The 144,179-nt window shown below is 42.6% G+C and overlaps 1 protein-coding gene across 1 annotated transcript; it reads right to left on the bottom strand.

Moving 5' to 3' along the window:
- Positions 1-22,700: 22,700 nt before the first annotated feature.
- On the bottom strand, positions 22,701-122,383 carry LOC141264954 (protein shortage in chiasmata 1 ortholog-like). The gene is made up of 6 exons (XM_073677843.1): positions 122,316-122,383; positions 120,649-120,827; positions 118,025-118,133; positions 96,470-96,581; positions 31,845-31,966; positions 22,701-22,833 (listed from the first exon to the last, which is right to left on the bottom strand). The coding sequence occupies exons 1-6, from the start codon at positions 122,381-122,383 to the stop codon at positions 22,701-22,703; spliced, it is 723 nt and encodes a 240-aa protein (XP_073533944.1).
- Positions 122,384-144,179: the final 21,796 nt, after the last annotated feature.

The following is a 144,179-nucleotide window of genomic DNA, read 5'->3' as shown; positions in this document are numbered from 1 at the left end:
TGGCGTCACTGCTTCCGGAGGTGGTTAGTGAAAAGTTGAAGAAGGAGGTGGAGTTGGTAGGATGGGGGGTCCTTTTCTAAGTTTGCCATGTGAGGACGTGATTATTTCTCCATTAGGGGTTGTACCTAAGAAGGAGCTGAACACGTTTCGGCTGATTCAGCATTTGTCGTACCAAAAGGGGCTTTCTGTTAATGATGGCATATACATCATTAGATGCAGCGGTGCAGTGGGTGCGAAGATACGGGCCTGGGTCATTGTTAGCTAAGACTAATATTAAGTTAGTGTTCAGGCTGCTCCCAGTGCACCCGGATAGCATTATGTTGTTAGGTACGTTTTTGGAATGGCGAGTATTACCTGGATCGATGTTTGCCGATGGGGTGTGCAATTTCGTGTTCTTTGTTTGAAACTTTTAGTACCCTTTTGGAGTGGGTGGTAAGGGATGTGGCATCCGTGCAGTCGGTCATTCATTATTTGGATGATTTTCTGTTTATTGGCCCTCCGGATTCGTTTGTGTGTAGGAATTTGTTAGCAACTATGGTGTGGGTAGCAGAGCAGTTTGAGGTTCCATTGGCGTAGGCGTTTTAAGTTTTTTAGGTATATTAATTGACTCAAAAAGGATGGAATGTAGGTTGCCGGAGGATAAATTGATTCTCCTTAGGCAGGAGGTGGGCAGAATTAGGAAGTTACATAAGGTGACGTTGAAGGAGTTGCAGTCACTGGTAGGTAGACTGAACTTTGCGTGCAGGATTATGCCAAAGGATAGGATTTTTTGTCTCAGGTTGTCACGGGAGACTGCAGGTGTGCGGGCGTCACATCATTTAATTCGTTTAAACAAGGAGCACAGGGAGGATTTGCAAGTTTGGAAGTTGTTTCTTGAAAATTATTATGGTAGGTCTCTAATTCAACATGAGCTTTTGAACAGTTTTGATTGTGAGATTTACACGGATGCTACTGGTATTGTTGGTTATGGGGCCTATTGTAAGGGCCGGTGGAGTATTGGAGAATGGCCAAAATCTTGGAAAGAGAGTGGCTTCACAAAGAACCTGGCGCTTTTGGAGCTATTTCCTATTGAAGTCACAGTCTCAATTTGGGGAGAATTTTCCTCGGATAGGAGAGTACGGTTTCATTGTGATAATATGAGTGTGGGGTCAGTAGTTAACAGTTTGTCGGCCTCGTCCCCTCCGGTTATTAAGCTGTTTAGGGAATTGGTTCTCCGTTGTCTAGAACTGAATGCTTGGATTACAGCAGTCCACGTTCCAGGTGTGCAAAATTCCATTGCGGATGTTTTGTCTCGTTTTCAGTGGGATCGTTTTTGGGCACTGGCGCCAGAGGCAGTGGACGTGGGACAGAAAGCACTTCACATCTGTGGCAGCTGGTTTTGGAGGAGCATGATGGTTGATGAGAATCTATTACAAGGCAGACTTGGTCGTCGGATGAGGCATCATGGCGAGTATGGCACAGTTGGGTATTGCAATGGGGCGCAGTAGAAAGTGATGAAGATGGAATGTTAGCGGTGTTGTTTCTAGTTGTTAGGGCAGTGGAGATTGGGTGGTCTGTGTCCAGAGTTAATTCATTGCAGGACTTGCATTCGGTTTTAAGTTGCAGGGTATGACTGACATTACAAAATCCTTTTTGGTTAAGCAGGCATTAAAGGGTTTTAGGAGAGGTGGCAGGATTCTAGATAAACGTAGACGGTGTCATTTGGTATTTTGGAAAGGTTGGGTTTAGTTTCAGATAGGATCTGTTGTTCCAGTTTTTAAGCGACACTGTTTCAGTTAGCGTTTTCTTTGGCCTTCTTTGGGGCATTGAGAGTAGGTGAGTTGGTGGCACCTAGTAAGAACAGAGCTGGGGGTTTGTTGGCTGAGGACGTGAGCTGTTGGACTGGGGATATTGATTTTTGGATCAGGCGTGCGAAGACAGACCAAACGGGCCGAGGCAGGCGTGTGGTATTGGGTAAGGTAGATGGGGCTTTGTTTTGCCCAAGGAAATGTTTGGTGGCATATTGGCAAGTATGGTCAGGGAGAGTTGGTCTGCTATTATGTCATAGAAATGGTGAGTTTTTGTTGCGTTTTCAATTTGTAGCGGTATTTAAAAAAGGAGTACAGGAATTGGGCCTTAGTCCGGAAGTGTATGGTTCACATTCTTTCAGAACTGGCGCTGCGTCAGAGGCTGACAGTTTGGGGTTAGGTGCCGATGTGATAAAACGAATTGGGAGCTGGAGTTCTGATCAGTATTTGACGTATGTTCGTCGTTAATTAAGGATGGGGAGATGTTTTAGTTTGTTAGTTGTTGAATACTGTGTGGTTGTTTGTTACAGGTGGCGTTCCCTTGTTAGCCTGGATTTTAAAAAATCAAGTCCTATCAGTTTAATTAAACACAGCTGGACTCCAATGAAGGAGTAGAACCATCTCAAGGAGGATCTGAATAATTATGACCATGTGATATTTCACTTTTTCTTTTTTAATAAATTTGCAAAAATTTCTACATTTCTATTTTTTTTCCGTCAAGATGGGGTGCAGAGTGTACTTTAAGGAGAAAAAAATTGAACTTTTTAGAATTTACCAAATGGCTGCAATAAAACAAAGAGTGAAATATTTAAAGAGGTCTGAATACTTTCCGTACCCATTGTATATAATTTAACTTGCAACTTAATAATATTTAATAGTAAATACTTTAATGTACAATGGCCCAAATTAAATTAAAATGTACCTCACAAATGAGAACAGAAAGCCATGACCTGTCTAACCACTTGTAAGGGTCATTCTTACATGACGTAAGGGTGTAGTTTACAATCTGATGAATCAATGATCCGGTCTCATCTACTCCAGAAGACATTAAAACCTAAGCAGAAGAACAGCTATGATATAATTATATTTATTTCATGCATTTCAGTTTGCATGTTTTATTACATTTTGTTGCATAATCTATGAAATGTGCAGAACAAAAGCTACAAGTGCTTCTCACTAAATTAGAATATCATCAAAAAATTAATTTATTTCAGTTCAGAGTCATTACAGACAGTGATCTATTTTACGTGTTTATTTCTGTTAATGTTGATGATTATGGCTTACAGCCAATGAAAACACAAAAGTCATTATCTCAGTAAATTAGAATACTTTATAACAACAGCATGAAAAATGTTTTTAAAATCCGAAATGTTGGCGCAATTATTAGAAAATGGAAGAAACACAAGATGCCTGTCAATCTTCCTCGGTCTGGGGCTCCATGCAAGATCTCACCTCGTGGGGTAAGGATAATTCTGAGAAAGGTAAGGAATCAGTCCAGAACTATATGGGAGGACCTGGTCAATGACCTGAAGAGAGCTGGGACCACAGTCTCAAACATTACCGTTAGTAACACATTACACTGTCATGGAATAAAATCCTGCAGGACATGCAAGTTCCCCCTGCTCATGCCAGCACTTGTTCAGTTCCATTTAAAGTTAGCCAATGACCAGCTGGATGATCCAGAGGAGGCATGGAAGAAGGTCACTTGGTCAGATGGGACTAAAATAGAACTTTTTGGTATCAACTCCACTCATCGTGCTTGGAGGAAGAAGAAGGATGAGTACCATCCCAAGAACACGTGGGGGAAACATCATACTTTGTGGGAGCTTTTATGAAAAGGGAACAGGACTACTGCACTGTATTGAAGGGAGGATGGAAGGGATTATGTATCGTGAGATTTTGACCAACAGTCTCCTTCCCTCAGTAAGAGTGTTACACGCACGCCGCAAGGTTCAGATAGGGGCGAGACAGGTTACATCAATTCTTTGGAATCCTGGGGGAACCGTTACTCAGGGCGACCATAGACCACATGCTGCAGCTTCTCTCAGGGACACAGGGGTATTGTCCCTCAGGCACAGACACTTAGGTTGTTTCACCTGCTGACCAGACACACTTGACAAGAGTCCTCATAAATGGTAGAACAGTAGCATTTAATAAAAAGCCACACAGCCAGTGCAAGTTAAGTCTTATGAGCAACAGGCTCCAGTGACAAACAGTACAGTTTCCTTAGCAGCACAGCAGTTCACAGTCTTCCCAGTAGTACAGGACAGCACAGTTCTAATGCAAAGGCACATTAATGAACACAGCATTCTTTACAGCACAGCGAGATGGAGGAGGGGGGAGGGTTTGCTGAGGGAGATGATCCCTGTGGCACCATTTCTTCCAATCCTTATCTTTATGCCTGACAATACTCTGCACTGCTCGTCCAGGAACTCTACCTGACCTGTGCTTAGCTTCACTCCTGACTTGAATCCTTTTCACTCAGAGGGGCGCTCCTGTGAGATACAGAACTCACACTACCTTTCTCTTCAGCTCCAGCCAGACAGTAAACAACTTCCCCACAATCCCCCTGGGGCTCTGCTAAAACACTCCCCTTCTCCTGTGACTATGTTAACCCCTCTAGTTGCTGGATGCTTCTGGAGCACAACACTCCCTGTCTTATGTGCTTGTGCTACTTCTAATAGTTGCTGAATGCTTTTAAAGCAACAGCACTACTTCTGCATGTCACACTCTGGAACAGCACTATTTCTGCATGTCACACTCTTCCCTCCTTTTTGAATGTTGTCCTCAACATTCGTCTTAATTGGTCAATCTAACCAATTCTGAGACAGTGGTGAAAGTTGGATAACTTTATATACAAATTGGCATTGTGAAATTGGTATAATGTTCATAAACATTGATAACAACCTAATCGTACGACCTTTTTCTTGTAGGATGCCTGTAAGAAAAACAATTAACACAGGTAAAACAATCAGCATCTCTTCAGCTAGAGCTTTTCGTACGTCTTCAACCAGCTCTCTCTCTCTATGCTTTAACAGTTCTTTGTTTCTACAAAGTCTTTTAATGAAAATCAAAGCATGAAAACAAGTCTTTCCAGTAGGCAACATCTTCCATACTGCCTCTCGGTGGTGAATACCACTCAAGTGGGCTTAGCTGGTCCACAGACAGAGATACCTGTTTCCAGTCAACAGTCCTTGGCGCTTGACTTGGTTCACCAAGTGTCTCATACGTCAGCATCACGGGCCTCCTCACTTCTCGAGTCGACATCCTCCTGGTGGGTTGTTCCACAAAGACCACGGGTTCTTCGGTCCCAGAAGTTTCTTCCGCCGCACTCATTTCCCGTGCTTCCTCAGATGCTCTTGGAACTGCCTCTGTAAGTTCCTGTACTTCTCCTGAGTCGCTTGTTTCCGCTCGGTCTGGTAATTCTGCTCCTCCTGAGTGTTGATCGGTCTCTTCAGGGGCCGGTGTTCGATCATCAGATCTGAATTGGACTTCATCTGTACTCCTTGGTATGAACTCTGAAGCCTCAGGACTTAGTTCACTCTCCTGAGGATGGTACATCCTTCTCCTTGCCGGTCCGAGAAATACAACGATGTGTTCTCCTCCATCAGAACTTTCAAGGTCACTATCCACCACCGGAGCTTCAGTCTGTAGTGGTCCCTTAGTCAATCTCGGACGATGTCGGTCTACTTCTGGGACTTGTTTGCATTCTGTGCAATTTAAGGGTGTGGCATGCCCTTTGTTGAGCTGATTGGTATATATGTAGCTTACCACGGGCCTAGGTGGTCTGGAGTTGGGACCCGGTCCTATTTGTCTACCCTTTTATATGCATTACTTCAACTTTGATATACAGTAAGGTTTTTAATATAGGCAGTATAGGTACCGTCCCAATTTAGGGTCACCTTGCCGCTGGTGGGACGGCTTGTATACTTTTTTTGATCAAAAATAGTTCACTAAGTACCCTATATTTATTATGCAATTTTGCTTTATATTTATATATAATTATGGTAGGGTATGAGATATATTTTTGTCTTGCTTCTTTTTTGCTAGTGTGAACATGCCTCTGTTTCTTGTATGTCTGCCATCTTAGACCTCAGTTCACATTGTCTGGTTTTTTGACTTGTTTGCATTCTGTGCAATTTAAGGGTGTGGCATGCCCTTTGTTGAGCTGATTGGTATATATGTAGCTTACCACGGGCCTAGGTGGTCTGGAGTTGGGACCCGGTCCTATTTGTCTACCCTTTTATATGCATTACTTCAACTTTGATATACAGTAAGGTTTTTAATATAGGCAGTATAGGTACCGTCCCAATTTAGGGTCACCTTGCCGCTGGTGGGACGGCTTGTATACTTTTTTTGATCAAAAATAGTTCACTAAGTACCCTATATTTATTATGCAACTTTGCTTTACATTTATATATAATTATGGTAGGGTATGAGATATATTTTTGTCTTGCTTCTTTTTTGCTTCTGGGAAGTCTTGTTGTGGTGGGAGATAATCACAGGGTAGCAGTAAATTCCGATGGACTACTCCGGATATGTTCTGTAAGTCTCTGACACCGGAGTATTGAACATGATGTCGATTGGCAGTCTTGGCGATCGTCCATACAATAGGAAAAAGGGTGAGTAACCCGTTACATCACTCTTTATACAGTTATAGGCATGTACCACTTTTTACAGATAACTCTTCCAGTCTTTATTCTTATCAGCTGTTAAAGTGCGCAACATTGACAATAATGTCCGGTTAAAACGTTCCACTTGTCCATTACCCTCTGGGTGATAGGGCGTTGTATGGGATCTCTGAATTCTACAGTACTTTCCTAGCTTGGCAAACAGCTGGTTCTCAAATTCTCTTGGTTGTGGTGTAACATCGTAGGGAACCCAAGCCTCAATGCTTGAGCAAATCGAGTGAAATGGTCCATCACCACCAATATGTATTCGTAACCACCCTTGCACGTCTTGAGATGTAGAAAGTCTATTGAGACCATCTCAAACGGATACGTAGTTTGGATGTTGCCCATTGGTGCCCAGGTCACGTACCTCTCAATATCTCTCTGCATGTACGGCCGGAAGAAACATTCACGGATCAAATTTGTTGTCCTTTCCGCTCCCAGGTGTCCCATGTTTTCATGGAGTTCTTTGAAGACCAACCTACGGAATACTCTGGGTAGTACCAATTGCCGATTTTGTCCTCCTGTACGATACAGGATACCGTCTTCACTCAGGTAGAGCTTCGTCCATTCTTTAATTAAAACAGATACTGCTGGTGACTCATTGTCTCTCTCCAGTTTACTTGGAAACCAATTTTGGTCCACATAAAGTAGCATTCTACCAATTATCTGATCTTCCCGTTGTGCTCTATCGATTTTCCCTTTTGGTAGTTGTTGAATAGACCAGGGGTAATCTTGTTCTCTCGCTTTTATGGTGGTTTCCACTGTCAACGGACACCACAATGGTGTGTCTTCCCCCTGATAAGCTTGAACTGCTTGGGTACTGCTCTCAATTGCTTCCAGACTGACTTCCTCCGAGCATTCTTGCATGAACTCCTCAGGCTCTAGTGGCATTCTTGACAATCTGTCAGCATCCACTTTGCATTTTCCTGGCCTGTACTTGATGCTGAAATTGAAGTCAGCTAGTTCAGCGACCCATCTCTGACCCGTTGCATTCAGTTTGCCTGTAGTAAGGACATTGTTGTCAGTGTACACCTCAAACTCTTTGCTGTAGTAGAGATAATCTCTAAATCATTCACAGATAGCCCATTTCAATGCCAGGAACTCCAATTTTCCGGAATGTAGATGGTAATTTTTCTCGGCGTCTGTCAACGTTCTAGAACCGTAACCGATGACTCTCATTTTTCCATCTTGATGCTGATACAGGGCAGCTCCCAGTCCAACTTGAGAAGCATCAAAATGTAGAACAAATGGTAAATTGAAATCAGAATATCCCAAGATGGGTGGTTTTACCAGGTAGTCTGTAACATCCCTGGCAGTGTGCTGGCATGGCTTACCACCTCCCACCATGCAAGACCACCATCTTACCTATCAGTCCAGGCTGCACACTTTGCTCCAGTAACAGCTGTGTGCATGTCTCTTGTCTGATTGCTTAGGGCGGCGTCGCGGTTACTGCCTGATTCTTATAGTTACTGTGTGTGCACTCCTAATGCGTCCGCAGCCTATTGCTGTGAGTCACTGGATGCTTAAACCCCCTCCACCTAGTAGGAGGTGCCTGAGCAACATTTTCTTTCAGTGTGTTCTGTGCAACCGAGTTGCCAGGTCCTGTCCTGTATCTAGTCTGTTTCCGCCACCCGGGGGGCTGTATACCCAGGCCTGTTATTTGTATCTGTGACTTCTAGTCTGTTCTGCCACCCTCGGGGCCGTATACCCAGGCCCGCTATCTGTATCTGTGACTTCTAGTCTGTTTCCGCCACCCTGGGGGCTGAGTTCCCAGGCTCTTTCCTGTATCTTGTTCCGGGTTCAGTTCCTGTCTGAACTGTGTCCTAGCCCGTTACCTGTTTGTCTCTATGTCCGTACCTGCCCTTTTTCTGCAGTGTCTGTACCTGCACCTAACTCCAACTCATTGTCTCTGTACTTCTGTTTGTGAGTTTTGTGTCCACTCGCTACTTAATTGTAAGTACCTTGTGTGTATCTGGTTCTGCTTGTCCCGTTTCCCTGCCTCTGTATCTACCTCCTGTGTTCTAACTATATTCCTGTATTTTCCAGTCTGTTCCATGTGAACAGAGCCCTGTCGTGTCTGCCTGCACCTTCTGCTCTGTTCTGCTCTGCTTGTTCACCGCACCTGCGGTTTCGCTCTGCTCTGCTTGTCCACCGTACCTGCGGTTTCGCTCTGTTCTGCTTGTCCACCGCACCTGCGGTTTCACTCTGCTCTGCTTGTCCACCGCACCTGCGGTTTCGCTCTGCTCTGCTTGTCCACCGCATCTGCGGTTTCGCTCTGCTCTGCTTGTCCACCGCATCTGCGGTTTCGCTCTGCTCTGCTTGTTCACCGCACCTGCGGTTTCGCTCTGCTCTGCTTGTCCACCGCACCTGCGGTTTCGCTCTGCTTGTCCACCGCACCTGCGGTTTCGCTCTGCTCTGCTTGTCCACCGCACCCACGGCTCTGTTCCTGTATCCCAGTCTGTACTGGTCCCTATCCAGCCTGCGTTCCTACCTGCCAGTATCTGCCAGTCTGCATACCAGCCGTGCCTGTCAGCATCCGCCTGTCTGCATACCAGCCGTGCCTGCCAGTACCTGCCTGTCTGCATACCAGCCGTGCCTGCCAGTACCCACCCGTCTGCATACCAGCTGTGCCTGCCCGCTCCTGCATTCCCCGGTGTGGGTCAACAGCTGTGACCGGGGTCTGACCTGGAGTAGCACCTGGTCCCTCTGCTCGGTTCCTCCCTGGTTCACGGAGTCGACTGAGCCGCCATGCGACCTTGGTCGGACCGAGTTGATACTTAGTCACGCCCCTACAGGCACTCCTCGGTTCATGGTCCAGTAGGATCACTAACCACGCTCACGCCAGTCAGTCCGGGCGTGTGCGTAATATAGTCTACTAGTTCTTTCAATACCTCCTGGTGGTCTGCTGTCCAGAGAATGGGCTGTTGGGACGAAACGGCGTTGTTTCTTTTAAGCCCGGTCCTACCTGCGTTCTTCTTTTTCTCCGTGGGTGTTGTTGTCTTTGTCCCCCCCCCAAAGAGGAGGTATAGTCTGGCGGCAATCCTGGAGAAGTTCCGAATGTAAGTACGATAGTAGGAGAGGAATCCTAATATCTGCCTCAACTCCCTGACAGTAGAGGGCCGCTTGTCTTTTAAGGCCAGTACCGGAGTGATTTCTGCTGGGTCCATGGTATATCCTTCTCCAGACACAATTTTCCCTAGAAATCGGATTTGTCTTTTGAACAGTTCACACTTCTTTGGGGTCAACTTAACTCCGTGTTGCTGATACCGTTGTAATACGGTCCTCACGTGTTCAACATGCTCCCAGAAGGTTTTGCTGTGTACCACATTGTCATCCAAGTATGGCTGGCAGATATCATCCCTCAATCCTTCTAAACATGTCTCCATGCTCCTCTGGAATTCTGCTGGAGCTGAACTGAGCCCAAACAGTATGTGGATCCACTCATATAATCCCCACGGTGTGATGAATGCTGTCAAGGGTCTACTGGACTCTTCGACAAACCCTTGGTGGTATACCTTACCCTGATTGAGGACAGAGAACCAGGTGCTTCCTGATAGGCTATCCAGCATATCTTGGATCTTTCGTATCGGGTGTCGATCAGGTACTGACTTTCGGTTTAGTTCCCGGTAATCACAACAGAGTCTCAACGTACCATCCTTCTTCCTAACACAGACAATAGGAGAGGAATAAGATGACTTTGACTTTTGGACCCAACCTCTGTTGATGAGATCTTGTAAATATTCTTTCACTTCACGATGTAATGGTTTTGGCATAGACATGTAACTTCTGGTTACTGGGGTCGTGTCTTTCAAATTGATTTTCAAATGCAACGATGGGATACAGCCTATATCAGAATCATCTTTGGAGAACGCATGACACTCTTCTTTCAGCATCTGTTTTGCTACTGCTAGATCTTCAGCACACAAGTGTTCCAGGGGTTCTGGGGGATTCCAGGACCCCGATGTGGGTTGCGCAATTTCCTCCCGTGGGCAACTCCTGTTCCTTGGTGGGGAGACTGAATTCACTGTAGACCCCTGGGCTGGTCTCCCATTGGCTGGAAATACCGTTTTAACGGTTTCGATGTGACCTAACACAGTCTTTGGATCCAGTGTAATTTTGTGTTTCGTAGTATTCATCACCGCTACTGTCACTCGAGCAAACCCACCAGTAGGAATCGTAAGCACAGTCTCACCTTGAACTAGGCCTTCTGGAAGTTCTGAGGAGTCTTTTGGCACAAACAGGCTTTTCTGGACTTTTCTTCCCGGTTCTACCCGGACTCCACACCTCACCCCCACCAATTGATTTGCAGGGATGATGGTTGGGCGCCAGCCTACTTTGACTTCTTTTAGGTCCATTGTATTCTGTGCTTTCTTTACTCTATGAATCACGTTTTCTGCCATGGCGTTGGGTATGGCGAGCGATGTGGCGATTGCATCCACCACCAATGCCCTTGTCTTGTGTTTTGTGATGACCTCACTGATTACATTATAACCCAGGATAGGATCCTCTGCCATATTCTGATCACTGGTCATGAGAAAAGGTACCAAAAGCTCAATGGTGTTGCTGTTCTTCGTGGCCCTGAGTTGGAAAGACATTTCCACCCAGCCTATGAAAGGGATTTTGGTCTGTTTGACGGCTTTGCCGTGGAGTTCCACTGGTCCCAAGAGTTCTTTTAGTGACCGAAGGCAAGTGTGTGGCAGGTAGCACCTTCTCCATTCTTCATTTAAAAGGCTCGCTTGGGATCCTGTGTCCCACAGTGCTTTTACTAGGAGTCCATCTAGCTGGCACTGTATAAAGCACCTTTCACCGATTAGGCTATCTTTACTGACTGAGGAATCCTCCTCCTCCCAGGAGTACATCGTTTGACCTCTGCACTGGGCATTAAGTAACTGATGCTTCTGTCTCCCTTGCAGCTGTTGTAGACGGGAACACACTTGGGGATAGTACTGACGCAGCCGTTTTACCTCATGTGCCGTTTCGGGGTTTGGTGAGATTTGGATTTGCTTCTGGGGCCTCTTCCGTGTCGCGGTTACCAGTTGCCCCGCACTGTTAACCTCCTCCTGTCTTTTAACCCAAACAACCGTGACCATTGGCATTCCTTGGCATAATGTCCTTCCTCACCACATCTTAGAAAGTGGACACACACCGTACTCTGATTTGATGAATGGCACGCTTCACAAGCCGGGTATCTTCTGTTTTGGAACCCACTCCTGGGTCTGAGGGATACTGGTTCTGGAACGAATCAACTTTTTCACCTCAATCAATTCGGCTCGCAGTTCTCCTATTACTTACTCCCAGTCAGCACTGGCAGGCCTCTCTTTTGTTGGTGATTTAAGGTTCCCTCTCGGAGGTGGCACTGGAGGGTCTCTATGATGATCTTCGGACTGGCCTCCGGGGGTCTCCAACTTCAGCTGACTCATTTTGGTGATTTTAGGAGCAGAGCTTTTCTTTAACTTCTATTCGCTCTCTGACTCCAAACTAGCGGCCTCATTCATTTTTTCAATTAGGACTTTGTCCAAAATGCCAGGATCTTCTAGGTACTGTTTCAGCTGCAACTTAATATCTTTGCTGATTAATCCCGTTCCCAATGATATCAAGAACTTCCTCTGGACTAGTCCACCATCAAACTCCTCTTCCGCTTCTACATCTCTGGATGCAAACAGTCTATCCTTCAGTTCAATTGCTCTGAACAAGAAATTTTGGGGTGATTCATTATTTTTCTGTGAGAGGTTAATGAGTTGGAGGAACAATTCTGAAGTACTCTCTTCTTTATAGTGGCCTTTTAAAGTCATCTTCAGCTGTTGCAAGGTCAATTGACTTTTCATTTCTAGCATACTACGGAGGTTCAGTCCTGGGCTGATCGCTTTCACCACCCCCTCAATGACCTCATCTGGCTTTTAGCCTTTCTGTAAGCCTTCATCGATCTGGTGCAACAAGTTCCTATAAGACAGTCTCTCTTTCTGTTCACACTCTACAATCTGTCCCAGGATCTTGAATTCTTTCCTCGTGGTGATTTGTGGTGTTAGAGAGGACGGTCTCCCTGATTTATCTAACCCAAGCAGGATAAAGGTCCTGTCTGAGTCTATCACCCGTTCAGAGGTTTTGGTGGATTCTTGCAGGGCTGTTTTTAGGGCTTTGAATTGTTCTTTCAATTCCTGTAGTTCAGTCTGTGGACGGAGATTCCCGCTTTTGGTAATTGGTGCCGACCCTCCATCCTCCAACTTCAACCTGGTTAGAAACTGTCTTAGTTCCTGGAGGAATGTCCCTATGACGTCTTCAGTCTCTTTCTTCCCCAGCTCATCCATTTTTGCATTAATGGCAGCTAACAGTTGCCTGCGGTGGTGTGCTTTTGAAATCTGTTCTACTGACATCTTTATATGTTCTGCTACTGTTCTCAATTCTTCACAGGTTAACTGAAGAAGTAGCTCATTAATTCTGTCCATTTGTATCTCCATATCCATTGCTGCTAGTGAGTTTTTCTTTAGGGATGGTCCCCTTTATCTTGTGTAACAGAGTTCAGTTGAGGTGCTGTGCTGGTGTGTTTTTCCAGACACTTTTACTCTTCTCCCTCTACACGCTAATTCCCGATCAGGATTCCCCGTATGGGCCACCAATGTTACATGCACGCCGCTAGGTTCAGATAGGGGCGAGACAGGTTACATCAATTCTTTTCAATCATGAGGGAACTGTTACTCAGGGTGACCATAGACCATATGCTGCAGCTTCTCTCAGGCACACAGGGGTATTGACCCTCAGGCACAGACACTTAGGTTGTTTCACCTGCTGACCAAACACACTTGACAAGAGTCCTCATAAATGGTAGAACAGTAGCATTTAATAAAAAGCTGCACAGCCAGTGCAAGCTAAGTCTTATGAGCAACAGGCTCCAGTGACAAACAGTACAGTTTCCTTAGCAGCACAGCAGTTCACAGTCTTCCCAGTAATACAGGACATCACAGTTCTAATGCAAAGGCACATGTAGCATCGGCGTCTCTGCCTAGCAAGGGGCCCTCTAACCTCCCCGCTCCTGGCGTGGCATCCTCTAGCGCTTCTCTCCCCGCTGCTTCCGGCACGCGCTCCTTCCCCGGCTGTGTGCTTAGGGCGCGCGCGCGCGCTCCCCCTCTCTTAAATGGACCGCGCGCGCCGTCCTAAGGAGTCCCTGGCCAATTGCCGGAGGACCTCCCATATATAAGGCACCTCCTCCAAAATGGAGGTGCCCGAGCAAAGTTGTTTGCACTGTGTCTGATCTGTGCTTCAGCCCTCAGGTCCCGCTGCTAGCCTGACTTCTCGTCCTGCCTGCCAGCCTATTATCTGCCCGTTACCTGCCAGCCTGCTCACCTGGAGCTCTCACCTGTTACCTGCCGGTTACCTGCCTTGGCTATCTGTCCGCTCACCTGGGAGCATCCGCCTGCCTTGTCTGTCAGACCGCTCACCTGGGAGTGCCCACCAGTTACCTGCCAGTTACCTGCCTCGTCTGTCTGGCCGCTCACCTGGGAGCACCCACCTGTTACCTGCCTCGTCTGTCTGCCCATTCACCTGGGAGCGCCGCTGTTATGCACACGCCCGGGCTAAGCGGCGTGTGCGTGTGATTGGTAGTGATTCCACTGGACCGTGCCGGAGAGTGAATGCCTGGAGGGGCGTGACTAAGTATTCACCCGATCCGACCAGGGTCGCACGACGGCATACGACGCCAGTGCACCAAGGAGGAACCGAGCAGAGGGACCAGGTGCTACTCCAGGACAGACCCCGGACACGGCTGTTGACCCACACAGGGGAATACAGGAACAGGCTGGTAGGCTGGCACACAGACTGGTGGGTATAGGCAGGCACGACTGGTATGCAGGCAGGCGGGTATGCAGGCAGGGGGGTAAAGGCAAGCACAGCTAGAGTGCAGACAGGGAGGCACTAGCAGGTAGGAACACAGGCGGGATAGAACCCAGTACACACCAGGACTCAGGAACAATACAGGTAGAGGGTTACAGGCAAGCACTGCTAGAGTGCAAACAAGGCTGAGCAGGGAGGACAGGGCTCTGTTCACACGGAACAGACAGGAAGGGAAAGACAGAGCCAGATACTCACACAGTACTTGCAGAGAAAACAAGCAGGAGTTAGGTACGAGTTCAGACTCTGCAGAAAAAGGAAGGGAACGGACATAGAGGCAAAACAGGTAAAGGACAGGAGAGTGTTCAGACTGGAACTGAGTGTACGGAGGAGACCGACACTGCAGCGGGATACAGGAGCGGGTCTGGGAATACGGCCCCCAGAGAGGCGGAACGAACAGGCAAGGAGCGTGTTCAGACAGGACAGACCAGAAACAGGAGCGGGTCTAGGAAATCGGCCACTAGAAGGCGGAACGAACAGGCAAGGAGCGAGTTCAGACAGGACAGACAAGAGAACACAGAAAGGACTCAGTTCAGACACGGGAACTAATACCGCAAAGCAGGAGACATACAGGACTTAGTTCAGACACGGGAACTAATACCGCAAAGCAGGAGACATACAGGACACAGTTCAGACACGAGAGCTGATACCGCAAAGCAGGAGACATACAGGACTCAGTTCAGACACGGGAACTGATACAAAAAGCAGGAGACATACAGGACTCAGTTCAGACACGGGAACTGATACAAAAAGCAGGAGACATACAGGACTTAGTTCAGACACGGGAACTAATACCGCAAAGCAGGAGAAATACAGGACTCAGTTCAGACAGGCCTGGAAATACAGCCTCCAGGAAAGGCAGACAAGGAAACAAAGACGGGACCTGGCTCCTTCAGAGTGCAAGCACACACTGAAGGAAAACACTATGCTCAGGCAGGGATAGAAGGAAGCTGCTGAGCTATATACCAAGTGTCAGACAGCAATAGGCTGAGGACGCACAAGGGGTGTGACCCACAGCAGGTACAAAAAGCAGGAAGTGATCGGGCGCCGCCCTTAAGCAGCAGAGACAGACACAAACAGACAGCATGGAGGGAAGCCAGAGAGACACTCTGGACAGGAGATCAAGTGCGCTCTCTTGCACAGTGGGAGATGGACCACCATGCAAGGACGCCGCCAGGTATGTTACAGTACCTCCCCCCTTACGCCCCCTCTTCTTCAGGCCTGCCAGAATCTTCCGCAGGGAATTCGAGGACCAGTCGTTCACTGGGTTGGAGGGGGACAGAGACTTGAGGGTAATCTCTGCTTCGAGGTACATCTTGTCAAGCTCACAGGAAAAAATAGACGGGTTATCAGGTACATAATGAGGAAAAGTCACTGTCTCTTTGTTATCTGGTGGTACCCCGGAGGATTCAGGAAACAACTGGAGGTCCTCCGCCGGGTCAGAAGAGTGCAGAGGCTCAGAGAAAACAACTGCTTCAGAGTACACTAGGTCGGACTCACTGGAGGAAGCAGGCGAGGTATCGGGTACCGAGTATAGGAAAGTCTCTGTCCATTCACCACCAGGTGGCACCCCGAAGGGTTCTGAACACAACTGGAGGTCCTCCGCCTGGTCGGAGGGGTGTAGAGACTCGGGAGTAACCTCTGCTTCGGAGTACACTAGGTTGGACTCACTGGACGAAGCGAGCGAGGTATCAGGTACAGGATATAGGAAAGTCTCTGTCCATTCACCACCAGGTGGCACCCCGAAGGATTCTGAACACAACTGGAGGTCCTCCGCCTGGTCGGAGGGGTGTAGAGACTCGGAGGTAACTACCACTTTGGGGTACCCATTGTCAGGCTCACAGGACGAAGCGGACAAAGTATTGAGTACCGGGTGTAGAGAAGTCTCTCTCCATTTGTCATCGAGTGGTATCCCGGAGGATTCAGGAGGCAACAGGGGATCCTCCGCCAGGTAGTAGAGGTGCACAGACTCAGAGGTAACCACAGCTTTGGAGCATCCTTGGACATGCACACCGGTTAAAGAGAGAGAAGCATCTGATGCCGGGTGCAGGAAGTTCTCCTGTGTGGAGTCTGGATGGGCAGAAGTCTCTTCGGGCAGGAGAACTGGTGCACTACCCACGCACACTACCCATTGGGGTTTCTCCGGGATACAGGGAGATGAAGCTTCAGTAGGGACTTCAAGGTTGGGGTCAGGAGGTCTCAGGGAGGACAGGCCCTGGCGTGACGGCTTGCCTCTAAGTCTAGCACGTCTGGACTGCCTCTTGAGGTTGAGAGAAGTATTCCGGAAAGCGTAGTCACCCTGTGAGGATTCTGGGTGGGCAGTAGTCTCATTGGGCTGGAGGACTATTGCGCTACCCACACACATTACCCATCGGGGCTGCTCCGGGATATTGGGAGGTGAAGCTTCAGCAGGAGCCTCCGGGTTAGGATCATCGAAGACCATTAGAAAGGCCACCAGGAAGGCCATTAGGTCCCGGAGGATCGGATCCTGTGTTTCATATAGGGGGTTGATCCATTCCAAGGCATCACCCGCCAGGTAAGACATCATAAAGGCCACTTTAGCCCAATCGGAAGGAAAGTAGAGAGGGTAGGCCTTAAAGTGTAGCATGCATTGCTCCACAAATGCACGACACTGTCTTGGATCCCCATAGTAACGTGGCGGATCCGCAGGAACGAGAGCTGATAGATCCATCTGGACGGTGCGTAATTTCGCCTGGAACTCAGCTAAGAGAAAAAAATTTATTTATTTATTTTAATGCATATATTCGCTGGAAAACTTCTCAGAGGGCGAAGGCCGTGGGGCTCAACGGGAACCATGGCCTGAGCATGCTGTTATGCACACGCCCGGGCTAAGCGGCGTGTGCGTGTGATTGGTAGTGATTCCACTGGACCGTGCCGGAGAGTGAATGCCTGGAGGGGCGTGACTAAGTATTCACCCGATCCGACCAGGGTCGCACGACGGCATACGACGCCAGTGCACCAAGGAGGAACCGAGCAGAGGGACCAGGTGCTACTCCAGGACAGACCCCGGACACGGCTGTTGACCCACACAGGGGAATACAGGAACAGGCTGGTAGGCTGGCACACAGACTGGTGGGTATAGGCAGGCACGACTGGTATGCAGGCAGGCGGGTATGCAGGCAGGGGGGTAAAGGCAAGCACAGCTAGAGTGCAGACAGGGAGGCACTAGCAGGTAGGAACACAGGCGGGATAGAACCCAGTACACACCAGGACTCAGGAACAATACAGGCAGAGGGTTACAGGCAAGCACTGCTAGAGTGCAAACAAGGCTGAGCAGGGAGGACAGGGCTCTGTTCACACGGAACAGACAGGAAGGGAAAGACAGAGCCAGATACTCACACAGTACTTGCAGAGAAAACAAGCAGGAGTTAGGTACGAGTTCAGACTCTGCAGAAAAAGGAAGGGAACGGACATAGAGGCAAAACAGGTAAAGGACAGGAGAGTGTTCAGACTGGAACTGAGTGTACGGAGGAGACCGACACTGCAGCGGGATACAGGAGCGGGTCTGGGAATACGGCCCCCAGAGAGGCGGAACGAACAGGCAAGGAGCGTGTTCAGACAGGACAGACCAGAAACAGGAGCGGGTCTAGGAAATCGGCCACTAGAAGGCGGAACGAACAGGCAAGGAGCGAGTTCAGACAGGACAGACAAGAGAACACAGAAAGGACTCAGTTCAGACACGGGAACTAATACCGCAAAGCAGGAGACATACAGGACTTAGTTCAGACACGGGAACTAATACCGCAAAGCAGGAGACATACAGGACACAGTTCAGACACGAGAGCTGATACCGCAAAGCAGGAGACATACAGGACTCAGTTCAGACACGGGAACTGATACAAAAAGCAGGAGACATACAGGACTCAGTTCAGACACGGGAACTGATACAAAAAGCAGGAGACATACAGGACTTAGTTCAGACACGGGAACTAATACCGCAAAGCAGGAGAAATACAGGACTCCGTTCAGACAGGCCTGGAAATACAGCCTCCAGGAAAGGCAGACAAGGAAACAAAGACGGGACCTGGCTCCTTCAGAGTGCAAGCACACACTGAAGGAAAACACTATGCTCAGGCAGGGATAGAAGGAAGCTGCTGAGCTATATACCAAGTGTCAGACAGCAATAGGCTGAGGACGCACAAGGGGTGTGACCCACAGCAGGTACAAAAAGCAGGAAGTGATCGGGCGCCGCCCTTAAGCAGCAGAGACAGACACAAACAGACAGCATGGAGGGAAGCCAGAGAGACACTCTGGACAGGAGATCAAGTGCGCTCTCTTGCACAGTGGGAGATGGACCACCATGCAAGGACGCCGCCAGGTATGTTACAGCCCACCTGTTACCTGCCAGTTACCTGCCTCGTCTGTCTGCCGGCTCACCTGGGAGCACCTACCAGTTACCTGCCAGTTACCCGCCTCATCTGTCTGCCCGCTCACCTGGGAGCACCTGCCTGCCTGTTTCCTGCCAGCCTGCCTGGAGACCCTGCCGTCACTTGCTGTGACCACCTTCCTGGTAAACCTAAAGACTGCTACTTGCCCTGCTTTCTCGAACTGTGACCACCTGTCTGCTACCAGAGACTTCCGCCTGCTTGCCGTGTCCATCCGCCATAGCGGTCAGTCCCAACCATCTGACCCGTGGGAGCCACCTGCTCTCTTACAAGGTCGTCCCCAGAGTAGCACCTGGTCCCTCAGCCCGGATCCTCCCTGGTCACGGTGTCGTTAGCGGCCGTACGATCAGGGTCGGTTCGGGTGGATACTTAGTCACGCCCCTCTGGGTCCCTCCTTGCACTTCGGCACAGAGTTTCCACCACCCGGACCCGTAACAGCACATTAATGAACACAGCATTCTTTACATCACAGTGAGATGGAGGGGGGGGTTTGCTGAGGGAGATGATCCCTGTGGCACCATTTCTTCCAGTCCTTATCTTTATGCCTGACAATACTTTGCACTGCTAGTTCAGGTAATCTACCTGACCTGTGCTTAGCTTCACTCCTGATTTGAATCCTTTTCACTTGCAGGGCCACTTCTGTGAGATACAGAACACACACCACCCTCCTCTTCGGCTCCAGACAGACAGCAAACAACTTCCCCACAATCCCCCTGGGGCTCTGCTAAAACACTCCCCTTCTCCTGTGACTGAGTTAACCCCTCTAGTTGCTGGATGCTTCTGGTGCACAACACTTCCTCTCTCATGTGCTTGTGTTACTTCTAATAGTTGCTGAATGCTTTTAAAGCAACAGCACTACTTCTACATGTCACACTCTGGAACAGCACTACTTCTGCATGTCACAAGAGCACTGAAGATGGGTCGTGGCTGGGTCTTCCAGCATGAAAATGATCTGAAACACACAACCAGGGCAACTAAGGAGTGGCTCCGTAAGAAACATTTCAAGGTCCTGGACTGCCCTCTCCAGTCTCCATACCTGAACCCAATAGAAAATCTTTGGAGGGAGCTGAAACTCAATGTTGCCCAGCTAGAGCCCCAAGACTTGAAAGATCTGGAGAAGGTCTGTATGGAGGACTCAGCCAAAATCACTGCTGCAGTGTATGCAAACTTGGTCAAGAACTACAGGAAACGTCTGACATCTGGAATTGCAAACAACGGTTTCTGTACCAAATATTATGTTCTGTTTTTCTATTGTATCAAATGCTTATCTCATGCAATAAAATTCAATTTAATTATGTAAAAATGATACAATGTGATTTTCTGGATTTTTTTTTAAGATTCTTTCTCTCATAGTTGAAGTGTACCTGTCACGGGTGTGTCAGAGGTGACAGACAGTCGCCCTGCAGTTGGTTGCAGGAGATCTCTACGTTTGGCATTACAGACATCTTCTTAGAGACTGGCAGTCTCTAGGACCCAACGGCTACCTCGCTCTGGCTAATTAGCTCCCTGGCCTGAGTGTATAAATACCTGATGTGTCAAAGGGAGGTGCCGGCGATATTCATTACTAGTTGTGAGGCTTTAGCAAGAGCATTAGTCTTTCCCACACCCTGCGTGACAGTACCTAGGATAAAAATTACAGACCTCTCCATTCTTTGTAGATGGGAAAACTTGCAAAATCGACATGTATCAAATACTTATTTTCCCCACTGATCTTAGAGTATGTGCATACAATGTCTTTTTCTGCCTGAAATCCATCCGAAAAAGCACTTAAAAGTGCTAAAAAAATTATCATATGCATTGCAATATAAAAATGAATTTGCTGTGCATATGTGAAGCAGCTAAATAAGTGACCTGACCATTCTTCAAGCAACTACCAAGCATCTCAATAGTTTATATAAAAAAAACACCCTTCCAAAGAAAAAACAACATTGAAAACAATGAAAAAAACTATGAAAAAGACACCAGAAACAGATGATTCAGTACAAAAGATGCCAGCGTGTCCTGAAGCGTCTTCCTCTAGCTAAGCTCAGAGGGTTCAACGGTGCCTGAAAGATGTGATGTGCACATACCCTTAGGCTATGTGCACACGATGCAAAAATGAAGCAGAAAATTTCTGCATCATTTCTGCATCTCCCTGGCAGAAAAATCGCATGCGGATTGTATATGCGTTTTTCCTGCGGAATACATGCGGATCCACATGCAGATTGACATGCGTTTTCGCATGCGGATTGACAAGCGCGTTCCAGGCGATTTTAGCATCACTTGGAAAGTGCTTGACAACTAGGTCACACTATATAAATCCATGCAACCGGCATGGATTTATATAATGTGACCATAAAAGAATGCTTAAAAATAAAAAAATAAAGCTATACTTACCCTCCGATGGCCCGGCGTGTGCTGCCGCATTCGTTCCTGGCTTGTTCCTGGCTGCCAGGATATCGCGAGACACTGCGCTGAAGGGCCTGCGGTCACATGACTGTGACGTCACCGAAGGTCCTTCAGTCTTGCACGCAAGCAGAGGGAAGGAGACTGGGGGCCGTCGGAAGGTGAATATATCTTATTTTTTATTTTATTCTTGTTTTTACAGCTTTTTTATGGTACCTGGGTGTGGAGGAGAGTCTCATCTTCTCCACACTCGGGTACCATCCGCACATTAGAACGCGCCAATAACGCAAGTACAAATGCAGTCTTGCGGTATTGGCGCGTTCTAATGCAAGTCAATGGCGGCGAAAACGCCGCGTTTCCGCAAAATTAATGGACATGCTGCGGATTTTTGAGCCCAGCATAAACGCTGCGGAAAAATCCGCAGCATGGGCACAGCACATGCGGATTATCATTGGGGAACATTGCTGCCCTTCTACCATGCGTTTTTAATGCGTTTCCGCAGCGTTTCCGAAGCTGCAAAAACGCTGCGGAAACGCATTAAAACGCATCGTGTGCACACAGCCTTGGTCTGCAGGATTTTTACATGCTATACATGTTCCGGAAACAAACAATGGTGGCAAGTGTTTAGATTCATCATTTATTTTAGGTTCAGTATTTATTTAAAGAAGAAACACTTTTTTTTTCTCCCCTTTCTTTTTTTTTTGTCACATTATTTTGACATGTTATTTTTTTTTTGCTTATTATTTATATGTTATACTTTGCTTATATAGCTCAGTCATATTCCCCAGTGCTTTACAAACTCATTACTGTCTTCATTGGGACTCACAATCTACATTCCCTATCAGTATGTCTTTGGAGTGTGGGAGGAAACTGAGAAAATGGAGGAAACCCACGCAAACACCGGGAGAACATACAAACTCCTTGCGGATGTTGTCTTTGGTGGGATGTGAAAAATAAACACTTTTTTGACAAGCTACAGGTATATAAATACACAACTGTCTATATACAATAATTTGTCTCAGTATTTAGGTGATTTTGGCAGAATCCAGACAATCTAAAGCAGGAGTTTTCTGGATGCATTGAGCCACAATGGGTATTAAAAGAGAAAAGATTATATCAGATTATAATCAGGTATAATTATTACCTAAATATGATTTTCACCTTTGTACAAAGTAGCAATGCTATGGCTATGCAGTAGACTATATTCTTGTGCCCCTCCAGAAGCACAGGGAAGGGTATGTGAAACAAAGTGTATATTTTTACACCTAACTGAGCTCGCGGACAGAAGATTGCTGAAAGAGGATAAGATGAGTATTAAAAAAATATTTACAACCGAACAGATCTCTTTGTAATAAAGGATCTGTTATATATGATAATAATAGTAAGCTATTTAGCACTTTAGAAAACTAAAAACTTTTTTTTTTACTGATTCACATGAACTAACTTATTTTCATTAGGATATATTAGAGCATGCAATCTTCATTAACTCATATAGTGCTATAATTATAAGGGATAAAATATTCTTTGTGCAGATGTTCATAAAATTGTAATTCTAATTAGTGTCATAATTATATTTTCGAGTGCATATAATGTAATGCCATTAGTACCTTTATGTCCACTTCTTGAGATTTTGAAGTAAAGGGGATTATAGCAGCATAAATTAAACAAACACTATGGAGGGTATCACTTGAAAGACTGTACCTGAAATGATAAAAGTGTTACATAATCCATAAAATACTACCCAATGATTTAGGAAAACAGGAAAGTACATGCATTCAAACATTTGGGTGGAAATGTTATAATTTTAGTATTACTAGATACATGCCAGTAAAAGTGAAACATTCCCAGTGCTTTTGGACACTCATGTACAGTGCCCTTGTGAAGCCTGGTCTTTCAGATCCCAGCTGTGTGTTGCAGATCTCCCTTTTCATCCTCATCGCTAGCAGAAAGTTGTCATGTTACAGATACAGTAGAGCTGCAGCACAGTCTTTATCAGTGCCTCTATAAGTCTGATGGCTGATTACAAAGTAATGTCTTCCTAGTTTTATTCCTGTCTCACGGATCCGCATAGACTATAAAGGCCGAGTCTGATCCACGAAAAGGACGAGAGTAGGACATTATCTGAATCTTCTGTATCGGAGACACCGACCCATTTTTGAAATTTATGTGTGTATGGCTCGATGAAACTCTGTGGATCAGTGTGTTGTCTGAGAAAAAAAATTGACAGCACTAGGACATGTCACATGGATGGTGAATATAGTGCTAGACGTTGTAAGTAGCGCACTGAAGGTTTGTTTTCAAAAGATGATTTACCTAAATCCCTATCTATACTATTTGCCCTAACAGGGGCTTGTGGGAGCTACAGTGGCTGCTGAGCTCCTATGTCACTGACTTGATTTATGATGAGCTCACAGGACTAATGATGGGGTAGAAACATTAACTCCTGTGATAAAACAGGCAGGGAAATATGTTAATTCAGAAAGCAGCAGCTGTGAGCCCCTGCTATGTCGTCTATGTGACGCCTCTTACTCGAAAAGCCCTTTTATTTTACCCTGGGAGATGGGGGACTCGGAGTCGGGTCCTGTGATGGAGAGATGGGGTGCAGCTGTGGCCCGGACCCGACCCGTGCTCAGGGCCGTCACATTAAAAGAGATGGTGTGGGCTTATCCGGGTTGAGTGGCTGATTTACGACTACGCCACCTGTGGCACCTGGTGAGGGCCACCAGCGCCGCTGCAGTCCGCTGAGGCATGGTGTTATGGCGGCCAAAGTTCCTACTACTCCCCACAGGCGGAGAGAGGCCTCAGGGCAGAGGGACAGGATGGAGGGGGTAGTAGTAGAGGAGAACGGATGCCGCGTCGCGCGGTGTGGCGCAGAATAAACAGTCCGGAGGCCATAGGGGTGAACTTCCAAGGCTTTACTCACTTTAGAGATGGCAGAAGGAAAGCGACTCCCTGCTCCCCGCGGAGTCCTGCGGTCACCAGGGACGGGGGTCCGACAACCTCCGAGTAAGTCCAGCATTCAGTCGGGACCCTACAGCAGAGTGTTCCTGAACTACAGACCGAATCCTTTCCTGTCCATGTGTGTGCAAATAGGCCGGGTCTCCCTCTGAGCTCCTCTCAGAACAAGGGCACGGGTGGCAGCTCCGCTCCGTCCGATACCCGGTGGGATCCTCAGGGCCTACCAGGCTTTCCCGACCAGGACGTAGAGTAGCAAGGTCAGGTGTCGGGGGCCGGTACCCCTCTTGCAGCCGGACTCCCTCTGAATATATCAGCATGGCGAGGACAGGTGGCGTACACCGCTCCGTCTGCATCCTGCCTGGGATCCATTTGCTGTGAAGCCACACTCTTAAGCTCCGGGCCTTCTTGGTCCTGGTCCTTGACCGGGTCAAGACATTCCTTGTCTACAACCTACCCCTCGTCCCAAGGCCGGGGTATGAGAGCTGTGTCTCCATCCGTTGCGGGCCCACACAGGATCCGCGCTAGGGTGGGAGATCACAGTACCCTCAGCAATTGACAGCATAAAGACAGTCAAAGAGCTAGGCTAAAGACGATCAAAAGATCTCGAACCAAAATGGCTTTTTATTAAATATGAAATTTAAAGTGTAACTAACTTGTAAGTCCTCCACCCTCACCCACTAACTGGTTCCCCTAACTCTTGGTTCCCCAGTCTCCCTGTAACCAGGGGAGCAGCACCTAGTGCATACTAGCCCCCTCTGGTGGAGAAATGTGGTGTTGGATGCTAAGGTTGGGTCACGACTATCACGCTGTTCTTACCTCAGAGGAGGAACACTACACTCCATTAAAGAAGTGCAGCATCCCTGTGGTGGTCGAACCCTCAGGGGCGCCACATTCCCCCCTGGTAAAACACAGCACGTCCGCGGGCTGCAAAAGAAGTAACACCCAGGAAATTTTCTTTCTAATATAAACATGAACTATCTTCCCTTTATGGGAGGCACATCTTCTTAAACGTTTCATAACAGGTTATACAGTAGAAAATTACAAAAGTATAAAATAATAAAAGTGCTAGCATTTTTCCAGAGACATTTTGTGCAAACAGACAGCTTAAGGTGCAAAGACGCAGAGTCAGTTCAGAAGTGCGAGGGACCTGTCCCAAACCCTCAACGTAGGCCCTAGGGTGGCTGCAGGGCATGAAGATCCCGAGTTGGACCTCCCGGAGAGCCACCCTGACAGGTTTTCCTTCTGAGGCCTTGAGGTAGAAAATATCTGCGGTTTTGTAGTATAAAACCAATATGGAGCACCTAAAAAGATGCAAACTATTTACAAAGGAAAGAGTCTGTCTGCTGCCAGTCCGCAGGAACACATGTCTCTAGAAACTGGGATTATAAAATAAGCAAAAATAGAAATGTCAACAGATTAACTTTTAAACAAAAACTGCAACAGCCGGGGGCTGCTTTAGACCTCTGGCTCTCTCCTTGGAAAAGGCTTGTTCCTCCCGACGGAGGCTAACCGGTCCCCTGAGGCTGAGCGCGGGGTGGCGTCACTCCCAGACACTTTGTGTACATCCAGGGTGTACCACCCTTGCACCCCCTGGTGGCGAGAAAAGGTCACTGTATCGCCCGGGAAGAGGTTCCGACCAGGGTGTCCCTTCTTCAGACGTGGCTCGACATCCCGCCAGCTGACAAACACAGCGTCCTGGTACTGGGGACTTCTAATGAACCCCCACCCCGCCTCATCGTGGAAGCGGACGACCTGCCCTTCCACTCGGGGACTGGGACGGGTGGCCTCTTCCCGACGAGCCCGGGATTTGGCAGCTTTGGCCCGTACCTCTAGGCATTCACAGCGGAGCTCCCGTTGACGTTGCTCCCGAGCGAGCTGGAAGATCTGGTCGCTGGACCACTGGCTCCTCCTCCGCGCTTGAGCCCGGGGCTCCCGGGGGAAGCCCATCATGTCCCCCCCCTGGTTGTCCCATGCCCACTCCTCAGCCTCGGGCCAGGTTACTGCTGGTGCGGGTAGCGGGGTCATCACGGGTTGCTGTGGGTCCTCTACAGGCGCGGACCATTTCAGGTTGGAGCCGGCGGATTCCTCTGCAGCTTCAGGCGCTTCGGTTTCAGGGTTAGGGCGGCGTCGCAGGTCCCCACTCATAGCTGTCGCTTGCAGCTCCGGAGCCAAAGCCTGCTCCCAGGTGGCCGCATGGGGTATTAAATATTCCATCATAAGGTCCAGGATCGTTACGGTAGGCTCTGCAGCCGGGGCAGGGGTAGCACACTCACCCGCCGCTGGGCCGCTCTCGACCTCTGTCACCGTGTCTCGTTGTCCTGGGACCTCAACTCCTTGGCGGCGGTCCCGGATACGTAGCATCATCTCTTCCCGCCACGCAGCCGTCGCCGCCTCCTGGGTCTCTCTCTGTCTCCGCAAGAGACCCGGAGCTTCCTGCCGGAGAAATTCAAAATCTCCCGATGTGAGGATACTGCTGCCTCGCTCTCTGCAAAGGTTAAGGGCCTGAACCGGGTTCAGAAGGTGCGTTGGTTTGCTCTCAAGAAGCATCCATGTCTGCCTCTGATGAATGCCAAGCTCCGACTGCAATGGCCGCACCTTGTTGCTTTTCTTCTTCCTCTTCTTTCGGGGCGGTTCCTGGGCGGAATGCTGACAGGCCCGCCTTCGTTCAGCCCATCCGGTTTGACGGGCATTACCCCGCGGACAGTCTTTGATGGAAGGGGCAATCCACATTTTTGGTGCCAAGCGGGAGCCCAGCCCATGATGGGAGGCATTCAAAGACAGTCTTTTCACACCATTATGGCGCCAGTTCTTCTTAGGCGGGCGCCATTTTAAGTGTAAAACAACAGTTCAAGGTGTAAGGCACACAGTACCCGGTAGCAATGGGTACTTCCTTCCTTCCTTTGCTGCGGGCACGCGATCCTGCCGACTACGCCAGGTTGTGATGCCTCTTACTCGAAAAGCCCTTTTATTTTACCCTGGGATATGGGGGACTCGGAGTCGGGTCCTGCGATGGAGAGATGGGGTGCAGCCGTGGCCCGGACCCGACCCGTGCTCAGGGACGTCACATTAAAAGAGATGGTGTGGGCTTATCCGGGTTGAGTGGCTGATTTATGACTACGCCACCTGTGGCACCTGGTGAGGGCCACCAGCGCCGCTGCAGTCCGCTGAGGCATGGTGTTATGGCGGCCAAAGTTCTTACTACTCCCCACAGGTGGAGCGAGGCCTCAGGGCAGAGGGACAGGATGGAGGGGGTAGTAGTAGAGGAGAACGGATTCCGCGTCGCGCGGTGTGGCGCAGAATAAACAGTCCGGAGGCCATAGGGGTGAACTTCCAAGGCTTTACTCACTTTAGAGATGGCAGAAGGAAGGCGACTCCCTGCTCCCCGCGGAGTCCTGCGGTCACCAGGGACGGGGGTCCGACAACCTCCGAGTAAGTCCAGCATTCAGTCGGGACCCTACACCAGAGTGTTCCTGAACTGCAGACCGAATCCTTTCCTGTCCGTGTGTGTGCAAATAGGCCGGGTCTCCCTCTGAGCTCCTCTCAGAACAAGGGCACGGGTGGCAGCTCCGCTCCGTCCGATACCCGGTGGGATCCTCAGGGCCTACCGGGCTTTCCCGACCAGGATGTAGAGTAGCAAGGTCAGGTGTCGGGGGCCGGTACCACTCTTGCAGCCGGACTCCCTTTGAATATATCAGCACGGTGAGGACAGGTGGCGTACACCGCTCCGTCTGCATCCTGCCTGGGATCCATTTGCTGTGAAGCCACACTCTTAAGCTCCGGGCCTTCTTGGTCCTGGTCCTTGACCGGGTCAAGACATTCCTTGTCTACAACCTACCCCTCGTCCCAAGGCCGGGGTACGAGGGCTGTGTCTCCATCCGTTGCGGGCCCACACAGGATCCGCGCTAGGGTGGGAGATCACAGTACCCTCAGCAATTGACAGCATAAAGAAAGTCAAAGAGCTAGGCTAAAGACGATCAAAAGACCTCGAACCAAAATGGCTTTTTATTAAATATGAAATTTAAAGTGTAACTAACTTGTAAGTCCTCCACCCTCACCCACTAACTGGTTCCCCTAACTCTCGGTTCCCCAGTCTCCCTGTAACCAGGGGAGCAGCACCTAGTGCATACTAGCCCCCTCTGGTGGAGAAATGTGGTGTTGGATGCTAAGGTTGGGTCACGACTATCACGCTGTTCTTACCTCAGAGGAGGAACACTACACTCCATTAAAGAAGTGCAGCATCCCTGTGGCGGTCGAACCCTCAGGGGCGCCACATCTATATACTCACTTATCATAAGTGACTTGTGTTATCTTCCTTGTCCAGGAGCATTGGTATGTGCCGACCATGAGCTGGAGGTGCTCTGCATGGTTAGACGCAGCCATTACAGGGTACACAGCAGGGGCACATTTATAAGATTATCTCAGCACAGGAACATTTTTAACACATCCAATTGTGAAACTTACTACTATTCCATGGTCTATTAATTAAAATGTAAGAGTCCAAATAAGAAAAAATAGAGAGCACTCACCGGTCCTTAAAACGTGAACTTTAATCCATCATAATTAAAAACTGGAAACAGGAGAGTATGTGGAGCAAATGTCAGGATGACGGCCGTTTCACACAAAATGCGCTTCTACAGGTCCAGAGGTTGACCTGTTTCCAGTTTTTAATCATGATGGATTAAAGTTCACATTTTAAGGACCGCTGAGTGCTCTCTATTTTTTCTGATTTGGACTCTTATTTTCTATGAGTAGCACCCGGTACCTAAAAGCACTAGATGTCTCAGGTGATCCTTTAAAGTATTTGACTGCAGACTGCTTCAGTGTACACAGGTGCCAGTCCTCACTTCCTCTTTTTTGATTAATTAAAATGTACTTTGTTCATGGGACAACCCATTCAAGTTAGGCGGTCTTTAAATGTGCCAAATTTATCTTGCTGTTTGATAAAATTCATGTATCATTAAGCCGTCTAGTCTTTGTTTACACAACCATAATTGACTTACTTTGTGCCAGAATTGTGCATCATGGTGTTGCCTTTTAGGTAACAAACATGCTCCTTTATAGTGTAACCACACCCCCTTGTTGGACAAAGTTCAGAAGGTGCTTAAAGCACATAGCAACAATAAAGACAGTTTTCTGGTGCAAATTGCTCCAATATTCGGGATCATTTAGTTAACCTCCCCAATGTGTCTCTTAGGGCTCTTTCGTACGTCCTGATATTTCCGGTACCGGAAAAAACACTACCAGGGATATCCGTGTCTGTGTGTCTGTGTGCACCTGTGGGGCACATGTGTGGTAACCGCGTGCCGCCCGTGTGATGCATCAGGAGCACACGTACCGATGTTTGGAAATCAGCGGTACAGTTAGCGCTGTTCCCAAGCGCCGGGTGGTAAGCACTGCCCTCATAATTGTCCCCTGCCGGTGCTGCGGTTAGCACCAGTAGGGGACCATGATAAGAGTAGTAGTCTGCTCCTGACGCGCCCCTGGGCCTGTGTCGCGCTGCGTTGCGCACGCGGGAGCTTACCCGGAGCCGGATCTCTTGAGGGTTGTAGTCCCGTGGCGGTGACCCGGTCCGTGCCCAGGGAGTCAAACTGAGCGGCGATGTAACAGCGGTAGATGCAGGACGACTACGCCACCCGTTGAATGCAGCTATGGAGCTGCCGCTGCAGGACAGTCCGCTGAGGCCGGTGGATGGATGGTGCAGCGTAGATGGTATAACCCCCAACGGGAGGGGTATGGCCTCAGGGCAGCAGATGTGGATGATGGGGGTAGCAGGAACCACTCAGAGACGGTGCGGTGTAATTCAGGGTCTTTACTGGTAACAACGATAGACCCTCCCGGAGTACTTGCTAGTGAACGGGGCCTGGTCAGTCCTTGAGCAGATGGGATCTCCCCTGGCCAGGCGGAGTTGTAGGCCTCCCAAACTGACTGTACTCTTCTGGCTACCTTGCTAGAAGCGGATATAAGTAGCCCACGTCCCTGAGTGTACCGTGTGGTGCTCACCCGTATGGCCGGTGACTCGGGGCCTTCTAATGGCTTCCGCTCCACGATGGCGGTGCTGGTCCCACGCGTGTGACCGTGCCTTCGGGTTTCTGGGCCTGAGGACCTGAAATCCCCTGCCGGTCGGCTTCTGCTGCTGGGTAAGAGTTAGTCCCCACAGCCTCGGACGCCGGGTCCGGTAAGAAAGCTTCTCAGTCAGGGCGAGCTCTGCAGCTGCCAGCCCCTGACTCGTAGTAGTATTGCTTCTGCTGTTTCTTGTCTCTACTCTCCTTGACTGCTCACCCTGCTTCAGCCCCGGGTTTATATAGGGGAAGTTCTTCCCCCCCCAAGACTGGGCAGGAGGTGTGGCATGCACAGGATCCCTGACCAAAGGACCTCCCACCTGCTCTCAGACATAATATCTCTATCACTGTGACAACCAGACCCCTGGGGTGTCACACTCCCACAGTGTCCAACTGTAAAAATAAGAATAAAATAAAAAAATCCTTATACTCACCTGTCCTAAGTGTCCCCCGCTGTAATTCATGCGACCGCTCACGCCAAGAAGAATGACTCACTGCAGCAAGCTGCCCCGGAGCTGCGATGACCGAGCGGTGTCCTGTCACTCACTGAGTGCAGCAGAGGTCCTGATCACTGCAGGAATCATTCTCTCCGGCTCCTCGGCATGAGCGGGCGCATGTATTACAGCGGGGGACACTTAGGACAGGTATGTGGATTTTTTTATTTTATTCTTATTTTTACAGGTAGAAACACCGGGAGCAGACTTCTACTCTCATTATTATCCCCTGCTGGTGCTGATCGCAGTGCCGGCAGGGGACTATGATCAGGGCAGCATTCAGCACCCGGTGCTTGGGACTAGCGCTAACTGTACACTAATTCCCAAGTGCCGGTACATGTCACACGGATGGCATCCGTGTGCGGTACATGTTTACACAGAACCATTGACTGGAATGGGTCCGTGTGAGCTGTGCTGCCGGCAAAAAACGTCTGTGGAAACACACTGACATGTGCGCAGACCCATTCATTTCAATGGGTCTGCGTGTGTCAGTGTCCCCAGTATGTGTGGAAACTGTCACCACACGTACCAGACACACTGACGTGTGAAATAGCCAAAAACCAATGCTTTGGCAAGAAAAATGGTGCGTAAAATATGCTTGTTTTTTAAGGCGCTTCTAATTACATTTTTTATGTGGTTTTAATTTCTTTTTTTTCTCCCATTCATTTCAATGGGTGAATAATGCTGCAAAAACATTGAAAGAATTGACATGCTGCAGATTTAAAAAAAAAAAAATACTTTGATGGCCAAATCAGCAATGAAATCCTAAGCAATATGTACATAAAATTTCAGAATTGTCATTCTCTTTGCTGGTACTGTAAAGTGCAGCATTTTTTACCCAAGAAAAAACACATGGAAAAACACAGCAAAAACACAGCGTGTGAGCAAACCCTTAAAGTGACAGATATCAGAAAGTTTTACAACGCACTGTGCTTCTTTTCAGTAAAATAAAACTTTTTGAATTTCATTGGTCTGCGACTGTTTTCTTTAAGTGAAGTGGAGCCTCTCTAGAAAACCCCACTTTACAAGATTATACAACGTTCACTTATATACAATAGTAAATTTGTCCTTAGTATGCACTCGCTCCCATGTTAAAGACCTTGGTGCAATATAGCTTTATCTATAACATTCATCATGTATTTGTCAAACACCATTATATGGAACAGACTGAACTTCTTTTCTTTTTAGAGGAGGTACTTACTCAGATTGATTACTCTTCTTATCATATAAGAGAATCCAACAGCAGCTGTACTGTAGAGACAAGGCTACAAGTTTCAAGATCAGGTTCTCTGCCGACTTATCCGGTATTAGTTTCTCCAGATCCTTCAAAACAAAACAATGTATGCTGTCACATAAGTAATCTTTATCTGACTATATGTATACATTTTACTATAAAAGGCATAATACACATGCAATTCTAATGCTGAATTCTCTGCAGACTGAAGGCTGCCACTCAGACTAAACGGTGCCATCGCATACGGTTGGGTGAAAATATCATGAGAAGTATTTGTGTAGCAATAGTATACGGCTATATTCACAAAAAAAAACAATTGGTGCAGTCTAAAATCTGAAACTGGCATTTTGATGGTTGCATATGTATAAGGCCACGGCCCCACTATCAGTATCCGGTCAGTATTTTTTCTCAGGAGTGGGAGCCAAAACCAGGAGTGGGTGATAAATGCAGAATTGGTGACTTGTTTCTATTATACCTTTTCTCTGATTGTTCCTCACCTCGTTTTGGCTCCCACGCCTGAGAAAAAATACTGACCGAATACTGATAGTGGGACCGTGGTCTAAGAGTGTAAGTGGCAGATTTGCTGAAGAAATTTCTGTAACTATCTTATCGATCTAATTGAAGTAGATAAAGCTTGTTGAAATTCATGTTCTTACCATCAAACATCTTGATGGTGCATCTTCTATATGACATGCAACCAGTCAGAAATGCTACTCCAGTAAAAAAAAAAGCTCCCATTTTTAATAAATTTGACAGGTGGGTTTGGCCACTCCCTGTCCTGCCCCGGATCTCCCCCAGTTCCACCCATTTTTGTGGAGTTTCAAACTGGCATGAAAAGCCGAAAAGTTGAAATATTTTTGTAGAACTCTACGTTGCGCAAAACAATTGTGACTTTTCAAAGCTTTTACGACAGTTTACTGGCATAAAAGCTTTGATAAATCGGCCTCTGTATTTTTTAGACTTTGGAATCTGATTCGGAGTTGAGTTTGCTATTCACTTTTAAGAGCAGTTTCCAACAGTCTCAATCATTTAAACACTCATACATATTTAATTGGCTATCAGTCATCATTATTTAATCCTATTAAAGTGTCACTTTCCTAGATAATACCTCTCATACCAACAAAGTAAAGGCAATGACTACTAAGACACAGATCGCTTTACAGTCAGATGACTAAAGACAGGTGCTTTCATTGCTTTACAAAAATTACCACACACTCGCGCTACACTAAATCCCGATACCATGCAGCTGCTGATGGTCAGGCAGATTCCGTACAACCCCCTGCCAGAAGTGAAAAAATGGTAACTGAGGTGTACTACCGCGCTTGCACACCGGAAATATACTTAGTGATGATTAACACCCTATGGTAAATTGTACATGGGACTAATAGACCATACTTAAATGCCTTAGTACATGGATAAAGGATGATGCTGCAAGTTTCTATATGTGCACACACTAAGGCTCCTGCCAGAGAGCCTCTACTTGCACAAAGGAGTATGTCCACAAAGTAGATGAAACCTGCTCTTTTGTTGGCACCTAAATACTGATGGGAAAGTCACAGGTGCGCACACACATATGCTGCAGGTGTCAAAGCTGGACATATGCTGGCAAGTGAAATACCTTGCAGTAAGTCCTTGGGTCCTTGAATCCTGCTGAGTTGCCGTTGGATCCTCCTGCTGATCCCATCGGAAAAGTCTGTGATGGGAGCGTCCTCCCCAAGAATCACATTCTCTGTGCGTCTTCAGGTGGCAGTCAGCTTGCGACGGGCTCCGGCCGGAAGCTACGCCGCTTGCTCTTGCCGCGCACGGAGCAGTGTGGCTGCTGTGGCGTCACCACTGAAAGAGCTTATGGAAGCCGTGGTACACCAAAAACTGATGCGTTTCGAAGGAGGCGCTGTCCTTCCTCAGGTACTAGGACAGGTACTTCCTCAGGAAGAAGTCCAGCGCCTCCTTCGAAACGCGTCAGTCAGAACTGAGTAGTGGTATGTGCCCACAGTCAGGAGCTGCTGCAGGTTTGACGCTGCTTGCTATGCAGCGTCAAACCTGCAGCGGCCAGATGTTACAGCATAGTGGATGGGATTCCTAGAAATCTTATGTCCACTATGCGTGCATCTCAGACATTCCAGAACGCAGAATGTCAATTTGTCTTGCGGGTCCGCATGTGGGCTTTCCCCATAGACTAACCTCTATGAGGAAAGTCCGCATGTGGAGGAAAGCCGCAGGCGGCTCCTGACCATGTGCACATACCCTTGGTTTCCATCGTTGTACATTGGCTCTTTGGTTAGTTCTAGATGAAGTCTGCTGTGAAGGCTGGTGAAGTTTTAGAGAACAGCCTTTGGCTAGCACTGTTCTGTATGCAACCTAGCACACTACTTGATTTCCCTACTGCTTGAGTATGCCATAGTTTTGTAGCTGTCATAAATCAATAAATACTTCTTCCTCAAATAATGGATAACATAGAACTGCCCATACAATATTCATGCAGAGGATATTTCCTCCATAAGTGCATTATTTAACATTAAATGGCAGTTTCATTGTTTTGCTTATTTTTCAGGATTCAGTATTTTTCAGCAAAATTAAATTGTTTTTGCTTTACTGCCAGCTGCCAGGAGGAGAAAACTGGAATCTGTCCAGGTCCTGGGAGAACTGAAAATTTGGAAGAGCAGGGGCAGCATTATGGTAGAAGGTTCTGCTGCAAGTATTATGGAGGTAAAATACCCAATCCAAATGGGCCTGTGGCCAAAAAAGACTTCAGGATTGTGAGCAGTGGGCAAAGAGGACATATGTCCTGGAAACTGACTGTAAGGCCTCGCTCACATCTGTGTAAAAAAACTTGTTCCGATGTTGGTCCCAAAAGGTAGGACGAGTGTCTCTTACCTCCCAACTATTGAAGAACCGAAAGATGAACAAATTATGTGGCGCGTGGCAAATTTTGGTCACGCCCCTGGCCACACCCCAATCCACCATTATCTTTCTCTCCTGGCAGGAGGAGTTGTCAGAGGGGCGCTGGCAGTGAGGGAAATTCAGCAGACGTCCGAGACTGCTGGTTGTGGACCCAAATCCAGGACTGTCCGCTGTATCCGGGACAGTTGGGACTAGAGATGAGCGGATGGATTCACAGGTCTTCAGTCCAGCATCCAGGTCAGTGGTATCTGACAGCTGGACAGGAGGCCGTGAATCTCTTATCTTCCAGGGCAGCGTGACGTCATCTGTGCGTCCTGCTCATCTCTAGTTGTGGATTATTTTTTGTTCCTTCATTCACAGTTGGAGCAGCCAGAACTTTCTCATCTTTATGTAGCTTCACTACATGACATCTGGCTTTTTTGTGTCTGTAAGGCTTGTTCACACAGTGCAGAAATACTGTGTTTTTTGTTTTCAGCAGATGTCCGCACCAAAATCCACAATAGCAATCTCCTCCACCTTATTTGATGTCTTTCTGGTGCCGATGTGAAGCCGCGTTTTTAATGTGCTTTTTATAGTACAGAAAAGCTTTGATTCTGCAATTAAGTATATGCGTTTTTTTTTTTTAGGCTCCATATAGAAACATCTAAAGAAAAAAAAACACCAAACCCACACAGATCAGCAGTGTACTTGGGAGCACAGCGAGCAGCTTTTTTGTTAATAAAAACTACTTTAAGGATTTTTTACATAAATGGGGTAAAGAAAAAGGGGGGAGACACTATAAATACACTGTAATATGGAAAAAAGGTGGAGACATATTATAAATACACAGTAATATAGAAGAAGGGGGAGACATATTATAAATACACAGTAATGTAGAAAAAAGGTGGAGACATATTATAAATACACAGTAATATAGAAGAAGGGGGGAGACATATTATAAATACACAGTAATATAGAAGAAGGGGGAGACATATTATAAATACACAGTAATATAGAAGAAGGGAGGAGACATATTATAAATACACAGTAATATAGAAGAAGGGGGAGACATATTATAAATACACAGTAATATAGAAGGGGGAGACATATTATAAATACACAGTAATATAGAAGAAGGTGGAGACATATTATAAATACACAGTAATATAAAAGAAGGGGGAGACATATTATAAATACACAGTAATATAGAAGAAGGGGGGAGACATATTATAAATACACAGCAATATAGAAGAAGGGGGGAGACATATTATAAATACACAGTAATATAGAAGAAGGGGGGAGACATATTATAAATACACAGTAATATAGAAGGGGGAGACATATTATAAATACACAGTAATATAGAAGAAGGGGGAGACATATTATAGATACACGGTAATATAGAAGAAGGTGGAGACATATTATAAATACACAGTAATATAGAAGAAGGGGGAGACATATTATAAATACACAGTAATATAGAAGGGGGGAGACATATTATAAATACACAGTAATATAGAAGAAGGGGGGAGACATATTATAGATACACAGTAATATAGAAGAAGGGGGAGACATATTATAAATACACAGTAATATAGAAGAAGGGGGAGACATATTATAAATACACAGTAATATAGAAGAAGGGGGGAGACATATTATAAATACACAGTAATATAGAAGAAGGGGGAGACATATTATAAATACACAGTAATATAGAAGAAGGGGGAGACATATTATAAATACACAGTAATATAGAAGAAGGGGGAGACATTATAAATACACAGTAATATAGAAGAAGGGGGAGACATATTATAAATACACAGTAATATAGAAGAAGGGGGGAGACATATTATAAATACACAGTAATATAGAAGAAGGGGGAGACATTATAAATACACAGTAATATAGAAGAAGGGGGAGACATATTATAAATACACAGTAATATAGAAGAGAGGGGGAGACATATTATAAATACACAGTAATATAGAAGAAGGGGGAGACATTATAAATACACAGTAATATAGAAGAAGGGGGAGACATATTATAAATACACAGTAATATAGAAGAAGGGGGAGACATATTATAAATACACAGTAATATAGAAGAAGGGGGAGACATTATAAATACACAGTAATATAGAAGAAGGGGGAGACATTATAAATACACAGTAATATAGAAGAAGGGGGGAGACATATTATAAATACACAGTAATATAGAAGAAGGGGGAGACATATTATAAATACACAGTAATATAGAAGAAGGGGGAGACATATTATAAATACACAGTAATATAGAAGAAGGGGGGAGACATATTATAAATACACAGTAATATAGAAGAAGGGGGAGACATTATAAATACACAGTAATATAGAAGAAGGGGGAGACATATTATAAATACACAGTAATATAGAAGAAGGGGGAGACATATTATAAATACACAGTAATATAGAAGAAGGGGGAGATATTATAAATACACAGTAATATAGAAGAAGGGGGAGACATTATAAATACACAGTAATATAGAAGAAGGGGGGAGACATATTACAAATACACAGTAATATAGAAGAAGGGGGAGACATATTATAAATACACAGTAATATAGAAGGGGGAGACATATTATAAATACACAGTAATATAGAAGAAGGGGGAGACATTATAAATACACAGTAATACAGAAGGGGGAGACATTATAAATACACAGTAATATAGAAGAAGGGGGAGACATATTATAAATACACAGTAATATAGAAGAAGGGGGAGACATAAATACACAGTAATATAGAAGAAGGGGGAGACATTATAAATACACAGTAATACAGAAGGGGGAGACATTATAAATACACAGTAATATAGAAGAAGGGGGAGACATATTATAAATACACAGTAATATAGAAGAAGGGGGAGACATAAATACACAGTAATATAGAAGAAGGGGGGAGACATATAAATACACAATAATATAGAAGAAGGGGGAGACATAAATACACAGTAATATAGAAGAAGGGGGAGACATTATAAATACACAGTAATACAGAAGGGGGAGACATATTATAAATACACAGTAATATAGAAGAAGGGGGAGACATATTATAAATACACAGTAATATAGAAGAAGGGGGAGACATATTATAAATACACAGTAATATAGAAGAAGGGGGAGACATATTATAAATACACAGTAATATAGAAGAAGGGGGAGACATATTATAAATACACAGTAATATAGAAGAAGGGGGAGACATATTATAAATACACAGTAATATAGAAGAAGGGGGAGACATAAATACACAGTAATATAGAAGAAGGGGGAGACATTATAAATACACAGTAATATAGAAGAAGGGGGGAGACAAATTATAAATACACAGTAATATAGAAGAAGGGGGAGACATTATAAATACACAGTAATATAGAAGAAGGGGGAGACATATTATAAATACACAGTAATATAGAAGAAGGGGGAGACATAAATACACAGTAATATAGAAGAAGGGGGAGACATATTATAGATACACAGTAATATAGAAGAAGGGGGAGACATTATAAATACACAGTAATATAGAAGAAGGGGGGAGACATATTATAAATACACAGTAATATAGAAGAAGGGGGGAGACATATTATAAATACACAGTAATATAGAAGAAGGGGGAGACATTATAAATACACAGTAATATAGAAGAAGGGGGAGACATATTATAAATACACAGTAATATAGAAGAAGGGGGAGACATATTATAAATACACAGTAATATAGAAGAAGGGGGAGACATTATAAATACACAGTAATATAGAAGAAGGGGGAGACATTATAAATACACAGTAATATAGAAGAAGGGGGAAATATTATAAATACTCAGTAATATAGAAGAAGGGGGGAGACATATTATAAAAACACAGTAATATAGAAGGGGGAGACATATTATAAATACACAGTAATATAGAAGGGGGAGACATATTATAAATACACAGTAATATAGAAGAAGGGGGAGACATTATAAATACACAGTAATATAGAAGGGGGAGACATTATAAATACACAGTAATATAGAAGAAGGGGGAGACATATTATAGATACACAGTAATATAGAAGAAGGGGGAGACATATTATAGATACACAGTAATATAGAAGAAGGGGGGAGAAATATTATAAACACAGTAATATAGAAGGGGGGAGACATATTATAAATACACAATAATATAGAAGAAGGGGGAGACATATTATAAATACACAATAATATAGAAGAAGGGGGAGACATATTATAGATACACAGTAATATAGAAGAAGGGGGGAGACATATTATAAATACACAGTAATATAGAACAAGGGGGAGACATATTATAAATACACAGTAATATAGAAGAAGGGGGAGACATATTATAAATACACAGTAATATAGAAGAAGGGGGGAGACATATTATAAACACAGTAATATAGAAGGGGGGAGACATTATAAATACACAATAATATAGAAGAAGGGGGAGACATATTATAAATACACAGTAATATAGAAGAAGGGGGGGAAATATTATAAATACTCAGTAATATAGAAGAAGGGGGGAGACATATTATAAATACACAGTAATATAGAAGGGGGAGACATAAATACACAGTAATATAGAAGAAGGGAGAGACATATTATAAATACACAGTAATATAGAAGAAGGAGGGAGACATATTATAAATACACAGTAATATAGAAAAGGGGGAGACATATTATAGATACACAGTAATATAGAAGAAGGGGGAGACATATTATAAACACACAGTAATATAGAAGAAGGGGGGAGACATTATAAACACAGTAATATAGAAGGGGGGAGACATTATAAATACACAGTAATATAGAAGAAGGGAGAGACATATTATAAATACACAGTAATATAGAAGAAGGGGGGAGACATATAAATACACAGTAATATAGAAGAAGGGGGAGACATATTATAAATACACAGTAATATAGAAGAAGGGGGAGACATATTATAAATACACAGTAATATAGAAGAAGGGGGAGACATATTATAGATACACAGTAATATAGAAGAAGGGGGGAGACATATTATAAATACACAGTAATATAGAAGAAGAGAGGAGACATATTATAAATACACAGTAATATAGAAGAAGAGAGGAGACATATTATAAATACACAGTAATATAGAAGAAGGGGGAGACATAAATACACAGTAATATAGAAGAAGGGAGAGACATATTATAAATACACAGTAATATAGAAGAAGGGGGGAGACATATTATAAATACACAGTAATATAGAAGAAGGGGGAGACATATTATAGATACACGGTAATATAGAAGAAGGGGGGAGACATATTATAAATACACAGTAATATAGAAGAAGGGGGGAGACATATTATAAATACACAGTAATATAGACGAAGGGGGAAACATATAAATACACAGTAATATAGAAGAAGGGGGAGACATATTATAAATACACAGTAATATAGAAGGGGGAGACATATTATAAATACACAGTAATATAGAAGAAGGGGGAGACATATTATAAATACACAGTAATATAGAAGAAGGGGGAGACATATTATAGATACACAGTAATATAGAAGAAGGGGGGAGACATATTATAAATACACAGTAATATAGAAGAAGAGAGGAGACATATTATAAATACACAGTAATATAGAAGAAGGGGGAGACATATTATAAATACACAGTAATATAGAAGAAGGGGGGAGACATATTATAAACACAATAATATAGAAGAAGGGGGAGACATATTATAAATACACAGTAATATAGAAGACGGGGGAGAAATATTATAAATACTCAGTAATATAGAAGAAGGGGGAGACATATTATAAATATACAGTAATATAGAAGAAGGGGGAGACATATTATAAATACACAGTAATATAGAAGAAGGGGGAGACATATTATAAATACACAGTAATATAGAAGAAGGGGGAGACATATAATAGATACACAGTAATATAGAAGAAGGGGGAGACATATTATAAATACACAGTAATATAGAAGAAGGGGGAGACATATTATAAATACACAGTAATATAGAAGAAGGAGGAGACATATTATAAATACACAGTAATATAGAAGAAGGGGGGAGTCATATTATAAATACACAGTAATATAGAAGAAGGGGGGAGACATATAAATACACAATAATATAGAAGAAGGGGGAGACATATTATAAATACACAGTAATATAGAAGAAGGGGGAGACATATTATAAATACACAGTAATATAGAAGAAGGGGGAGACATATTATAAATACACAGTAATATAGAAGAAGGGGGAGACATATTATAAATACACAGTAATATAGAAGAAGGGGGAGACATATTATAAATACACAGTAATATAGAAGAAGGGGGAGACATATTATAAATACACAGTAATATAGAAGAAGGGGGGAGTCATATTATAAATACACAGTAATATAGAAGAAGGGGGGAGTCATATTATAAATACACAGTAATATAGAAGAAGGGGGAGACATATTATAAATACTCAGTAATATAGAAGAAGGGGGGAGACATATTATAAATACACAGTAATATAGAAGAAGGGGGAGACATAAATACACAGTAATATAGAAGAAGGGAGAGACATATTATAAATACACAGTAATATAGAAGAAGGGGGGAGACATATTATAAATACACAGTAATATAGAAGAAGGGGGAGACATATTATAAATACACAGTAATATAGAAGAAGGGGGAGACATATTATAAATACACAGTAATATAGAAGAAGGGGGAGACATATTATAAATACACAGTAATATAGAAGGGGGAGACATATTATAGATACACAGTAATATAGAAGAAGGGGGGAGACATATAAATACTCAGTAATATAGAAGAAGGGGGGAAACATATTATAAATACACAGTAATATAGAAGATGGGGGGAGACATATAAATACTCAGTAATATAGAAGAAGGGGGGAGACATATTATAAATACACAGTAATATAGAAGAATGGGGACACATATTATAGATACACAGTAATATAGAAGAAGGGAGAGACATATTATAAATACTCAGTAATATAGAAGGGGGACACATTATAGATACACAGTAATATAGAAGAAGGGAGAGACATATTATAAATACACAGTAATATAGAAGAAGTGGGGAGACATAATATAAATACACAGTAATATAGAAGAAGGAGAAGACATATTATAGATACACAGTAATATAGAAGAAGGGGGGAGACATATTATAGATACACAGTAATATAGAAGAAGGGGGAGACATAATATAAATACACAGTAATATAGAAGAGGGAGTCATATTATAAATACACAGTAATATAGAAAAAAGGGGGAGACATATTATAAATACACAGTAATATAGAAGAAGGGGGAGACATATTATAAATACACAGTAATATAGAAGAGGGAGTCATATTATAAATACACAGTAATATAGAAAAAAGGGGGAGACATATTATAAATACACAGTAATATAGAAGAAGGGGGAGACATATTATAAATACACAGTAATATAGAAGGGGGAGACATATTATAAATACACAGTAATATAGAAGAAGGGGGACACATATTATAGATACACAGTAATATAGAAGAAGGGGGAGACATAATATAAATACACAGTAATATAGAAGAGGGAGTCATATTATAAATACACAGTAATATAGAAAAAAGGGGGAGACATATTATAAATACACAGTAATATAGAAGAAGGGGGAGACATATTATAAATACACAGTAATATAGAAGAGGGAGTCATATTATAAATACACAGTAATATAGAAAAAAGGGGGAGACATATTATAAATACACAGTAATATAGAAGAAGGGGGAGACATATTATAAATACACAGTAATATAGAAGGGGGAGACATATTATAAATACACAGTAATATAGAAGAAGGGAGAGACATATTATAAATACACAGTAATATAGAAGAAGGGGGGAGACATATTATAAATACACAGTAATATAGAAGAAGGGGGAGACATATTATAGATACACGGTAATATAGAAGAAGGGGGGAGACATATTATAAATACACAGTAATATAGAAGAAGGGGGGGAGACATATTATAAATACACAGTAATATAGAAGAAGGGGGAAACATATAAATACACAGTAATATAGAAGAAGGGGGAGACATATTATAAATACACAGTAATATAGAAGGGGGAGACATATTATAGATACACAGTAATATAGAAGAAGGGGGAGACATATTATAAATACACAGTAATATAGAAGAAGGGGGAGACATATTATAGATACACAGTAATATAGAAGAAGGGGGGAGACATATTATAAATACACAGTAATATAGAAGAAGGGGGAGACATATTATAAATACACAGTAATATAGAAGAAGGGGGGAGACATATTATAAACACAATAATATAGAAGAAGGGGGAGACATATTATAAATACACAGTAATATAGAAGACGGGGGAGAAATATTATAAATACTCAGTAATATAGAAGAAGGGGGAGACATATTATAAATACACAGTAATATAGAAGAAGGGGGAGACATATTATAAATACACAGTAATATAGAAGAAGGGGGAGACATATTATAAATACACAGTAATATAGAAGAAGGGGGAGACATATTATAAATACACAGTAATATAGAAGACGGGGGAGAAATATTATAAATACACAGTAATATAGAAGAAGGGGGAGACATATTATAGATACACAGTAATATAGAAGAAGGGGGAGACATATTATAAATACACAGTAATATAGAAGAAGGGGGGAGTCATATTATAAATACACAGTAATATAGAAGAAGGGGGAGACATATTATAAATACACAGTAATATAGAAGAGGGAGTCATATTATAAATACACAGTAATATAGAAAAAAGGGGGAGACATATTATAAATACACAGTAATATAGAAGAAGGGGGAGACATATTATAAATACACAGTAATATAGAAGGGGGAGACATATTATAAATACACAGTAATATAGAAGAAGGGAGAGACATATTATAAATACACAGTAATATAGAAGAAGGGGGGAGACATATTATAAATACACAGTAATATAGAAGAAGGGGGAGACATATCATAGATACACGGTAATATAGAAGAAGGGGGGAGACATATTATAAATACACAGTAATATAGAAGAAGGGGGGAGACATATTATAAATACACAGTAATATAGAAGAAGGGGGAAACATATAAATACACAGTAATATAGAAGAAGGGGGAGACATATTATAAATACACAGTAATATAGAAGGGGGAGACATATTATAAATACACAGTAATATAGAAGAAGGGGGAGACATATTATAAATACACAGTAATATAGAAGAAGGGGGAGACATATTATAAATACACAGTAATATAGAAGAAGGGGGAGACATATTATAAATACACAGTAATATAGAAGAAGGGGGAGACATATTATAAATACACAGTAATATAGAAGAAGGGGGAGACATATTATAGATACACAGTAATATAGAAGAAGGGGGAGACATATTATAAATACACAGTAATATAGAAGAAGGGGGGAGTCATATTATAAATACACAGTAATATAGAAGAAGGGGGGAGACATATAAATACACAATAATATAGAAGAAGGGGGAGACATATTATAAATACACAGTAACATAGAAGAAGGGGGAGACATATTATAAATACACAGTAATATAGAAAAAGGGGGGAGACATATTATAAATACACAGTAATATAGAAGAAGGGGGAAACATATAAATACACAGTAATATAGAAGAAGGGGGAGACATATTATAAATACACAGTAATATAGAAGGGGGAGACATATTATAAATACACAGTAATATAGAAGAAGGGGGGAGACATATTATAAATACACAGTAATATAGAAGAAGGGGGAGACATTATAAATACACAGTAATATAGAAGAAGGGGGAGACATATTATAAATACACAGTAATATAGAAGAAGGGGGAGACATATTATAAATACACAGTAATATAGAAGAAGGGGGAGACGTTATAAATACACAGTAATATAGAAGAAGGGGGAGACATTATAAATACACAGTAATATAGAAGAAGGGGGGAGACATATTATAAAAACACAGTAATATAGAAGGGGGAGACATATTATAAATACACAGTAATATAGAAGGGGGAGACATATTATAAATACACAGTAATATAGAAGAAGGGGGAGACATTATAAATACACAGTAATATAGAAGGGGGAGACATTATAAATACACAGTAATATAGAAGAAGGGGGAGACATATTATAGATACACAGTAATATAGAAGAAGGGGGAGACATATTATAGATACACAGTAATATAGAAGAAGGGGGGAGACATATTATAAACACAGTAATATAGAAGGGGGGAGACATATTATAAATACACAATAATATAGAAGAAGGGGGAGACATATTATAAATACACAATAATATAGAAGAAGGGGGAGACATATTATAGATACACAGTAATATAGAAGAAGGGGGGAGACATATTATAAATACACAGTAATATAGAACAAGGGGGAGACATATTATAAATACACAGTAATATAGAAGAAGGGGGAGACATATTATAAATACACAGTAATATAGAAGAAGGGGGGAGACATATTATAAACACAGTAATATAGAAGGGGGGAGACATTATAAATACACAATAATATAGAAGAAGGGGGAGACATATTATAAATACACAGTAATATAGAAGAAGGGGGGGGAATATTATAAATACTCAGTAATATAGAAGAAGGGGGGAGACATATTATAAATACACAGTAAAATAGAAGGGGGAGACATAAATACACAGTAATATAGAAGAAGGGAGAGACATATTATAAATACACAGTAATATAGAAGAAGGAGGGAGACATATTATAAATACACAGTAATATAGAAAAGGGGGAGACATATTATAGATACACAGTAATATAGAAGAAGGGGGAGACATATTATAAACACACAGTAATATAGAAGAAGGGGGGAGACATTATAAACACAGTAATATAGAAGGGGGGAGACATTATAAATACACAGTAATATAGAAGAAGGGAGAGACATATTATAAATACACAGTAATATAGAAGAAGGGGGGAGACATATAAATACACAGTAATATAGAAGAAGGGGGAGACATATTATAAATACACAGTAATATAGAAGAAGGGGGAGACATATTATAAATACACAGTAATATAGAAGAAGGGGGAGACATATTATAGATACACAGTAATATAGAAGAAGGGGGGAGACATATTATAAATACACAGTAATATAGAAGAAGAGAGGAGACATATTATAAATACACAGTAATATAGAAGAAGAGAGGAGACATATTATAAATACACAGTAATATAGAAGAAGGGGGAGACATAAATACACAGTAATATAGAAGAAGGGAGAGACATATTATAAATACACAGTAATATAGAAGAAGGGGGGAGACATATTATAAATACACAGTAATATAGAAGAAGGGGGAGACATATTATAGATACACGGTAATATAGAAGAAGGGGGGAGACATATTATAAATACACAGTAATATAGCAGAAGGGGGGAGACATATTATAAATACACAGTAATATAGAAGAAGGGGGAAACATATAAATACACAGTAATATAGAAGAAGGGGGAGACATATTATAAATACACAGTAATATAGAAGGGGGAGACATATTATAAATACACAGTAATATAGAAGAAGGGGGAGACATATTATAAATACACAGTAATATAGAAGAAGGGGGAGACATATTATAGATACACAGTAATATAGAAGAAGGGGGGAGACATATTATAAATACACAGTAATATAGAAGAAGAGAGGAGACATATTATAAATACACAGTAATATAGAAGAAGGGGGAGACATATTATAAATACACAGTAATATAGAAGAAGGGGGGAGACATATTATAAACACAATAATATAGAAGAAGGGGGAGACATATTATAAATACACAGTAATATAGAAGACGGGGGAGAAATATTATAAATACTCAGTAATATAGAAGAAGGGGGAGACATATTATAAATATACAGTAATATAGAAGAAGGGGGAGACATATTATAAATACACAGTAATATAGAAGAAGGGGGAGACATATTATAAATACACAGTAATATAGAAGAAGGGGGAGACATATAATAGATACACAGTAATATAGAAGAAGGGGGAGACATATTATAAATACACAGTAATATAGAAGAAGGGGGGAGTCATATTATAAATACACAGTAATATAGAAGAAGGGGGGAGACATATAAATACACAATAATATAGAAGAAGGGGGAGACATATTATAAATACACAGTAATATAGAAGAAGGGGGAGACATATTATAAATACACAGTAATATAGAAGAAGGGGGAGACATATTATAAATACACAGTAATATAGAAGAAGGGGGAGACATATTATAAATACACAGTAATATAGAAGAAGGGGGAGACATATTATAAATACACAGTAATATAGAAGAAGGGGGAGACATATTATAAATACACAGTAATATAGAAGAAGGGGGGAGTCATATTATAAATACACAGTAATATAGAAGAAGGGGGGAGTCATATTATAAATACACAGTAATATAGAAGAAGGGGGAGACATATTATAAATACTCAGTAATATAGAAGAAGGGGGGAGACATATTATAAATACACAGTAATATAGAAGAAGGGGGAGACATAAATACACAGTAATATAGAAGAAGGGAGAGACATATTATAAATACACAGTAATATAGAAGAAGGGGGGAGACATATTATAAATACACAGTAATATAGAAGAAGGGAGAGACATATTATAAATACACAGTAATATAGAAGAAGGGGGAGACATATTATAAATACACAGTAATATAGAAGAAGGGGGAGACATATTATAAATACACAGTAATATAGAAGGGGGAGACATATTATAGATACACAGTAATATAGAAGAAGGGGGGAGACATATAAATACTCAGTAATATAGAAGAAGGGGGGAAACATATTATAAATACACAGTAATATAGAAGATGGGGGGAGACATATTATAAATACACAGTAATATAGAAGAATGGGGACACATATTATAGATACACAGTAATATAGAAGAAGGGAGAGACATATTATAAATACTCAGTAATATAGAAGGGGGACGCATTATAGATACACAGTAATATAGAAGAAGGGAGAGACATATTATAAATACACAGTAATATAGAAGAAGTGGGGAGACATAATATAAATACACAGTAATATAGAAGAAGGAGAAGACATATTATAGATACACAGTAATATAGAAGAAGGGGGCAGACATATTATAGATACACAGTAATATAGAAGAAGGGGGAGACATAATATAAATACACAGTAATATAGAAGAGGGAGTCATATTATAAATACACAGTAATATAGAAAAAAGGGGGAGACATATTATAAATACACAGTAATATAGAAGAAGGGGGAGACATATTATAAATACACAGTAATATAGAAGAGGGAGTCATATTATAAATACACAGTAATATAGAAAAAAGGGGGAGACATATTATAAATACACAGTAATATAGAAGAAGGGGGAGACATATAAATACACAGTAATATAGAAGAGGGAGTCATATTATAAATACACAGTAATATAGAAAAAAGGGGGAGACATATTATAAATACACAGTAATATAGAAGAAGGGGGAGACATATTATAAATACACAGTAATATAGAAGGGGGAGACATATTATAAATACACAGTAATATAGAAGAAGGGAGAGACATATTATAAATACACAGTAATATAGAAGAAGGGGGGAGACATATTATAAATACACAGTAATATAGAAGAAGGGGGAAACATATAAATACACAGTAATATAGAAGAAGGGGGAGACATATTATAAATACACAGTAATATAGAAGGGGGAGACATATTATAAATACACAGTAATATAGAAGAAGGGGGAGACATATTATAAATACACAGTAATATAGAAGAAGGGGGAGACATATTATAGATACACAGTAATATAGAAGAAGGGGGGAGACATATTATAAATACACAGTAATATAGAAGAAGAGAGGAGACATATTATAAATACACAGTAATATAGAAGAAGGGGGAGACATATTATAAATACACAGTAATATAGAAGAAGGGGGGAGACATATTATAAACACAATAATATAGAAGAAGGGGGAGACATATTATAAATACACAGTAATATAGAAGACGGGGGAGAAATATTATAAATACTCAGTAATATAGAAGAAGGGGGAGACATATTATAAATACACAGTAATATAGAAGAAGGGGGAGACATATTATAAATACACAGTAATATAGAAGAAGGGGGAGACATATTATAAATACACAGTAATATAGAAGAAGGGGGAGACATATTATAAATACACAGTAATATAGAAGACGGGGGAGAAATATTATAAATACACAGTAATATAGAAGAAGGGGGAGACATATTATAGATACACAGTAATATAGAAGAAGGGGGAGACATATTATAAATACACAGTAATATAGAAGAAGGGGGGAGTCATATTATAAATACACAGTAATATAGAAGAAGGGGGAGACATATTATAAATACACAGTAATATAGAAGAGGGAGTCATATTATAAATACACAGTAATATAGAAAAAAGGGGGAGACATATTATAAATACACAGTAATATAGAAGAAGGGGGAGACATATTATAAATACACAGTAATATAGAAGGGGGAGACATATTATAAATACACAGTAATATAGAAGAAGGGAGAGACATATTATAAATACACAGTAATATAGAAGAAGGGGGGAGACATATTATAAATACACAGTAATATAGAAGAAGGGGGAGACATATCATAGATACACCGTAATATAGAAGAAGGGGGGAGACATATTATAAATACACAGTAATATAGAAGAAGGGGGGAGACATATTATAAATACACAGTAATATAGAAGAAGGGGGAAACATATAAATACACAGTAATATAGAAGAAGGGGGAGACATATTATAAATACACAGTAATATAGAAGGGGGAGACATATTATAAATACACAGTAATATAGAAGAAGGGGGAGACATATTATAAATACACAGTAATATAGAAGAAGGGGGAGACATATTATAAATACACAGTAATATAGAAGAAGGGGGAGACATATTATAAATACACAGTAATATAGAAGAAGGGGGAGACATATTATAAATACACAGTAATATAGAAGAAGGGGGAGACCTATTATAGATACACAGTAATATAGAAGAAGGGGGAGACATATTATAAATACACAGTAATATAGAAGAAGGGGGGAGTCATATTATAAATACACAGTAATATAGAAGAAGGGGGGAGACATATAAATACACAATAATATAGAAGAAGGGGGAGACATATTATAAATACACAGTAACATAGAAGAAGGGGGAGACATATTATAAATACACAGTAATATAGAAGAAGGGGGGAGACATATTATAAATACACAGTAATATAGAAGAAGGGGGAAACATATAAATACACAGTAATATAGAAGAAGGGGGAGACATATTATAAATACACAGTAATATAGAAGGGGGAGACATATTATAAATACAAAGTAATATAGAAGAAGGGGGAGACATATTATAAATACTCAGTAATATAGAAGAAGGGGGAGACATATTATAAATACACAGTAATATAGAAGAAGGGGGAGACATATTATAAATACACAGTAATATAGAAGAAGGGGGAGACATATTATAAATACACAGTAATATAGAAGAAGGGGGAGACATATTATAGATACACAGTAATATAGAAGAAGGGGGAGACATATTATAAATACACAGTAATATAGAAGAAGGGGGGAGTCATATTATAAATACACAGTAATATAGAAGAAGGGGGGAGACATATAAATACACAATAATATAGAAGAAGGGGGAGACATATTATAAATACACAGTAACATAGAAGAAGGGGGAGACATATTATAAATACACAGTAATATAGAAGAAGGGGGAGACATATTATAAATACACAGTAATATAAAAGAAGGGGGAGACATATTATAAATACACAGTAATATAGAAGAAGGGGGAGACATATTATAAATACACAGTAATATAGAAGAAGGGGGAGACATATTATAGATACACAGTAATATAGAAGAAGGGGGGAGACATATTATAAATACACAGTAATATAGAAGAAGAGAGGAGACATATTATAAATACACAGTAATATAGAAGAAGGGGGAGACATATTATAAATACACAGTAATATAGAAGAAGGGGGGAGACATATTATAAACACAATAATATAGAAGAAGGGGGAGACATATTATAAATACACAGTAATATAGAAGACGGGGGAGAAATATTATAAATACTCAGTAATATAGAAGAAGGGGGAGACATATTATAAATACACAGTAATATAGAAGAAGGGGGAGACATATTATAAATACACAGTAATATAGAAGAAGGGGGAGACATATTATAAATACACAGTAATATAGAAGAAGGGGGAGACATATTATAAATACACAGTAATATAGAAGAAGGGGGGAGTCATATTATAAATACACAGTAATATAGAAGAAGGGGGGAGACATATAAATACACAATAATATAGAAGAAGGGGGAGACATATTATAAATACACAGTAATATAGAAGAAGGGGGAGACATATTATAAATACACAGTAATATAGAAGAAGGGGGAGACATATTATAAATACACAGTAATATAGAAGAAGGGGGAGACATATTATAAATACACAGTAATATAGAAGAAGGGGGAGACATATTATAGATACACAGTAATATAGAAGAAGGGGGAGACATATTATAAATACACAGTAATATAGAAGAAGGGGGAGACATATTATAGATACACAGTAATATAGAAGAAGGGGGAGACATATTATAAATACACAGTAATATAGAAGAAGGGGGGAGTCATATTATAAATACACAGTAATATAGAAGAAGGGGGAGACATATTATAAATACTCAGTAATATAGAAGAAGGGGGAGACATATTATAAATACACAGTAATATAGAAGAAGGGGGAGACATATTATAAATACACAGTAATATAGAAGAAGGGGGAGACATATTATAAATACACAGTAATATAGAAGAAGGGGGAGACATATTATAGATACACAGTAATATAGAAGAAGGGGGAGACATTATAAATACACAGTAATATAGAAGAAGGGGGGAGTCATATTATAAATACACAGTAATATAGAAGAAGGGGGAAGACATATAAATACACAATAATATAGAAGAAGGGGGAGACATATTATAAATACACAGTAATATAGAAGAAGGTGGAGACATATTATAAATACACAGTAATATAGAAGAAGGGGGAGACATATTATAAATACACAGTAATATAGAAGAAGGGGGAGACATATTATAAATACACAGTAATATAGAAGAAGGGGGAGACATATTATAAATGCACAGTAATATAGAAGAAGGGGGAGACATATTATAGATACACAGTAATATAGAAGAAGGGGGGAGACATATTATAAATACACAGTAATATAGAAGAAGAGAGGAGACATATTATAAATACACAGTAATATAGAAGAAGGGGGAGACATATTATAAATACACAGTAATATAGAAGAAGGGGGGAGACATATTATAAACACAATAATATAGAAGAAGGGGGAGACATATTATAAATACACAGTAATATAGAAGACGGGGGAGAAATATTATAAATACTCAGTAATATAGAAGAAGGGGGAGACATATTATAAATACACAGTAATATAGAAGAAGGGGGAGACATATTATAAATACACAGTAATATAGAAGAAGGGGGAGACATATTATAAATACACAGTAATATAGAAGAAGGGGGAGACATATTATAAATACACAGTAATATAGAAGAAGGGGGGAGTCATATTATAAATACACAGTAATATAGAAGAAGGGGGGAGACATATAAATACACAATAATATAGAAGAAGGGGGAGACATATTATAAATACACAGTAATATAGAAGAAGGGGGAGACATATTATAAATACACAGTAATATAGAAGAAGGGGGAGACATATTATAAATACACAGTAATATAGAAGAAGGGGGAGACATATTATAAATACACAGTAATATAGAAGAAGGGGGAGACATATTATAAATACACAGTAATATAGAAGAAGGGGGAGACATATTATAAATACACAGTAATATAGAAGAAGGGGGAGACATTTTATAGATACACAGTAATATAGAAGAAGGGGGAGACATATTATAAATACACAGTAATATAGAAGAAGGGGGGAGTCATATTATAAATACACAGTAATATAGAAGAAGGGGGAGACATATTATAAATACTCAGTAATATAGAAGAAGGGGGGAGACATATTATAAATACACAGTAATATAGATGAAGGGGGAGACATAAATACACAGTAATATAGAAGAAGGGAGAGACATATTATAAATACACAGTAATATAGAAGAAGGGGGAGACATATTATAGATACACAGTAATATAGAAGAAGGGGGGAGACATATTATAAATACACAGTAATATAGAAGAAGGGAGAGACATATTATAAATACACAGTAATATAGAAGGGGGAGACATATTATAGATACACAGTAATATAGAAGAAGGGGGGAGACATATAAATACTCAGTAATATAGAAGAAGGGGGGAAACATATTATAAATACACAGTAATATAGAAGATGGGGGGAGACATTTAAATACTCAGTAATATAGAAGAAGGGGGGAGACATATTATAAATACACAGTAATATAGAAGGGGGACACATTATAGATACACAGTAATATAGAAGAAGTGGGGAGACATATTATAGATACACAGTAATATAGAAGAAGGGGGAGACATAATATAAGTACACAGTAATATAGAAGAGGGAGTCATATTATAAATACACAGTAATATAGAAAAAAGGGGGAGACATATTATAAATACACAGTAATATAGAAGAAGGGGGAGACATATTATAAATACACAGTAATATAGAAGAAGGTGGAGTCATATTATAAATACACAGTAATATAGAAGAAGGGGGGAGACATATAAATACACAGTAATATAGAAGGGGGGAGACATATTATAAACACAGTAATATAGAAGGGGGGAGACATTATAAATACACAGTAATATAGAAGAAGGGTGGAGACATATTATAAATACACAGTAATATGGAAGAAGGGTGGAGACATTATAAATACACAGTAATATAGAAGAAGGGTGGAGACATATTATAAATACACAGTAATATAGAAGAAGGGTGGAGACATATTATAAATACACAGTAATATAGAAGAAGGGAGAGACATATTATAAATACACAGTAATATAGAAGAAGGGGGAGACATATTATAAATACACAGTAATATAGAAGAAGGGGGGAGACATATAAATACTCAGTAATATAGAAGAAAGGGGAGACATATTATAAATACACAGTAATATAGAAGAAGGGGGGAGACATATTATAAATACACAGTAATATAGAAGAAGGGAGAGACATATTATAAATACACAGTAATATAGAAGAAGGGGGAGTCATATTATAAATACACAGTAATATAGAAGGGGGGAGACATATAAATACACAGTAATATAGAAGGGGGGAGACATATTATAAATACACAGTAATGAAGAAGGGAGAGACATATTATAAATACACAGTAATATAGAAGAAGGGGGAGACATATTATAGATACACAGTAATATAGAAGAAGGGGGGAGACATATTATAAATACACAGTAATATAGAAGAAGGGAGAGACATATTATAAATACACAGTAATATAGAAGGGGGAGACATATTATAGATACACAGTAATATAGAAGAAGGGGGGAGACATATAAATACTCAGTAATATAGAAGAAGGGGGGAAACATATTATAAATACACAGTAATATAGAAGATGGGGGGAGACATATAAATACTCAGTAATATAGAAGAAGGGGGGAGACATATTATAAATACACAGTAATATAGAAGGGGGACACATTATAGATACACAGTAATATAGAAGAAGTGGGGAGACATATTATAGATACACAGTAATATAGAAGAAGGGGGAGACATAATATAAGTACACAGTAATATAGAAGAGGGAGTCATATTATAAATACACAGTAATATAGAAAAAAGGGGGAGACATATTATAAATACACAGTAATATAGAAGAAGGGGGAGACATATTATAAATACACAGTAATATAGAAGAAGGTGGAGTCATATTATAAATACACAGTAATATAGAAGAAGGGGGGAGACATATAAATACACAGTAATATAGAAGGGGGGAGACATATTATAAACACAGTAATATAGAAGGGGGGAGACATTATAAATACACAGTAATATAGAAGAAGGGTGGAGACATATTATAAATACACAGTAATATGGAAGAAGGGTGGAGACATTATAAATACACAGTAATATAGAAGAAGGGTGGAGACATATTATAAATACACAGTAATATAGAAGAAGGGTGGAGACATATTATAAATACACAGTAATATAGAAGAAGGGAGAGACATATTATAAATACACAGTAATATAGAAGAAGGGGGAGACATATTATAAATACACAGTAATATAGAAGAAGGGGGGAGACATATAAATACTCAGTAATATAGAAGAAAGGGGAGACATATTATAAATACACAGTAATATAGAAGAAGGGGGGAGACATATTATAAATACACAGTAATATAGAAGAAGGGAGAGACATATTATAAATACACAGTAATATAGAAGAAGGGGGGAGACATATAAATACACAGTAATATAGAAGGGGGGAGACATATTATAAATACACAGTAATGAAGAAGGGGGAGACATGTTATAAATACACAGTAATATAGAAGGGGGAGACATTATGATACACAGTAATATAGAAGAAGGGGGGAGACATATTATAAATACACGGTAATATAGAAGAAGGGGGAGACATATTATAAATACACAGTAATATAGAAGAAGGGGGAGACATATTATAAATAGACAGTAATATAGAAGAAGGGGGAGACATATTATAGATACACAGTAATATAGAAGAAGGGGAGAGACATATTATAAATAGACAGTAATATAGAAGAAGGGGGAGACATATAAATAGACAGTAATATAGAAAAAGGGGGAGACATATTATAAATACATAGTAATATAGAAAAAAGGGGGAGACATATTATAAATACACAGTAATATAGAAAAAGGGGGAGACATTATAAAGACACAGTAAAATAGAAAAAGGTGGAGACATTATAAATACACAGTAATATAGAAGAAGGGGGGGACATATTATAAATACACCGTAATATAGAAGAAGGGGGAGTCATATTATAAATACACAGTAATATAGAAGAAGGGGGAAGACATATTATAGATACACAGTAATATAGAAGAAGGGGGGAGACATATTATAGATACACAGTAATATAGAAGAAGGGGGGAGACATATTATAAATACACAGCAATATAGAAGAAGGGGGGAGACATATTATAGATACACAGTAATATAGAAGAAGGGGGGAGACATATTATAAATACACAGTAATATAGAAGAAGGGGGGAGACATATTATAAATACACAGTAATATAGAAGAAGGGGGGAGATATGTTATAAATACACAGTAATATAGAAGGGGGAGACATATTATAAATACACAGTAATATAGAAAAAGGGGGAGACATATTATAAATACACAGTAATATAGAAGAAGGGGGAGACATTATAAATACACAGTAATATAGAAAAAGGGGGGAGACATATTATAAATACACAGTAATATAGAAAAAAGGGGGAGACATAAATACACAGTAATATAGAAGAAGGGAGAGACATATTATAAATACACAGTAATATAGAAGAAGGGGGAGACATATTATAGATACACAGTAATATACAAGAAGGAGGAGACATATTATAAATACACAGTAATATAGAAGAAGGGGGAGAATTATTATAAATACACAGTAATATAGAAGAAGGGGGAAACATATTATAAATAGACAGTAATATAGAAGAAGGGGGAGACATATTATAAATACACAGTAATATAGAAGAAGGGGGAGTCATATTATAAATACACAGTAATATAGAAGAAGGGGGAGACAAATTATAAATACACAGTAATATAGAAGGGGGGATACATATTATAAATACACAGTAATATAGAAGAAGGGGGAGACATATTATAAATACACAGTAATAGAGAAGAAGGGGAAGACATATTATAGATACACAGTAATATAGAAGGGGGGAGACATATTATAAATACACGGTAATATAGAAGAAGGGAGAGACATATTATTAATACACAGTAATATAGAAGAAGGGGGAGACATATTATAAATACACAGTAATATAGAAAAAAGGGGGAGACATATTATAAATACACAGTAATATAGAAAAAGGGGGAGACATTATAAAGACACAGTAAAATAGAAAAAGGTGGAGACATTATAAATAGACAGCAATATAGAAGAAGGGGGAGACATATTATAAATACACAGTAATATAGAAGAAGGGGGGAGACATATTATAAATACACAGTAATATAGAAGAAGGGGGGAGACATATTATAAATACACAGCAATATAGAAGAAGGGGGGAGACATATTATAAATACACAGTAATATAGAAGAAGGGGGGAGACATATTATAAATACACAGTAATATAGAAGAAGGGGGGAGACATATTATAAATACACAGTAATATAGAAGAAGGGGGAGATATGTTATAAATACACAGTAATATAGAAGGGGGAGACATATTATAAATACACAGTAATATAGAAAAAGGGGGAGACATATTATAAATACACAGTAATATACAAAAAAGGGGGAGACATATTATAAATACACAGTAATATAGAAGAAGGGGGAGACATATTATAAATACACAATAATATAGAAGAAGGGGGAGACATATTATAAATACACGGTAATATAGAAGAAGGGAGAGACATATTATAAATACACAGTAATATAGAAGGGGGAGTCATATTATAAATACACAGTAATATAGAAGAAGGGGGGAGACATATTATAAATACACGGTAATAAAGAAGAAGGGAGAGACATATTATAAATACACAGTAATATAGAAGAAGGGGGAGACATATTATAAATACACAGTAATATAGAAAAAAGGGGGAGACATATTATAAATACACAGTAATATAGAAAAAGAGGGAGACATTATAAAGACACAGTAATATAGAAGAAGGGGGAGACATATTATAAATACACAGCAATATAGAAGAAGGGGGGAGACATATTATAGATACACAGTAATATAGAAGAAGGGGGGAGACATATTATAAATACACAGTAATATAGAAGAAGGGGGGAGATATGTTATAAATACACAGTAATATAGAAAAAAGGGGGAGACATATTATAAATACACAGTAATATACTGTAGAAGAAGGGGGAGACATATTATAAATACACAGTGATATAGAAGAAGTGGGGAGACATTATAAATGCACAGTAATATATAAGAAGGGGGAGACATATTATAAATACACAGTAATATAGAAAAAGGGGGGATACATATTATAAATACACAGTAATATACAAAAAAGGGGGAGACATATTATAAATACACAGTAATATAGAAGAAGGGGGAGACATATTATAAATACACAATAATATAGAAGAAGGGGGAGACATATTATAAATACACAGTAATATAGAAAAAGGGGGGAGACATATTATAAATACACAGTAATATAGAAGAAGGGGGAGACATATTATAAATACACAGTAATATAGAAAAAGGGGGAGACATATTATAAATACTGTAATGCACACGCCCGGGCTGAGCGGCGTGTGCGTGTGATTCCACTGGACCGTGCCGGAGAGTGATTGCCTGGAGGGGCGTAACTAGGTATTCACCCGATCCGACCAGGGTCGCACGACGGCATACGACGCCAGTGCACTAAGGAGGAACCGAGCAGAGGGACCACGTGCTACTCCAGGACAGACCCTGGACACGGCTGTTGACCCACACAGGGGAACACAGGAACAGACTGGTTAGGCTTGCGCACTGACTGGTGGGTATAGGCAGGCACGACTGGTATGCAGGCAGGCGGGTACAGGCAAGCACAGCTAGAGTGCAGACAGGGAGGCACTAGCAGGTAGGAACACAGGCGGGATAGGACCCAGTACACACTGGGACTCTGGAACAGAACCACAGATGTGGCGGACAAACACAGCAGAGTGAGGCCGCCCAGAGAGGTGAGCGAGAGCAGGGCAGGACGAGACCGCCTGGAGCGGTGAGCAAGGGTCAGAGCTGAGCGAGACTGCCCGAGCAGTGAGCAAGGAGTCAGAGCAGGACGAGGCCGCCTGGAGCAGTGAGCAAGGAGTCAGAGCAAGACTGCCGGAGCAGTGAGCAAAAGGGTCAGAGCGGAGCGAGACTGCCGGAGCAGTGAGCAAAAGGGTCAGAGCGGAGCAAGGCTGCCGGAACAGTGAGCAAAAGGGTCAGAGCGGAGCAAGGCTGCCGGAACAGTGAGCAAAAGGGTCAGAGCGGAGCAAGGCTGCCGGAGCAGTGAGCAAAAGGGTCAGAGCGGAGCAAGGCTGCCGGAGCAGTGAGCAAAAGGGTCAGAGCGGAGCAAGGCTGCCGGAGCAGTGAGCAAAAGGGTCAGAGCGGAGCAAGGCTGCCGGAGCAGTGAGCAAAAGGGTCAGAGCGGAGCAAGGCTGCCGGAGCAGTGAGCAAAAGGGTCAGAGCGGAGCAAGACTGCCGGAGCAGTGAGCAAAAGGGTCAGAGCGGAGCAAGGCTGCCTGAGGAGTGAGCAAAAGGGTCAGAGCGGAGCAAGGCTGCCTGAGCAGTGAGCAAAAGGGTCAGAGCGGAGCAAGGCTGCCAGAGCAGTGAGCAAGGAGTCAGAGCAGGACTGACAGGGCTCTGTTCACACGGAACAGACAGGAAGGGAAAGGCAGAGCCAGACACCCACAGGGCACCCGCAGTGAAGCAGCGAGTGGACCACAAACTCACAAACAGGAGTACAGAGACAACAAGCAGGAGTTAGGTACGAGTTCAGACTCTGCAGAAAAAGGAAAGGAACGGACATAGAGGCAAAACAGGTAAAGGATAGGAGAGAGTTCAGACGAACTGAGTGTACGGAAGAGACCGACACTGCAGCGGGATACAGGAGCGGGTCTGGGAATACGGCCCCCAGAGAGGCGGGACGAACAGGCAAGGAGCGAGTTCAGACAGGACAGACAAGATACAGGAGCGGGTCTAGGTAATCGGCCCCTAGAAGGCGGGGAAAACAGGCTAGGAGCGTGTTCAGACAGGACAGACAAGATACAGGAGCGGGTCTAGGTAATCGGCCCCTAGAAGGCAGGGGAAACAGGCTAGGAGCGTGTTCAGACAGGCCTGGAAATACAGCCTCCAGGATAGGCAGACAAGAGAAACACAGAACGGGACCTGGCACCTTCAGAGTGCAAGCACACACTGAATGAATCACAATGCTCAGGCAGGGGTTGATTGGAGCAGCTGGGTTATATACCAGATGACAGACAGCAATAGGCTGAGGACGCACAAGGGGTGCGACCCACAGCAGGTACAAAAAGCAGGAAGTGATCGGGCGCCGCCCTTAAGCAGCAGAAACAGACACAAACAGACAGCATGGAGGGAAGCCAGAGAGACATTCTGGACTGGAGATCAAGTGCGCGCTCTTGCACAGTGGGAGATGGACCACCATGCAAGGGCGCCGCCAGGTATGTTACAAATACACAGTAACATAGAAGAAGGGGGAGATATATTATAAATACACAGTAATATAGAAAAAAGAGGGAGACATTATAAATACACAGTAATATAGAAGAAGGGGGAGACATATTATAAATACACATTAATATAGAAAAAGGGGGAGACATATAAATACACAGTAATATAGAAGAAGGGGGGAGACATATTATAAATACTCAGTAATATAGAAGAAGGGGGAGTCATATTATAGATACACAGTAATATAGAAGAAGGGGGAGACATATTATAAATACACATTAATATAGAAAAAGGAGGAGACATAAATACACAGTAATATAGAAGAAGGGGGGAGACATATTATAAATACTCAGTAATATAGAAGAAGGGGGAGTCATATTATAGATACACAGTAATATAGAAATAGGGGGAGACATATTATAAATACACAGTAATATAGAAAAAAGGGGGAGACATATTATAGATACACAGTAATATAGAAGAAGGGGGAGACATATTATAAATACACAGTAATATAGAAGAAGGGGGAGACAAATTATAAATACACAGTAATATAGAAGAAGGGGGGAGACATTATAAATACACAGTAATATAGAAAAAAGGGGGAGACATATTATAAATACACAGTAATATAGAAAAAAGAGGGAGACATTATAAATACACAGTAATATAGAAGAAGGGGGAGACATATTATAAATACACATTAATATAGAAAACAGGGGGAGACATATTATAAATACTCAGTAATATAGAAGAAGGGGAGACATATTATAGATACACAGTAATATAGAAGAAGGGGGAGACATTATAAATACACAGTAATATAGAAAAAAGGGGGAGACATATTATAGATACACAGTAATATAGAAGAAGGGGGAGACATATTATAAATACACAGTAATATAGAAAAAAGGGGGAGACATATTATAAATACACAGTAATATAGAAAAAAGAGGGAGACATTATAAATACACAGTAATATAGAAGAAGGGGGAGACATATTATAAATACACATTAATATAGAAAAAAGGGGAGATATATTATAAATACACAGTAATATAGAAGAAGGGGGAGACATATTATAAATACACATTAATATAGAAAAAAGGGGAGACATGTTATAAATACTCAGTAATATAGAAGAAGGGGGAGACATATTATAAATACACAGTAATATAGAAGAAGGGGGGAGACATATTATTGATACACAGTAATATAGAAAAAAGGGGGAGACATAAATACACAGTAATATAGAAGAAGGGGGAGACATATTATAAATACACAGTAATATAGAAGAAGGGGGGAGACATATTATAAATACACAGTAATATAGAAGAAGGAGGAGACATATTATAAATACACAGTAATATAGAAGAAGGGGGAGACATATTATAAATACACAGTAATATAGAAGAAGGGGGAGACATATTATAAATACACAGTAATATAGAAGAAGGGGGGAGACATATTATAAATACACAGTAATATAGAAGAAGGAGGGAGACATATAAATACTCAGTAATATAGAAGAAGGGGGAGACATATTATAAATACACAGTAATATAGAAGAAGGGGGGAGACATATTATAAATACACAGTAATATAGAAGAAGGAGGGAGACATATAAATACACAGTAATATAGAAGGGGGGACACATATTATAGATACACAGTAATATAGAGAAAGGGGGAAGACATATTATAAATACACAGTAATATAGAAGAAGGGGGGAGACATATTATAAATACACAGTAATATAGAAGAAGGAGGGAGACATATAAATACTCAGTAATATAGAAGAAGGGGGGAGACATATTATAAATACACAGTAATATAGAAGAAGGGGGAGACATGTTATAGATACACAGTAATATAGAAGAAGGGGGAGACATATTATAAATACACAGTAATATAGAAGAAGGGGGGAGTCATATTATAAATACACAGTAATATAGAAGAAGGGGGAGACATATTATAAATACACAGTAATATAGAAGAAGGAGGAGACATATTATAAATACACAGTAATCTAGAAGAAGGGGGGAGACATATAAATACTCAGTAATATAGAAGAAGGGGGAGACATATTATAAATACACAGTAATATAGAAAAAAGGGGGAGACATATTATAGATACACAGCAATATAGAAGAAGGGGGAGACATATTATAGATACACAGCAATATAGAAGAAGGGAGGAGACATATTATAGATACACAGCAATATAGAAGAAGGGGGAGACATTATAGATACACAGTAATATAGAAGAAGGAGGAGACATATTATAAATACACAGTAATATAGAAGAAGGGGGAGACATATTATAAATACACAGTAATATAGAAGAAGGAGGAGACATATTATAAATACACAGTAATATAGAAGAAGGGGGAGACATATTATAAATACACAGCAATATAGAAGAAGGGGGAGACATATTATAAATACACAGTAATATAGAAGAAGGAGGAGACATATTATAAATACACAGTAATATAGAAGAAGGGGGAGACATATTATAAATACACAGTAATATAGAAGGAGGAGACATATTATAAATACACAGTAATATAGAAGAAGGGGGGAGACATATTATAAATACACAGTAATATAGAAGAAGGGGGGAGACATATTATAAATACACAGTAATATAGAAGAAGGGGGAGACATATTATAGATACACAGTAATATAGAAGAAGGGGGAGACATGTTATAGATACACAGTAATATAGAAGAAGGGGGGATACATATTATAAATACACAGTAATATAGAAAAAGGGGGAGATGTATTATAAATACAAAGTAATATAGACGCAAACAAGAATATAATAAAAGCAAAAAAGTGAAATTTAAAGGGATGAAAGATATAGGCAAAATAAAGAGTGGAAGGGGTTAAGGATGAGAAGGGGGGAGGAAAATATGGTTTATTAAAGAAAATGGGAAAAAAGGAAAAAATAAAGGGATAGAAGGAAAATGAAAAAGATTGGTATGTACAGGATAGGCAAGGGAAAGGGGTTATGATATACATAAAAGATACCTTATATATAAAACATTTAAGAGGTAGGAGGGGAAGAAAAGGAATGGAAAAGGCAAGGAAAAGGGAAAGGAAGGACACCTGTAAAACAGGTGGAGAGACAAGCATATAAACAAATACTAACTTCTAAATAATGTAAAATACTGTTTGCTGAATTCTGATAGGGGGCGCAGTTCTCATGAAATCACATCCACTTTGCTTCAACAATTAAACACAGCAGAATTTTTGTGCAAAAAAGGCAGCAGAAAACATGCAGCATTTACGCTACATGTGAACACGGTCTAAATTTTGAAGCAAAGTGGACATGATTCCATGAAAGCTCTGACCCTTGTGGTCTGAAGACGCTGCTGAACTCTGCGGTTTTGGTGCACTTTTTCTCTATAGGCTTCTTCTGAAAAAAACGCATGAAGAAAAAAATGCCGCTGCATTTTGAAGTGCAAAATCAAAGCTTTTCTGTATTATTAAAAAGCATTTAAAACTCTGCTTGATATCTGCCCCAAAATCGCATCAAAAGCGGGAAAACGCATAAAAGAAATGCAGCAAACACGCAATAATCAGAGAAGACTGTTACTGCGCTGTGTGGTGGGGACACCTGTACAAGAGCAGCAGAAAGAACGCAGCATTTACGCTACGTGTAAACACGGCCTCAGCATTACAGTTTTATTACATTTTTTATGAATGAGTTTAATAGAGAAAAAATAACAATCACGCTATTTTTTACATCATTTACCAATCCCCGTAAATAATTTGATCGCTGTGTTGTGCAGGTCGTTACGATTACAGGAACACCAAATATTTCCGTGTTATTTGCTGATTTGTGATGTTCATTACTTTTTAGAAAACAAATTAAAAAGGACAATATTTTTTTCATTATCAAATGTTTTTCATTATTATTATTTAGCAATTTTATAGGCTGAACAAAATCTCTTTTTCTCCCTGTAGAATTAAAAATACATCTATTGTACACAGCAGTGTATTTCTATCAGTACATTCAGCCTAGTCAGATTCTGCAGTACAGATCAAGTAGACAGAATTCTGATAATGACATCACTATAGCTTGTGGCTCAGCAGCTTAAGTGTCTGTGTCAATAATGATTTAAGGTTGTGGGTTAAAAAAAAGGGACTCACAGAAAAAAAATATGTTTTTATAATTGCTTATACTTTTATAGGACCAAAAAAAAATCATTTTCTTCAGCTCAGTATACAGGCACCATAAAATACATTGTTATACACAATTTATTTCTATGGACTTGTATGAGCTGCTTCTGGATTCATTGCCTGCATTGTAGAGTCAAGATAACCAAATTCTCCTATGTTTATCACTGAGAGCTGATTTGAGCTACAGCCTCTGGACACTGAGATCCCAGTTGGATGTAAGTTCAAGTCATGAGGAGATGCGATCACAGGAGAAAGACAAGGTGAGATATTTAATTTATTCACTGACCAGATAGCAGCCCCACTCCCTGAGGAGGAGCAACGGAGGGATGACATCTGAGAGGTGAGTATAAATAGAACCCCGGAAAACAGCTGAGCCATGACAGGATGCGGGACTGAGCCCTCAAATCCGGACGTTGGGAGCTATAGTGTCATGCGAGTACAATGCGATTTTTCTCACCTAGCATGCTTATGTTTCCTGTATGCCATGTGTTTTTAACATAATCTTTTACACACTATATTTGTCTTTGTAATTTAAAGCTAGTTTACAAAACTAATAAAGCAATCCTATATAAAGATATAGATATTGTGGGGATTCGCTATGGTAGGCTAAGGCAGGGATGCAGTAAAGAGGCACATGCAGGTTTTCAGTCTAAGCTCAGTGTTTTATTCACACTGGCAGCAGGTAAAAACACAGTTTTACATCAGACAAAGCAAAAGTTCAGTTTGTTTCCATAACACAGGTTAGGGCCCGGACTTGACAGTCAATTCAGGTTTGATGTTGCCACAAACATCCCTAAGCTCTTTCCCACCCACCAACACACACTGATGAGTTCTGGCTGTTTGTTTATGCTGTCCTAAGACCTGCAGCATTGCAATCCGGGCGTTGCCCCAAAAACCCAGAATAGCAGAGAAAGTCCAGGCCAGGTCTTGACCTCCTTCCTTGCTGTTTACCAGTGCAAAAGGCACTTCCTGGAAGGAATATATCTCCCATCCAGCACCATAACCCTCACTGCGTCACAATAGAAAGATAGATAGAATAGCTAGATATCTTGTGGATATATAATGTCACAAACCCCCTACATACAGGACACACCAAAAGTTTGGACACACCTTCTCATTTAAAGATTTTTCTGTATTTTAATGACTATGAAAATTGTACATTCACACTGAAGGCATCAAAACTATGAATCAACACATGTGGAATTATATACTTAACAAAAAAGTGTGAAACAACTGAAAATATGTCTTATATTCTAGGTTCTTCAAAGTAGCCACCTTTTGCTTTGATGACTGCTTTGCACACTCTTGGCATTCTCTTGATGAGCTTCAAGAGGTAGTCACCGGAAATGGTCTTCCAACAATCTTGAAGCAGTTCCCAGAGATGCTTAGCACTTGTTGGCCCTTTTGCCTTCACTCTGCGGTCCAGCTCACCCCAAACCATCTCGATTGGGTTCAGGTCCGGTGACTGTGGAGGCCAGGTCATCTGGCGTAGCACCCCATCACTCTCCGTCTTGGTCAAATAGCCCTTACACAGCCTGGAGGTGTGTTTGGGGTCATTGTCCTGTTGAAAAATAAATAATGGTCCAGCTAAACGCAAACCGGATGGAATAGCATGCCGCTGCAAGATGCTGTGGTAGCCATGCTGGTTCAGTATGCCTTCAATTTTGAATAAATCCCCAACAGTGTCACCAGCAAAGCACCCCCACACCATCACACCTCCTCCTCCATGCTTCACGGTGGGAACCAGGCATGTAGAATCCATCCGTTCACCTTTTCTGCGTCGCACAAAGACACGGTGGTTGGAACCAAAGATCTCAAATTTGGACTCATCAGACCAAAGCACAGATTTCCACTGGTCTAATGTCCATTCCTTGTGTTCTTTAGCCCAAACGAGTCTCTTCTGCTTGTTGCCTGTCCTTAGCAGTGGTTTCCCAGCAGCTATTTTACCATGAAGACCTGCTGCACAAAGTCTCCTCTTAACAGTTGTTGTAGAGATGTGTCTTCTGCTAGAACTCTGTGTGGCATTGACCTGGTCTCTAATCTGAGCTGCTGTTAATCTGCGATTTCTGAGGCTGGTGACTTGAATAAACTTATCCTCAGAAGCAGAGGTGACTCTTGGTCTTCCTTTCCTGGGGTGGTCCTCATGTGAGACAGTTTCTTTGTAGCGCTTGATGGTTTTTGCAACTGCACTTGGGGACACTTTCAAAGTTTTCCCAATTTTTCTCACTGACTGACCTTCATTTCTTAAAGTAATGATGGCCACTCGTTTTTCTTTACTTAGCTGCTTTTTTCTTGCCATAATACAAATTCTAACAGTCTATTCAGTCTATTCAGTAGGACTATCAGCTGTGTATCCACCAGACTTCTGCACAACACAACTGATGGTCCCAACCCCATTTATAAGGCAAGAAATCCCACTTATTAAACCTGACAGGGCACACCTGTGAAGTGAAAACCATTTCCGGTGACTACCTCTTGAAGCTCATCAAGAGAATGCCAAGAGTGTGCAAAGCAGTCATCAAAGCAAAAGGTGGCTACTTTGAAGAACCTAGAATATAAGACATATTTTCAGTTGTTTCACACTTTTTTGTTAAGTATATAATTCCACGTGTGTTAATTCATAGTTTTGATGCCTTCAGTGTGAATGTACAATTTTCATAGTCATGAAAATACAGAAAAATCTTTAAATGAGAAGGTGTGTCCAAACTTTTGGTCTGTACTCTATATATATCCCTAACGGGCACTGCTCAAAAAAATAAAGGGAACACTAAAGTACCACTAAAATACAACATCCTAGATATCATTGAATGAAATATTCCAGTTGCAAATCTTTATTCATTACATAGTGGAATGCGATGGGAACAATAAAACATAAAAATGATCAATGTAAATCAAAATTAATATCCCATTGAGGTCTGGATTTGGAATGATACTCAAAAACAAAGTGTAAAATCAAATTACAGGCTGATCCAACTTCAGTGGAAATGCCTCAACAGAAGGAAATGATGCTCAGTAGTGTGTGTGCATCCACGTGCCTGTATGACCTCCCTACAATGCCTGGGCATGCTCCTGATGAGGTTGCGGATGTTCTCCTGAGGGATCTCCTCCCAGACCTGGATTAAAGCATCAGTCAACTCCTGGACACTCTGTGGTGCAACGTGGCATTAATGGATGGAACGAGACATGATATCCCAGAAGTGCTCGATTGGATTCAAGGCTGAGGAACGGGCAGGCCAGTCCAAAGCATCAATACCTTCATCATGCATGAACTGCTGACAAACTTCAGCCATATGATGGCTAACATTGTCATGCATCAGAAGGATCCCAGGGTCCACTGCACCTGCATATGGTCTCACAATGGGTCTGAGGATCTTATTCCAGTACCTAACGGCAGTCAGGGTACTTCTGGCTAGCACATGGAGGGCTGTGCGGCCCTCCAAAGAAATGCCCCCCCCTCCACACCATTACTGAGCCAATGGCAAGCCGGTCATGCTGCAGGATGTTGCAGGCAGTAGAACTTTCTCCACGGCGTCTGCAGACTCTGTCACATCTGTCACATGTGCTCAGTGTGAATCTGCTCTCATCCATGAAGAGCACAGTGCACCAATGTGGAATTTTCCAATCTTGGTGTTCTCTGGCAAATGCCAATCACCCTGCACGGTGTTGGGCTGTAACCTCAACATCCACTTGTGGATGTCTGGCCCTCATGGAGTCTGTTTCTGACAGTTTGAGCAGACACATGGATGTTAGTGGCCTGCTGGAGGCCATTTTGCAGAGTTCTGGCACTGCTCCCCCTGTTCCTCCTTGCATAAAGGAGGAGGTAGCGGGCCTGATGCTGGGTTGTAGCCCTCGTACGGCCCCCTTCACGTCTCCTGGTGTACTGGTCTGTCTCCTGGTACAGTATCTGCTCCAAGCTCTGGACACTGTGCTGACAGACACAGCTACCCTTCTTGCCACAGCTCTCATTGATGTGCCACCCTGGATGAGCTGCACTACTTGAGCAACTTCTATGGGTTGTAGACACTGCCTCATGCTACTGTACCTCTAAGGGGTGAGAGCAATGACAAAATGCAAAAATGACCAAAACAACAGCCAAAAACGATGAGAACAGAACAGAGAAATGGTCTGTGGTCACCACCTGCAGAACTCTCCTTTATAGGGGGTATCTTGCTAATTGCCTATCATTTCTACCAGTTGTCTGTTCCATTTGCACAACAGCAGGAGCAATTGATTCACAATCAGTGTTGCTTCATAACTGGACCGGTAGATTTCACAGAAGTGTGATTGACTTGGAGTTACATTGTGTTAAGTGTTCCTTTTATTTTTTTTAGCAGTGTATAATATATATATATATATATATATATATATATATATATATTTATTGTGGAGATTCGCTTTGATAGGCAATGGGAGGAATGCAGTAAAGAGGCACATGCAGGCTTTTAGTTCAGCCACAGTGTTTTATTCACACCAGCAGCAGAAAGAAAAACACAGTCTTACATTAGACAATGCAAAGTCCAGCTTGTTTGAATAACGTAGGTTAGGGCTTGATCATGCCAGTCCACTCAGGTCTGATGTTGCCACAAAACATCCCTCAGCTTTTTGCCAACCAAAAACACACTTTGAGGAGTTATAACTGTCTATTTATGCTGTCCTAATTCCTTCAGCTGTGCAATCCGTGCATTGCCTCAAAAACCTGGAATAGCAGAGAAGTTCCAGGCTAGGGCTTCACCTCCTTCCCTGCTGTTCACCAGTGCGAGAGACACTTGCTGGAAGGAATATATCTAGCATCCAGCACCATACCCCTCACTGCATCATAATAAATATAATAAGTATATATATATATATATATATATATATATATATATATATATATATATATATATATATATATATATATATATATATATATATATATACACACACACACTAGCTATTGAACCCGTTCTACGCCCGGTTGGCGAGCATTTTTATTGGTATATGGTCTCCCATCCTGTTATGCGCTGCCCCCATCCTGTGTCCCCATCCTGTTATGTGCTCCCACCATCCTGTTATGTGCTTCCACCATTCTGTTATGTGCTCCCACCATCCCGTTATGTGCTCCCACCATCCTGGTATTTGTGCTGCCCCCATCCTGTGCCCCCATCCTGTTACGGGCTGCTTCTATCTTGTGCCCCCATCCTGAGCCCCCATCCTGTTACGTGCTGCCTCTATCTTGTGCCCCCATCCTGTTAGATGCTGCCCCTATCTTGTGCCCCCATCCTGAGCCCCCATCCTGTTACGTGCTGCCCCTATCTTGTGCCCCCATCCTGCTCCCCAATCCTGTTATGTGCTGCCCCCATCCTGCTCCCCAATCCTGTTATGTGCTGCCCCCATCCTTCTCCCCAATCCTGTTATGTGTGCCCCCCATCCTGCTTCCCATTCCTGTTATGTACGCCCCCATCCCGCTTCCCAATCCTGTTTTGTGCGCCCCCATCTTGCTTCCCAATCCCGTTATGTGCGCCCCCATCCTGTTATGTGCTGCCCCCATCCTGTTATGTGCCGCCCCCCATCCATACGAAATCAAAACAAAACAAAAAAAAAAACACTCCTACTCACCTTTTTCCCTCTCCCTTGCAGCGCGTACTCGATCTCCGGCGAGTCTGGAGGAGGAGTGTGGTGCCGGAGTTCGTGCCTGCGCATTGTGCGATCTTCGGCGCCATTTTGTTGAAGACAAATTTGCACTGTAAATTTGTCTTCAACAAAATGGCGTGGGAGATCGCGCTATGCGCATGCGCGAACTCTGGCGCCGCACTCCTCCTCCAGACTCACCAGAGAGCGAGGTATGTAGCCTAATGGCACCAGAAATAGCGGTATGCGGTGAGCGTTTCCGCATACCGCGATCTCCGGAACCACAGTCCTTCACCCCAGCCTCGTCCTCCTCCCTCTCACCTGTAATGGCAGATGTTTTCTTCTGTCTGAAGCCAGACTGAGCAGGCGTGTCGCGCTTGCGCAGTCTATAGAGGCTTCGGACAGAGAGATGCATCTATGGTTATATTATAGATAGTGACAAAGTCACTGACAGAGTGATGGACAGGAGATATGTTTTATTGAGGCTATAGTTTCAGTGATGTGAAATCGGGACGTCTTCTCCAGCATGTTATGTGCTGAGAGGGTTAAACCGTCATTTTAAAAGGGCTGTTTTTTTGTGAATGAACATAGTGCGGGTGGGAGGTCATTCACCATATCTTCACCCCAGGGTGTGGTCTGGGCTATAAATAGCCAGCCTTTTCACTCAGGTATTGTTCAGTATCTGGAGGCCATCTCCAGAGAGAAAACCTTGTGTTATTTTGTGCTAATCTGAACCGTGTGCTTTGCTAACCCTAAGAGGCCGGACCCCGGTTTTTGCTATTATGCCGGACGGACCATGTTTATTTTTATGAACTCTATATTGGTTTATGCCGTTTAATAAACCAACTAGAAATTTAAAGAGACACAGTGGTGTGAAAAAGTGTTTGCCCCTTCCTGACTTCCTATTCTTTTGCATGTTTGTCACACTTAAATGTTTCAGATCACAAAACAAATTTAAATATTAGACAAAGATAACACAAGTAAACACAAAATGCAGTTTTTAAATGAAGGTCTTTATTATTAAGGGGTAAAGAAATCCAAACCTGTGAAAACTGTGAAAAAGTGATTGCCCCTTAAACCTAATAACTGGTTGGGCCACCCTTAGCAGCAACAACTGCAATCAAGCATTTGCGATGACTGGCAATGAGTTTTATACAACGCTCTGGAGGAATTTTGGCCCATTCATCTTTGCAAAATTGTAATTCAGTCACACTGGAAGGTTTCCGAGCATGAACCACCTTTTTAGGGTCATACCACAGCATCTCAATCAGATTAAGATCACTATTTTGACTAGGCCACTCCAAAGTCTTAATTTTGTTTTTAATAAGCCATTCAGAGGTGGACTTGCTGGTGTGTTTTGGACCATTGTCCTGCTGCATAACTCAAGTGCGCTTCAGCGTGAGCTCACGAACATTTGGCCAGAAATTCTCCTTCAGGATTTTTTGGTAGACAGAAGAATTCATGGTTCCATTTACCACAGCAAGTCTTCCAGGTCCTGAAGCAGCAAAACAGCCCCAGACCATCACACTACCACCACCATATTTTACTGTCCCATTCTGAAATGCTATGTTACTTCTACACCAGATGTAATGGGACATACACCTTCCAAAAAGTTAAACTTTTGTCTAGTCAGTCCATAGAGAATTATTGCAATTACACATGTTTTGTTAGGCTATGTGCCCACGATGCAGAAATGCTCAGGATTTTTTCCTGAGCGTTTCTGCATCTCCCTGGCAGAAAAAATGCATGCGGATTGTACATGCGTTTTTCCTGCCAGGGACATGCGGATGTGAAGCGTTCTTCACACGCATTTCCGCATGCGGGTTGACAAGCGCTTTCCAAGCGATTTTAGCATCACTTGGAAAGTGCTTGTCAACTTGATCGCACTATATAAATACATGCAAATGGCATGGATTTATATACTGTGACCTTAAAGAATGGTAAAAAATAAAAAATAAATCTATACTTACCTTCCGATGGCCCTCGCAGTCTTGCTTCGCTCCGTCCTGGCTTGCCGGCAGCTCGCAGTACACTACACTGAAGCTGCCGGCAAGTGAAGACGAGCGCACCGCGAACCATCAGAAGGTAAGTATAATATTTATTTTTTATTTTATTCTTTTTTTTTTACAGGTTCTATGGTACCCGGGTCCGGAGGAGAGTCTCCTCTCCTTCACACCCGGGTACCATCCGCACATTGAAACGCTTGGATTCCGCATCTACATATGCAGTGATGCGGAATCCAAGCGTTCCAATAAAAGTCAATGGCGGCGAAAACGCAGCGCTTCCGCAAAATAATTGGTAGTGCTGCGTTTTTTTCCGCAATGATAACCCGCAGCGGAAATTTCCGCAGCATGTGCAAAACACATGCGGATTATCATTGGGGAACATGGCAGTCCTTCTACCACGCGTTTAACCGTTTCTGCAGCGTTTTTGCCGCTGTGGAAACGCTCAAAAAACGCATCGTGGGCACACAGCCTTACATGTTTATTTCATTGTGTGTATTGCAACAACACAAAAAAAGTGAAAGAAAGACAAATTGAACCTATACTTTCACACAAAACCCCCAAAGTGGGTTGGACAAAATTGTTGGCACTCTCAAATTAATATTTGGTTGCACACCCTTTGGTATAAATAACTGCAAGCAATCGCTTCATATAATCATCAACAAGCTTCTTACACCGCTCAAATGGAATTTTGGACCACTCTTCTTTTGCAAACTGCTCCAGGTCTCTAATATTGTAAGGATGCCTTCTCTCAACAGCAATTTTAAGATCTCTCCACAGGTGCTCAATGGGATTTAGATCCGGATTCATTGCTGGCCACTTCAGAACTCTCCAAGGCTTTGTTTCCAACGATTTCTGGGTGCTTCATGAAGTATGCTTGTGGTCATTGTTCTGCTGGAAGATGCACGACCTAGGACGCAAACCCAGCTTTCTAACACTGGGCACTACATTGCGACCCAAAATCCTTTGGTAAACTTCAGATTTCATGATGCTTTGCACACAGTCAAGGCACCCAGTGCCAGAGGGAGCAAAGCAACCCCAAAACATCTTTGAGCCTCGACCATATTTAACTGTAAATACTATGTTCTTTTCTTTGCAGGCCTCATTCCGTTTTTGGTAAACAGTAAAATGATATGCTTTACCAAAAAGCTATATCTTGGTCTAATCTGTCTACAAAATGCTTTCCCAGAAGAATTTTGGCTTACTCACGTACATTTTGGCAAACTGCAGTCTAGCTTTTTTATGTCTCTGAGTCAGCAGTGTGATCTTCCTGGGTCTCCTGCCATAGCGTTTCATTTCATTCAAATGTCGACAGATAGTTTGCGCTGACACTGATGCACCCTGAGCCTACAGTACAGCTTGAATTTCTTTGGAACTTGATTGGGGCTGTTTATCCACCATCCAAACATTCCTGCGTTGCAACCTTTCATCAATTTTCCTCTGCTCTCCACGTCCAGGGAGATTAGCTACAGTGCCATGGGTTGTAAACTTCATGATTATATTGCACACCCTGGACAAAGGAACATCAAAATGTCTGGGAATGGACTTGAAATTGTTGATATTTTTCAATAATTTTGTTTCTCAAGTCCTCAGACAATTCTCTTCTCCTCTTTCTGTTCTCCATGCTTAGCGTGGCAAACACAGACACACAATGCAAAGATTGAATCAACTTAGCCCCTTTTTATCTGGTTTCAGGTGTGCTTTTTATATTGCCGACACCTGTTACTTGCCAGAGGTGAGTTTATAGGAGCATCACGTGCTTGAAACAAAGTTGTTTACCCACAATTTTGGAAAGGTGCCAACAATTTTGTGCGGCTCATTCTTGGTGTTTTGTGTGACATTTTGTCCAGTTTGCCTTTTTCCTCTGTTTTTTTTTTGTGTTGTTCCAATACACACAAAGGAAACAAACATGTGTATGACAAAACATATAATTTCAATAATTTCAGGGAGAAATACTTCATTTTCTGGAACAATTTTAAGGGTGCTGTAGGGATCGTACCCACTTGGGTGCGATGGGAGGAAAACAAGAGGCATGTTCCTTTAAGTGTCCATAATGGTTTATTGGTTTCATAAACCTTGTAAAAGCAAAGGTACAAACAAACAGCCTTTAGTGAAGGCAAAAACAAAGAAAACAGTCCGTTTAGCAAACACTCTGGTTAGCCAGCACTGTGGTCACACAGGCTGGCAGGCATCCCGTACACTGCCCAGACTGGAGACAACCACACACAAGAGGCCTTCTCCCTGCAGACACACAGACCATGTACCAAGCAACAGCTTCCATTATATAGGCTGGTAACCACACCCAGAGGTGAGGTATGTGGGTTGCTGGACCCGCCCATTCTCTCTTAGCAACCCGTAACCCGGCTCCCAGGTGCACTAATTAGTCCTCTTAGTGCATGCATGCACTAGAGAAATACTCCAGGTTACATTACCAGCAGCCATCTCTGTGATACATACCTCCCATTGACTACGCGACCATTAGCGACCTTACATATCTCCCCCCTCTGCCTAAAGCCGTGGGGCCAGAGAAGGGATTCTCGAGAGGGCATCGGCAATACCATGTAGCTTCCCTGCTCTATTTTCTTCATGGAAGTTAAAATCCTGTAGGGCTAAAAACCAGCGGGTGACCTTGGCATTTTTTCTCTTTGTTTCCTTCATCCATCTGAGTGGGGCATGGTCGAATACTAGTCTAAATTTTTGACCTAAGAGGTAGTACCGTAATGTATCCACCGCCCATTTTATGGCCAAGCACTCTTTCTCTATGACTGAATCAGGTAGAGGACAGGGTGCTCCTCCCCGTGTATCTCCTGGGAAAGGACTGCTCCCAAACCGACATCTGAGGCGTCCTTTTGGAGTATAAACTCTTTCTTAAAGTCGGGGGCCACCAGGACCGGTTGCTTACACAGCGCCACCTTCATGTCTTGAAAGGTCGACTCCGCCTCTGCAGTCCACTTGGCCACAGCCGATTTCGTCCCCTTAAGGAGGTCCGTCAGGGGTGTGGCCATCATGGCAAAGTTTGGGATGAACCTCCTGTAGTATCCCACGATGCCCAAGAAGGCTCTAACCTGTTTTTTTTTACAGCGTTCTTGGCCAGGTTTGAATTGCCTCCACTTTACTGATTTGGGTTTGATCTCGCCTCTACCAACTACATAACCCAGGTATTTGGCTTCTTCTTTCCCCATGGCACATTTCTTCAGGTTTATTGAAAACCCCGCCCCCCTTAGAGCACCAAACACTGCCTGGACCTTTTCCAGATGACTCTCCCAGTCCAGGCTGAAGATAACAATATCGTCGAGGTATGCTGCAGCGTGTTGCTTATGGGGAGCAAGGATTCGATCCATAGCTCTCTGGAAGGTGGCAGTTCAAATGGCATCCGGACATACTGGAAGCATCCGTCCGGTGTAGTAAATGCAGTCTTCTTTTTGGCTCCCTGTGCCATGGGGATCTGCCAATATCCCTTCATCAAATCCAAGGTGGTTATGTACCTTGCTGGCCCAAGTCGCTTGATCAGCTCATCGACGCGTGGCATCGGATATGCATCGAACTTGGAGACATCATTCAACTTCCGATAGTCATTGCAGAACCTCCATTCCCCATCGGGCTTTGGGACCAGGACTCTTGGATTCCTCAATGACCCTGAGCTTCAGCATACGAGCCACCTCTTTGGAGATCAACTCTCTTCGGGCCTCAGGTATCCGATAGGGCTTCAAGTTCACCTGCACATGTGGTTCCATCAGAACCTCGTGTTCTATGACCCTTGTGCAGCTCGGCAATTCCGAGAACAGATCCCGGTTCTTCTACAGTAACTTCTGACACTGCTGTTTCTGGGCCTGCGTTAGTGTTTCTGCTATTGCGACTCCTCCAACGTCACCTTATGGCTTGTCCAGCAAGCATGTAGCTTCCACAGCCTCCCTGTCTTGCCACGGCTTGATGAGGTTGACGTGGTATAGCTGTTATGGTTTCCGTTTTCCTGGTTGATGAATCTTATAGTTCACCTCACCAAGCTTCTCCACCACCTTATATGGCCCTTGCCATTTGGCCAAGAACTTGCTCTCCACAATAGGGATTAGCACAAGGATTCAGTCTCCTGGAGTGAACTGCCTCACTTTTGCTGAACGGTTGTAAACCCTGGCCTGAGCTTCTTGTGCCTGGAGGAGATGTCCTTTTACGATGGGCATAACCTTCGCAACCCTCTGCTGTATCAGTACCACGTGTTCGATGACGCTCCTGTGGGGCGTGACTTCAGCTTCTCAGGTTTCCTTGGCTATATCCAGGAGACCTCGCGGATGTCAGCCATACAGAACTTCAAATGGCGAGAACCCCGCAGAGGCCTGGGGAACCTCTCGGATGGAGAACAACAAATACCATCCTTTTCTATGGCCTTTTATCACAAAGGAGATTCAAGCAGAAAGACAGCACTCACCAACAGTCGCTGACACAGAGTCCTTTAATCCAGACTGGACATTTCAGGAACAGCGGATGGCTAGAGGGTGCAGGGGTGAGATGAAGACGACGATGAAATTTCCTAATGGAATGCCTGTTTCCAGCCAATTTTTATGATCTTTTTCTAATTTATTCTTTACCAATTGATCTTTTAAATTATTACTTCTTTTGCATGCAAAAAGCGGTTTTCTCATAGCCTTGTCTTGTAAATCCTCTGATTCTATGAAGTGCTAGTTCCTTCTAATGGCTGTTTTTACATTTCTGTCCATGTTTGTGTGTTTAAAAGAAAAAGTGAATCTATCAGATTCACTTCTCTTTTTATTTGTTTTCAAAAGATTCTTCTGTGGAATCTGGGACATTCTTTCTATTGCACCATCAAGAAGGGATGCAGGATAGCCTCGGAGCATGAAATTCCCCTTCATATCTACAGCTTGTTTTTGAAAACTAGATTCATTGTTGTTAATTTTCCGTAAGCGAAGGAATTGGCTATGTCGGAGACTCCTTTTAGTATGGAAAAGGTGTGCACTTTCAAAGTGCAACATAGCATTTGACGCTGTGGGTTTCTTAACCCCTTTCTGACGTGTGACCTAATAGTACGTCATGGTGACCTGGGCCGATTGGACCAATGACGTACTATTAGGTCATATGGCGATCGCGCCCGCACACAACTGTCACAGCTGACACCCGGTGTTATGTGCTGGGAGCAGTCCCGCACTGCTCCCGGAACATTAACCCCCTCAATGCTGCGATCGAAGTCGATCGCAGCATTGCGGGGGCAAGGGGAAGTGATCGCAATACTCACCTCCTCTCCCGGCCTCCAGCGCTGTCTGCCGCGGCTTCCCGGATGTTGCCATGATGACCCAATGTCGTCATGACAACATCTGGGTCACCAGACAGCAGGAATATATTTTGGTCATGCGCAGTGCATGACCAAAGTATCTTCTGCATTTGCAGCGCTGACAGCCTGTATAGCACAGGGATGGTGCTCCATCCCTGTGCTATACAGGCGATCAGAATAAAAAAAAGTGAAAGTTCCATAGTGGGACACAGAATAAAAGTCCAAAAAGTGTTAAAAAATGAAGAAAAAAAATTATAACAATATAAAAAAAGAAATAAAAAAAATAATCCATCAAAAATAAAAATATAATGTACCCATCAATAAATATTATTATGAAAAAAAAAAAAAAAAACAATAAAAGTACACATATTTGATATCACCGCGTCCGGAACGATTCGACCCATTAAACTGTCCCACTAGTTCACCCCTTTAGTGAACACGGTAAAAAAGCAAAAAAAAAAACAACGAAGCATAAAACAATGCTTTATCAACATGCCGCCAAACAAAAATTGGAATAACATGCAATCAAAAAGACGAATGTAAATAAAAATGGTACAGCTGAAAACGTCATCTTGTCGCACAAAAAACAAGCTGCCATACAGCTCCATCAGCCAAAAAATAAAACAGTTATAGCTCTCAGAATAAAGAGATGCAAAAAAATTTTTTTTTCTATAAAATAGCTTTTATTGTGTAAAAGCGGCTAAACATAGAAAAACGATATAAATGTGGTACCGCTGTAAACGTACTGACCCGAACAAAAAAGCTACCTTATCAATTTTACCACACGCGGAACAGCATTAAAAAAACCCCATAAAAACAATTCCAGAATTGCTGATTTTTGTTTATTCTGCCTCCCAAAAATCGGAATAAAAAGCGATCAAAAAATGTCACGTGCCTAAATATTGTACCAATAAAAACATCAACTCATCCCTCAAAAAACAAGCCATGACATGACTCTGTCGGCCAAAATATGGCAAAATTAAAGCTCTCAAAATATGGCGATGCAAAAACTAGATTTTACAAAAAAAAGCGTCTTTTAATGTGTGAGAGCTGTCAATCATAAAAACCCCATATGATTCTGATTCGCTGTAATTGCACCGACCCAAAGAATAAAGTCGTCTAGTCACTTATACCGCACGAGGAACGGCGTAAAAAATAAACTCTATGGTTAGGGTTGTGTTAGGGTTGAGGTTAGGGTTAGGGTTGGGCTAGGGTTGGGGTTGGGCTAGGGTTAGGGTTGGGCTAGGGTTAGGGTTGGGCTAAGGTTAGGGTTGGGCTAGAGTTAGGGTTGGGGTTAGGGTTGGGCTAGGGGTTGGGCTAGGGTTAGGGTTAGGGTTGGGATAAAAAAAAAAAAAAGATGACGATATGGCAACCAGTGTTGAGCGCAAGTGCTCGCTACTTGAGTTTGCATTGGGTGCTCGGGTACGCACTGAGTATCGCGGGTGCTCGAGTGACATGCTCGAGTCTCCGCCCCATATGCTTCGTAGCCAAAAAAACCTCGCGGGGATTGCCTGCCATGCATGAGCGATCCAAGCATGTTTTTTTGGGGTGTCTAATAACCGTAAAACATGCAAGCGGGGACTCGAACATGTCACTCGAGCATGCGCGATACATGGTGCATACCCGAGTACCCGATACAAATTGAAGTAGCGAGCACTTGCGCTCAAGACTAATGACAACTTACTCAATATGATGACCTAATGTTATCAAATTCTGTGTCGTACCTCTGGGTTCAAAATGTTCACTATACCCCTTGATAAAATCCTTGAGGGGTGTAGTTTACAAAATGGGGTCATTTGTGGGGGGTTTCCACTATTTAGGTACATCAAGGGCTCTCCAAACGCGACATGGCGTCCGCTCTCAATTCCAGCCATTTTTGCATTCAAAAAGTCACACAGTGCTCCTTCCCTTCTGAACTCTGCAGTGCGCCCAAACACTGTATTTTCCCCACATATGGGGTATCGGCGTACTCAGGAGAAATTGCACAACAGTTTTTGGGGTCCATTTTCTCCTCTTACCCTTGTCAAAATAAAAAAATTGGGCTAAAACATAATTTTTGTGGAAAATGTTTGATTTTTTTATTTTCACGGCTCCATGTTATAAACTTCTGTAAAGCACACGGGGGTTCAGGGTGCTCACCACACATCTAGATAAGTTCCCTGAGGGGTCTAGTTTCCAAAATGGTGTCACTTGTTTTGGGGGTTTTCCACTGTTTAGGCACATCAAGGGCACATCCACTAAATATTCAAGCAAATTTTACATTCAAAAAGTCAAATGGTGCTCCTTCTCTTCCCAGCCCTGCCGTGCGCCCAAACAGTGGTTTTCCCCCCACATATGGGGTATCTGCTTACTCAGGAGAGATTGCGCAACAAGTTGCATGGTGCAATTTCTCCTGTTACCCTTATGAAAATGCAAAACTGGGGGCTGAAGAACATTTTTGTGGGAAAAATGTGAAAATTTTATTTTTACTGCTCAATGTTCTAAACTTCTGTGAAACACCTGGGGGTTCAAGGTGCTCACCACACATCTAGATAAGTTCCCTGAGGGGTCTAGTTTCCAAAATGGTGTCACTTGTGGGGGGTTTCCACTGTTTAGGCACATCAGGGGCTCTCCAAACGCAACATGGTGTCCGCTAATTATTCAAGCAAATTTTCCATTCAAACAGTCAAATGGCGCTCCTTCACTTCCGAACCCTGACGTGCGCCCAAGCAGTGGTTTTCCCCCACATATGGGGTATCGGCTTACTCAGGAGAGATTGCACAACAAGTTGTATGGTGCAATTTCTCCTGTTTCCCTTATGAAAATGCAAAACTGGGGGCTGAAAAACATGTTTGTGGGAAAAATGTGAAAATTTTAAACTTCTGTGAAGCACCTGGAGGTTCAAGGTGGGGTATGGGGTATCTGCGTGCTCAGGGGAAATTGCACAACAAATTTTGGGGTCTATTTTTTCCTGTTACCCCTGCGAAAATAAAAAAAATTGGGTCTAAAGTAACATTTTTGTGAAAAAAGTTAAATGTTCATTTTTTTCTTTCACATTCCAAAAATTCCTGTGAAGCACCTGAAGGGTTAATAAAGTTCTTGAATGTGGTTTTGAGCACCTTGAGGGGTGCAGTTTTTAGAATAGTGTCACTTTTGGGTATTTTCTGTCATAAAGACCCCTCAAAGTGACTTCAAATGTGATGTGGTCCCTAAAAAAATGGTTTGGTAAATTTTGTTGGGAAAATGAGAAATCGCTGGTCAACTTTTAACCCTTATAGCTCCCTAATAAAAAAATCTTGGTTCCAAAATTGTGCTGCTGTAAAGTAGACATATGGGAAATGTTATTTTTTAACTATTTTGTGTGACATATCTCTCTGATTTAAGGGCATAAAAATTCAAATTTTGAAATATTTACATCAAGGAATTCTAAAGAATTTCCTCCCCAATTAGCCGTGAATATCATATTTTCAACATTTGTCACATTTAAGAAATTTACAAATGCCAAAAACTCCTCCCTTTTCCCCGCCCATACAATAAACACGTCATCCACATAACGAAAATACGCACGGACATGTCTAATGTATGGGTTTGAGGAGGAAGTAATATATTTATTCTCAAAAACGACGAGTAACAAATTCGCAAAGGTACATGCGACAGGAGTACACATCGCTGTGCCTGACCGTTGACAAAACCATTTATCATCAAACTTAAAAGCGTTATGGGACAGAATAAATTTTAACCCTTCACTGATGAACTCAACCAGATCCCGACTCTCATTCGGACTCATTCTAATAACTCCTTTATAGCTTCCACTCCAACATCCTGCGGGATTCTAGTATAAAGGCTTATCACGTCAATGGAAGTAAAATGGAAGTCAAATTAAATTCCTCCTGCCATTCAATTTCATATAGCATCTTTAGAAAACTACCCATGTCTTTTAAATAAGATGACATATTCTGTAGCATTGGTCTCAACATCCAATCTAAATATTTCAACAGCAGCTCTGTAATCGATCCAATGCCGGAAATAATAGGACGTCCTGGGGGAACTGTGGGATGTTTATGAACTTTAGGGATGTAGTACCAGTAAGGTTTTAACGGGAACTCAGGGATTAATTGAAAAGCTCTTTTTTGGGTTAATACTCCTTTTTCCACCTGTTCTCTTAGGAAAGTACACAATTGGCTCTTATATTTGCTAGTAGGGTCATTCCTTAATTCAATATAGGTGCTGTTATCTGATAATTGTCTGTATGATTCTTTCAAATAATCCTCTCTTTTCAGCAGCACAAGATTCCCTCCTTTATCCGCCTTTCTTATTACTGTATCCTTCGAAGATTTAATTTCTTTCAGAGCTGTTGATTCCTCATTGCTAAGATTATTTAAGGGGGCCTTATACTGTATTGCCTTCACATCTTTTATAACTCTGTCTTGAAATAGGTCAATAATATTTCCTGGACTGATCGGGGGCATAAAGGAGGATCTTACTCCTCCTGTAAACGGTTTACTTTGGGGGTTTTCTTCCTTATCCTTCATACCACTTATTTCTTCTTCATTTATACTCAATAATAATTCCACATCCCTTACAAATCCCGTTTCCTCTCCTCTACCCATACTAAATCCCAAGGGATGTAGGGTAACAGTGATCTCGCCCACCACATTTACAAGACAAGGCTATGAGAAAACCACTTTTTGCATACAAAAGAAGCAATAATATAAAAGATCAATTGGTAAAGAATAGATTAGAAAAAGATAATAAAAATTGGCTGGAAAGAGGAATTCCATTAGGAAATTTCAAATGCGGACAATGTTCTTTGTGTCATTTACATCTGACTGATACATTTTTCCAACTAGGTCAAGTTACATGTAGTGTGAAGGATTTCATCACATGTAAATCCAAATTTATAGTGTATGCCCTATTCTGTCCCTGTAGATTTTTTTACATAGAGAAAACAAGAAGGCCATTTGTAGGGAGCACTATAGATCAATAACGACTGGAAAAGGAGCCCCCCGTTTAATAAAACATTTAATAAATATTTACGTTTTTTATTTATGTTTAATAAAACATATGCATGAGATGCATAATGGCGATCCGAATTTGTTACGGTTTGCGGGGATTGAAAAGGTTAAATGTCCTACTAGAGGTGGCGATCATAATCAGCTGTGTGTTGGGGCGGATACCACTTACCTTTCACACATAAAGGAAAAGAGTGCCGCACCACTCGCCTTAATAGACCCATAGAAGCGTAGTTTGGTGCGCGAAACCGCCGTCATCTTCATTTCACCCCGCAGCCCCTAGCCATCCGCTGTTCTTGAAATGTCCAGTCTGGATTAAAGGACTCTGTGTTGGTGAGTGCTGTCTTTCTGCTTGAATCTCCTTTAGTGATAAATGGCTTTTGCTTCTGGCGAGCACCTCCTGTAAGCAGCGCGTCGGTCAGGTTCTCATGCTGCACATAACACATCTGCATCTCTGGCTGCTATGGGCATAAAAGGGGACAAACTTATGGTGTGGCACCCATGCTCCCCTGACCTCAACCCCATTGAGAACCTCTGGAGCATCATCAAAAGGAGTGTCTATGATGGCGGGAGGCAGTTCACATCTAAGCAACAGCTCTGGGAGGGTATTCTGTCCTCATGCAAAACAATTGAAGCAGAAACCATCCAAAACCTGACAAATTCAATGGACGAGAGAGTTCAGAAGCTCCTTTCGAACAAGGGGTCCTATGTGCAAATGTAACATCACCTAGAATAAAGTTTTGAGTTGAAAACTGTTTGATTTCAGTTTGTAATGACCTGCTAATGCTTATAATTTCAAAAATGACCATTTTTTTGTTCTTTATTAAAATGAAAAGGTTGAAAACTCTGCTGTGCATAATAATTTGGAACATGCATTTTGAGTGCAGTTTGAGTTTTTTATTTTTTTAAAAATATACTGTTATCATAGGCAGTTTGTACAAAAACCTTTCAATTGTACGCTAATAGTTATTTGACTGGAAAATTACAATGACTGCAATTCATATAGGTAATTTGGGAAAATCTGAGAAAATATAATTTGCATAATAATTTGGAACACAGTGTGTATATATATATATATATATATATATATATATATATATATATATATATATATATACAGTACAGACCAAAAGTTTGGACTCACCTTCTCATTTAAAGATTTTTCTGTATTTTCATGACTATGAAAATTGTACATTCACACTGAAGGCATCAAAACTATGAATTAACACATGTGGAATTATATACTTAACAAAAAAAGTGTGAAACAACTGAAAATATGTCTTATATTCTAGGTTCTTCAAAGTAGCCACCTTTTGCTTTGATGACACACACACGCAGCTCTATGTTGACACACAAATACACAGACAAACTCACAACATTGAAATTGCAACACCAAGAAGGAAAGGTTGAGGAATAGAAGATATGGTAATGATGTACAACTGTTGGAAAAATGGAGGCAACATTTTCAAAACATCTCGATTTATTCAGTATCGAGTATGAGCATCACAAACAGAAATACACACAGATGACTTGGCATACCATCAATGAGGTTATTAATGGTTGTCTGATGAATGTTCTACAATTCTGAATGCACTTGGGGAAATCATCAAGATCCGCTGCTGGTAGCTCCCTTTGCCATTGTGAACCAATGACATCCAAGATGTGCTCAGTGGGAGACAAGTCTGGAGATGATCATAAGTGAATTACTTGCGATTATAGCATAGATTGTGTATCACAGAAGCAGTAGCTGGGGCTGTTTCGAGGTTTGTGGAGGAGGGGAGCGCTTATCCATTTAGCTTAATTTTCTTTTTCCTGTAGAACATACGTGTCAAACTCCGGCCCATTGGCCAAATCTGTCCTGCAGGGTGGTTATATTTGGCCTGCGACACCAGAACCGCCACCCCTATGTGGGACCATTATTCTGTATAGAGGACTAGACTATGTGGGGCTATTATTCTCTATGGAGGACTATGGGTGTCCCATTTTTCTGTATGGAGGACTATGTGGGGCCCAATATACTGTATACTGGTTGGCCCGTGACTTTGTTTGAGTTTTTCATTAAGGCCCTCTGTGTGTTTAACCACTTTGCCCTGAGCACGCAGATACCCCATATGTGGGGAAAAAACACTGTTTGGGCGGACGGCAGGGCTCAGAAGGGGAGGAGCACCATTTGACTGTTTGAATGTAAAATTTGCTTGAATAATTAGCGGACGCCATGGTGCGTTTTGAGAGCCCCTGATGTGACTAAACAGTGGAAACCCCCCACAAGTGACACCATTTTGGAAACTAGACCCCTCAGGGAACTTATCTAGATGTGTGGTGAGCACCTTGAACCCCCAGGTGCTTCACAGAAGTTTATAACATGGAGCCGTAAAAATAAAAAAATCTAACTTTTTACACAAAAATGATCTTTTAGACCCAATTTTTTTATTTTCACAAGGGTAAGAGGGGAAAATGGAACCTAAAAACTGTTGTGCAATTTCTCCTGAGTACGCCAATGCCCCATATGTGGGGAAAATACAGTGTTTGGGCGCACGGCAGAGTTCAGAAGGGAAGGAGCACTGTGTGACTTTTTGAACGCAAAATTGGCTGGAATCACGAGCGGACGCCATGTCACATTTCGGGAGCCCCTGATGTGCCTAAATAATGGAAACCCCCCAAAATTGACTCGATTTTGGAAACTAGACCCCTAAAGGATTTTATCAAGGTGTATAGTGTACATTTTGAACCCAGAGGTACGACAGAATTTGATGACATTAAGTCATCATATTGAATAAGTTGTCATTAGTCTTGAGCGCAAGTGCTCTCTACTTGAGTTTGCATTGGGTACTCGGGTATGCACCAAGTATCACGGGTGCTTAAGTGACATGTTCGAGTCCCCGCCCCGCATGTTTCACGGTTGTCAGACACCCAAAAAAAAACATGCGGGGATAGTTCATGCATGGCAGGCGATCCCAGCAACATTTTTTTGGGCCGCGAAGCATATGGGGCAGAGACTCGAGCATGTCACTCGAACACCCGCGATACTCAGTGCATACCCAAGCACCCGATGCAAACTCAAGTAGCGAGCACTTGCGCTCAACACTGGTTGCCATATCGTCATTTCTTTTCTTTACTTTTGAAAAAATCGCAACCCTAACCCTAGCCCAACCCTAACCCCAACCCTAACCCTAGCCCAACCCTAGCCTCAACCCTAATACAAGCCCAACCTTAACCCTAGCACAACCCTAATCCTAGAGTTTATTCTTTTACGCCGCTCCTCGTGTGGTGTAAGTGATTAGATGACTTTATTCTTCGGTTCGGTGTAATTACAGCGATACCAGATTTATATCGGGTTTTTATGATTGACAGCTGTCACACACTAAAAGCCGGATTTTGGTAAGAACTTACCTGTAAAATCCTTTTCAGCGAAGGAAGGAAGGGAGACACAGATTCTCTACTTCGTGGGTAGGCGGAGCCCCATAGGATAGTCACCTCAGATTGGAAAAGACGACCGGCCCCTCCAGTATATAGGCTCCTCCTACTCCCATGTTCATCAGTCCGTACACAAGCTAAGGAAGAGCAGACCAACCAGCAGAACAACATATCCCCTTCTGAAATTTCAGAAATGAGAGAAAACAGGTTATGTAATAGAAACACACAGTCTTAGGCATACCCCATTGGACCTGACAACTGTGTAGAGCTGGCGAAACTGGAAGGAGAGCCGTAGAGCGCTAAACCCAGTCCAGAAGATCGACATCAGGAAGGAGACGCGCTGCATCTAGCAACACAAAAAAACACTTCTGCCCTGGGAGGGTGCTGTGTCTCCCTTCCTTCCTTCGCTGAAAAGGATTTTACAGGTAAGTTCTTACCAAAATCCGGCTTTCAGCAGCAGAAGGGAAGGAAGGGAGACACAGATTCTCTACTTCGTGGGACATCCTAAAGCAGTACCTACTTAAGGGTGGGAAATAGAGGCAGAAGCTTCCATACCCCAAAACTTAGGCAAGAGCGCAAACCGCGCTAAAATAACGGAAAACTAAGTAAAGGGATAACTTAAATTACCGCCGCCTGCAGGACCCTGCGTCCCAGGGCTGCATCGGCTGAAGCACTTAGGTCCACCTTATAAAACTTAGTAAAGGTGTGAACGGAGCGCCAGGTGGCCGCCCGGCAGAGCTGCGCTGCCGAGGCCCCCTGACGAAAAGCCCACGATGAGCCAATGGCTCTCGTGGAATGAGCTTTAACTTTAACCGGACAAGGCTCGCCCTTGAGCCGGTACGCTTCCAGGATAGCTGAACGGATCCACCGAGCTATCGTGTCTTTGGAAGCACGTTGACCACGCTGACGACCTGCCGGAATTATAAAAAGAGAGTCCAACTTCCGAAAACCTTGGGTGATCGTAAGATAGAACTTCAATGCCCGCACTAAGTCCAACGAGTGCAAGGCCCGCTCCCTTGGATTCTTAGGTCCTGGACAAAGAGAAGGAAACACAGTGTCCTGATTAATGTGGAATTGTGACACTACCTTAGGCAAAAAAATCTTCCCGAGTACAAAGCACCACGCGATCCGGAAAAAATTCCAGAAAAGGAGGTGAGCAAGAAAGTGCTACCAATTCCGATACCCTTCTCAAAGAGGTGACTGCCACCAAGAAGGCCACCTTCCAAGAAAGTAGTGAAAGTTTAGCAGAATCCATAGGCTCAAAAGGCCTATGCTGAAGGGCTTCCAGGACTAGATTAAGCCGCCATGGAGCCACAACTGCCCTCCGTGGCGGAAACTGACGTGCGACTCCGTGAAAAAAAGAGCGCACATCCCTACGAGAGGCAATAGCCTTCCTAAAAAGTGCAGAAAGAGCAGATACCTGTCCCCGCACCGTACTAACTGCCAAACCCCTGGCCAGACTAGATTACAGAAAGGCCAAGAAGTTGGGGATGGAAAAAACCCTCGGGTTTCTTGAGGATCCAGAACACCATGAATAGAAAGACTCCCAAGTTCTGTGATAAATCCTGGACGTAGCTGGACTCCGGGCCGCCCGCAAGGTAGCAATGACCTCGGGCGAAAAACCGCGACGGGTCAAGATCTCGGTCTCAAGAGCCACGCCGTCAAACGAAGGGACCTCAGGTCCGGATGACGAATGGGCCCCTGAGTGAGCAAGTCCGGGCGAAGGGGCAGCGGAAACGGAGGTGCCGCCTGAAGAGACACCAGCGTCGAATACCATGTCCTCCGCGGCCAGTCTGGTGCTATCAGAATTATTGATACCCTTTCGAGTTTGATCCGTCGGATTACCAGAGGTAGTAAGGATATCGGTGGAAACGCATAGATCAGCTTGAACTGACCCCACGGGGCCACTAGAGCATCCACCGCCACCGCCTCCGGGTCCCTGTACCTGGACATGAACGTCGGAACCCTGGCGTTCAGCCTGGATGCCATCAAGTCCACCTGAGGAGTCCCCCAACGGGAACACAGCAGAGAAAACACTTCTGGATGGAGACTCCATTCCCCAGGGTCCACTTGCTCGCGACTGAGGAAGTCCGCCAAGATATTCAACACCCCTGGAATGTGAATTGCAGAGATTGCTGGAACTTTGGACTCGGCCCAGACCAGGATCCGAGAGACCTCCGACATGAGACTGGAACTCCTCGTCCCACCTTGGCGGTTGAAGTACGCAACAGCCGTAGCGTTGTCCGACTGGATCCGGACTGGTAGACCGCTCAATAAGACCGCCCAATGTTGGAGGCAGAGAAATATTGCTCTCAACTCCAAAATGTTGATCGGGAGAGACGACTCCTTTGGCGACCAGACTCCCTGAATCCAGAGGTTGTTCCAAACTCCCCCCCAGCCTGTCCGGCTGGCATCGGTTGTCACCACCGACCATCTCGGAGGAAGGAAGGATTTCCCCACGGATAGAGTCTCCGGACGTAACCACCATCCAAGAGATTCTCGCACCCTGCGGGAGATAATGACCGAGCGATCCAGAGAAGTTAGCGATCGATCCCAATGGGTCAGAATAAGGCTCTGGAGATCCTGGGAATGAAATTGTGCAAATGATACTGCTTCCATAGTTGCCACCATTTGACCCAGAAGGCGCATGCATTCCCGAAGGGACATTGACAGCGCCGACCTCATAGCCTGGACCAGAAGACGAAGGTTCGTCTGTTTGACAGGAGGCAGGGACACAACTGCCCGAACAGTATCGAACTGCATCCCCAGGAAAAGAATGGACTGTGCTGGCTCCAATGACGATTTCTTCCAATTGATCAGCCACCCGAAGTCCATCAGGTACTGAAGGGAGAGATCGCGAGCCGCTATTGCCTCCTCCGCTGTGGGTGACACTATGAACAGGTCGTCCAGGTAAGGGAGGATCGTAACCCCCTGTCTTCGAAGAAGCGCCATGAGAGGAGCCAGAATTTTTGTAAAAACCCTGGGAGCTGAGGCCAACCCGAAAGGCAGGGCCACAAACTGGTAATGGGTTTGACCTATAGCGAAACGCAAGAAACGCTGGTGAGCCCTGCCGATAGGGATATGCAAATAGGCGTCGCGAATGTCTATGGACACCAAGAAATCGTACTGCGACAGGGTCGCTATCACCGATCGGAGAGACTCCATGCGGAACTTCCGTGTCCGGACATAAATATTCAAATCCCTGAGATCCAGCACCGGACGAAACTTGTCCTCCTTTTTGGGGACCACAAAAAGGTTGGAATAAAAACCCTTTCCCTGGTCTTCCAGAGGAACCTGAACCACCACACCTTGCTGTAGGAGAGAGTCGACCTCCTGAAACAGTGCGGCAGCCAGTCTTGGCACGGACGGAATACCCGTCAGACGAAACCTGTCTGGAGGCAGCGAATGAAACTCTATGAAATAGCCTGCCGACATAACCCGTGTCACCCAGGCGTCTGCTATGTGGGATGCCCAGATTGACCCGAATTGTAGCAGACGACCTCCCACCCGAGAGCCCTCGGGGGGATCCCTGGCGTCAGTCAGCCTTAGCGGACTTTTTATCAACCTCCCGTCTGTCCTGACGGGACCGTTGCTTCCAAGGAGTACAAGATTTCTGGGCGGATCTGCCGGAGGATGAGGGACGACCCAATCTCCAAGAAGGCTGACTGAATCGTCCCCTGGCCCGAAAGGACCGAAGACCTCTGCTGGGCCCTGTCCTGCCGGCTGTGGATGCCACTGCCTTTTTCCCAGGCAGAGTAACATCCTTAGCTTTAGCTTTGGCAATTAGTTCCGAAAGATCTGAACCAAAGAGCTGACCGCCCTTATATGCCAGACTAAGTAATCCCTGTTTGGATACTGCATCCCCGGTCCACTGTTTAAGCCACAGAGCTCTTCTAATCGTGACTGCCGAAGCCTGAGCCCTGGACAGAATTGAAGCAGTGTCCAGTACTGCATCTCTGCTATAACACATAGCTTCTTCCATTCGCTGAAAAAGCTTTTCCACTTCTGAACGCGAAGTCCCATCCTGCCACGCCGCACGCAGCTGATCCAACCACCGCAGAGAAGCCTCACCGGCCCACATGGCCCCCAAGGCCGCTTGGAAACCATGACCCGCGGCTTCATAGATGGATTTCGCCGCTGACTCCGATCTTCTGTCCAAAGGATCCTGAAGATTGGCTCTCCCTTTAACAGGAAGCAGGGAAGACTTGGTCAGCTGAGACAGAGATATATCCACCTCAGGAGAGGGAACCCAATTAGTAACCATCTCCTTGGCACAGGGATATAGAGCATCAAAAAAACGCGATCCTCGGAAGCGTTTATCCGGACACTGACGCTCCTTCTCCACCGCTTCGTTAAGTTCTTCATGCGCAGGTAATGTAGAACGAACACGGCGCGTCTTCTGATACAGACGGCCCGACCTAGACGGTCTTGTCGGCTCTTCAGACAGCTCTAATACTTCCCGCATGTCCTTAATAAGCCCATCTACGCGACCAGAAAGAGAAACAGAGCGATCCTGTTGATCCTCGTCTTCGGACTCAGAAATTTCATCAACCGAATCTGTTGGTGAATCCGAAGCCTCTGATGTGCTCTGCGAGGGAGACAACGCCACCATAGTCTTGCGGTGCTTTTTACCTCGTGGCATTGGGTGTGATCTAGCTGACACCCACTGTCCCAGGAGACTAGAGAGACTATCAATGGAGCGAGTGAGCGCCTCCACCTTAACATCACTGAGCGTTGAACTTGATGTAGTAGAAGGCCTGAGTGTATCAGAGGCGTGCGACTGAACCTGAAACGGATCAGGAGACCGATCCGCACTCCCAGGCCCCTGATCCGACATGCCACCCACACCAGATGCCAGGATGTACAACAAGGATGGCAAAAAAGTGTGAAAGCTGCACAGCCTGTTTTCAAAACTCACTTTTTTTTATTTTTTTTATTTTTATTTATTTATTTATTTTTTTATATATGCGACAGGCTCTGAAGGGTTAAAGCTCACCCTTAGAAAAGAGCTACCCCAGAAATGCCGAGCAAAAAATCAATAGGGGGAAACTCCCTTAAACACCATGTGTTTCCCCTAAAGCTCCACTTTTTCAGAAGGGGTTAACATCACAGCAACTATAATACTACACAGCCTAAATGGTCAGTGAAGTAAATAGCTTTAGGAGAGAAAGCTGCAGTGCTCCTGAGGACTCCTAATAGGTAGCCTGGAGGACAGCACTGACAAAGAACCCCTGCCAGAGGCAGAGGGGACTCACCGGTACTGCGGCGACCGCTCCTCCTAAGTGTGTGGACGGACGGGGAGCAGAGAGCAGGAGGCGCCGCTGGACGCCGGAGGGAGAAGCAGGGACCGCCAGCGCACGCTCAACCAAGCGCTTCCTGCCTAAGTAATGACGGCAGGAAGCCAGGAGACGCTAAGCCACGCCCCCGCTAGGCCACGCCCCGCTAGGCCACGCCCCCACCTTATTCAAACAAAAAATGAGGGCAGAAAACTTCCTACCTCTATGAAGGCAGGAAGCAAGTCAATAAAAGCAAGAAAACGCGCGCCAATACAGGGAGCTTCCTGCCTCAATGAAGGCAGGAAGCAAAAACGAAAAAGCATGCGCAAATAAAAAATAAAAATACAAATTACTGGCCTCCGTCTCTGCTCCCCAGTCAAGGCAGCGTCTGAAATAGACAAGAAACACACAGGCAGTACACTTGCCGTAGCCGTCAAAGATACTCTTTAGACCAAAGAGCACTTACCCGGCTGAACGCCACAGGGATCCTCAGGGATGTGTGGCGCCATGGCACTTTGCTCCCCCCCTATGGCGGAGCACGCAGGGACCCTCTCTGATGTGTGGTGTGCGCCTCCGCCAGGGAGCGCCCTGTATCCCCCGGGGCCGGCAGGCATAAGTGGGAACCTCCTAAAGGGGTACACAGAGCTGCCAGGGGAGGGTCAGGGGTCTCAGCAGCGCCGAGACCCCCAGAGACCTCTAGACCACGGGGGGTCCAGGACTCGCTGGATATAAAATAACAACTCTTCTGAGGAGCTGCCGAAGCAGCGACTATCCTCTGAGACCTCAGATAAAAAGACTTTTCCAATCTGAGGTGACTATCCTATGGGGCTCCGCCTACCCACGAAGTAGAGAATCTGTGTCTCCCTTCCTTCCCTTCTGCTGCTGAAAGACGCTTTTTTTTGCAAAGACTAGTTTTTGCATCGCCATATTTTGAGAGCTATAATTTTCAGATTTTGGCTGACAGAGTCACGTGATGGCTTGTCTACAATTTTCGGGCATGTGACATTTTTTGATCGCTTTCCATTCCGATTTTTGGGAGGCAATTCCGGAATTGTTTTTTTTTTTCTTCTTTTTTTATGCTGTTCCGTGTGTGGTAAAATTGATAAGGCAGCTTTATTCTTCGGGTCAGTACGTTTATAGCGGTACCGCATATATATATTTTTTTTATGTTTTGGCGCTTTTACACAATAAAAACTATTTTCTAGAAATATTCTGAGAGCTATAACTTTTTTATTTTTTGGATGATGGAGCTGTATGGCGGCCTTTTTTTTGTGGGACAAGATGACATTTTCAGCGGTACCATTTTTATTTACATTCGTCTTTTTGATCGCGTGTTATTCCATTTTTTGTTTGGCGGTATGATGATAAAGCATTGTTTTTTGCTTCATTTTTTTTTTTTTTTACTATGTTCACTAAAAGGGTTAACTAGTGGGACAGTTTTATAGGTCAGGTCGCTCCGGACGCGACAATACCAAATATGTGTACTTTTATTGGTTTATTTTTTTTTTTCAGAATAAATAAATATTATGGGTAGAATATATTTTTATTTTTTGGGGATTATTTTTTATCTTTTTTTATATTTTTACAATTTTTTATTTTTTTTATTTTTCACTTTCCTACCCTTTTTATTACTTTTACACATTGTCCCACTAAGGGACTTTCACTTTTTGCAGCCTAATCGGCTGCATAGCATAGAGAGCAGCAGCTCCCTATGCCATCCATCCTTTCAGTGCTGCACACAGGGGAGACATTACTTTGGTCATGCACTGCGCATGACCAAAGTAATTTCCTACTTCCTGGTGACCTGGATGTTGTCATGACGACATCCGGTCATTATGAAAACATCCGGAAGCTGCCGCAGACATCGCTGGAGGCCGGAGAGGAGGTGAGTACCAGCGCTTACCTCCCCCCTTGTCCCCGCAATGCTGCGATTGACTTCGATCGCAGCATTGCCGGGGTTAATGTGCTGGGAGCGGTGTGCACATAGCACCGGGTGTCAGCTGTGACAATCAGCGGACACCCGGCGGCGATCGCCCTGCACCGCTTGTGTGCGGGCGTGATCGCATTATGCGTAATAGTATGTAGCTGGTCCATAAGTCCCAGGGCACAGCTATGTACTATTATTGACTTGGTCGGAAAGGGGTTAAGTTTGACATCCCTGCTGTAGAGGCTCTACTGTCTTCACAGACATTTCTACCCATTTTTACTTTAAGGCTGTGTGCCCACAATGCGTTTTTTAAGCATTTCCGCAGCGGCAAAAACGCTGCAGAAATGCTTAAAAAGCGCATGGTAGAAGGCCTGCCATGTTCCCCAATGATAATCTGCATGTGCTGTGCACATGCTGCGGAAATTTCCGCTGCGGATTATCATTGCGGAAAAAAACGCTGCGTTTCGCCGCCATTGACTTGCATTGGAACGCATGGATTACGCATCACTGTATAGATGCGCATTCCATGAGTTCTAATGTGCGGATGGTACCCAGGTCTAGAGAAGAGGAGACTCTCCTCCGGACCTGGGTACCATAGAGAACTGTAATAAAAAAAGAATAAAATAAAAAATAAGTATATACTTACCTTCTGGTGGCCCCCGCTCTCCTTCTCTTCACTTGCCGGCAGTTCGCGATGGACTGAAGGACCTGCGCTGACGTCAGAGTCATGTGATGGGCCACGCGACGCTGACGTTGGCAGGTCCTTCAGTGTAACGCGATCTCCCGGCAGCCGGGACGGTGAAGCAAGACAGTGCGGGCCATCGGAAGGTAAGTATATATATATATTTTTGTTGTTTTGACATTCTCTCTGGTCACACTATATAAATCCATGCCGGTTGCATGGATTTATATAGTGTGACCAAGTTGACAAGCACTTTCCAAGTGATGCTAAAATCGCTTGGAAAGCGCTTGTCAATCCGCATGTGGAAATGCATGTGAAGAACGCTTCACTTCCGCTTGTCCCTGGCAGGAAAACCGCATGTACAATCCGCATGTACAATCCGCATGTACAATCCGCATGTACAATCCGCATGCGTTTTTTCTGCCAGGGAGATGCAGAAACGCTCAGGAAAAATCCTGAGCATTTCTGCATCGTGGGCACATAGCCTCAGTCAGCTTATTTTTATCCTCTGTCAGTCAGTGATATATAGTTTTCACTAAGTAGCCAGGGAGGAGGTACAGCATCTATCAATCTATCATGTATGCCAGGATAAAACTCAACGTTATTGGCTGCACATGGCTCCATGTAAACAGGTGAAGTGCTGCCAGAAACATAATAGTGTTTATGGGGACAGAATAATCGTATTAGCGATTGTTCATCGGCCTATGTGAACAGTCCAATAAACGACCAACGATCAACTTGAATATAATCAATGGGGGCTCATTTAATGGCCTGAAATTGACTCTTGTAAGTGCATAATGAATGTTTCTGTGTGATCATGTAATACCTTAGCATTTGGGGCCTCAATTTTATTTTTGCTTAGGGGTACACTTTGTCTAAAACCGGCCCTGCCTTCAAGACAATATCCTCGATGTTTAACTTCTTTGTGTTTTTTACATAATGGTTCTAAATAGTGCTTTCTTTAGTATATTTATCTTGTAAAACATTTCTCTTTTTATTGTTTTGTGGCTAATTGTTCTTAAAGTACTTTGCATTGAATTCATAGTTGCATTGTCAGAGTCAATTTCCTTCTAATGTAATGTAATTTTCTACAGTCAAACCTAAACAACTTCCACCTCTATTTTTCATTGCTTTAAATGGACATTTTGAAATCATTTCACATTTTTCTACATTTATGTAAGCACGCACAAACTTCAGCAAAGTGAACAAAGAGCCATTGTACTTCTAGAAACAAATGAGAGAATGGCTGGAGGGTCCATTCCCTTTCTTTCTCTGTGTGTTAGCATAAATTCCTACATTTTTCATTTTATTAAGCAAATTTTTTTTTTTTACTTTCACAGGAAATCTAGATAAAATTAAAGATTATATGTAAAAAAAGAGAATACAAGAAATCGTCCACAAGAAAACTTTTGACCAATTTATGTGTAAGATAGACAAATTCCCATTAACATCTATGCACATTTATGATGGCATCATGATGGGTGATGAGCAGCTGCCAAATACCTCTTATGGCACTTGTTTTAGGATTAAACAATAGGATCAAAAAGGAAAAAAACATTTTGCATTGTTATCTCTTGGTATTCAAGATATTCCTTTTCAATCTAGACACATAATTATTCATATTTTATTGGTCACTCACTAAATTACTGATTGCTTCAAGGTGGAAACAAAGGATATTCCTAAAATTTCAAATATTATAGAGAGAATTTCTGCTCAGAGTTTTTGAACTCTCTCTCGCTTTAAGAGAGAACAAATTTATAACATATACCAAGAGATGGCAAATTTGGAATAACGTTTTTCCTCCTTCCTCTTAACTGTTTGTATAGATATATGTTGTTTAATCTAGAACAAGACAAGCCAAATTTCATCATCCTCGACTGAGGTCTAAGGGGTAGCGTTTCTCCTTATGGAGAGTGGCACGTCAAGGTAAGGAGGCTTATTCACCGTGGGAAATTTAATATGCAAATTGCCTCTTCAGAGAAAAAGAGGACTTGTACTCTATAGCGCCACCTATTGGAAGTAGCGATCCTACAAGTCACAATCAACCCTTTAACGTGTCGTGCAATATGACTTAGGATAATAGTCAAATCAGAATCTCAATTTGCAGACACCGACTAATTCTGGCCATTATTCTATTTGTATGCTGTATTTTTAGTTGTATGTCCTCTGCCTTTTCCCCCCTACATCCCTCTCCATGGGCATTAATAGGTACTGCAGACAGATTAGTTGACAGATTTGAGCAGTTTTTAAAAGTGAATGATCAGTGCAGTAGGCAAAAAAATGATTGATACGTGGAAAAAGAAGCAGATTTCTCAGAAACAATATATTACAACGTTTCTTCTCTTCACTTGTACTACAGATATGTGAAAATGTGTAGTTACTATTTAATGATGTGCACTTTATAGGATAAAGTAGGCGATGCAGAGCCTCAAAAATCTGTGACAATCTAGCACAAACCACCTACTTTTAAACTCTCAGTTATGATAAACTAGGAAGTCATCAAACTAATTTTCATGAGGAAAAATGTATTTTACGTAGAAATGTATTTTTGTTTTTGAGAAAATGATATTAATACCTGTATAACAATGACAGTGGACGGATCAACCGTTATTACGGCACAATGGCTTTTCTTTCCAAATAGATTCAGAGATGTGTTATTGCTCCTCTCAATAAACATCATATTATGTCTGTAACACAGAAAATTTTATATAAACTTATACATTGATATTTTTACGCTGGCAGCATAATAAAACAGTAGTTTTCAGCAGTTTCTATATTGGCTAAAGGGAATCTGTCACCAGGTTTTTGTTACTCCATCTCAGAGCAGCATGATATAAGGGTTGAAATTCCCTGATTCCACCGATATATCACTTACTGGGCTCTTTGCTGGCATTTTGATAAAATCATTGTTTTATGTGCAGATCTACCAGTTCTCTGATTGTTGAGCTCTGCATAACTCTGCCCACACCACTGATTGACAGATTTCTGTGTACACTGTGCATAGGCACGAAGCTGCCAATCAGTGGTGTGGATGTGGTTGGACTATATGGCAGCAGGTTTACTAGTCATCTAAGTCAAGGAGATGGTCTATTCTCATCAGATCTATATCCACAGGTGTACACCACCAAAATAGTCATATTAGATAGGGGAAAGGGGAAGTAGGAGAAGTGTGGATATATAGAAATTTTTAAAATTCATAACCTTTATTAATTATTAAATCTTAAAATGCAAAATATCTAATGCATCTATAGATGCATATAAGGTAACCATCTATTAGAGTATAGAGATGGTACCCACTAATAAGTCTGGCCAGATGAAGTGTAGGGCAAATTAGGGACACCTCTGTCCAATCCCTCTAATATAGGACCGAGGTTATATGTAAATGATATCCCCATATATTGGAATAGCCTCAGTACTAATATCAGGTGGAGCAGTTATACAAAAAGCCGGTATACCGGCGAAACGCGCGTCAGGGATTGTATCTGAGCTATTTGGTAGTGTAGGGGGGAATGAGATTAGGCCCTAGGAATATGCACACAATTGCGGTGCTCTGATCGGGGAGAGCTGTATCGGTACTCCAAGCTGCAGCGGACAACACATGGTCCAGGTCCGCAGCGATCAGCTGTTGTAGCCGGCAAGCGACGCACGTGTGCAGTGAGAGAGCAAGGAGACAGTGTATCGCTCCTCACTGCAGCGATCAGCTGTTTGAAGCCGGGACGCTGAGCACATGTGCGGGGAGTGAGACAGGGGACGAGATTGCCCCTCACCCCAGTGATTAGCTGTCCAGCCAGGCACGCTGAACAGTAGTGTGATCCTTAGTACCTGACATGTGAGGGGTCGCTCGGCACAGCGGGCCACTCCTCAGTGTCACAATATTTATGATCGCTTGGCAGTGAGGTTTTCCTCCCGCCTAAGATTTTAAGCGGTGCCGGCTCAGTCATTACAAGCATCAATGCACACACAGAGCACTTAAGTAAATTGCGGTAATGGGCAGAGTTAGTGATATTAGCTGACATCTATCACTGCTATTACATTACAAACCGCTAGACTAATGTTATCCCATTATTATGGGATAATCAGGGGGTGCACAGTTGTGTTCCAAGGCAGATTCACACATGATAGTGATATGATTTGCTATAATAACAATTAATTTTCCTATTTCTTGGATTTGTATAACTGCTCCACCTGATATTAGTACTGAGGTTATTCCAATATATGGGGATATCATTTACATATAACCTCGGTCCTATATTAGAGGGATTGGACAGAGGTGTCCCTAATTTGCCCTACACTTCATCTAGCCAGACTTATTAGTGGGTACCATCTCTATACTCTAATAGATGGTTACCTTATATGCATCTATAGATGCATTAGATATTTTGCATTTTAAGATTCAATAATTAATAAAGGTTATGAATTTTAAAAATTTCTATATATCCACACTTCTCCTACTTCCCCTTTCCCCTATCTAATATTACTAGTCATCTAGCAATAAACTCATGCTGATAAAACAGTGATTTTATCAAAACTGCAGCAAGTAGACTAATAAGTAAAACATCACTGCAATCAGGGTCTTTGTCTCAATATTATCCTGCTCTCAGATTATGTCGGAAAAACATGGTCACAGATTCCCTTTCAGAAATAATGATCCCTATTTGTATACAGTGATTACACATTTCAACACTAATTGTATGGAAACTTTATTCTAAAGAGAAGAACACCAAAAAAGAGAATAACCCTGCCAAAATAAACTATGAAAATTATTCAGACACATCAGTTAGTCAACAAATATGGATTCTTACAATCACACAACCTTAGGCTCAACTTATATCACATTTTGTCATATAGGTGGCTGAATGGGCACTTTTTAGATATGGCTATTAGTGATGAGCGAGTATGTTTTGTTAACCCTTTCGCAGAGTATACTCGGGCGAGCACCGAGTAGTTACAGCTGCTCAGTGTTATGTTTGAATCACCGTGTGCATGATTTGCGACGGTTTGACAACTTTAATACATGTGAGGAATGTCTGCTTCTTACACATTCCTCACATGTATTAAAGCTGTCAAACCATCGCAAATCATGCACCCGGGAGTGATTCAAACATATCACCGAGCAGCTGGCCTTTAGAATCACAGAAATAAATTCCACTATGTATTAAATCGTTCTGTAGGAATATTGGCAAGAATGGCCAGAATAGCTTTTCTCAGGTGCTGAAAATTTTATACACAATAGGTACTGATAGGATCTAAACAGCCGTTCTATTTTGTCCCAGAGGTATTTTACAGGTTTATTGATCTGGGGCTGAGGAGTTGTGCATTTGGACAAATTAAGTGGATCAACAGTGTTGTATTTGCATTCATTCAATTGACTGTGCATTGCCTATCGGGCAGAACAATTCTTGACAACCTCCTATGACCCATTAAGTTAACAAGTTGTTTATGCTACGACTCGCTCACTTTGGACACATCATACAAAGAAAGAAAGAGAAGGACATCATGGTCAGACGAATAGAAGGAACAAGACGAAGAGGAAGAACAGCACCTCGATTGCTTGATAATGGCATAAAAGACTCTGGTGGATCTATCTAGGTTTGCACAAGATTGATCTTCCTACAAATCGTTCATCCATCAAGTCGCCATGGCTCGAGATTGAGCTGAAGACCACTAATAGTAATAATAATAAAGTCTACATTATCCTCCTTTGATGAATGCTTTCTTGCTTGATTACACCCTTATATACTCCTGAAATGAGGAAATCCCATCAATTCAGCTTTTGTCTTCAAAATTGAAGTACTTTCTTTGCAGTATTTCAAACTACAACAGGTCTTTATTGTCATCCTGGAAATGACCTCATGAAAATTGAAATTTTGCACATGTTCATAAATATCTTAAATCTGGACTTTTTGGACTGCTGTGTTCTTGATTCTTTAATTTTCTACAGTTGTGGTCAAACTTATTTGCACCTTCAATAGTGGGATGCCAAAATCTTCAGAAATAAGTTTATATACCAACCAGGTATCATTAGAAAATGTTAATTGTCTGTCTAAATTCATACAACAATAAAAGTTGACCTGTCAATAAAGATCACTAAATCAATTCGCAGAAACCTGGTCCAGTGGCTACATCAGTAGTCTTTGTCACAAGTTCAGTCAACTGCTTCCAACCTGCAGCAATCCCCAATTCCTTTTCCGATTAGTAGACCTGACACAACCTCATGTGTGCACCATGATGCAACAATGCCGTTGTGCTGGAAGTACAAATCAGAAGAGGTACTGGGGATCCCAACAGGTAGGAGGTAGTTTGCATGTTTCTCTGCCGGTGGACATGGACCATAGACACGGCTGCTGGATTAGGGTCCTGCCAATCAATTTGTTCCTCTAAACCTGTGAACATACATGCAGTCATTTAAAAAAAAAAAAAATAAAGAAGAAACTTAACATATGACAGTAGTTTTACCCATTGTTTTGTTACACAATTTTTGGCAAAAATGGCAGCCTCCAAACATTTTTTGTCACCATCTGTGAGCTTTTTGTGCCTCTCAGCTGGTAGCTTTTACCACTGCAATTCTCTGAAGCTCTTGAATGATTACAGGTTTCCTTTTTCTAATAGAAGAATTCAGCTCTCTACAAACATTTTCAATTGGATTGAGATCAAAATTGGACTGAGAATTTATTGCTTTCAAGTTTAAAACTTTCCACTTTTTCCTTCTTAGTCATTTTTATCTACTTTTGGATGTGTGCTTTGGATCATTATTCTGGAGTAGGAACTATTTTGTTGGACTCAGACCTACAATTCTTACATTTGGGAGCTTCTTTTGCTCTAAAATGCTCTCATAATCTTTGATTTTATTGCTCCTGTGACAAGTTCAAGCTTCTAATTCCAGAGGCAGCAAAGTTGCATTATTGATCCTGCACGTTTCACTGTAATAGGGTGCACTTTTCTTTATAGGCTTTATTTCCTAGTCCATAAATATAAATATGCATTGCCAAATAACTCTATATTGGTTACGTCTGTCCATAGAATAATTTGTAGGATTGTAGTTTGTCTATAAAGCTTTGAACATAGTTCAGAATTTTTTTATGCTTTTAAGAAGTGGGATCCTTCTTGGCCTTCATCCATAGTGTCCTGTTTTCTTCCATGTGTAGCGCATTTTATGGGTTAAACCTATAACTCTAGATGTCCCCAGGCCAGTTTGAGTTTTTTGTATTTTGTATATGGTATTTTTTTTACATTTTGAACTAACTGGTAGAGTTCTCTCATCAGTTTTCTTCCCATCACCACATCCTGAGAGCTTCTTTAATGTTCCATAAGTAGCAATCTTAGCCACCATTCAAAGGCTCATTTACAGTAAGTTGTGTGAGCAATGACAAGATGGAGACAGGTGAGTCTTATTGATTACAAGTTAGTCTAACTTTGTTTCAAACTGAACAAAGTATACCATTAATTGTCTCCTGGCGTTGATTTTAATTTTTTCATCCATGTCTCCTGCCAAGTTTTTATTTTGTTCTTTTTGTGTCTTGTGCTTTTCTGTTTTAAACATATGAGTTTATATATCCAAGCTGTTTCACTAAACACTATTTCAGGTGATATCTTATATGGTGTACTTGACATTCAGGAGTGACAATATTGTTCCCCACAACAGTACTTATGCTCACATGACCATTGTAGATGCTTTTAGTGGCAAACAGGGGTCAGCTTGGCCATTCTGAATGGTCCTGGCTATGGCTATACAGCTTTATACACATAAAGCTGCTGTGCACTGTCTTCTGCCATTTTTCTATCATAGCCATTATATACTCTTTCAGCAATTTGTGCTACAATATCTCTTCTGTGGAATTGGAAAAGACAATCTAACCTTTGCCCTGCATGTTCAGTAGACAACCTAGGGCACCTGTAACCATGTCACTAGTTCAATAGTTCTCCTTCCTTGGTCCATTTTTAATAGGTACGAACCACTGTATACTAGTTAATTACACACCACAAGTTCTGCCATTTTAGAGATGTTCTAACTTAATCACCTGGCGATCTTATTTTTTCCCTTGTCAAAGTCTCTCAGATCCCTACATTTCCTCATTTTTACTGCTTCCAAGATATAAATTTCAAGAAGTGACTGGGCCAGATGTTAATCACTGACCCTAACAATAGGTTTATACCAGGGGTGAAACTATAGTCGGTGCAGTGGTTGCAGTTGCACATGGTCCCTGGAGGCTAGGAGGGTCTTTTGGCCTATATGAGTGTAACACCCCTTTAGGGCTACCACGGTACACTGGGTGTTATGGGGGGGTCTCACCTCTCTAGGGCGCAGTGCTTCCACCCGAATCTTGATTGGAGCTCTCTCTCTGGGACTGCAGAAGGACGGTTATCTTCTGCCAGGGGCTGATTCGGGAAGCCCCTGCCACAGCTCAGTACACACACAGGGAACAGGAGTAAAACCGTTTAACAGGTTTATTACTATAAAACCTACAACTATGACACATGGTCAGACGTAAAAGCTCGTTTATTCAACAAAAAATCACAAAAAATATATATTTATACAAAAATGAATAGACACAGAGGAAAAAAGTCCAGAGAAATGGATATTCTGAGGGCAGGCAGAAAAATTGTAAAGTATCAGAATCTATACAAGACATACTACTAAATACCATACTAGGGTCAAAAAGTTTCAATCATATAGGAATAACAGTTAGATTTAAAGTGCATAGTGCAATAAATATATTCCCAGATACATATACATATATATAAATAATAAGCTCATAAAGATGAGATAGTAATAGAGAGACACAGTAACTAGGCAAAGAGGTATGTCAAAAAGTGAGAAATGTAAATAGATAATGAACTACCTGTAAGTCCCTCAGAATCCACACAGATCCGACGCGCGTTTCGCCGTTTAGCTTTAACCAGGATATCTGCGTCGGATCTGTGTGGATTCTGAGGGACTTACAGGTAGTTCATTATCTATTTACATTTCTCACTTTTTGACATACCTCTTTGCCTAGTTACTGTGTCTCTCTATTACTATCTCATCTTTATGAGCTTATTATTTATATATATGTATATGTATCTGGGAATATATTTATTGCACTATGCACTTTAAATCTAACTGTTATTCCTATATGATTGAAACTTTTTGACCCTAGTATGGTATTTAGTAGTATGTCTTGTATAGATTCTGATACTTTACAATTTTTCTGCCTGCCCTCAGAATATCCATTTCTCTGGACTTTTTTCCTCTGTGTCTATTCATTTTTGTATAAATATATATTTTTTGTGATTTTTTGTTGAATAAACGAGCTTTTACGTCTGACCATGTGTCATAGTTGTAGGTTTTACAGATATTGAGGGACACTTAGTCACTAGTATTTGTTATTTTTGGATTCAGGTTTATTACTATGCAGCAGAATTGAGGTGGGTGTAAAGGAATAACATACAATACAAGTAACGGTGCTCTATAAAAGTCATATACACATCACAATCTACTTCTACTCTGACCCTGCAAATATAACGTAGCAGGTTTTCCCTTTTTTGTATTAACTCAGTCCAAGCGTTGGGGCTCAGTTGCCACAGATGTTGGCGCGCAAATTAGAACCGTTGGTGCACTTAGATGAATATTAATGTCAATAGTCTGGGTTGTAGTGTACTCACTGTAAATAGAGCCGGTAGAACCACAAGTCTCAGAAGGGCACTCACTGTGTGTCTCAAACGGTCGGATGGTTCTCTGGACACCAGCTGGGGGCGGCAGGATTCAGGCCTTTATACGGTGGGAGGTACGGCAGAACTCTCAGAGTCCTTGATGTAACTTGCTTCAGAGGGTGACAGGACCGCGCTCTCTCCAGCAGCGTGGGTATCTCAGAGGGGGCCGCCACACTCTGCAGCGTAGAGGAATGCAGATCCACACCGCTCCGTCTCTCACAGCAAGCTGCCACGCTCCTTCTCCTCTGAACTTTCACTTTCACTTCCTGCCCAGCTCCCTCCCCCAAGTCCATCCTCATCCAATCCACTCTCTCTCCTTCTATCCTTCCAGGCTGTGTCATCTGACTGAAACAAGGGTCCCTGGGAATTGTAGTCCACTGAAGCTCAGGGGAAAAACGGTTAATGTCTGTAGGTCCCTGTTTAACAGCAGCTGCAAAGCTCTTCTTAGTGTCTGTAAGTTCCAGTATACCGGTAGCTGCTCTGACAGTTCCATGTGCAGGTGTTACATTCTCCCCCTGGTTAGTCATTGAAAGTGTCCCATCACGACATGAGGACTCACCACCTGAAACATGAATGGGGATTAAGGCATCCTGACTAACACCAAATTTACATGCACACAAACCACCACCTGGACACATGGGAGATACCGGGAAATAAGGCCAAACAGAATTTGAATTAGGGTGTATCAGCCTGGGGACCTCAGTGGTATGCCCCATTCTATCTTAGGTCAGCATCATGGGTGGCCTAGTGTCCCGTTTGGGACGAGTGTGTACCGAGGGGGCCCCCTCCTCAGCCCCCGACTCTTGTCTCTCAAAAACGGGCTTCTCCAGATGGATCTCTTCATTCAATAAATGTCCCTCTTCTGAACTCTCCCCCAATTGTGGGCAGAGCGCACTCGCCTCCTGAAAAATGTCCTTTTTTCGTGTTTCCACTTCAGGAATCTGGTTTACAGGGTCCGCGCCTATGGGGCATGGGTCCTCGGTCCATCTGTAGCTCCATTGATCGTCGGGTCCCCATTCATCCCCAGACTCGCTGTCACTTCCTCCTGAGGCAACCCCAGGCTGGGGTGGTTGTTCACACCTACGACTTCTCCTATTACAGGGAAGGGTGGTATGACCTCCTTTTGTTTTGCGGTCAAATGACCATCTGCCTATTTATTCCAGCTCCGCCCCTCTGGCTTTGCTGGACTTCAGTGTTGTTTGACTGTCTCTCTAGCCAGGTACTTCAGTGCCTATCTCTGTCTAGTTCGCTTGGTCCTCTGGGACCTCTAGTATGTTTTCTCTGTTTGTCTTTTGTGCTCTGCATCTACTTCTGTTTAGGAGGTGTCCCATTTTTGTCCCAGTCCTTAGTTCTTTTAGGGACCCCTCCCTTAACTCTATAGGTCTTCATTCAGACTAGCCGAGGACTAAGGTGGTAAAGGGATGTTTTTCCCACAGGCAACAGATGGTGTCGATGATAGGTTTTGACAGCTCCGCCCCCTTTCTCTGGCTTCACTCTGTAGGGCGGGACACCGGGCAGCTTCTCCATCACCACATAAGGGTCAGGACACCACCGATCAGCAAGCTTGTGCTTCCGAGGAAGGCCCAGAAGTTGAATAAGGACTCTATCTCCAGGCAGTAAAACTTGTTCTCGAACTCTACAGTCATAGCGAGTCTTATTGCAACTACCTGACCAACCAGAGGCCTGCTCTGCCAATCTGTAAGCTTTTCTCAAATCTTCTTGTAGCTGGGACACATTTTAACTAGGTCTTCCCATTAGAACTGCCAAAGGATGTCCCAAAACTAATATCCACTGGTAGCCGGGCTTTTCTTCCAAACATGAGGAAATAAGGCGAGTATCCAGTTGACTCATTTGTTTTGCAATTGTAGGCATGAACCAACTGACTCACATGCCTGCTCCAGTGTCCCTTCTTCCTGGGATCCAAAGTGCCTAACATGTTCAGAAGGGTACAGTTGAACCTCTCAGGTTGAGGGTCCCTGTTAGAACCCTCCTGTTAGTTTTTGCTGTCTTTTGTTTTGAAGTCACGTGACCATCTGCCTATTTATTCCAGCTCCGCCCCTCTGGCTTTGCTGGACTTCAGTGTTGTTTGACTGTCTCTCTAGCCAGGTACTTCGGTGCCTATCTCTGTCTAGTTCGCTTGGTCCTCTGGGACCTCTAGTACGTTTTGTCTGTTTGTCTTTTGTGCTCTGCATCTACTTCTGTTTAGGAGGTGTCCCATTTTTGTCCCAGCCCTTAGTTCTTTTAGGGACCCCTCCCTTAATTCTATAGGTCTTCGTTCAGACTAGCCGAGGACTAAGGCGGGTCTGTTCACAAGGAACAGGCAGCCCGCTACATCATAGGGATTCAGCTTAGTCTTACTGAAGGGACAGCTTTCCCCTATCTTTCCTTAGTTTATGTTGCAGATCATAACTAAGTCCAGCCCAAAAAAAAAAACTAAAAGGAAAGAAATTCGGGGATCAGTATGGTTTCCGTCCAGGAGTTGGCTCAACGCCTGCAGGGATTGTCTCTGGAGGTGGCCGAGCTTCAGCAACACGTGAGTAGCTGTCCTGGAGCGCATTTTGTTGAACCCAAGGTAGGACTGCCTGATTTTTTTTATGGTAAACAGCAAGATTTTTTTTTCCTTTAAAAATGCTTGTTTGTTATATTTTCGTTTGAGACCAAGATCCTCTGGGAATGAATCACAGCGCATTGGTTTTATTATGTCACTTTTGCGCAAAGAACCACAGGGTTGGGCCCTTTCTATCCAGCCTAATGATCCATGTTTAAGTTCTGTTGAAGAATTTTTTTCTGCTATGGGGCTATTATATGACGATCCTGATCGAATCTCATCTGCTGAATCAGAACTTAGACGTTTGAATCAGGGGTCAGATGATGTTGAAAATTATTGCACACACTTCAGGAGATGGGCTTCAGAAGTTAAGTGGAATGATTCTGTGCTAAGATGTTTATTTCTTGCTGGTCTGAGTGAAAGGGTTAAGGATTTGCTAATTGCATTCCCTGCACCTGAAACTCTGCAGGAAGCTATGCAGTTAGCTGTTCGTGTGGACAGGAGACTGAAGTCCAGGGTTAATGATGTAAAAACTCCTGTAACTTCAGGTCCTAGTTCCCAGAAAATCTGCTCTGACAGCAGAGAACCAATGAAGGTGGGGGCAATGTCACTCCGCTCTCAGGAAAGAGATCGGAGATTCGCCGAAGGTTTGTGTCTTTATTGTGGTAAAGATGTTCATTTGATTAAGTATTGTGAGCGTCGTTTAAGTAAAGAAAAAAACTGGTCAGTTATGCCCGTATAGCTTGTTTACGCTCTGCAGGAGTGTTTCTTTCTGGGAGTACTACTCTGCAGGGAGATTTGATTGAATTTCAGGTATTTGTGGATTGTGGTTCAACACTTAATGTGATTGATAAAGGGTTTTTGGAAAACCTTAAATTGAAATCCAAACCTTTGTCATCACCTATTTCTGTGGTTGCAATTGATAACACTCCTTTGAAATGTATTACTCACAAGACTGCTGCATTTCCTCTCACTATCAATGGTGATCACCAAGAAATTTTGGACTTGGTTGTTTTGGATAATTTGCCCTCTCCAGTTGTTCTAGGATTACCTGGGTTAAGACTGCACAATCCTTTATTGGACTGGTCTACTAATGTGATTAAGTCTTGGAGTCTGAAGTGCTATGATAAATGTTGTAATGGTCGCATTGCGGCTGTGGAAAAGGTAGAATTACCTGTACCTATTCAAGATTTTTGGAGGGTTTTTTCGGAGTAGGAGTCGCAAGTTTTACCTCCTCATAGGGATTATGATTGCGCCATTGAGTTTGTTCCGGGTGCTACTCTTCCCAAAAGTCGCTTGTTTAATCTGACTATCCCTGAAAGAAAGGCCTTGGAAGAGTACATACAGACTAGCCTGGCTGCTGGTCACATTAGACCTTCTAAGTCGCCTGTGGCAGTTGGATTTTTCTTTATTAAAAAAAAAGACGGAGGTTTACGTCCATGTCTGGATTTTCGTGAAATTAATAAGATTACCGTACGCAATTCCTACCCATTGCCGTTAATTCCTGACTTGTTTAACCAGTTAGTGGGGGCCAAGTGGTTCTCCAAAATTGATCTCCGGGGGGCATACAATTTGTTACGTGTGAAGGAGGGTGATGAATGAAAAACTGCTTTTAACACTCTGGTAGGTCACTTTGAGAGTCTGGTGATGCCTTTTGGTCTTACCAAATGCACCTGCATTTTTTTTCAAAACCTTATTAATGACATCCTGAGACCTTTGATTGGTAAGAATTTGGTTGTGTATTTGGATGACATTTTGATTTATTCACCAGATCTCGAGTCCCATTGGCAGAGTGTACGTGAAGTTTTGCAGTTATTGAGTGATCATTCACTCTTTGCTAAGCTGGGGAAATGTGAATTCGCTGTGCAGAAAATTAGTTTTTTGGGCTACATTGTCTCCAGCGAGGGCTTTGAGATGGACCCTGTGAAGGTTCAGGCTGTGCAGGAATGGCCTAGGCCTATTGGTTTGAAATCTATACAGAGATTTTGGGGTTTTGCCAATTATTACAGGAAATTCATTAAGAATTTTTCTGTAATTGTTAAACCTCTAACCGATCTCACCAGGAAAGGTGCGAGTACGGCCCAGTGGACTACTGAGGCCATTGAAGCATTTGAGTATCTCAAAGAGAGGTTCAGTTCTGCCCCTATCCTTATGCAGCCTGATGAGACCAAGCCTTTTTTGGTCGAGGTCGATGCTTCATCAGTGGTGGTCGGAGCAGTTTTGTCTCAAGAGAACAAGGGTGGAGTACATCCTTGTGCCTTTTTTTCGAAAAAAATTTCGGAAACCGAACTGAATTATGATGTTGGAAATCGGTAGTTGCTGGCTATTAAACTTACGTTTGAACACTGGCATCATTTTTTGGAAGGCGCTAGATTTCCTTTTCAGGTTTTCACAGATCATAAGAATTTGATCTATCTTGATGCTGCCAAGCGTTTGAATGCCCGTCAAGCTAGGTGGGCACTTTTTTTTCTCAGTTTCATTTTTCTGTTACCTATATCCCTGGTACTAAGAATGTTAAAGCCGATGCTATATCTCGCAACTTCTCTCCTACGGTCGGTGCCGAGGAGGAGGAGAGCATTTTGCAGAAAGGAGTTGTGGTGGCGGCTTTGGACTCCATTTTGGAGAATGGGATTCTGAATGCTCAAGATGATGCTCCATCTAACACTCCCCATGGGAGGTTGTTCGTGCCTAGAGCCTTTAGGAGAGATTTGTTTGTGGAGTGTCATGAGTCTCGGTTGGCAGGTCATCCAGGAGTTTCGGAGACTAAGAGACTTATCAGTCGCAGTTTTTGGTGGCCTGGGTGGCAGAAGGAAGTCATCAAGTGGGTGCGTCAGTGTACTGTGTGTGCTAGGTCAAAGGCTTCACATACTCCTGCTGCGGGGTTGCTTTGCCCTCTGGGGGTTCCTAGTGCGCCTTGGACGCATCTCACTATGGATTTTATTACTGATCTTCCTGTGTCCGAGGGTTTTACTGTCATCTGGGTGGCCGTGGACCGTTTTAGTAAGATGTGTCATTTCGTTCCATTCATTAAGTTGCCCTGTGCCAAGACACTCGCTAAGGCGTTTGTTAAGGAGATTGTCAAGCTCCATGGCATTCCCACGGATATGGTTTCTGATAGAGGACCTCAGTTTGTGGCTCGCTTTTGGCGTGCTTTTTGTGACAGGTTGGGAGTCCATTTGTCATTTTCGTCTGGTTATCATCCTGAGTCGAATGGACAGACTGAAATAAAGAACCAGGATGTAGAACAGTTTTTGCGTTGTTTTGTGGCAGACAATCAAGAGGTGTGGTCTGAGTTACTGCCTCTCGCAGAATTTGCTCTTAACAATCCTACATCCTCCTCTGCTGGGTGTTCTCCTTTTTTTGTTGTACTGGGAGACATCAGTCTTTTGGTTCGTTCTCCAAATTGGGGTCGGCGGTGCCGGAGGAGGAGAATTTTTCCGGTGATTTGGAGAGAGTTTGGACTAATGTACGTTGTAACCTGCAAAAGGCTAACAAGAAGTCCAAGAAGTATTTTGACAGGAAACGTAAAGAGGTTTTGTTTACTGTGGGTGACATTGTTTGGTTGTCCTCGAAGAACCTGCGGTTGAGGATTCCCTCTAAAAAACTAGGTCCTAAGTTTGTGGGTCCGTTTAAAGTGCTTCACGTTGTTAACCAGTCTGCTGTTAGGTTGGATGTCCGTACTTCCTGGAAGATTAATCCTGTGTTTCATGTTTCCTTGTTGAAAAAGGCTGACGTATCTAATAGGGACGCCACTGTCACAGTTCCTCCTGTGGTGGAAGACGGTGAATATGAAATTTCTCGTATTTTGAATTCTAGATGGCATAGAGGGAAATTACAGTATCTTGTCTCCTGGAAGGGTTTCGGTCCCGAAGACAACTCCTGGGTAAGGACGGATGATGTCTCTGCTCCTAGGCTTGTTAAAGCTTTCCACAGGAGGTTTCCTGATAGGCCTGGGCCTGGAGGATCCGGAGGATCCTCATAGAAGAGGGGGTACTGTTAGAACCCTCCTGTTAGTTTTTGCTGTCTTTTGTTTTGCGGTCAGGTGACCATCTGCCTATTTATTCCAGCTCCGCCCCTCTGGCTTTGCTGGACTTCAGTGTTGTTTGACTGTCTCTCTAGCCAGGTACTTCGGTGCCTATCTCTGTCTAGTTCGCTTGGTCCTCTGGGACCTCTAGTACGTTTTCTCTGTTTGTCTTTTGTGCTCTGCATCTACTTCTGTTTAGGAGGTGTCCCATTTTTGTCCCAGTCCTTAGTTCTTTTAGGGACCCCTCCCTTAACTCTGTAGGTCTTCGTTCAGACTAGCCGAGGACTAAGGCGGGTCTGTTCACAAGGAACAGGCAGCCTGCTACATCGTAGGGATTCAGCTTAGTCTCACTGTAGGGACAGCTTTCCCCCATCTTTCCTTAGTTTATGTTGCAGATCATAACAGTCCCCTTGGGGGTGATATGGTGTGGTTCTGGATTTCTTGATCCCACAGATGGCGCATAGCTCCTTGATTAGTCTACTTTCGAAATTTCTTCCTTGTTCGGTATGGATGCGGGCTGGCAGCCCGTAATGTACGAAGAACTTCTCCCATAGTGTTTTTGCCACAGTAATTGCCCTTTGATCTTTAGTGGGGTAGGCTTGGGCATATCGGGTGAATTGGTCAGTGACCACTAACACATTACTGACATTGCTTTCATCAGGCTCGATGGAGAGGAAATCAATGCACACTAGCTCAAGTGGGCCATCACTGGTAATGTTCACAAGGGGGGCTGTTCTCAAAGGCAAGGTTTTTCTCAACACACACCGGGAGCATGATTTGCAGTATTCTTCAATTTCCGCTTCCATCCGAGGCCTGTAAAATCGGTCGGCCACAAGACCCGTGATCTTTTCGATGCCAAGATGTCCATCATCATCATGCAGCGACTTCATGACCATCCTCCGAAATCGGGTGACTAACACCAGCTGTCTACGGACTCCTCCCTTCTGGCGCTTTGCCTCCTGGTATAGTAGTCGATTTCTTACTACTAGCGACTCTAGCTGCCGAGTCAGCAGGACAGACTCCTCTGTTCTTAATGCATTCTTTTCGGGCCTCCAGCCCCTCTTAACCCACCATCGGACTACCCCCACCGACCGATCCTCCTGCTGCCCCTTTCTGACTTGATTACGAGTCAGTTGAGGGAGAGAGTCTGGGGGTCACTTGGCAGTACAACAACGGGAACGCTTCACTGGATGCTCCGAAGAATTTAGCACAGCACTGCATAGGGAGGGCATTAGTTTGATCTCTATGGCACAGAGTCTTCACCTCAGGGGCAGGGACCTCTATCCATCCTCCTTCTTCCACATTTAAGGGTTCCCTAGGCAGGCGAGAGAGTGTGTCTGCATCAATGTTACTGATCCCTGGTTGATATTTTAAGCTGAAATCGTACAAAGAGAGTGCGGCAAGCCACCGGTACCCCGTGGCATCCAGTTTTGCTGTGGTTCTCACGTAGGTCAATGGATTGTTGTCGGTATGAACCACGAAGTGTACCCCATAGAGGTAGTCATGCAGCGTGTCCACTACAGTCCATTTCAGAGCCAGAAACTCCAGTTTGTGAGCTGGGTAGTTGCGTTCACTGGGAGTCAATCCTCGACTAATGTAGTAAACGGGACGCAGACAGCCATCATGGTCCTGGTAGAGAATCCCTCCTAGTTCATCGAGAGAAGCATCTACATGTAACACATATGGTTTACTGGGGTCTGCATAGGCCAACACTGGAGTTTGGGTCAAACATGACTTCAGTTTCTCGAATGCCTCATCGCATACAGGTGTCCATCTTTTCCCAAAAAGTTCATTAACTCGGAAGTAGACCCTCTTTCCTGACCTTGAGGAGTGGGCTGTCCTCTCGGAAGGGGGATACCCCTGGGTAAGGGCAGTTAACGGCTTCGCAATCCGAGAGTACTGGGGTACAAATCTTCGGTAATATCCACAAAATCCTCAGTTTGGTGGGCTTAGGCCAGTTTACAACAGCCTCCACTTTGCGGGGTCGGTGGAAATTCCTTCTCTGCTGACTATGTGCCCCACATATTTCACAGTCGTCTGGCAAATCCGGCACTTGTCAAGGGACAACTTCAACTCAGCCTCCTTCAACCGATCCAGCACCTTGAACAACCGCTGGTTGTGTTCTTCCAGAGTCTTCTCAAAAACAATAAGATCATCTAGATAAACCAAGACCTCACGTAAGTGCATGTCCCCCACTACTTTGTCCATACATCTCTGTAAAGTGGCCGGAGCACCTGTTAGTCCTTGAGGCAGTCTCTGAAACTCAAAGAACCCAATGGGGCAGATAAAAGCGGTCTTCTCTTGATCTTCTTTTGACATGGGTATCTGATAGTAGCCACTCCGGAGATCTAACACAGAAAACCATTGGCTCCCTTTCAGGCAATCCAAAGCTTCATCGATTCGGGGCGCAGTGTACTGGTCAGGGACCGTACGTTTGTTCAAGGTACGATAATCCACACACATCCGAATAGCTCCATTTTTTTTTCTGAGCTATCACAATGGAGGAAGCATAGGGGCTACTAGACTCTATGATGACTCCTGTGTCTAACATATCGCGTAGATGCTGCCTGACATCTTCGATATCCGCCGGGGCCAATCTTCGGGATCTTTCTCGGAAAGATTTTTGATCCTTCAACCGAATGCGATGCTCTACTCCTTGTGCGAGGCCCATGTCCCATTCGCCTAAAGAGAAAGCTGCCCCCCTCATCATCATGCCGTCGATGACCAGCCTCCTCTCTTCTCATTTCAGCTCACTTCCTTCAAAACAAGGGTCAAAGCTTTCAGGTTGTAGTTCCCTCTTCTCCTCCTCCGTTCTCACATAGGCTTCCAGACCGACTGGGTGGATGGATAGGGTCTGCGAGTAATTTTCTTCCTCAACTTCCCGACACCACTGAGCTAACGTACGGAAGATGTTGGCATTTGTTCCCACTATGACAAGTGTTGGTTTCTCATCTGCCTCTGCCTCCGGGCAGATTAGCGCTATGATGGGTATCTCTTTATCCACTCCAACAACAGTCTTTGGGAATCATAGTGTCACAGACACGTACCCTCTGTAGGGGTAGCTGTACTCACTCAGTTCCCACACCACGAGTCCAGACAACGGTTTCAGAGGCACGTTGGATAAATATCTCTTAAATCATCCTTCGAAGATGATGGACACTTGAGACCCTCTATCCAGCAATACTGTACAAGGTGGACCATTGATATATGCGGGGAGATGCGGGGCTGGTCCCACTAAACCTTCAGGCAGTGTTTTCGATGAGGCACTATTGTATGGGGCAGTAGAGTAGGTCTTAGCTGCCGATGGGGGCTCAGTATGGGGTTCTACTGGCCCTCTTTCCAGTTTCCCGACAGCGTCTGAGTGTGATGGGGAAGATGTGAAGAGTTCTTTGAGCTCCAACTCTTCGGACACTGACGAGCTATATGGCCTGGACTCCCACAGACAAAGCACCCTTCTGGTTTCCTACTCTCTACTCTACAGAGGTAATCATTCTCGCTTCCTGAAGCCAGGGTTTGCTTCTCGGCTACCTCCGCAGCACTTTGTAGCCGCTGTATTGTTTTGGCCTGGGCACTTAACAATTGTGTAATCTGCTCCCCCTGTTTCTCGATGACTTTCAACAGTTCCATCTCTCGGCAGTCGGCTGCTGGCTTCAGGGCAATAGTAGTCACCCGAGGGGATGTCTTCTCTCTTGCGGCCAAAATAACCTCCTCCTTGCGAACTTCCTTAAGCAACTCATGAAAAGAACCAGGAATCTTCTCTCTATCACAAGACCTCATCCGCTGGGCAATTGGATCATGCGTGAGAGCTCCTCTGAGTACTTGTTCCAGACGACACTGATCAACTTCTTTAGGGCTGACTCCACCTTTAAATACTATTCTATGAACTAGCTTATCTAGTCGGTACAGATAGTCGGACATCTTCTCATCTAGCAGTTGGTAGGTGGTACGGAGTTTATAGAGTAGATCAGTAGCATCTTCAGGGGATCCAAAAGCATTTTCTAAAGCACTCATATAATCTTGATAAGTTGCTAGTGGCTTGCTCCGCCAAACAGCCTGCACCACTTCCATAGCAGTACCCTTCAAACTTTCTACTATTCTCTGCTTCCTTACGGCATCAGTGCACTGCCACTCTTTTAAGCACAGTAAAGTGACATCCCTCCAAGTATCATATCCTTCTCCAGCAGGGGTGGGGAGGGCACCCGAGAAAGTTCTTAGACGACGGTAGTTCCCTTCTGGCTGCATCTTTGCAAACTGACTGACTAACTTTTACATAGCTGTCATAAGCACATCAGCAGGGGAAGCTGTCTCTTCAGGACTGGCTCTAAGTGGAGTAGAGGGCAGACATATACTAGTCTTTCTAGGCTGAGTGGTTGATTCCTGTTGCCGGGTCTCAACTTCGGACTCAGTAGACCAAGTGATCTTCCATTGTCGACCATACTCTGGGGACACGGCTATCATGGATGGGAAGTATTCTTTCCTCAAGATCTGCCCGGTTGAGATCAGGGCTGTAGGTAACTGTCCCCCCTTTTCCTTCCTGCAGTCGACCACTTTAGGGTGGGCAAGTTCAGTGAGTCGGTTAACTATTTTCAGTATCTCTGCATCAGATGCATCACAGAGCTCACCACTCACTGCAAAGCTTTGTTTAGCTGTAACATCCATCTCTTCACACCACAAATACACTTCTTGCTCTGTTAAAGTCTCCATAGTAAATACTCCTGTGTTATTTCTGGATCTCAGCAGTGCCTCCACTGTAACACCCCTTTAGGGCTACCACGGTCCACTGGGTGTTATGGGGGGTCTCACCTCTCTAGGGCGCAGTGCTTCCACCCGAATCTTGATTGGAGCTCTCTCTCTGGGACTGCAGAAGGACGGTTATCTTCTACCAGGGGCTGATTCGGGAAGCCCCTGCCACAGCTCAGTACACACACAGGGAACAGGAGTAAAACCGTTTAACAGGTTTATTACTATGCAGCAGAATTGAGGTGGGTGTAAAGGAATAACATACAATACAAGTAACGGTGCTCTATAAAAGTCATATACACATCACAATCTACTTCTACTCTGACCCTGCAAATATAACATAGCATGTTTTCCCTTTTTTGTATTAACTCAATCCAAACGTTGGGGCCCAGTTGCCGCGGATGTTGGCGCGCAAATTAGAACCGTTGGTGCACTTAGATGAATATTAATGTCAATAGTCTGGGTTGTAGTGTACTCACTGTAAATAGCGCTGGTAGAACCACAAGTCTCAGAAGGGCACTCACTGTGGGTCTCAAACGGTCAGATGGTTCTCTGGACACCAGCTGGGTGGCGGCAGGATTCAGGCCTTTATACAGTGGGAGTGCCGGCAGAACTCTCCGAGTCCTTGATGTAACTTGCTTCAGAGGGTGACAGGACCGCGCTCTCTCCAGCAGCGCGGGTATCTCAGGGGGCCGCCACACTCTGCAGCGTAGAGGAATGCAGATCCACACCGCTCCGTCTCTCACAGCAAGCTGCCACGCTCCTTCTCCTCTGAACTTTCACTTTCACTTCCTGCCCAGCTCCCTCCCCCAAGTCCCTCCTCATCCAATGCACTCTCTCTCCTTCTATCCTTCCAGGCTGTGTCATCTGACTGAAACAAGGGTCCCTGGGAATTGTAGTCCACTGCAGCTCAGGGGAAAAACGGTTAATGTCTGTAGGTCCCTGTTTAACAGCAGCTGCAAAGCTTTTCTTAGTGTCTGTAAGTTCCAGTATACCAGTAGCTGCTCTGACAGTTCCATGTGCAGGTGTTACATGAAAAAACTGATACTATTAACTCCTTCGCGACCTTAGGATTTTCTGTTTTTGCATTTTGCTTCCCTTCTTCTCAGAGCAATAACTTTTATTTTTCCGCCAATATGGGCGTGTGAGGGCTTGTTTTTTGGGGGACGAGTTGTACTTTTGAATGACACCATTGATTTTACCATACAGTGTACTGGGAAAAGAGAACAAAATTCCAAGTGCAGTGCAATTGCAAAAAAAGCGCAATTCCACAATTGTTTTTTTTTTAACCATGTTCACTATATGGTAAAACTGACCTGGCAATATGATTCTCCAGGTCATTACGAGTACGCAGATACCAAACATCTATAGGTTCTTTTTCTTTTAAGTGGTGAAAAAAAATCCAGTTTGTGTAAAAAAAAAAAAAAAGCGCCATGTGAAAACCGTAGCATCACCAGTTTTCGGCATCTGGGGCTGGGTGAGGGTTTATTTTTTGTGCACCAAGCTGACGTTTTTATTGATACCATTTTGGTGTAGATACGAGCAGTTATCGCATTTTATTGCAATGTTACGGTGACCAAAAAAACATAATTCTGGGGTTTCGATTTTTTTCTTGTTACGCCATTTATTGATCAAATTAATTTAGTTTATATTTTGATAGATTGGGGGTGATTTTAACGTTCATATTTTCTTAATTTTTTTTTTAAATTTTTTTTCTACTTTTTAATTGCTTCAATAGTCCCCTCAGGATACTTGAAGCTGCAATCATCTGATCACTTGTGAAACACATAGCAGGACTTTAGCCCTGCCATGTGTAGCAGAAATCACCATCTCTTATGAGCGCCGGCCACGAGCCAGTGTTCATAGGAGATCTGCAATGACAAGCACGGGGGTCTTCTGCAGCTGTCATAGGTCGTGAAGGGGTTTAAGACCCATTATAGTCTGGGCCATTTTAAAGACTTTGCATCGGGGCCCACATGCTTAAAGTAACACTATGTTATATCAGTGTAAACTTTTATTTACCGTAATTAGAAATTCTATATGGCCACTTATTAGGAGCCTGTGTGTGGGAAAGCAAAGTCACAAGAATATGTCATCACAGCTCTCTGCAATCACAATGGCAGGGGTTGTTATCCAGTTTTTCAAGACTTATATATCACAAGGAGTCAGATTTGCAACTATGTTTTTATATTAGCCAGGAATGGAAGAAACAAATATGATTAAGTAAGTCGAGTAAGATCTACAGGGTGGGCCATTTATAGTTACGTTAAAACCAAGCATACCATTGTTTTTCTTATGAAATTCTCAATAAGTTTGATGTGTCACATGATCTTCTTCCCATTGAAAAAAATAAAGTTGGATCCAAAATGGCCGACTTCAAAATGGCCGCCATGGTCACCACCCATCTGGAAAAATGTTCCCCCTCCCATATACTAATGTGCCACAAACAGGAAGTTGATATCACCAACCATTCCCATTTAATTTAGGTGTATCCATATAAATGGCCCACCCTCTATATCAAATGGAAAGTCGAAGAAAATTGAAGAACTAATATTTATTTATTTGAGATTTTGCAATGGCTGCAAAATGTTTTCAGACCAGCAAATTTTCCATTTGATGAACAGAATTTATACTGTCTGAAAACTAGCTTCTCCCAATGCTCATGTGATATTTAATTTATGTGCAACACAGCTATCAGTGATGACGATTATTGTGACATGTTAGCGTTTTGCTTACTTTTATATTGATTTATTAGTTTTTGAACAATCCAATATTTACCTGTTATGCACTTATGTATGATCTTTTGATTGATATGATAACATGTGTACACAAAGTTTCAATAGAAAGGAATGTTGTGTTTATACATTTATATGCTATTTCCCCCCATTATTTTCTTATCATATCAAGAGGGTCAATGACAAATTCTCATAATTTATTAGTAATATAAAAGTAGCCCTTTGGAAATTGAACGCATTAAATGAATTAGCAATTGTAATAGCAATTGTTATTAGATGAATTGCTGAATAAAACAAGAACAGATCAAACAAATGATGTATCTGCTCCTATTTGTTCTAAGAGTATGGAAGGTTCCAGACAATATAATTGTGTACATATAATAGATGTTTTACCTTGACTCAAGGATGTGAAGTAACTTGGAGTTATTGATAAGCTCCTCTGATGACAGCAAGACATATGGGACAAGCATGTGACATAGGTGCTTGTTGTGCATTGGGGTTTCTTCCAAAATAAACAAAAAGAAACAAGTCTAAAAAATCAATATTGATGTGAAAATCATATATTTCTAAATTTTAGAAATCCATGTGCTCCTCCTGAGCTGCACAGGCAAAGCTGCATCTTCTAGCGGCATCACAGGGTCCTCAGCTTGGCCCAGAGGCTCAGCCATGATACCAGCCAGGACTGTTGATCATTAGGTGCATACTGCGAAGTAGACGGTGAAGTAGGAAGCCAGGAGATAGGGGAGCATTGCACATTAAAAATGAGAAAACCCCTTTAAATTACTGCATGAACTATGCAAATATTGGACCTTGCAATAACGGTGATAGGTGATAACTTCTACTGATAGCCAGAACAGGGCACTTTTCATTCGCCATGAGACCGCTGGAAAAAATCGAGTACTGTAATCGACTTACTCCGGCAGTCCTACAGAGAGTGAATGGAACAGCGGTCGAACATGCGCACTGCCATTACATTTAGAAGAGCTACAAAAGTGTATTTCTCTGATGATCAATGGGGGTCTCAGCAACAGGACCCCACTGGTCTAGAAGACGTCACCTTGCCCATGATAGGTTGATAACGTATTGTAACCAGAATACCCCTTTAGCCCCTTCACCCCAGGGCGAATCTTTGTTTTTTTCGTTTCCTCCTCCTGTTCTTCCAAGGGCCATAGCTTTTCTATTTCACCATTAACATAGCTGTATGAGGACTTGTTTTTTGTAAGTTGTAATTTTGAATGACATCATTCATTTTATCATGAGATGCACTGGAAAGCAGGAAAAAAATTTCAAGTGCGTTGAAATTGCAAAATAAGTGCAACTTTATGTGGAGGGGGGGGGGGGTATTTACCATGGTCACTCTGCGGTAAAAATGAACCTGCCAATATGATTTTCCAGGTCAGTATGATTACGCAGATGCAAAACATGTATATATTTTTTTTATTTAAGTGGGGAAAATTTTTTGTAAAAAAATCCCAAACTTTGCCTGTGTCGCCATATTCTGAGACTCGTAATGCTTTCAATTTTCAGGATATAGTAGTGATTTAATGAGCCATTGGCAGTTTCACTGTACCGTCTGTGTGTACTTACACGTGTATGGCTTAATCTTTGAGACAAGCTTAGAGATGGCTTAGTTTTTGCACCCTGAGCTGTTTTTTTTACTGGTACCATTTTGGGGTAGATACAATGTTTTGATCACCTTGTGCAATTTATTGCAATGTTGTGGCTGCCAAAAAAATGTAATTCTGGTGTTTTTTTTCTTGTTACACCATTTATCGATTGGATTAATTTATTTTGTATTTTGATAGATCGAACTTTTATGAATCCAGCGATACCAAATCTGTGTATTTTTTATTTTTCTTTTAATTGTTTAATTTTTAATGGAGCAAAAGAGGGCGTGATTTGAACTTTTGTGTATTTTTTTTATTTTTTCTTCTTTTTAAAAACATTTCTTTTCAACTTTTTACTGTATTTAATAGTCCTCTTAAGGGTCTTGAAGCTGCAATCATCCGATCTCTTATGCTATGTATAGTGAAAATCACATTCTACTATGAACGCCAGCTACAGGCTGACTTCCACAGGAGATTCGACATGACAAGCACGGAGGTCTTAAGCAGCCCTCCGGTTGTCATGGCAACCAATCGGCGCACCACGATTATGTCACAGGAGCACCGATGGAGTGTGGAATGACGCCCCCCTCTTGCATGCGAGTGTTAAATGCCACTATCAGAGATTGACAGCGGCTTTTAACAAGTTAACAGCCATGGGTGGAGCTCCACTCCTCCTGCGGCTGTTAAAAGCACATGGTGGCTGAATAACACAGCCATCATCTGCTGGGAAAGATGTCGAGAAAGATGTTATGTCAGGGACACGACATATGACGTACATGTACATCATATGATGTGAAGGGGTTAAAAAGGAGAAAGAGTAACACTGGGTTTACATGTTTCAGCCATGTTGCGCCAAGCTTAAATTTCAACCAATTTGCATGACAGTGTGGTTTTGGCTGCATCACACTTGCAATGTACCAGGTTTCATCAAAACTTGTTTGATTTCAAATTTCTTGGTTGGAAATCAAGGGTCCGATTCATTAAGACTGTCATTTCATATGCCAATCTTAATGTACAGCAGTAAGATGAACCTAATTAATTAGCGCACACCACTAAATGAATTAAGCGCATCTTATCAATAGTGATGTGCCTTGCCAAATATCTGACATAAGTCATGGCAATATATTGGCAAATTACAGGGCAGGCTTCACCATGTCCCATCCAGCCCTTTCTCCACTGACTTTGGCGGATCTGGCCAAGACTAGCGTGAAAATGCCTCAAGTCGCAATATTTTTGAGTAACCTTGTGTTGAGCAAAAATTTTACAACTTTTCAAAGTCTTTTACGCCAGAAATCTGGTGAAAACACTTTGATGAATCGGGTCCATGTCTTTGTATTGCTACTTTGTAGGTTAAAATTATTATGAACAGATCTAATTTCTGAAGAGGTCAAACAAAGAAATGTTACTTACTCAGTATAGGATTATTTGGCACGCTTGTTTTGAGGGTCATGTGTGAGACATTTAGTGTCTGACACAATTGTAGCCAATAATCAGTGCAATCATACTCTACAACGAGAGAAAAATGAGTCCATGGAAAGTCACTTCCTATGTATTGGTTTTTGGATATGACACAAGAGTAGTTTCTTAGACTGTAAGGAAACCAAAGAAAATATTATTTTAGCATGTGCTATATCTGAAAAAAAAATTAATTGCAGTCTGGATTTTATCTGGTTTATAAGTGCTAGAGTTGAGCAAAAAGATTTGCAAGACACTGGTCCAACAACCATGTTGATAGTCCCCCAGCCCCAGACCAGAGCACTGTGAACCTCCTACTATGTGCTCGGCCTGAGGTCATTGTTGCAAAATGATGCACACTAGTGTAGAGCGAGTATGTTTCATTAACTCTTTCGACGAGCACGCTCAGGTGCTCGCCAAGTATTTTCGCGTGCTCAGCATTTTTTTTTTACTGTTTCCGCGGATACAAGTGTCACGGCTGTTAGACAGCTATGACACATGCAGAGATTGCCTGTCGAACAGGCAATCTTTGCATGTGTCTCAGCTGTCTAACAGCCATGACACTTGCAGGCGCGGCGACAATGAATGAAACGCCGAGCACGCCAAAATACTTGGCGAGCACCTGAGCGTGTTTGTCGAAAGAGTTAATGAAACATACTCGCTCAACACTAATGCACATATGACCTAGCACTAGGCCCACTAGTTAGAAGAGGCATTGGGCATGCTGCAGGTATTAGAAGATTTGCAGTGATCTGGTCCGGCTAAACATTTTGATAAACTCTAGTTAATGCCATAAAATATATAAAAGCCACTGAAGTACAATGATACCGATAGCATCAAGTCAAATAACTGTATTTATATCACTGAAAAAATTACAACTTGAATCTGATTTGCACACAAGGCATTATTATTATCATTATTAATCCATTAAGCGGAAGTCTGTGTGGTTTGTTCCTGTTGCAGGAGACTTGCATGAGAGTAGATAGGTAAGAATTGACACAGCAAAGGGGAACATAAAAACTTATTCCTGACTGCGAAGAATGCATCTTCCAGATAGGCGAAGAATTAGCCTCTTAAGAGGGGTGAGGAGAAGCCACATCAGAGGAGTTTGTCAGCTGATCCCTGAATGTGCAGATGAGTGCTACATCAGAAGCTGGTGCCTGTGTGATGGACTGTTATGTGATAGACGTGGGCATTTGGCTGCAAGAGTGTGCATACTGCTGGAGAAGCTACTGCAGGTCATTGCTGCCAAAAGAGATGACCATGAGAAGTGATAACAAATACTGTAAATGTATGCTGAGCAGCATAGAAAGTGACACAGAGACTGCACAAGAATGCAGAATGTGCTGCTACAATGAATGCTAGCAAACCATCACAAGTGTTATTAAATTGTTTCTAGGATCAGAAAACACCATTTGCTACCTTTGGTCAAGTCAACCTTTTGCCCTTTGTAAGATTATTGAAACCATCAAGCTCACTGCCTCGTGTAAGACAGTTTAGCTATAAAGCTTCTTTGACTCCCTGTAAGTTTGCTGAGATTATATCTGTATTCAACTGGATCCTTCTTTCCTTCCTGAATGGTGAACCACTCTACTACCAAGGGCAAACTCTCCCGTCCTTACTTTAGACAGCTTTCAGCCATACAACAATATAAATACATCTCATTGTCTAAACTGTATTGACCAAGCATTATTGTCCAGGTACATGGCATTCAAAATGCATTTCATCCATTCAACTGATCTTCATCATATGATGTGTTATCCGTTACATAGACGTTACAAAGACCTTCAGGTAACAATAATACAGTATATCACCCTATAGTAGCTAATGTTTATTGAGAAATTAAATGTTAAACCTTTTTGTTGACTAATACTTTTTTTATTATGAACAATGTAACGCTTTCTCTACAGTTTGGACACACTTGTTCGTGCAGTTGTTTTCCCTAGTTCTTATTGGTATATGTTCATTGTAGATTCATACTGAAGGCAGCAACACCACAAAGGAACAACAGAAACAAGGAGTAAAGAAATGTGTAAAGGAAACCCAAATAAATGTTAATCTTTAGATTTCTCAAAGTATTCCCCTATTACTCAGTTGACAGCTTTACACTCCCTAGGCATTCTCTCATGCAGCTTTATTAGGTAGTGATGTGGAATGGCTTCCAATGAACAAGTATGTCTCATCAAGAATTCAATTATGGAATTAATGGTCTTCAGAAAGTGTTTGCGACCATCAGTTGTGTTTTGCAGAGGCAATGCCGGTGTAACAGGTCAGATTAACGCCCCTGCCCAGAATATACCCCGGGGATATTAAGGCCTAGACCAAACTGTACCCCAGGGTATAAATTGGCCTAGGCCAGATTATACCCCTACTGGTCAGAATATACCCCAGCAGCTATAGATCAGATTTTTCACGCTTTTGAGAACCATTGAGTGATATACTGAATAACGGGGCCCCAGTCAGTGCACAGGGGCCCCAGGCATCACACAGGAGCCCCAGGCATTGCAGAGGGGGGCAGAGACAGCGCGCAAGGGGGGGGGGAGAGGCAGCGCGCAAGGGGCCCCTGTGAGCTTTCTCTGCCCCCCTGTGCGCTGTCTCTGCCCCCCTGTACGTTATCTGGCACCCCCTGTGCGCTGTCTGGGACCCCCTGTGCGATGTCTGGGGCCCCGTTCTTGAGTATATCACTCAATCCTGTGCGATGTCTGGGGCCCCTATGCGACGTCTGGGGCCCCGTTCTTGAGTATATCACTCAATGGTTCTCATAAGCGTGAAAAATCTGATCTACAGCAGCAGCCGTATATTCTGGCCTGGAGGAGTATAATCTGGCCTAGTCCAATTTATACCCCGGGGTATAGTTTGGCCTAGGCTATAATATACCCATGGTCTATACTCCTCTAGGGCAGAATATTAGTGTGTTTTTGCTGCTGAAGTGCTACAGTATATATAGATGCACATACACAAACCATATACCATTTCATGATGCTTTTGTCAGATTTTGATGCGGTCTGCAGCAGATTTCCCTCTTCCACGTGACATGGAGAAATCTGCTGTGATTCTGCACAAAAAATCCACATCATTGGGATGCGGATTTTGATACATATTGGCTGCTGATTTTTTCCCTGTGGAAAATCAGCAGCAAATCTAGTGCATGGGAACGGGTGGACTAGACTTACAGCATGTGTTGGAGGCATTACATTGAACTGACAGTAGATGGTGCTGTTCCATCAGTGCATATTTAATGTTATGTGTTGTAACTTACAGTTATATGAAAAAGTTTGGGCACCCCTATTAATCTTAAGCTTATTGTTTTATAAAAATTGGTGTTTTTGCAACAGCTATTTCAGTTTGATATATGTAATAACTGTTGGACACAGTAATGTTTCTGCCTTGAAATGAGGTTTATTGTACTAACAGAAAATGTGTACTCTGCATTCAAACAAAATTTGACAGGTGCATAAGTATGGGCACCCTTATCATTATCTTGTTTTAAATACTCCTACCTACTTTTTACTGACTTACTAAACCACTTTTTTTGGTTTTGTAACCTCATTGAGCTTTGAACTTCATAGCCAGGTGTATGCAATCATGAGAAAAGCTACTTAAAGTGGCCACTTGCAAGTTGTTCTCCTGTTTGAATCTCCTCTGAAGAGTGGCATCATGGGCTCCTCAAAACAACTGTCAAATGATCTGAAAACAAAGATTATTCAACATAGTTGTTCAGGGGAAGGACACAAAAAGCTGTCTCAGAGATTTAACCTGTCAGTTTCCACTGTGAGGAGCATAGTAAGGAAATGGAAGAACACAGGGACAGTTCTTGTTAAGGCCAGAAGTGGCAGGCCAAGAAAAACATCAGAAAGGCAGAGAAGAAGAATGGTGAGATCAGTCAAGGACAGTCCTCAGACCACCTCCAGAGAGCTGCAGCATCAACTTGCTGCAGATGGTGTCACTGTGCATCGGTCAACTATACAACGCACTTTGCACAAGGAGAAGCTGTATGGGAGAGTGATGCGAAAGAAGCCGTTTCTGTAAGCACGCCACAAACAGAGTCGGCTGAGGTATGCAAAAGCACATTTGGAGAAGACAATTTCTTTTTGGAAGAAGGTCCTGTGGACTGATGAAACCAAGATTGAGTTGTTTGGTCATACAAAAAGGCGTTATGCATGGCGGCAAAAAAACACAGCATTCTAAGAAAAACACTTGCTACCCACAGTAAAATTTGGTGGAGGTTCCATCATGCTTTGGGGCTGTGTGGCCAATGCCGGCACCGGGAATCTTGTTAAAGTTGAGGGACGCATGGATTCCACTCAGTATCAGCAGATTCTTGACAATAATGTTCAAGAATCAGTGATAAAGTTGAAGTTACGCAGGGGATGGATCTTTCAGCAAGACAATGATCCAAAACACCACTCCAAATCTACTCAGGCATTCATGCAGAGGAACAATTACAATGTTCTGGAATGGCCACCCAGTCCCCAGACCTGAATATCATTGAACATCTGTGGGATCATTTGAAGAGGGCTGTCCATGCTCGGCGACCATCAAACTTAACTGAACAGGAATTGTTTTGTAAAGAGGAATGGTCAAAAATACCATCATCCAGGATCCAGGAACTCATTAAAAGCTACAGGAAGCGACTAGAGGCTGTTATTTTAAAAAAAAGGAGGATCTACTAAATATTAATGTCACTTTTCTGGTGAGGTGCACATACTTATGCACCTGTCAAATTTTGTTTGAATGCAGATTGCACATTTTCTGTTAGTACAATAAACCTCATTTCAAGGCAGAAACATTACTGTGTCCAACAGTTATTACATATATCAAACTGAAATAGCTGTTGCAAAAACACCAATTTTTATAAAACAATAAGCTTAAGATTAATAGGGGTGCCCAAACTTTTTCATATAACTGTATGTATGTTTCTCCCTGCTCTCTATGATATGCACTTTAAGTTCTCCAGTGTGAGTTCCTATTCTATTCTGATAAGGTATATAAAGTGAACTTGGAACACCTCCAACAAAAAAATACGTTTTCCAATTTTGACAACAATGGAAGACCAACTGTATGATCAGCTTTTGAGATTCTACACTGCAACAGAACAAAAGTACCCCCAGTGGATCTACGATCTACCTCCAGAGAAACGTTCAAATGCCAAGTCCCAGTTTAGACAAACATCTAAGCCATATCGAGCAGAGAAAGGGATTATTTACTATGGAAAAAGGAGGTTCTCACTAAAAGCAGACTGCCAAATATCCCGAAGGCCTGTCACGACAACCCAACTTCTGGTGGCCATTTTGGCAGAGATAAAACATTTGCCAAAATTTCTGACCGTTATTATGGGAAGGGAATGAAGAACGATGTTCACCAACATGTCAAAGCCTGTCAAAAATGTTTTGTCACAAGTCCCAAAATCAGCAAAGAAGCTCCACCACTCAACAGTATACCAGTGCCTGGAAAAATATGGAGCTTAGTTGGGATTGATATGATCGGTCCTCTTCAGGAAACATCAAACGGCAAAAAATACAGTACAGACCAAAAGTTTGGACACCCCTTCTCATTTAAAGATTTTTCTGTATTTTCATGACTATGGAAATTGTACATTCACACTGAAGGCATCAAAACTATGAATTAACACATGTGGAATTATATACTTAACAAAAAAGTGTGAAACAACTGAAAATATGTCTTATATTCTAGATTCTTCAAAATAGCCACCTTTTGCTTTGATGACTGCTTTGCATACTCTTGGCATTCTCTTGATGAGCTTCAAGAGGTAGTCACCGGAAATGGTCTTCCAACAATCTTGAAGGAGTTCCCAGAGATGCTTAGCACTTGTTGGCCCTTTTGCCTTCACTCTGCGGTCCAGCTCTCCCCAAACCATCTAGATTGGGTTCAGGTCTGGTGACTGTGGAGGCCAAGTCATCTGGCGTAGCACCTCATCACTCTCCTTCTTGGTCAAATAGCCCTTCCCAGCCTGGATGTGTGTTTGGGGTCATTGTCCTGTTGAAAAATAAATGATGGTCCAACTAAACGCAAACCGGATGGAATAGCATGCCGCTGCAAGATGCTGTGGTAGCCATGCTGGTTCAGTATGCCTTCAATTTTGAATAAATCCCTAACAGTGTCACCAGCAAAGCACCCCCACACCATCACACCACCTCCTCCATGCTTCACGGTGGGAACCAGGCATGTAGAATCCATCCGTTCACCTTTTCTGCGTCGCACAAAGACACGGTGGTTGGAACCAAAGATCTCAAATTTGGACTCATCAGACCAAAGCACAGATTTCCACTAGTCTAATGTCCATACCTTATGTTCTTTAGCCCAAACAAGTCTCTTCTGCTTGTTGCCTGTCCTTAGCAGTGGTTTCCTAGCAGCTATTTACCATGAAGGCCTGCAGCACAAAGTCTCCTCTTAACAGTTGTTGAAGAGATGTGTCTGCTGCTAGAACTCTGTGTGGCATTGACCTGGTCTCTAATCTGAGCTGCTGTTAACCTGCGATTTCTGAGGCTGGTGACTCGGATAAACTTATCCTCAGAAGCAGAGGTGACTCTTGGTCTTCCTTTCCTGGGGAGGTCCTCATGTGAGTCAGTTTCTTTGTAGCACTTGATGGTTTTTGCAACTGCACTTGGGGACACTTTCAAAGTTTTCCCAATTTTTTGGACTGACTGACCTTCATTTCTTAAAGTAATGATGGCCACTCGTTTTTCTTTACTTAGAATTTGTATTATGGCAAGAAAAAAGCAGCTAACAGTCTATTCAGTAGGACTATCAGCTGTGTATCCACCTGACTTCTGCACAACACAACTGATGGTCCCAACCCCATTTATAAGGCAAGAAATCCCACTTATTAAACCTGACAGGGCACACCTGTGAAGTGAAAACCATTTCCGGTGACTACCTCTTGAAGCTCATCAAGAGAATGCCAAGAGTGTGCAAAGCAGTCATCAAAGCAAAAGGTGGCTACTTTGAAGAATCTAGAATATAAGACATATATTCACTTGTTTCACACTTTTTTGTTAACTATATAATTCCACATGTGTTAATTCATAGTTTTGATGCCTTCAGTGTGAATGTGTACAATTTTCATAGCCATGAAAATACAGAAAAATCTTTAAATGAGGTGTGTCCAAAGTTTTGGTCTGTACTGTATATAGTTGCTGTCACTGATCATTTCTCCAAGTGGACTGAAGCAACAGCTGTTACAGACAAGAGTGCCATGTCAGTAGCAAAATTTTTGGTTAGGCTGTATGGACACTTTGATTAGCGACCAGGGAAGAAAGTTTGTGAACTCGATCATCGACAACCTGATTGATCATTTTCAAACAGATCACCGCATTTCATCTGCCTACCACCCACAAACAAATGGCTAGCGGGAACGTGACAATCGAACACTCAAAGAATCTCTTAGCAAGATTGTCAATGACCAAGGAACCAACTGGGACCAGTTCATCCCTGGTGTTTTGTTTGCCTATCACACATCTGTGCATGCCTCAACCAAGTGCACTCCATTTGAGGTCATGTATGGATGAAAGGCTAAGCTTCCTATTGACCTCAATCCATCAGCAAATGACACTGTGGATGTCATGTCTCTTTCCGATGATGCCAACCCTGATGTGCTAAATACATTCACAACCATTCATAACAGGATCCACTCAACTGTAAGTACCAACATCCATTCTGCTCAGGAGCACCAAAAGTGTACCTTTGATCGCCGACACAACAGCAACAAAGAAATCACTGCTGGCACCATTGTTTATATCAAAAATTAATGTTGTATTCATTGCATGGGTTCAAAAATGGAACCATGCTGGGTTGGACCCTACTTAGTTGTGGAATGCTTAACCAAGGGACGAGTAAAACTTAAGAACAATAAGACTGGCAAGATACTAAGCAACAGCTACTATGCCAGCAACCTTAAGATTTACCAGTATGAAGAGACTTCTCTACCACCCCAGTCCCCTGATGACTGTCCGAGTGATTCTGCCACACAGAAACACAAGCAAAGCAAGACTTTCAACCCACTACCAAGTTCAGGAAGGAAGTATCTTACCACCACTCTTGACCTTACGTTTAGTAGGGTTGTGTACTTTGGATGCACAAGAGATCTTGGACAACCACGGCGTACATATAAAACCAAAGGTGATGGGAACTGCTACTTTCGGGCCATCAGCTATATCCTGACAGGAACAGAGGACAACTACTCCCTTCTCAGAGCTAAAGTCATCCACCACATGAAAACTGACTTGTCCAAAAAACTACAGGGCTTCTTTAATCAAGATGTGAATGAATATGTGAACACCTCTGGCATCTCTCATGATGGAGTCTGGGCAACTGATGCAGAAATCATGGCCACAGCAAATCTGTTGAGTTGTGACATCGTCATCCACACAAACGTCGGTGACACCATGGATTGGTTGACCTATCCCGCAAGCTTCAATCTGCAGTCAGAACATGCACTTTATGTTGAAAACAAGCATTGTCATTTTAATGTTGTTATCGGTGTTTACTAATCATTTTAATGTTATCAGTGTTTACCTTTGAACTTTTATATTGTAGTGTCCTGTCACCAGCCATGTGTACGATTATCGGCCGAAAGCCTCTCTGGAACCAATAATTGCCCCATGTAAAGGTACCTTTGTTGAAGTTGAAGTTTCAGAATGTTATAACTTTTATTATATCCTGAACAGTCAAGTTTTTTATGAATCGTCAAGGTTTTCTGATTGAAGTAAAAAAAGTCTGTGTGTTTAGAGTTTTAAACAATAAAATGTTGAAAAATTATGTAATTCTTGAGTATATCACTCAATGGTGCTCATAAACATGAAAAATCTGATCTTTAATATACTCAAGAAGGGGGCCCCAGACATCACACATCGCACATGGACCCCAGACATCGCACAGGGACCCCAGACACTGCACAGGATTGAGTGATATACTCAAGAACGGGGCCCCCAGACATCACACATGGGGTCCCAAACAGCGCACAGAGGGTCCCAGACAGCGCACAGTGGGGCAGAGACAGCGCACAGGGGCCCTGCACGCTGACTCTTCTCCCCTTTGTGCGCTGTCTCTTCCTCCCACTTGCGCGCTGTCTCTGCCCCGTCATTGAGTAAATCACTCAATGGTTCTGAAAAGCCTGAAAAATCTGATCTACAGCAGCTGGGGTATATTCTGACCCGGAGGGGTATAAAATGGCCTAGGCCAATTTATGCCCCGGGGTATAGTTTGGCCTAGGCCATAATATCCCCGGGGTATATTCTGGCCTAGGCCACTTTAACCCCGGGTATATTCTGGGCGGGGGGTTAATCTGGCCTGTTACACCAGCACACAGTTCTATACAGTGCTGATCTGCCTGTTCTAAGCCAGAATATGGTAAGAACCACTAAATAAAGAGAACCGACAGTCCTGCATTACTGAAAGACATGAAGGTCAGTCAATTTGGAAAATTGCTCGAATCTTGAAAGTAACCTCAAGTACAGTCATGAAAACCATTAATTGCAATGACGAAAATGGCTCTCATCAAGACCACCCCTTGAAAGGAAAACCAAGAATTACCTCTGCTGCAGAAGATAACTTCATCAAAGTTACCAGCATTAGAAACCACACATTGACAGCACCTCAGATAACTCACTTCATAAATTATGCACAGACATCAAGTAACAGACATATCTCAGCATCAGCTGTCCAGAAGAAACTGATAGAAACAGGCCATTGTGGACAAATTGCTGCAAGGAAGGAATGAGGACTGCAAACAAGAAGATACTTTTTTGTGTCAAGCAACACAAGCACTGGATATTAAATCAGTGGAAATCTGTAATGTGGGTTTGATGAGTCAAAATGTAAGATTTCTGTACCAACCGCCATGTCTTTGTCAGATGCAGAATAGGTGAGTGAATGGTTGATACATGTGTGGTGCCCACCATGAAGCCTGAAGGGTGAGGTGTGATTGTGTGGGGTTGCTTTGATGGTGTTGGTGATTTATTCTAAATTCAAGGCACTGCATGGCTACCACAGCCATGTTCAATGACATGCCATCCTATCTGGTTTGCACTTTAGACCATCATTTCTGTTGCAACAGGACAATGAACCAAACACATCTCCAAACTATATAAGGGCTATGTGACTAAGAAGGAGAGGGATGGAGTTCTGTGTCAGATGACATGGCCTGCATAATCACCTGATCTCAACCCAATTGAGATGGCTTGAGATTAATTAGATTGCAGAAGCATCCATCAAGTGCTCAGCACCTCAGGGAACTCCTTCAACACTGATGGAAAGCCCCAGGTGCAGGAAAACAATCTCAATATATGGTATTCTCACTGACCTGTGTAGCACATCTTTGGTCTCCAGAAATGTATTTCTATTAGCTGGACATAATCCAATTGCTTTTAAACCTGTCACAATGCCAAGCAATAGTTTAGAGAAGATACAAGTCAATTATTTGAAATGTTTTAGCCATGACCTCAAAGTAAGAAAGGGGCTATTTTATACCACATTTTGTGTCTATCTATCTATCTATCTATCTATCTATCTATCTATCTATCTATCTATCTAAAGAAAGGTGTTATAGAACAGCAACACTTAAGTTCTACTCACAATGGTTTCCAAGCCACCAGACAAATGTCCAATCTGTTCCATAGTATGAAGTATAAAAAGAAGGCACCACGAAAATTTAAATGCAATAAAGAAAAAGTAGATTTTATTAAGCCCAAATGGCAACGTTTCGGTTCACAGAACCTTTTGTCAAGCAAGGTAAAAGTGCACCCTGCTTGAGAAAGGTTCCGAAACATTGCCATTTGGGCTTAATAAAATCCACTTTTTCTTTATTGCATTTAAATTGGAGTGCTGCCTTCTTTTTAAGCTTTCTATCTATCTATCTATCTATCTATCTATCTATCTATCTATCATGTATCTGTATAATATAATAACAATTAAAGTAATAGTAGAAGAAGCAAGTTGCATATATTCTCAAGTATATTTTTAAAACAATCATATTTACAAATGCACAATTCAACACACATGCACAAAACAAAAATGTATATATAATCAAATGTCTATCTATCTATCTATCTATCTATCTATCTATCTATCTATCTATCTATCTATCCTCTGTGCAAGAACAATATATGGGCCTTTGTTGTCCAATAACTCATCATAATACACAATTCTACCGACTGTGGGCCTGGAAGTGGGCCCTCTTACCTCTTGGGCACAATGGTACGTCTATACAATGATGGCCAAAATGTTTTTACCAAGTCCTCGGATTTATTTTCTTCAACCAATACAATTTAATCCATGTTCTTTTTTGCAGTTTTGGGTAAAAAGGACTAATGTTCATATTTTCTTAGGGTGTATGCGTAAGACCACATAGGAGTTTTAGTGGGCATACAAAAGATTTAAGCACTTTGGATTTTAGGTCAAAGTCTATCTTATGTATATTCGGTGGGAACAGTTTTTTTTTATTTTATATTTTAAATTTTTACTGTATTTTAATCACAGATAACAACAGATCTCTGTCTTTCGTATGCAATGTATGGGCAAACACAATTCCATGTTTCCAAATGCTTCTTAAAGTAGCAACATTAGCAGCATAAATTTATGTTGCCAAGGCACAATGCTCTTAGCTCACTCAGCTACTATGTGCTGCAGTGAGGAAGGGGTTCAGATATACCTTTGTACTAATGATTGATTCATGAAAAATATTAATTCTATGCCACAAAATATATCTGAAAGATAATATAGAGTGTTTACCTCCATTTTTAAGACTGACATTATTAAGAGCTTCCTCTATGGTGTTTGCATCCATTTGTGTTAGCATGAGGACCTGTAAAGACAAAAAGGAAAAGATTTATGTAAACTTGTAGTACAAAGACTTATGTTAAAAAGACAAAAGAAAAAGACATAATCTAAATAGCCACTAAGAGAAATAAAAACAATTGTTCTTCCTTAGTATTACAATTTCATCTAATATTACAATGAAATAAATGTATTTATATTTGTAGCCAATGAATACAAGTGATAAAACAGATTATTTTTAACACTTTCATCACATAGCACTAGGCTGCCCTCTACCTGCAGAAAACTGAGCTGCAGGTTTCATTGTGCTAGAGATTTGCCTACCATTTTAGTATGTACAACACCTTTAGTTTTAGAAATAGTTTTGGATTCCATATAAACAGAGGAATCTATAAATTAAACACTAGTGCACATGAAAATAAGCAACTCTGTAATACATTGCTCAAAAAAATAAAGGGAACACTTAAACAACAGAATATAACTCCAAGTAAATCAAACTTCTGTGAAATCAAACTGTCCACTTAGGAAGCAACACTGATTGACAATCAATTTCACATGCTGTTGTGCAAATGGGATAGACAATAGATGGAAATTATTGGCAATTATCAAGACACCCTCAATAAAGGAGTGTTTCTGCAGGTGGGAACCACAGACCACATCTCAGTACCAATGCTTTCTGGCTGATGTTTTGGTCACTTTTGAATGTTGGTTGTGCTTTCACACTCCTGGTAGCATGAGACAGACTCTACAACCCACAGAGGTTGCTCAGGTAGTGCAGCTCATCCAGGATGGCACATCAATGCGAGCTGTGGCAAGAAGGTTTGCTGTGTCTGTCAGAGTAGTGGCCAGAGGCTGAAGGCGCTACCAGGAGACGTGGAGGGGGCCGTAGGAGGGCAACAACCCAGCAGCAGGACCGATACCTCCACCTTTGTGCAAGGAGGAGCAGGAGGAGCACTGCCAAAGCCCTGCAAAATGACCTCCAGCAGGCCACAAATGTGCATGTGTCTGCACAGACAGTTAGAAACCAACTCCATGAGGGTGGTATGAGGGCCCAACGTCCACAGATGGGGGTTGTGCTCACAGCCCAACACCGTCCAGGACGCTTGGCATTTGCCATAGAACACCAGGATTGGCAAAGTCGCCACTGGCACCCTGTGCTCTTCACAGATGAAAGCAGGTTCACACTGAGCACATGTGACAGACGTGACAGAGTCTGGAGACGCCGTGGAGAGCGATCTGCTGCCTGCAACATCCTTCAGCATGACTGGTTTGGCAGTGGGTCAGTAATGGTGTGGGGTGGCATTTCTTTGGAGGGCCACACAGCCCTCCATGTGCTCGCCAGAGGTAGCCTGACTGCCATTAGGTACCGAGGTGAGATCCTCAGACCCCTTGTGAGACCATATGCTGTTGCGGTTGGCCCTGGGTTCCTCCTAATGCAGGACAATGCCAGACCTCATGTGGCTGGAGTGTGTCAGCAGTTCCTGCAAGATGAAGTCATTGAAGCTATGGACTGGCCCGCCCGTTCCCCAGACCTGAATCCGATTGAGCACATCTGGGACATCATGTCTCGCTCCATCCACCAACGTCACGTTGCACCACAGACTGTCCAGGAGTTGGCGGATGCTTTAGTCCAGGTCTGGGAGGAGATCCCACAGGAGACCATCTGCAACCTCATCGGGAGCATGTCCAGGCATTGTAGGGAGGTCATACCGGCACATGGAGTTCACACACAATACTGAGCCTCATTTTGACTTGTTTTAAGGACATTACATCAAAGTTGGATCAGCCTGTAGTGTGTTTTTCCACTTTAATTTTGGGGGTGACTCCAAATCCAGGCCTCCATTGGTTAATAAATTTGATTTCCATTGATGATTTTTGTGTGATTTTGTTGTCAGTACATTCAACTTTGTACAGAACAAAGTATTCAAGGAGAATATTTCATTCATTCAGATTTAGTGTATATCTCATCAGAAAAATCTGCTTCTTTCTCCTCCTGGACTGATCATTCATTTTTAAAATTCTCTGACGCGCCCAGGGGATGGGGACGACTCAGTACCCGGGCCTTTGCCTGGTTTTGGGGATGTCGCGGTGGTCAGCTTCCGGGCCCGTACCCTGGGGTCACTCTTGAAAAAGGGGATTGGAACTTGGATAGAAATAAAAATAAAGTAAATAGTTTGTGATACCACCTGTGGTACCTGGTAAGGATTACCAGCGCTGCTGCAGACCTCCGGGGGGGTGATGGGATGGCAGCTGGGATGTTTCTGCTCCCCACAGGCGGAGCGGGCCCCCGGGGCAGTGTGGAGTTTGGTGGTGGGTGGTGATGCTGGGGCTTCTAGTGCGGGGAGAGAGATGGCACAGCTGAAATAATTGACGGAGGCAGTGCAGTGCAGTCATCCGAGCTTTACTCACAGTTCTTGTACAAGGTTCTCAGGTACACTGTACGGGCGTCCGCCTCCGCGTCGCACTGCGTCTACCAGACCAGGGCAACAGCTCTTCCTCAGATGTGTCAGGAGCGCTTGACGGAACCCTGCTTTCTTTATGTTCCTAACTAGACCAACTTCCAGCGCTGGGTCTTCTCCCTCCTGCCCTGTGCTTCCCACACACAGTCCCGTTCAGGTGCTCTGAAGTCCCTCTGGGCAACCTGGAGTTCCCGGACCTACTTGACCCTCACGGTGACTAGGATGAGACTGTGGCTACTGCACCATGGAAGTGCAGAAGCCTCCGGTTTTTCCAGCCGAGATCTGGAGTAACATGGCTGGTCCAAGGGCCGGTCCCCTTCTTGCGGCCTGATCCCTCTGACACCTGGCAGATTCGGGGCGTACGGGTGCCGTCCTGCACTCACTGTACCCCCTGGGATCCCTTCAGTAGAACGGAGGCTTTCTCCTCTGCTCCCCTCCTGGGCCTCTATCACTAGGCCCCACTTGTGGAGCAGAGCTCCTGAAGAGACTCTGCTCCTCAGACTGCTCACTGACTGTACTCCACTGACTGACCTGCCACCCGAAGATGGCCTTCCTTTATATACCTCCTATGATGGTGCTCCCCTACTCTGTTTCCTCCACCCACACCCACTACTGGTTCCCCCTACCTTTGGTTCCCCCCCACTCCAGCCAGGGACAGTGCTCAGCAGGAAACACAGTGCATCTTGCCCTTCCAGCCGGCCTGGAGTAGTGTAGTGTTGAATGCGGGTGTTGGGGTTCCGGGCAGCACTCCCTCCTTACCTGAGAGAAGGAGATACCACACCTCTGGGTGAGGTGCAGTACCTCTGTGGCGACTGAACCCTCAGGGACGCCACATCTCCATTCTCAGGTAAAATCTGTATTCAGTGAAGACACACTCTCCCATTACTGAGATAGGAGATGGCAGTTGTTAAGGATAAAATTCTATATAGATGAGTTAGGGGGGGGAGCTAGAGGTAAAGCCCCTCCCTCTCTTACCTTTTACATTGAATCTTATAAAAATTAACTGTCATCTCCTATTTCAGTAATGTAACAATGTGCCGACTAGACATACTTGGCCTCACTCAATGCAAGTGTATTGAGGCTGGACATGTCTAGTTGGAATGTGGCCGGAAGTATACAAATCGCATGCTTGTGGTCACATGACTGCCCACTCCAAGTAATAGTGTGTGCGCTGTGAGGATTCACACAGATTATCACAGTTTTTTCTGCACAGATTTGTCACAAAACCTGAAGGGTTTCCTGATGCCAGCAAAGTGAATGAGAATGCTGAAATCTAATGCACACGTTGTTTATGTTTGACTTGAAGATTTGGTGCAGATTTAATTCTGTAGCTTGTCAATTACTTCTGCATTTTTGCTGCAGATTTTACTCATACTAATGAGTGGGGAAAAATCTGCACCAAAAATGAATGTAAAAAACGCATAAAAAATGCGGCAAAAACGTGCCTATTTTAGGCAGCATTTTTCCTGCCAAGAAATGCAGAAATGTTGCAGAAATTTCTGCACCAAATACTTATTGGGTGCACATACCCAAGGCCGGACAATCTCTTTAACCCTTGCTTGTTGCTAACCCACATTTATACTCTTTAAAAGGAATTGTGGAAAAAGCAGGTTAGAGTTAGTAACATACAGCATGTTATATTAGTCACCGTAATTAGTATTTTCTTACTAATATACAGAGGGTGTATGAATAGGCAGACAGTGTCTTTTCATTTTATTTTTTATTATTATAAGTGGATAGGTGGACGAGGCCTGGCTGAAGGATAAAGCAAAGGGATATACAACAGTGCAAATATATCCTGAGACAGGGAAATTAAGGCTCAGACTGACTACCAAAGGAGGTAAAAGGGAGGGCAACCATGACTGGGATGCGTGCCAAGGTCCTGATAAAGGTTTTGTTACCATTTTGTGTCTGGGGTTTGAGGGATCCTAAAATGGTGTTTATGCTAGTGACAGGGGGCAGGGCTACTTGGTGAGGGGATGGGGAGGGGGCACCAACCAGGGAAGTGGTATTAAATGTGGCCATACCTTATTGGTTACAGGATTACTTGATGATGGGAGGGGGAAGGGGCACCCACCAGGGGAGTGGTAATAGATGTGGCCATACCTTATTGGTTGCAGGAGGATTACTTGGTGAGGGGATGGGGAGTGGGCAAACACCTGTGGAGTGGTATTAGATGTGGCCATACCTTATTGGTTGCAGGTACTTAGGTATATAGAACTCCCTGGGCAGTGCATGACCAGTAGATTGGTGGATCAGTGAGATAGTGGATAGAGGTAAAGCAAGGGTAAAGTAAAATAAGTGGTAAGAGGGAGGTTATTAGGGTTATTTAGCGGGCAAAGGTAAGCCATTCCTCAGTCAAGATTTTGTTTGTGACAAGTGTTCTCTCCATTTTCCATTGTCTGGGCACAAGTTTAATTAAGGCAAGGGACAGCAAAGATCTGAGCTAACTGGCCCTATATAAGCTAGGACTGAGATTTTACAGCTACCCACTTAAACAAGCACTCCCGTTTATATTTTTTACTAACTTATACATCAGTATTTTTGATCAGTATGTTGTCAGTGTTTGTATGCCAAAACCAGGACCGTCTCCGAAACAGAGAACGGTTGTCACTCTTTCATTTATAGTTTTTCTTTGTAAGTTCCACTCCTGGTTTTGGCATACAAACACTGATGAAAAACAACAAAGAACCCAGACTCATGGTACTAAGGACTGAGTAGTGAAGCGGTCCATGACGTAAAAACAATCTTTACTGAAACATACTAATAAGAACAACATAAAACAGCAAAATACCATATAGAGGACACTGGAATGGCCAGAAAAAAGATTTGTATTTAATGTCCACAGTGAGGGAAATACATTCAAGGATAGGGTGTCTAAATTTAGGATACTGTGATCCTTGGCCTAATGTCTTAAACCCCGTGATCAGCTACAACATGTGAAATATAGGAGGTACAGAATTAGAAAAAACTCAATAGCAGTATATACTGACACCATACACTTAAACTGTTGTCCCAATGCTCAAATCAACTGCTAGGTCAAATAGGAAGATGGTATGTCTCTATGAAGGAACAGAATGAAATAATATTAGGTGTCAAGAGTTCACCAAAAACCCATGTGTATTACTCTTGTAAGATTCCTTATAAAAGTCCCTCAGGACTAGCGAGGATTACCTGCAGGTAGTTGGGGAAAAGATCACAGCGGTCCCGTGAGTCCGGTCCAGTGCCCCCAGACCCCGATGCGCGTTTTGCCTCCAGCTTCTTTTGGAACCTCTTCACTACTCAGTCCTTAGTACCATGAGTCTAGGTTCTTTGTTGTTTGTCATTATGTATGGAGTGCCATCTATACTATTAATGGACATTAGTGTTTAATACAACCACTGATGCAAAATACTGACCTAATACTGACGTGTGAATAAGCTTTAAATCTGTGTAAGGCCACATTCACATGTTCAGTATTTGGTCAGTAGTTATAAGCCAAAATCATGAGTGGAACAATCAGATGAAAGGTATAATATAAATATGTTCACTACTTCTGCATTTTTCACACGCTCTTGGTTTTGGCTTACAAATAATACTGAGCAAATACTGAACATGTGAACGTGGCCTAATTGTTAGTGTAGTGTCAGTGTATTAAAATACTCACCTATCAACATCATCTCCTTTCTTTAGCTCCGTTCCGCTTCTCTTCTGAGTTATGTGACAGTGATTCAGACTCTACGGGTCACGCTTTCAAAAACTTACCCCACAACTTTTAGCACAACATGGAGTCTTCACCCAAGTTTAAAGCAGCTCCACCCATTTTGATGGAGCCAGGGCAGGATGGGGTGTGGTTACGCCCACTTCTCAAATTCAGCAAAAGTGTTGACGTTTTGTACTCCAGAAATTCTACTCTAGTCTACATTTCTGGCACATGGAGGTGCTCGCCGCTGAGTAAATGTGGCAAACGCATTAAATGGTGTTCATCTCCTAATGAATTTGGTGCATTGTACTTTAGCGAGGCCTTCAGTAATGGGGTTGTGGAGACACAAGGGTCAGTGGGTGCTCTTGTCCGCTGGCCTGACTGTCTTTAGAAAGACCGCACGGCCAGGGCTCATCCCACTTAATGCTCGCACCACTCCTTCCCCGTGGGCAGAATACTACTCAGACAACACAAGGTGAGGGTAACACACTGAGGTAATACTTTATTGAATTACCAACAGTAAATAACATATACAGTGGGGAAAAAAGTATTTAGTCAGCCACCAATTGTGCAAGTTCTCCCACTTAAAAATATGAGAGAGGCCTGTAATTGTCATCATAGGTAGACCTCAACTATGAGAGACAAAATGAGAAAAATCCTGAAAATCACATTGGCTGATTTGGAATGACATTTTTTTCAAATTTTGGTGGAAAATTAGTCTTTGGTCAATTTCAAACAAGCAAGATTTCTGTAACTTCTTAAGAGGCTCCTCTGTCCTCCACTCATTACATGTAGTACTGGCACCCGTTTGAGCTTGTTATCCGTATAAAAGATGCCTGTCCGCAACCTCAAACAGTCACACTCCAAGCTCCACTATGGTGAAGACCAAAGAGCTGTCGAAGGACACCAGAACCAAAATTGTAGCCCTGAACCAGGCTGGGAAGACTGAATCTGCAATAGGCAAGCAGCTTGGTGTGAAGAAATCAACTGTGGGAGCAATAATTAGAAAATGGAAGACATACAAGACCACTGATAATCTCCGTCGATCTGGGGCTCCACAAAAGATCTCACCCGTGGGGTCAAAATGATCTCAAGAACAGTGAGAAAAAATACCAGAACCACACGCGGGGACCTAGTGAATGACCTGCAGAGAGCTGGTACCAACGTTACACAGGCTACCATCAGTAACACACTACGCTGCCAGGGACTCAGATCCTGAAGTGCCAGACGTGTCCCCCAGCTTAAGCCATTACATGTCCGGGCCCTTCTGAAGTTTGCTACAGAGCATTTGGATGATTCAAAAGAGTATTGGGAGAATGTCATATGGTCAGATGAAACCAAAGTAAAACTGTTTGGTAGAAACACAACTCTTCGTGTTTGAAGGAGAAAGAATGCTGAGTTGCATCCAAAGAACACCATACCTACTGTGAAGCATGGGGGTGGCAACATCATGCTTTGGGGCTGTTTCTCTGCCAAGGGACTAGGACGACTGATCCGTGTGCATGAAAGAATGAATGAGGCCATGTATCGTGAGATTTTGAGTGCAAACCTCCTTCCATCAGCAAGGGCATTGAGGATGAAACGTGGCTGGGTCTTTCAGCATGACAATGATCCCAAGCACACCGCCAGGGCAACGAAGGAGTGGCTTCATAAGAAGCATTTCAAGGTCCTGGAGTGGCCTAGCCAGTCTCCAGATCTAAACCCTATAGAAAACCTTTGGAGAGAGTTGATAGTCCGTGTTGCCCAGCGACAGCCCCAAAACATCACTACTCTAGAGGAGATCTGCATAGAGGAATGGGCCAACATACCAGGAACAGTGTGTGCCAACCTTGTGAAGACTTACAGAAAACGTTTGACCTCTGTCATTGCCAACAAAGGATATATAACAAAGTATTGAGATGAACTTTTGTAATTGACCAAATACTTATTTTCCACCAAAATTTAAAAAAAATTTCATTCCAAATCAGATAATGTGATTTTTAGGATTTGTTTTCTCATTTTGTCTCTCATAGTTGAGGTCTACCTATGATGTCAATTACAGGCCTCTCTCATCTTTTTAAGTGGGAGAACTTGCACAATTGGTGGCTGACTAAATACTCCCCCCCCCCCCCCCCCCACTGTAGTACAGTCCCAGCAAATACACAAGATGGTGCAAATGACACCTTCTGATGGTGCAAGTCTCACCCTTCTGCTGGCTCGCTGGGGATTAGAACATCTGCGACTTTGGGGCATCCAGGGCCAACTGCCCCAACCAATAGCACCCCACTTTTGGTGGGCACCCACAGAAAGGAGGTAGTGGCAAGCTTAGGAAGCTGACCGAGTACAGTGAGGTATGTAGCCTGTTGACCTGATTATCCCAACCTGGGTTGTCCAAACGTGTTTGTGGGTTCAGTGATGGGCAGTGGAGAAGATCTGTATTCTACCAGTTGGAGCCATGGTTCCTTGGCTGCTGTCCTGTAGAGTCTCCCGGGAGAGGGAGAGAGGGGCCCCTTTTACACCCACAGCTCTCATTCAGGGCATTCTCCCACAGGATTGGGGTAAGGTAATACCTCATTGTTCTATTGTTCAATTAACTTGCATATTTGTCCTCTTAAGTTGTGTAGACTATTAAACTGCAGGGGCTGATACAATATGTAATCAGCAGGCATTCAACAAATTAACAAACATCGATTGTTCGATTAACCTGTTTATTTGTCCTCCAAGGTCTATAGACTAGTAAACTGCAGGAGGCTGGTACAATACTTAATCAGCAGGCATTCTACAGATTAATATACAACAAGAGTTATGGCTCATATGAACAATGGCTCATGTCCCTTGACCTACTGAACAATCTGTCTGGCATAATTAAGAATGCTGTGTCATCACAGGGGTTGTCCGGTTTTCTAATAAAGGTCTGCAGTCACTCTATGTAACTGCAAACTTCTGAATCCATACAGTGTATACTGCCAGGATTCTCCAGTATTGCCGGTGAGAGTGAGCGGTCATGCTATTTGCATACTTCTGGCCACATTCTAACTAGACGTGATTGGCCACACTCCATGCAATTGAATTGAGCGAGACTGAGTATATCTAGTCAGAATGTGGCCAGAAGTATGTAAATTGCATACTTGCGGTCACTTGACTGACCGCGATACCACAGAATCCTCACAGCATGTGGTGTGCTTGCTGTAAGGATTCAGAAGTCTGTAGTCACACAGAGTGACTGCAGACTTTTATCAGAAGACTGGACAACACCTGTAATGAATCAGCCACCAATTATTAGCTGGAAGTCTCTTCTACAATGTAAGCCTAAGGGGCCTTGTTCTGACACTCCATGTGCCTACAATGTAAAAGCCACTTACGGGTCACACGGAGCATAGTGTGATCTGAAGAGTCTGAATTGCCGTCACATGAAAAAGAGAGGAATGGCACTTGATACGTGAAAATATGGAAATAGGCGAGTATATTAACACACTGACAACACTACATCGACGATTCCAAAAAATTAATGGAGTGCTTCTTTAAGCATACGATCCCAGGGTGAAAAAGTTAGAAAGCTGAGACATGCTATCCAGTGTACATCTTGCCACGTGTATGCAATCCTTGAACAGCCGGTCGTGGATGCATACTGCTGTGTGAGATGTGTGCACATTGTGCGTTTGGAAGCCCAGGTACTGGATCTAAATGAGCAGCTGGCAACACTGAGATCCATTGACAATATGAAAAGGAGTCTGCTGCTCACTGAGCAGCTGCTCACTGGGGTAGATGTGGGGGAAGGTGGTAGTAGGGAGCTGCAGGACAGTGTGGCAGCTAGCTGGGTGACAGTTAGAAGGGGGGGTAGAGGGAAGAGTGCCAGGGAGGCTAGTCCTGATCTGGCACACCCCAATAAGTTTGCAAAGTTGGCAGATGAGGAGGGTGTCGGGACAGGGGTAGCACTGCTGCAGCAAGGCATGTCCTCTGAAAGCCAGAGGAGTGTCAGCTCCAGTAAGGGGGGAAATAGGAGAGCAGGGCAAGCCAGGCAGGTGCTGGTAGTGGGGGACTCAATTATTAGGGGAACCGATAGGGCAATCTGTCACAAAGACAGGAATCGTCGAACAGTGTGCTGCCTACCTGGCGCTCGAGTCCGGCACATCGCTGATCGGGTTGACAGATTACTTGGAGGGGCTGGTGAGGACCCAGCGGTCATGGTGCACATTGGCACAAATCACAAAGTTAGAGGTAGGTGGAAGGTCCTTAAAGATGATTTCAGGGAATTAGGCTGCAAGCTTAAAGCAAGGACCTCCAAGGTGGTATTCTCTGAAATACTACCTGTACCACGCCAGAGAGGCAACGGGAGATTAGGGAGATAAATAAGTGGCTCAGGAACTGGTGTAGGAAGGAGGGATTTGGGTTCCTGGAGAACTGGGCCGACTTCTCAGTTGGCTACAGATTCTACGCTAGGGACGGGCTGTGCTGAGGGAGAAAATGTCTAGAAGGTTGGAGGAGTGTTTAAACTAGGGATTGGGGGGGAGGGAATTCATTTTATAGGTGGGGAAGATAGTGCAGATAGTGACCAGGGCACAAATAAAGAAATTGGGGGTGGGGTTTGAAGAGTCAATATAGTAAGAAGGAATAGAGTTACAAAGAGATACATAAAATGCATGTACACTAATGCCAGAAGCCTCACCAACAAAATGGAGGAATTAGAATTAATTTTGTTGGAAAATAATTATGACATGGTGGGGTTATCTGAGACATGGCTGGACGAGAGCCATGCCCAGGCAGTTAATTTACAGGGCTGTAGTCTGTTCAGAAATGACCGTACAAACAAGCGAGGGGGGGGTGTGTGTTTATATAAACCAGGGGAGGAGTCCTGAGGAGATAATTTGCATATTCCCACTGCATTTTGGGGTAAGTGAAGAGTCTCCGCGAGCTCAAAGAACACTGGATTTTGGCTGTTGGAGCTGAAAAGAGGACATCGGTAAACCAGGGGAGGAGTCCTGAGGAGATAATTTGCATATTCCCACTGCATTTTGGGGTAAGTGAAGAGTCTCCGCGAGCTCAAAGAACACTGGATTTTGGCTGTTGGAGCTGAAAAGAGGACATCGGTAAACCGCGCGCATTTTGAAGCTTTTTTTTTAAGCTTTTTTCACTGTTTTCAGAACATTAACAATAAGAACATGGAAGAGTCCAGGAGCCATTTGGTGAGCTGCATATCCTGCTACATGTTCACAGACTTGCCAGTGGAAAAGCCAAACTTCACATGCCAGAAATGCAAGCTTGTGTCCCTGTTGGAGGAAAAGTTGCGAAATCTAGAAGAGAGGTTAACTACCTTGAAAATCATTAAGGAAGGTGAAGAGTTCTTAGACAGAGCAGAATTATCTCTTCATGATTCAGAAAGAGAAGAAATTAGAACTGCACCTGACGAAACAGAGGAATGGAAGCATGTGACCCACAGAAGCAGGAGGATCGAGAGGCAGTCAGCACCCATACTGCTCAGGAACCAGTACCAGGCTCTCATGCAGGAGAACCATGAAGAAATACAGCAAAATAAGACTTTGCCAGCAATGAATAACCTTGTAAGCCCTCAGAAT

This window comes from Phyllobates terribilis, unplaced genomic scaffold (genome assembly GCF_046119375.1).
Source record: "Phyllobates terribilis strain yellow unplaced genomic scaffold, ASM4611937v1 Scaffold_1__5_contigs__length_1240528914, whole genome shotgun sequence".
NCBI classification, from domain to species: domain Eukaryota; kingdom Metazoa; phylum Chordata; class Amphibia; order Anura; family Dendrobatidae; genus Phyllobates; species Phyllobates terribilis.
Note: the sequence above shows the minus strand (reverse complement) of the source record. Positions and strands in the feature narration are given on the sequence as shown.

What these genes read in the sequence shown, in the direction of transcription:
- LOC141264954 (XM_073677843.1), bottom strand. Translation starts at nt 122,383, where the DNA reads ATGCTTGGTCAATACAGTTTAGACAATGAGATGTATTTATATTGTTGT. An exon ending in GCCAAATAATCCTATACTGA is followed by an intron (nt 118,134 to 120,648) that starts GTAAGTAACATT and finishes TTATTTTGGAAG; the next exon opens with AAACCCCAATGCACAACAAG. An exon ending in AAGAAGAGTAATCAATCTGA is followed by an intron (nt 22,834 to 31,844) that starts GTAAGTACCTCC and finishes TTATCATTTCAG; the next exon opens with GTACAGTCTTTCAAGTGATA.